The 144179-nt window shown below is 37.3% G+C and overlaps 1 protein-coding gene across 2 annotated transcripts; it reads right to left on the reverse strand.

Annotated features, from left to right (window-relative positions):
• Nucleotides 1-1298: 1298 nt before the first annotated feature.
• mirr (iroquois-class homeodomain protein mirror) lies at nucleotides 1299-63237 on the reverse strand. Of its 2 annotated transcripts, none has more exons than XM_074099193.1 (5): nucleotides 62871-63237; nucleotides 35724-36040; nucleotides 26760-26869; nucleotides 3571-3869; nucleotides 1299-3445 (listed from the first exon to the last, which is right to left on the reverse strand). In XM_074099193.1, exons 2-5 carry the CDS (start codon nucleotides 36006-36008, stop codon nucleotides 2931-2933), a joined length of 1209 nt encoding a protein of 402 aa, XP_073955294.1. In that variant the 5' UTR covers nucleotides 36009-36040; nucleotides 62871-63237; the 3' UTR covers nucleotides 1299-2930. The 2 variants fall into 2 exon arrangements, with proteins under 2 accessions (XP_073955294.1, XP_073955286.1); XM_074099185.1 differs by having other exon boundaries at nucleotides 35724-36056.
• Nucleotides 63238-144179: the final 80942 nt, after the last annotated feature.

Consider the following 144179-nt stretch of genomic DNA (forward strand, 5'->3'; position numbering starts at 1 on the left):
ATACTTTAATGAAAATTTTATTTGTAGGTAATTCGATTGCGAAAGAGTCCAAAAGGAAGGAAGTACATGTTTTGTACTGTCCTGTCCAGTACTTTCTTCTATACTATAAATAGATAGCGTAAAGGGGTTGGACTAAGGGATTAAATTAATGACGTAGGTATTATTGGACTCGACTTCGTAGCACGGGTGTCACTATTAGGTCACTTAGGCAAAAAAATAATTAAATAATTTAATGAATCAGGCGTTACTTTGCAAGGAAATTCTTTTAGTTCATTTAAAGAAATTCTTGACGGTTTGAGCTACCCGAGTTAAATCCACCTACCTATACATTCATGAAAGATGCAGTCAGAGGATCAAACAAGATTATTTTGTATTTCCCGATATGAGACTTAATATTAGGCAAACCTTTATATTCCTTGAGAGAAGTTAAAAAAAAAACAGTCAAGTGCGAGTCGGACTCACGCACCGAGGGTTCCGCACAAATTTGTATGTAAATAGATCGTTGATAGTCTTAAGATTTTTTCCCGTTTTATCCAATTGTTTTTTTCCTTTAAAATATTAAATATTTAACACAATGGAAAAATAAAAGTAAATAAACGAAAACATAAATGAAATTATAACTATTCTAGGATTCGAACTCGGGGCCTCGTGAACCGTACCTAGGCCATAAAAAAACATTTTTTTTTTGGGATGGAGCAACAAATAAGCGATTTTCGGATTTTTTCCTTTACCTTGTGCTGTAAGACACCTACCTCCTTGACAAATTTCTCATGATTCTAGGTCTACAGGAAGTACCTACCCTATAGGTTTTGAGTCCACTGCGAAATGTGTGAAAAATATTTAAGGCTCAAATGGCCGTATCCGTAAAACATGCTTCAAGCGGCCGCAGGCATAAGTACCTATTAGATGGATATGCTACGTGAGACGCAACTGAGCAACGCGGCACATTTTATTGAGAGGATGCGTAAACGGGTACTGCTTTGACGGATTCTTTCAATGAAATATGTCTCGGTGTAAACTGACCCCGAAGGCCCGTCCGCAACTTTACGCGACCGGCGGCGCGGCATCTATTACATTACGAGTGTTGCCAGTAAACGGATGCTAGGTGCGCTTTGTGGCGGCGGAATGTATACCACCATCTACCACCAAAGCCCAGATGGATGAATACTACCGGTTTATTTTATTATTTGTTTATTAAGGGTGATTCATGAAGCACTTATTTCTATTGTTCACGTTTACGAGCTCTTTCATGCTCATTTTCAGGTAACAAAATAATGTTTATAAATAAAAAGCAAATGTAATATTTCTGTATTAAATTTTATTGCATCTATTCACACACCTTCCTGGGGTACGATTTCAATGAGATTGAAGCTAAAAAAACACAGTTTATTTAGTTACGAGTACTAAGGACATTCCATTAATTTGGGAACATTTATAGGAAAACTTATATTGCGTTTTCTTCTAAAACATGGAAGTGGGAGTGTTCGAACAGCAGTCAAGTGACAGTACTTGGTTTCCAGACCCACTGGTCCTACCAACACATTTTAAATTTAGGAAAAATCTATTGCACTGCTAGTAATAGGTGATAGAACAAGAAAATACAGCGGTAAAAAGATAAAATAATCTAAACATAACTCCCATGCCAATCGGAACCAACCCATCTCAACTTAGGGAAATATTTCGTTGTTTACGTAACTATTATTTTGAATTTCCACATAATGTACGCCGTCTGCAGGTATCGTTATTTACATCAAAGAGACCTCTAATACAGAAAATTTATTGCGTTTACCATCTCTTAAATATTCATGTTATTACAATATTTACTTACAACAGTGACAGTATGTACAAAACTATAGACTCAATTTTGGACTTTCAGTCTCTACCTTTAAAAATATTTTACAGTATTAAGGAAATAAACGAGAATACAACTATACATTCATCGATCAACTTTAATACAATAATACAAGGCCATCTTAGACGTAAGTAAATTCCAGTTACTTCGGAGAGACAAATTCTAGTTATTATTTTCGAACGGAATACTTGTGCAGGACTAGAGCGGCGCGAGCGGCGGCGGGGTCGCGAGCCTATGTACATTACATACACGAGTGCTAGGGAGGGCTCAGTATTACAGTATTTACAGCGGGAGGGGGCTGCGACCCGCCGGCGACCGGCCCAGCGCACTAGTCCTCCTAATTTCTAAACTCTTCACTAAATATGTACCTACAGTATGTTAAAATATTTACGACACTCTAATGACAAATGAAACGTCATTAATAATGCAATTTCCTTTATGTTTAACATAGACGATCATAGTCTTCTGACTAGAAATGAATTACACAGATTTCCAAAATCCTCGACAAATCTGGTACTGGTAGTTATTTAAACTTATAATAAAAGGTTATATCTACTGACCTCGTAAAATAAATAGTTAAAATGCGATGTTAGATTTACCTAAAACACTATTAAACAATAGACATAAATTGGACGTATAGGCACTAAATTATAAGGAGAGTAATTTGAAAATAATAATTTACACTCTACAAATAAAAGTCTAAAACTGTGTTATTTTATCTATAAGAAAACGTAACACATGTTAATACCTACATTTGAATTAAAGATCACTTTGTTTAACCACCTCCAAATATAACTACATCAACGTGTTCAAGGTCCAACTGGTTAGCACCTAGTATTGTCGGTCAGTCGGCGCGGCCGCCTCTCCGCTCCACTATCACAATATTAAGCTTCTCTACCGGTGCACATTACTTATTATCATGTATCAAGTATATGTATACATATTTATATCATTATTCTAGACATCTATTTACAGGTGAGAAGGCCCTCGCGTGCGTGCGTGTCGACCGGCGGCGTCGGCCGCGTCTCGCGGGTCGTGGTTATTGTCGATGCGCCAGCGGGGGGCGGTGGGACGGCGGTCAGGCGCGGGGCGGGGGCGGCGGCTCGGCCAGCGAGGACGTGGACGAGGAGGAGGGCGAGGGCGCGGGCGGCGCAGGCGCGGGCGCGCCCAGCGCCAGCGAGCGCGAGTACTCCAGCAGCGCCACGTCGGCCGGCGTGGCGGGCGGGTACAGGCCGCGGTACAGCTCGGCGCGCCCATAGGGGTGCGCCAGCCGCGCCGCCGCCGCCGCCGCCGCCGCCGACTGGTAGAAGGAGGCGGCCGGCGGCGGCGCGGGCGCGTCCCCGTCCTTGCTGGCCATGTCCGCCAGCGACCATATCCGCGGCTTGGCGGAAGCGGGCGTGCTGCCGGGCGGCGCGCGCGCTGGGAGGTGCTGATACGCGGGATGCAGCGGCCGCTCGTACGGCTCCGGCGACTCCGGCCCGCTGTCCGCGCGCGACTCCGACCACTCTGACTCCGTCCTCTGCCCTAGCATATCCAACCTTTGCTGTGGCCGATCGCCATCTTCGCTGGAACCTGTGCCTGAATCCTTTCCATCTATAACAAAACAATAGCACCTTTAAAAACCTTCCGAAAAGTTAGCAGTCACACTCAGTCTACCCACATTTCGCCGAGCATTAATTGACATAACGTGGGTGTAATTCGGATTGTCGGTTACGTACCTAGCACGTCCTTTCCGTCGGTGCTCTTGTGGTCGTCATCGTCATTATTATTGTCATCGTCGTCGACCCTATTCCTGGGCTCCCACGTCATCTTGTTCTCCTTCTTGAGGCGGCGCCGCGCGTTGGCGAACCACGTGGACACCTGCGTGAGCGTCATCTTGGTGATGATCGCGAGCATTATCTTCTCGCCCTTCGTCGGGTACGGGTTCTTCTTGTGCTCGTTGAGCCATGCTTTGAGGGTGCTCGTTGTTTCTCGTGTAGCATTTTTTCTCCTAGCTCCATTTAAGTCCATACCATAACTGTCAAAAAAAGAGAAATATGTAAATTAATAAAAAATAAAAAACAATCTGATTGTGTCATAATGGCGTGATGACCGTCACCGATCTCCAGTGAGGAGACAAGCACGCAAATTTTCATCCCCGGTCGAGGTACTTAAATTTTTATGGGAACAATCAAGCGTAAACGGCAGAGTCTGATTTGGGCGAGATTCAAGATAACAGGGATCGAGTCCGCCCTGCGGACCCTCGGCGCTCGCTGCCAATGAACGCACCAGCATAATAATTGAAATCGAGATAAGCCATCAACTGCTGCGCTAGCTTTAAGCCCGGCTTATCTAAGACACAGCCAGCACGCATTTGTTGGACCGTGCGCCCTTATTTGAATTGCCCTATCTTTATTACGATGCAATTCTCTAAAGTATTATTAATTGATTAAATCATAATCGTTAACACTGTGTCAAGAAAATAAACGCTAGCCTAATAGAAAAAGTCAAATTATACCTATCTTTAAGCTATAAAAAGTTATACTTATTTAGTTAATTGAGAAGAAACCTACGTTAATTTTCCTAACCATACCGTTATTATTACGATATCTCCCTTTATAATTCTTGACCCGTCTACAAACTAATAATTCCGTTTAATAAATCAGCTGCTTCAAAGCAATGTCACTGACTTTGTTATTACCCCCACATTGTTTAAAATTTTATAACATTTTCGTTGTGGAGCGTGGCGCGAACACTGCCGACTCCATATGCCGCCAATGCAACGCAGTCGGAAATAGAGTGGGGTGGAAAATGGGGATGAGTTGTATGGGAAATTAATAAAACTGTCACTTAAATCGTATAAGTGACGGGCATTGCCCCTTATCGCTTAACCCCACGTTCTGTTTTGAGTCTTATCCGTTGCTAGTAGGGTAGCGATCCTCCCACACACACCTCGGGTGAACTCGTGATTTCCATTGTTAAGCTCGTCGTTGACTCAATAATTCTTCTCACTCCGACCGAATAAACACCTTAGATATTAACATTAATCCAATAATGACATTTGTTTTTCTCCTAAAGCTCTGTATAGTCGCAAGAAATACTGTGTCCTTTAATAAATCATGTATATGACTGTATGTACGCATCTAGGCTAGGTACATTGTACGAACGCAACTGCGAAACCCCCGCGGAGCTAAGAAAGGATTTAAGTAGCGCGATAGTGAGTTAGCAGAACGTTAAATGATAATTTGAGCATAAAACATCGCTTTAAGGCGACATAAATTTAATGACATTCGCGCCGGAGCGAGCTCCATGAATGAACTAACATCCATAGAATTGAAGTGACAATACGAAAGTGGAGCGACGCCAGGCTTAGGCGTATTCCACAAACAAAAAAGCTTCATTTATCCACGGCGTGCCACTTTCACAGCATCCGGGCTCGCGGGGGATAGCTCCGCAAAGCGTGCATTTTTTTTATTATTTTCTTCCCCCGCGGTGGTCGCGCCCCGGCCGGCGCGGCGGTTGCGGCTTTCCCCTTCTCACCCTTACTCTTACTTCAATTAAATCCCTATCTAACCCACCACCTCATGCTTCCTACTTAAACTCATAAAAATGAGATAAACACAAAAATATTGCTGGTACCTAAAGTTGTTGTTATTAAAACGATTGCATTGCAGTTAATTATGACGTCTAAATTTATCTTTTTATTATGATATTTAAGGGGCTGAGGGATACTCGGGGTGAGTGGTATCGGCAGTAATGTAATGGCGAGTATTAAAACAAAATACGAATTTTGCATCAACAGGTTTTCATTATAAATATAACCGGGGAGTGCAAGTCGGATTCAGTAAGCGAAGTTTTCGTTCCAAGGCTATACCCGTGTAAGGGAACAAAATATGCCCCTGACGTTATTAGCCAATGAATATATCCTATGTATTGGTAATAATGCTAGTTATTAATCTGCCAAGTTTTATCTCATAACTATTGACAGTTTCCTTGCAATGTCACTTGAAAGTTTTTTTTACTTTTCTAAATATCTTGAAAACTACTAGTTCGTTTCTTTTGTGATTAAAGTATGTTGTTAATGGCATGAAGAGGAATAAATTCGCAAAACACAAGACGTCTCTAGGTCAACATTAACGTGGTCATTTTTGATGTCAAATATTTCAAACTGTTTTTGACACTTGTGCGCAGAGTCAGCGACACGCACAATTTTTTTTACACTGATGTGACATCTCTTTCCGTACAAATATATATAGGTCTGAAATCAATCGGCTTGGAGCAACATAGTGATTTTTTAATTTTGAGTAATCTCGTACCGGCCTAGTACATCACTAAGGTATACACGTACTACGAGTATATTGATATTTTATATAAATCATCATTATTCTACAGATTATTTAATCATACTTATAGTTCGTTATGGAGTACATTCTAGGGATCTATACTATTAGGCACCTAAAGTTTATTAAAAAATAATTGTTGCTCCAAGCCGATTGATTTCAAACCAATATATATTTGTACGGAAAGAGATGTCACATCAGTGTAAAAAAAATGGTGGGTGTCGCTGACTCTGTCTGACGCACAAGTGTCAAAAAAAAGTTTGAAATATTTGACATCAAAAATGACCACGTTAATGTTGACCTAGAGACGTCTTGTGTTTTGCGGATTTATTCCTCTTTATGCCATTAACAACATACGTTAATCACAAAAGAAACGGACCAGTAGTTTTCAAGATAGATTTAGAAAACTAAAAAACTTTCAAGTGACATTCCAAGGAAACTGTCAATAATTATGAGATAAAACTTGGCAGATTAATAACTAGCATTATTACCAATACATAGGATATATTCATTGGCTAATAACGTCACAGGCATATTTTGTTCTCTTACACGGGTATAGCCTTTACTTTTATTTTGTTTTTATTAAAATGACCACGGTTTTATTTTCTATTATTTCGGTATGGTATCCATGGCGATAAGCCGTGTGTTTATTGGCCGGTTTTTACCCGACTGACCGAAGGAGGGTTATGTTTTTATGAAACGTTATAGAAGGCGTCTCAAAATTAATCCGGAATATTTCAGCAGGTGGTTAGATTAAGCTCGACTGAATACACCTGTATTTTACGTACATATTATTCGTCCCTTCATCTCTTCAATCAAAAATTTCTTTAGACCAATTTTTGCTCGTCAGTGTAGCGTAGCGGTAAATATATTTTTAAAACTAACGGAAGCATAATCTGTTTCAAAATGACTGTATACTCGTAACAGTATATAAACGATAGAGTTTTATGATAATTAAGAGCCGACCGTATTCGAAACGAATAACTAAGATGTAATTGTATACTCCTTTTTAATATGAGTGATCATGCCGCCAGGGGAGTGACGCAGGTTAAAGGCTTCGGAGTATTATGTTACTACACCTCGATTTAACCAATGACATCGTCGACGGTGTAGAATTACACGGTGCGATATTTTGAGAGGTAATAGATGTACACCGTTTTCTTTACACGCCAGTAGGTCCATCAACAAATTAATCTACGGACTAGGAGTTTTGAAAAAAGTTGACAAGCGAACAGGTTCGTGTTAAAATGGTCTCGGGACAGGGACAGTGTCATATGAGGGCATATCTTGTTACTGCCAGAACTTGTTCTCGCACGGTGACAAGATAGACAAATTGTAATAAAATAACGTATTGATCAACAATGTTTAATATTGTTCCGAACACCGAGGGAGTGGAAACGTATAACTACTTTCATTATCATCAGGTTCAGTTATTTATAGCTTAACGGAGACTATGTATTTTACTAAGCTACGACTGATTGATCAACAGAACAGTGAGGACTAATAATAAAGAAAGAACATAAACCCAGTCGTTGTGAAACACGGTATGACTACATGAAAAAATAAACCAACAAACACCGCCTTTCATGCTACAAGTAAATTACTATGTTCGTAAAAATGATATGAGATAAAACTAATTATTTTGCTTCGTAATATAGGAATGGGCGCACGCAACGACCAATCTCGGGTTATGGACGAAGTTTTAAAAGGTACGATACAGGCCCTAAATATTGGTGGGTAGATAGGGCGGTTGGGGGCGCGGCACGCCAAAAACACATTATGAGCGGGCAAAGCGCTATTACGGCCAACCGCACGCGGGTGCGCGAGCCGATAGCCGCCACCTGAACATGCTATCCGACGACTAATTGGTCAGCCCCATGCATAAACTCCCTTCAAAAACAACGGAGGGAGCACATGCTTGCGCCCAAAACTTAATGAGCCTGAGTGACATTTGTAGCTGACTTTGGAAATAATTACATTTTGTGTTTTTTCGTTTAAGGGCCAATCGTCAAGGTAGGCAGCGGACAGGAAGGGCGTTATCTGGAGGTTAGGGCGGCGCATGTCACACGGCTGGCGGAGCGTGCACGGCACCAGCGCTTCCGACAAATACGCCATCTTTGTTTTAGTTTACATTGGGGGGTTACTTTTTCAATATTGAGCCTTCGTATAGATTAAACAGGAAAAACTGAATTGGATCGCCTGGTATCCAGATGGGATGAGGATGTGACACCTGCTCTTAGTTCAACAACAATAAATTAAATCTATTTCATTTTGGATATCTTACTATCATTAGTTACATTTATCTTCGCGGCGTTATGTATCGAGGTGCCAGACGCACTTGATTGAAAAAATCGCAGAGGAACAAAGTATAACTTCAATGACACGTTGTGCATTAAATCCAGTGTTCTCTGAATGGAAAAAACAAGACATAAATTGTCGTCGTTATCAGTGGCAAATTATTTTTCTGTTAAAATTGTTAGCTGACCCGAGCGACGTTGGAGTCGGCGATAACGTAATAGTGGGCATGTAAGTATGTCGCCGCTCAGTTAATTAATACCAGTAACAATCTGTCTTTGTATTTACGTACTCTCTGGCAATTAAACTGTTGCCTTTTGTTATTGATCTCTCAGAGAAAAAACTCAAAGCAGTATCCCAACAAAGTTATCAGTGACGCGACGGATCGATCAAACGTGTTAAAAACAAAAATTAATTGATATTGTATGCAATCAGCGGTAAAATCTCCTTCAACCCCGCTAACAATGAAGCAACAGTAACTTTTTTCAATATATTGGGCCTGTTTCTCATGAAACAGAGCTTAAAAAACTGCTCATTTGATAACATTTACAGTTTCCAAGTTAAAGGAAGAAAAGCGGAGAATTCCCATTGCATTAGCCACCTATTGTTATACGGATTAAAGATAATCGTGATCTATCATAACTTATCAGGATTATTAATTTGATCAAATTTATAACGAACCGAGGAGAGGAGACATCACTACATTACTGTGATTTATTTTTAATGCCAGTTTTGTACAAATCATGGAAAGCAAAGTTAAGAATACTGCAATAATATTTATTGTAATAAACATACTGTGATAAGAAAACTAAATTGTATATTGTTGTAACAATTTACGCTACGAAAAATATAAATAAGTTAAGTACTCATTTTACGTATTATAATTTTATTAACGTCATCCTTCTGCATTTCATTTAAATAATACAATAAAAGTATTTGATAAGGATTTAGAGCCCGGCATCAAATATAAAGTAAGTAAAGTCTGAAACGGTCTACTTGGCGCACATAAACAATAAATACAATAGAATTACTTCATCAATGTCAGTTTCAGAAATGTAACGGCGGTGCAGTAAATAATATATCCTAAAAATATGAATCAACACAAAGATTATAGAAGTACAACAGACTTAAGCAGTTACACGTGATAACAATAAGCTCTTGTTCGGCACCAACTAGAAGGAGAAGAATTAAATGCGATAGTGATGTTTTTTGATGCAGTTGCATTTTTAAACGTAAAATCTCTTATTTTTTGTTTACAGAGCCCCTGCGTGTGAACTACAGATCTCAAATGATTTCTAGCATGAATCAAGCTTACCGGACTTCACGCAGATCAATTGTGAGTACCACATTTGCTACATAGTAGATAGAATATATTTACGAAGTAAATAGGTATATTTAATATGTAAATGCATATAATTAACTTGATAATTATTCCTGCCTGCGTATGATCTGTTGAACAAGTATCAATTAATGTTCCAGTGTAAAGTTGAATATGAATTTGTTTACGGTCATCCAAAGACAGACAGAGTTCATCTTGGTGGATGTCGTCTATTTATCAAGTCAGTCAGTAGCCGGGCCCTAATACTGCGGAGTCGCCGACGTCGCTGGCGCCACCGCGACAAGCCGATAGTTGGACCTCACAAGTCGACCAATGTAGAACGTTAAATATAAACTAGTGAAAATTAAGTGTAGCGACCACAGTTCGCCTGTTATCTGGGGTCACGTCTTATTTTATTGCTGACATATTATTAATATCTTAGAGAACATTGAATTTTATGCCCCTGGGAGGCATTGTTTCGCAATGGCTCTTATGACAACCCAAAGTGAATTGTGAAACTTGTTTCATCATAACTGCGTTCTGATTGATTGGATGTCAGTTTAATCAGTACTCATTTAAGAACTTTAAATTATAGTCAAACGAGCTGTCATGGTTTGCCTAACCCCCCGAGTGAGAGCCATTCGGGCGCAAACTTGTAAATCATGCAATTAAGGCCCAGTTTAGACCTGGAAGAAAAATCGTGTATGTTACAATACATTGTGAGGCTGTAAAGCGAACGAGTTTGAAGAGGTCAATCGAGCGCCGCAATGTATTGTAACATGCACGATTTTTCTTGCTAGTCTAAATTAGGTTTATACTAGTATTAAATAGCAATGCTTTCAAAGTAGAAAAGGTTATAGAACATTTTATTTGTAGAGTTTCGAAGGTAGAGTGTGTTTACTACATAGGTACTTATCGTTTAAACACATATTTCATTTCATTAATGGGATTGTGTTTGTGTATCGAACGCGAAAAGAGAATTAGCACGGAATAACAGTTTCTGGTTAAAAATATAGTCTATCGATCGCCGAGTGTTAGATTTGCCAACAGAAATAATAGCATCTAATAGTCCATTTCAGTTTATAGAATAACCACATCCAGGTCAAATTGGAAGCACGACCTCTTATTATATTGGGACTTGGTGAGCATTGGTGCTTTCATGATCGTAGCAGTTAGTGTCCGCGGTAACAGGTGTTAACTCAGTAGATACACTAAGCAACAACAGTGGCCGCTAGAGCATGACACGACTAGACCAACAAACAGTACCTATATGTTTCTAATTTCATGCTTATCTCAAGTACTTCATATAGCGCAAATTTAAGCTGTAGGTAGTAAAACTAAACAGATATTTTTCTGTCAACCATTTTTAAAACAAGCACAGCATTACCATTCAGGCTTGAAGCTTTTAGATATCATATCTTTACTTTGGAGTTTCGAAACCTTGAATTTAAATTCTTTGAGTAAATGACATCACTGTGTACATGGATGGCAAGTCGCCGACATGAGTCTCGTGCCCGCGGCTGACCGATAGGAAAAAGGAAAGAGGAAGCGTCCAATGCGTCTAGAATGAAATTAGCTTGTCGGTCAATTACTCCGGGCCCAGTCCGGCTTACTAATGGCACGCGATCGCTACCTGAATACGACACCGCTCATTTATATGCCTCCGCGCGTACTGTTTATTGTTCTATAGATCGGTAATACACGGGAGGACTGGCATTTTGTGCTGTAAATCGTTGTCTATACACGTACCCTCGATTAACTGTGTGCTGTGGCTTCGGGCACCGTGTCAGTACAAGCCGCAAGTGTGGACCGATGACATCATGTCCGGCATGGCCTGGCCACACAGAAAACGTGAGGTTCTGACTGACTTCTATTATCATAGCGTTCCGCGATGCGGTGATGCATCGCCCTTTGGTCTCGCTGACCTTATAACCAATAGGTACTCGATTGAAATTCTTACATGATATAATGTTAGGTTTGAAATGAGAGCACAGCGGCGTTACTCTTGTGAAGTTACTTGATCTTTTTGAATTCACCCCCTGTTTCACTACCATTGATTAAATTTATCTGCTAAATAGTGATGCCGTCTCTGTTTGTTTTGTTCGAATGGACGGAGACGGCATCACATTTATCCGTCAAATAAAATTAATCAATGGGTGGAGAAACAGCCCCTTAATATCACTTTTTTGTTGTTGTATGATATCGACTAAAAATATAATTAGAACGTCGTCGTATCAAATATTGAGCACAGATTTTTTGAAAATTAAATAAAAAAAATGTGAAGATATTGTTAAAATCTATTTTAAACTATTCACTGGCGGACGTCTCCATATTCCTAATTGTTAATACTAAAATATTTCTTGTTCGAACACCACATATTATATTTTTCAACCAACACAAATCTGACAACACAAAACAATCAACAACACCGTAACCAAACATCGACAATAACTTAAAAGTATAAACCTCATATCCCCCCTCAATTTCCAAAACATATTCCTATGCATTGCACTATTAGCGATCTCGCTTCTGCATTCTTAATTTTTTATACTATATATCACCCAGGACTTTCATTTCCATTAACAACTCCACTCTCCAATTGTCAAAATTGTTTCCATCTTCTAACCGACAAACCACATTCTGTACTTTCGATTGAGCCATATTTTGTTCTTGTAGGCCTTTTGCCCAGTAGTAAACTATTTAAAGTGCTTATAATTATGAAATTGATAAAAAAGTAGAGATCGTAAATTTGGTAATTTTTATCGGAATTACTGAAAATGAGGAATATTGGGCGGCCCATTACCTGTTAAAATCTATTTTAAACTATTCACTGGCGGAAGTCTCCGTATTCCCAATTGTTCATATTAAAATATTTCTTGTTCGTACACCACATATTATTCAACCACATTTATATTATACTTTTTAACCAACACAAATCTGACAACACAAAATAATCAACAACACCGTAACCAAGGTCACAAACCATAGACAATAACTTTAAAGTATAAACCTCATCAGATATGACCCATAAAATTTCTGTGTGACTGTAAAAGCTTTGATCCACTTTTTACGTGACGTCACAGTTTCTCCCGAACTTTGACGCGCTTTATCTTTTTTATTTTTTATTTTATTGACACGTGTCTAATCAAAAGACTAATTATATAGTGATTTTTTTTACCCTACTACTCAATTACTTTATTGTTCTCCAGCGGTCCGATACTTAACTTTGTATGTTACCTCTTCGCGATTAAACGGCTGAACTGATTTAGATGAAAATTGGTATGCACATAGTATGGCATGATGGAAAGAACATAGCGTAGTTTACCCTGAAAATATGAGTTCGAACGAGATAGATATAAACGAAATCTTCGCAGATGGAGTCGTGACAACAGCTAGTGCTGAGGTAATTTAGAAAGATAGGGAGAGGGAACAAGAGTCCCTTTGTCGTCGATGAAAATCAGTTCATAGCTTTAAATAATAGCTTGAGGTATATGAGAATGGAAAGCATATTACTCGTAACACCATTCTAAAGTAAGTGAAAAATAATCGTTAAATAATTACTCTTTCTCTTTTTTATCTAGTTTAAAACAGTTTTGCACTAAAATTCGTGGCCTTCCGTGCCCTGATTTAGAATAGGACGGACCCATCTCTCCCTCCTCCAGATTTCAGCACAGCAGTGTGAAAAGAAAGGGGACACCACCACACTAATCTCCCAAAAAAGTCATTTTGTAACTTCAATTTTGATCCTCAACCAACGGCCACGACACTCTGTCAAGCACTTAAAAGAAGAACAACACGTGGATTCTAAAGGAAGCCTGTGTCCATCATTTGGTGGTTAATGGGCTGAAAATGATGATGAGTTGATGACATATAAATAAATAGTTTTCAAAAATAGGTTAATCTACCTGATCAAGCCAAATTAATCGTCTATTTCCCAATACTACCTATACATTGACAAGCAATAAAAAAAAAATCAACTGGCTTATGCAAATGACAGGATACTGCAAAAAGCAAAGCAGCAAGTTTATTCTTTATGAAAGGCTTAGTAAATAGCGGCGATGCATTTTTAGCTTGTGTTTAAAACTACGAAATATTCTGTCTGGGAGTCGCAGCTTTGACTGACACATTGCAAAACTCGAATCAAATGGTATTGACTAAGACACGCCGATATTTTAAAGCCCACAAGACCCGGCAGGCGCCGTGTCATATTGGGAAGTTATAACCATTAAGAGAATACAATCGCAATTTCTTCCTGTCGTAAATAAACTTCGGCGGGCATGAGTAATCGTTACTTTGTGTGCACAATATCGGGTGGGGGCCAAATAGATTGGTACGTGCCGCGCATACTGAGGGCCCTCGCCTCTTATATTATCACTTGCTTCGACGAAATTCGTCTACGTATTTATATATGGTGTGGGTAGTTGAATTTTCCGTTTGTAATTATGCCGGTGAGGAGCGGAAGTGTCGGCTGTGGTTGTTACACCGGTCACGAGGCAGCCGCTGACGGTTGACGACCGGCGGAGTAACGGGGTCGCCAGCTATGGCGCGGACACAAGGGACCAAGGGACTATAAAATTCGTTGGACATACAAAACGACGGCGCCATAGGTTATCACCTAAAGCGAACTACAACTTTTACAGTCGAACAAACTGAATCATGTACCGTACCGTTTGTGCTATTTACTAATGTCATGTTGACATCCCATACTTTAGTCAAGGAAATCATAATAGTGAAATTGGTTAAAAGGTTCCACCCTAGTACATGAATCTGTTTGTTCGACGGTACAGGCGAACGATTGATTTCTGACCCACTGTGGAACGTTCTCACAGTTCAATGTACCACATTTTCTGTGAAAATAATTCATACTAGCTTTTGCCCGCGGCTTCACCCGCGTGGAATTCGGTTATCGCGCGCTGTTCCCTCGGGAACTGTGCATTGTTGCGGGATTAATAGTAGCCTATGTCACTCTCGGGCCCATAAACTATCTCTATACCTACCAAAAATCACGTCGATCCGTCGCTACGTTGCGACGTGAAAGACGGACAAACACACTTTCGCAATTATAATATTAAATTATGGATACATAATACTTTCTACTAATAATGAAATGAAATGTTTATTAAGTTTTGTTTTCTAATCATGAGATTTGTTTCAGGAAATACTAATAAGTAACATGAGAACAGGTAGGTGATTGGCTGATTAACTGACATATTTCTCCACAGCTGATTTATGACTTAAATCATATTCTTAATGAAAAATTTCGTTTAGCATAATTTTAAGAGGCGTTGCGAATCCACCCTGAATAGACGTGAGAACAAAAGGTAATAATGGATTTTAATAATGCACTGCGTATAAATTATAAAATCGTTTAATTTGTCATACTGTTTTAAAAATCTCACTAACGCTTCAGATGTGCTTGTATTAAAAATCTATAATTTACCGACAGAATTGTTTTGAGCAGAGGCATAACAAGTGTAGAATCTGTAAAAGCGGCCAAGAGCGTGTCGGGCCATTAAGCTTTGATCAATTACAACTCATTAACTTGGGAAGCACACATGAGAAGGGACATTTACTTCTTAACAAGCATTGCACTTTGAAGCTTAATATTTTTCAAATCAAATATTCTCTTATATTTACTTCCAGAACGAATGTCGACATTATTTTCCTCTCAGATCTATCATAAATTTTATTAGGAAAATTTGTTACTAGCTTTTGCCTTTGTTATCAGTGCATATGTTTTAATTAACCCCCGTTATAATTGTGACATGTGTATCTGTGTGTATAGCGATAGGTAACAGACTCTTCTGAGTTCAAAACTATTCACAGAATGCGGTCCTCATATTTTGCATACTCAAGTTTCCTTGGCGCCTGCTCTACGATATGGATCTCCGCAAAGTAACGCCTGAGTCAATAAATTCTTTAAAAACTACATGTCGCTGTCAAGTTGCACACGTCATAATAAGTAACACTTGTAGTACCCTTCAACCTTAAATCTTGTCGTAAAATAGCCATAGTACCTACTTCAGGACCGGGTGTAAGTCAATCAACTCACACTTTAGCTGTCTGGCACTTGGGTGCAAGTGCAAAGAGGGTTTGTTTGCCCGAAGCACTCCCGGCGGCCGGGACGGACCGCTTGCCCCGTGCTAATTGTTGGAGAAGTGTCGCTTTATTATAACAGATGAAGATCGACCGACACAATTTTTCTAAAGCGGTCTCTGCTATTGGAGGTCAATTGAGGCTTTTAAATATGTGGCGAGCTTGATGTTTGCATTTAGATTTAAGCCCAGTTTAGACCTACAAGAAAAATCATGCGGGTAGCATAATCGACCACTCCAAACTCGTTCCCTTTACGACCTACTTGCACCATTCTTCTTGCAAGTCTTAACTGGGATTAAGAAGCAGTGCCTCGTCACTGCATAACAAAGAGTATCTCCCCGCCGCTATCGTTACACGTAGTTATTCTATTCTCTACGTCGTCAATCTAAAATATACGTCGAACCAATTCAATCGTGATTCATTGTGGGACCATTTTACAGATACTCGTAGTCAAAGTAACATCGAATTGCTTGACAAGGGAATTCATTAAGAAACTATCAAAACGTTCTACGTTCGTGACCCATAGGAATCGAATGGTCCAATGGTACTTCTCTATGACTGATACACCATCGACGGTAAGCCGGTGACTGGTGAACTGGGGGATTAGAATTCGTCACTACATTTAAAACAGCTCATACATACCTCAAAATCGATAATTTTTGTGACTGAAATTTATGTACATTATTTCAAGGGTAAGTAGAATACCGGAATTTCAATGCAACTGACAAACCCAATGGTTGCGCTAGCGAAGCCGCGGGACAAAGGTATATAAAATAAAGAACTTTTCGCTTCATTTCCACTCTGATTTGCTACGAAACTGTCATCAAACTACGTCTCTTAGATTATTTCATGACGTTAATCATTGTAAAAAAAGTATGTAGTGCAAAAAAGTTAAATTAAGGTCATTAAATATATGATCTATCAAACAACTATTTATAATACGAACGGTGTCAGCTACGATTTACCATGCTTCAGTGAATAGACTAAATGCAGTGCCCGTAGAGTTGCATTAAGTCTTGTATCGAATGACGGCAGATGTCACGACGGTTATCCGCACTGACATACCGGTGCGTTTCATCCCCCAGTGTGTACACGACATGACGTTTAGCCATATTGTTTTAGTCAATTCACACAACTAGCACAGATTATAAGAATATATTAGTTACTATATCACTTTCACCACTCACGTTTATCAGTCGCTATATTCGGGTGCCCCTTATTTCTTTCTATTTTATTGTTATCATATAAATTCGCATTACAGGTTTGGCATAACATTGACCTGGCATAATTATAACAAAGCATAACACTTATCTAATACCTTTAAACGAGCAATTCTACATAATTATATTTCGGGGATCTCGAAAACGGCTACAACGATTTCGATTAAATTTGGTATGTAGGGGTTTCCGGGGATGACAAATCGATCTAGTGTTGTCTTATTTCTGCGAAAACGCTGGTTACCGAGTTTTAGCCCGAGCGGAGCTCGGTCGCCCAGGTACTTCATCATAATTACAGCCGGTGAAATTACTGGCACAGCCATAACATTATAGCCTTTTTTCTAAATATTTTCACTAGCTATTTGCATTATGGTAATTCTTCCGGTAGGGATCTAATCGTAGGAGATAGGGCCTTATGCAAGATCGTACGTATTTTTACCACCATGTAACTTGTTAATCCTGCCGACAAGCAGCAATGCTTGCGGCTAAGTCCTGACTGTAGAGTAAGACAGCCGGTGAAATTACAGGCACATGAGGTATCTTCGCCCTTTAGACTGGCAATACTAAATACCCAAGTGAGCACATCACTAGACCGAACTTAAATATCGAATCAAAAGATTTCTGTCATAATTCGAAGCTTAATTTTGCAGAGTAATTTCTAATCAACTGCCTTCATTTTTCGAACCATAAAAAGCCTACGTATTTTGCCTTGAAATAAATTAAATTACCCAAGCCACGTGCCAGTTAAGCGAGCTATATATTATATCTTCGACCACATCTAAGAGACAAGTAAGTACTTATCAGCCCTGTACTCGCGCATGGTAGGTCGCGCCGCGTTAAATATTCCATTTCATTCTAATAGTTACAGTAAAAAAGGAATAGAAATTGTCTCGCGCCATGCAGCAAATTCGTTTATATACAAAGGGACGTATCTTAACCAAGGGCAGGTGTAATTACGATTCCTCTCACCAACTTATTTTGAAAAAAGATATGTCCAGTGTAAATTCTCTTTTTTACTATTTGAATTTGACCTTTATTTAACATGCTAAATAATACGTACAATGTAATTGGTTATACAATGTACGAAAAGATGCCACAAGAAAAAAAATGGCGTGCAATAGTATTATATCTAAAGCTTGTGTTCGCGAGATGTTTTGGTGAGCGTGACTGAAGGTAAAGATGCGTTTGATGAATCTTGAAACATTGGATTCAGGTAAAGCGCCAGTACCAGATAGAAGTACGAGCATGTTTGCGTACTTCTGCTTCGGCGAGCTTTTTCGCTTGAATTTTGTGAAAAAGCGAAACATGAGCGAAAAAACCCAACGAGTCACGTGCACGTATAGCCCATGTCTAGGTCATCTATACTCAATCTGCGGTCCGTTAATGGCCCACCTAGAATAACAATTATATTGATTTTCAACCATCATACTGTTGACAACGAATGCCGCGGCCCGGTGCACCATACTACTCATACAAAAAGAGGTTGAATATGATCTAGTCCTCTATTGACACTAGACAGAAGATATAGGTAGGTGTCTTCCAAAACCTCGGCGTTTGAAAACCTTTACTAAGGACGCTTGTTTAAAATTTTCTCACCCAACTGACGACCGTTTTTTCTAAATTTCTTGTAAGTTATTTAATTAGAGACATCAAAATTACCATAATCGCCTTCTACTGTAAACGTGTGATACCTATTTATAAACCGATAAACATTTTAATACCCACCCCTGACATAACGTGTTCCGTTCGTGGATAGTTAATAACACTCATTGGCGGTACGTTTTGAGTGTGTTTAGTAAATATCATTACGGATTGTTAGCGATGCGAGTGATTAAAGTGAGAGATACGGCTCAAGACGGCTAGGGTTGTCAATCGGCAAGTGAAACATCAGTTGCATTGAATTAACAAATCTCACGAGAATAGTGGTATTCTTGTTAAAACAAGACAAAAACAAGGTGGTAAGGCAGGTAAGTACAATCACCTGCATTAATATCTGTCACAGCGGAGCGTGGAAAAATATTTGACACGCCCTACTGGCCCTAGAAAGAGAGTAGTGTCAGATTTTTATGCATGCTTTCTTGTGTCAGATATTAGTGCTGGTGACGGTACCAGTAGCATGAAAAGAACATGTTGTTTAGATACCTACCTAACCTAAGGGAAACATAAGTTTCATATGTCTTTAGATGCAATTCATCGGAGATAGTATCCAATAAGCTTTGCAATATTTATAATCACTGATGTATGTCAAACAGTAGCCGGTGGGAATAGAGTTGTTATGACGCCACGCCTCTGGTAAGTGTACAAACTTGTAAAGTGACAAGAATACTCGCCACCCCACTGGTAGTATTCAAATAATTTGTATACAATTATTGTAACGTCAGAAAGATACCCTCAAATCTAACCTTTACATCAGTATAACTATATTATGGGTGATTTCCGTGCATTACATTTATAAGTAAACTAGTTTAGGCCCGTGACTTCGATCTCATTACTTACAGAATTCCTTATCTTTGTCTAAGTCATAAGAGAGATCTCCTAAAAATATTTACTATTTAAGACATTTAAGCATCGAGTTTACAAATAAATATTCTTAATGGACCTTCCAGTCCAACTAATGAATTTAATATTCTTCAATTAAATTGCTCAACTGTATTCGCATTGACAACCCTAAAAGGGCTAGCATCACCTGCTGTCCATCACCACACCCTGTATAACCGTGTTATTAGTATGAAGACGCCCCGTCACATATTTTACGACGTTTTAATTGTGTTATTTAACGCTAGTGATTTTTTTTTGTTTATTGTATGGGCATCTATAGTGATTGACAACGTAAAAGATATCATAATTGAGCCATTTCAAAAAAATCGCGAGGGCAACAGCTCACAAAGTTACCTGTTATATCTTGTGGTGTAGAGTGTAGAGGATTCACTATTCTTTGCCCTAATTTCATATGACATAATGTATTTTTTTCCATAATTTTAATTTGTCTTAAAAGTGATTTATTACTGAAACAGGATTTTCTTCAGAAGCGCTATTAAATTAAAACAAAAGAGGATATTTCAAATAATCCTGAAAACAACACGGTTCAATGTACTTTACGTCAAACGTTGCTGTGGCAATTGAAATTATGGCTAATGAAACGAAATTATGGGAATCGAAGTGATTCCGGTGTAGATGCTCTGCCATCTGTACCACCAGGGCCAGATAGCATAACAAATTACGAGTAAACAGTAAGTATTAGCGATTTTTTATTGAATTGAAATTCTTCAATACTTTTAGATTGTACTTTATTATATCATGTAATTAGACCCAGTTTCACCTGGTGGAATAGTGGCGACACAAAAACATATTTAATATTTAATATCGAACCTGCCAACAACAGAAGATCATTTGCGGCATACGAAAGCATTTTTGCCTAAGCTAAATCAGAGACGCTTCGTTCGCGCTTTGCGAGCGTTCGGTTTAAGTCCAGCTGTTGATGAAGAAAATTGACTACCCTCATAAATTTATTTTTATAATTCTGTAGTCAAAGTGGTAAAAGTAGAACTGTTATAGTTTTCGCATTGTTGATCATTAAACGCGAACTTTTGTAATGTCATTCTAAAACATAATTCATACCATATATATGTACCTACCAACTTATTCAAAAATCTAGAGCCGAATTTGACTTGGGCTAGGGTAAAGTGAAAATTAGAACCGGCAACACTGGGCCGAGTTGGTACAGCAAGGAGGGTAGCATGTTAATTCTAATGCACGAGCGAGTGCATCGTTAATCTTCAGTGAAGACGCTGCACTGCGGGCAATTAAAAACGAATAAATCATGCGCATCGATCCTCGCCGAGATAATGAGCCCATAACTAATATTTACTTTGAAAATGGGTGTTAACATGACAAACTAATATAAGTGATATCTCGTTCTTTTTAAGCTCCTTAACGAAGGTTTTTTTATGACTTGTATTGTGGTTGTGCTAAGTCCGTCTCCACTAGCTTTTATTTAATTTGCAATGTCTACTGGTATGCTTGTTAGTTAACGTAAATTTTAATTATAATGAAATACTTTATTTATGTAGGTAGGGACTTAAGTGTTGATGGTGTGAAAATAGATTGTGAATTCATTAACGTGATTTTACACAACGCATTTCTCGGTGAACCATTTTTAGTGCGTCGTAGTAATTTCAAAATACGCTAATTAATAAAGTGTTTCGAGTCGATACTTTGTACTAAGTACTTATATGGTAATCAAATACAAAATATTTATAGCGGAGATAAGTAGGGGGTAGCTAAATTATTTTCGGTTGTCGTTTGAAACGATACACTTGAGGTTGTGTGTTGACCACTAAGTTTATTTTGGACAATGCGAGTTTCCACAGAGGTGAAATATCGCTAGATGGCGTTACTATCGTCAGGTCCGTTTGACGTTTGCTTGCGATTGGCTCATTTAGTTATTTAACCAATCACGAGCAAAACGAGTCAAACGTCAAACGAACCTCACGATAACACCTTCTAGCGATATTTCGCCTCTGGGAAAACCCTCTTTGGCCAGTTAGCTAAAGTTCAACTTCAACAAAGAGGTTTCCCAAAGAATTCAACAAGGATAGACACTTACCCCCTTATTCATAAACGACAATCAAACCTATTTTAGTTAAAATGCCGCTAAAATTCGTTTGTCCTTATCTGTCACTTCGACATTTGTATTTGTTAGAAAGGGACAAAGCATTTGTTAGTTAACATAGGCTTGTTAAGTTTTATGAATAAGGGGGTAAGACCATCGATATATATGTACTAACGTACTAGATATCGCGATCCGAACACTCATTCTGTTCCACTGCTTTGACCCGTTGAAGGTGCAACGGACTTTAGTGCGACTTTGACATTCGTGAGCGGCGAACGCACTAATTTTTGATTGAGACTCCGAATGTAAGCGTGAACCTGCACGTAAGCACAGATTACATATATAAACGTAAGTAACAATTCACTACTCAAGTAAGTAAAATTACATCTTGTTCAAGTGATTAAGCAGCTAATAATATTGTAATACCACAATAACTTTTTTTTAAATAAACGTTACGTCATCGTACAATCATAGACTAAAACATGCAGACGTTCCCATTCAAAATTGGTTGTAGGTAAGAAATATTTATTTTATTTTCTTTCTTTTTAGTCTAAATAATATCATTTTTTTAGAAGCGAAAAAGATTGTCGCGTAAAGACACAGCAGGGCTACTACGAAACTCGAAACTCGAAGTTCGTGTCGTGCGGTCCCTCTGACACTTATACTGTTTAATACAAGAGCGAGAGGGACCGCACGACACGAACTTCGAGATTCGAGTTTCGTAGTAGTCCTGCTAGGCTCGGATTCAAATCCCTTCCGGCATTCCGAAAATCTTTTTCGCTTTTAAAAAATCTGAAATTTCGTTGAGCAAGCATGCATTGCTAATAAAAAACAAAAACATATATATAATATTAGTAATATTAGTACACCAGTTTTGACTATTTTAGGGCTCCGGCAATTTTTGAATTTTTCAAAACCTCATTCACTATCTGTCTATTTATTAAGATCTTTTCTTTCAATTGTTTAAAAATTGCACTTACAAGTTCCCGTTTTTTTTTCGAAAAAATCTATTTTGCATCTGAGCATTATAATTATGTTTTGTAGGTAAAATAAGTGTGTCACTTCTGCGGTGTATAATCTATATAGCGATGACGTCTTGTGACAATCCGGTATTTGAACATATTGTTGACATGAAAAGTCTTGTCTATCGATAGAATATAAGTCAATGACTTAGAGAGTGTTCGGGAAGCCCGTGACATCATCTCGTCCAAAATTCTGCGGTGCCTGAAGACTAAGGGGCTGTTTCACCATCCATTGATTAGTGTTAACTGACGGTTAAATGTGATGCCGTCTCTATTTGTTTCGTTCGAATAGACGGAGACGGCATCACATTTAACCGTCAGTTAACACTATTCAATGGATGGTGAAACAGCCCCTAAGTCTTCAACCAGTATGTGTTGATAGTGATTACATGGCTCTGGAATGTGATCCTTGACTGTTTGGCCGCGTAGCTCAAGAGTTAAGCAACGAGCCAGAGCTCTTAGAGTTTCTTTGCGCGATAGAATTTTAAATACGGGAATTCGTTGAAGAACTAAAGTCACCGCAAGTTGAGCTAGCAGTGGGCGGGCCACATCACTCGAAGAACAGATAACCGTTGGGGGCAATAGAAAAGAAAAGATGATAAAAAAAATTCGACATTAAATGAAATCGCGAAATGATACATGATGAATCTTTCATTGTCACCAATCGGATGGCTAAGTGGTTAGAGAACCTGATTACGAAGCTTGAGGTCCCGGGTTCGATTTCCGGCCGGGGCAGATATTTGTATGAATAATACGAATGTTCGTTCTCGGGTCTTGGATCTTTAATATGTATTTAAGTATATATTTATCTATATAAGTATGTTTATCGTTGCCTAATATCCATAGTACAAGCTTTGCTTAGTTTGAGACTAGGTCAATTGGTGTCAAGTGTCCCAAGATGGATTCGTTCAAAAATACGTCTCCAAGCTTATCATTTTCCTTGAGAAAAGAAGTAATTAACTATCGATGTATGGGCACAACACTATTCTTTCCGCATGGTTAAATTATAACTCCAAAAAATATGTTGCAGAAACGAGAACAAGGCGTAATTCAATGAGGGCTATCGCGTATGAATTCGCCACTAGAAGCGCTAGTGTAGCGTGAGGTCTCCGAAATGTCAAATCTCATAGTTTTTGGGTGAGCTACGCGGGTTTATTTATAATTAAAATAATTTTGTGAATATTTTGCAATATCTGAAATTAATTATGGCAAAAATGCGTTCCGGGGCAATGAATGTCTGTGTTTTGAGACAGTTTTGTCTTACGGAAACCTTTGTCCTCCCTTTTTTCCGAACAAAACCGGGACTATGCAACACTGTGGCATGCTCGATATTTTTATGGTACTAAGGTTGGTTTTAAGGTGTATTAAATATGATTTTAATCTAAACTTTGTTTTCAAGCCCGTAATAACAGACTTTGAAAGCCATACTTAAAAACCTCACGCAACAGTGCGCCATCTAGTGAGACAAAAAACGATAGCCCTCATTGCCGCGCTACCGAAGAATACAGAGATAAACTGTTTAAGGTTAGAAACTTACACTCGCGATGTTTTGCACTTTATTCACAACAAATAAGAGAAAATAATATAGGATTGTCACTTGTTTAAAGCATTCTCACAACAAAAATTTACGGGTTCGTTCTAAAGAGTTCTTCGCACTGTAACTAACTGAATACCTAGTGTTGCCTCAGCATGCCTTGTTTTCATTTTCACAACTTCGAAAAAAAAAACATGCGCTATCAATACGATTTGAACACTAATATTGACGAAATTATAAAAAAAAACAATATTGATTACGACATTCTATAGCGTGTTATACATATTATTGATTAAAAATAAATATCACAATGCAGTTGTTTTGCGTACCAGCGTATCACACATAATAAGTCTTTATGTCGTCTTATCTACTCAGAATCGTTAATTACCTAGCGACTGGTAAGTCTGCCTAATTCATTGCGAGTTACAGGAATATATTGCTTACCGAAACAGATGTACCCAGGATATGTAAAGATTACGTCCGCGCTGCTACGGTGACAGTCTCGATATCTGATACTACGATCATATCTAATAAACTCGTGTTTTGTTACCTTTTCCATTCGCCGCTATCAGCTTACCTACATAAACGTCCTGTCTACATCAAGTAACATATAAATACGCACACAGATTAACTACAATATCAATCGTAATAATAATGATAAAGCGTTTACTTATCGCTTTTTGATGTTGAGTTCGAAAATCAGAATCCGATAAATATTTTTAAAATCAGAACATGGAATAGGCGATGTAGCGACAGCGACCGGCCGTAGTACAATTTACAAGTGCGGGCGTCACCGTCACCGTCATGCGATTGGAGTCCGACAGCGCATTCAGGTACAATGAAAACATAAAGTTCAAGACCAAAACGGGATTTCTGTCGACGGTAGATGACATCAATCAATTATACGTGAAGTATATTGTCTGTCAATAATCACAGCGCGACAACTAAACCAGGATATATCTGCAAATCTGCATTGCTCACGATATGCGATAGCCTTGGCGGGTTAAAAATTAATCTGTTTAGCAAGCATTGATTCGGGTCAATTTTTGTTTTATTCCGTCGCACGGTTCAGTTTTTGAAATACCCGCCATAAAAAAAGCAAAAGCTGTACTGGCGCACGGTTACGTGGGGCCCTACGTAGTCGTACAAAGAGACAAACACGTGGGACACGTGAAGTGACAGTGGACGGGCCTGGTCGCTCCGACGCGTCCAGGACTATTCGTTCCTTTTTCATAGATTTGGACGTTTATCCTGTCGATAATGCTCTCGACGGTGACTAATGGGTATATGGCGAGGGTTCAATACCGCGCAGCTGGATCGTTCAGAGCGCTTGGTAAAATATTAATTATGCCGTGCCCCAAACTCTCGATCCGATGCTGTCACTGGGAGTTTGGGATCGAGGGGCAGCGAGCAACGTGCATTTTAGATGGTGTAGGCAGATTTGTAACTATGTGCAACTATAGAAAGTCTACCGTGTGCCACCAGACACTTCACTATTAGACAAATCCTTCCACAATGTTTCTATTTTATAGTATAACCATGTGCTGCCTGTTTAAAAAAAAAATTAAGCTGCTTATTTGCTTATTAATCCTAATTTTAAGGATTTTGCGTGGCCGCGGTTAGCGAAAGACTGAGTTGCTCACGCGTAATTAGTCTGTAATTAGTCTAAGTATACGTGCGAGTAGATATTTAATTTATTATATAATTCATTATTTTCCATGCATGCAGTTTTTGCTTTATCTTACATATAACCTAAGTCTGAGAGCGCATCCGTCCCTTCCCTCTTAAATATATCTTTCATAAAGTATCTTTTAATCGCGCTTTTAATTTGTTTACTGTTATTACTTTCTAGTTTTTTCGCAATTGTCAACGGTAAATTGTTTAATAGTTAGGGAAGGATGCACTTCCAGACTCTTCTGCCATATTCATTACATTGTTTGGGGACCCGATATAGCGGGCGGTTGGGTATATGGCGTAAGTTATTTGGCCTGTTACGCTGTTTTTCTAGTAATCCTATTTTATCAATATTTTCACATATTATGGCTTGCTTTATTTTATTGAATACGTTCATCACTTTGCAGTATTGAAATAGTTGACCATAATTATCTTTATATTTATATTTAACTTTCAGAGGAACGATATTTTTTAGAATTCTTATTTGTAAATTATAGATGTCTAGGAGGTAAGTTTTATATGTTTTGCCATAGGTCGTGATACCGTAGCTTATTATTGAATCTGCCATAGATAGATACAACAATCTTAGCGTATTGTAGGGTAGTTTATTTTTAAGTACAGATATTTTTGAAAGTATTGCTCTTAGCCTGTTGCACACATGGTTCACATGAGAACGCCAGTAGAATCTTTAATCAATCTTGAGGCCCAGGTAGGTATGTTGTTTTACTAATTCAAGTATTTTAAACTTGTCCATGAATTTGCAATTTAAAGAATGTACTAGATTTGGTCGTGGTAGCAATAATTGAACTTGTTGACTTACCCATTAAAGGGGTAACCGGCAAATGCAGCGTCATAGGGGTGGTAGACCGCGGGATACGGCCAGCTCGCTGCACTTGCTGCCAAGTTTTCCTTCAGTTCGATGCCTGCAGCCTATAAAAAAGAAAGATTTCAGTAAAGGTGTGGTATTGGTGTATGTTATGTATAAGTACTTGTAGGATAGTTCTCCAAGAAATATGATGCTGCCTTAAGGTTCAATGTCAGTTGTGCGGCTTAACATAATAAAGGTTATTATCACTGTCATAAAAATGGTACTGGAACCTTTCTCATCTCACACACACTTGGTCGACTATAAACCGCCACAGTTGTTGCTTATTTTAAACAAAACTTACATTTTTAAGAGCCTTTAGAATATATATATACATGAACATATGTTCACGAATTGTGTGAATGTACTCGTGTATACGTTTGATGTGTGTGTTCAGAAAATACACCAATTTTTCTGTTTTTTTTCGGGCTTGCCTGTGATTTTGTATAGCAGCAAGAAATAAAAATATTGAGTCGATTAATTATATTTATACGCCTACAATAATGTAACTTGATGGTTTAGTCCTATTTACACTTATTAAATCACTTAGAGCTCAATAAAACCAGTTTAAAAGTCAAACGTTCCTATTATAACTCTTCACCATGTTTCCGGTAGCTTTGCCGCAATCCATTACAGTTTGATTCCTGATCGATTGCTCTAAGTTTTCGTCTTAACTATTATGCGAGCTAATGGGAGTAGATACGAGAGACGAGTGCATCAATCATCCGACAAGCGCAGCTTTAGGCTAAATAAGTGGGAATTATGTTGTTTTAATAACAAATACTAGTGTTTTTTTTAACAAATGAGAGGCCAAAAATATGCTAGAATTATTTGAGGGAAAGAAGGAGTTATATTCAATGTTTGTTTTGAAGGAATTACACTATCTAGTCTTACTGTCTTACATTTGTTTGAGTAAAATTGCATGCATGCAATGTTTTCAAACAGTATTATTACGCATTATCTTTATTGAAACACAAGGAAGTTATAGTTGTAGGCATATCTCCTGTTTTGAGAATTTAATTGGTACAAGGATCACGGAAAAAATTGCATAAAACCCTGACAGTTACAAAGGAACAGTGGGTCCAAAAAATTTATAGCGACGCATTAAAATAACTCAGGAGCGATTCTTAATGCGGTGACCAGGATAAATCTATCAAAAGATTTTGTTGTCCAACAACTTCATTGGTGGCCGAATCGAAAATCCGATAATAAATTTTACTCAAGTACGACAGCGTAATCCAGTCGCTCTGTCGCTCTTTGTTGCTTAGACCTTTCTGATATAATTCCAGTTTTCTGTTACTACAAATAATCGGACTAAGCCGTGACGTGGTTCTGCAGTTATTCGGATTTATTATATCGTGTGATTATTTATTGCACATATTTATTGCTCGATTCAAGTTGTTGGTGCACCACACTCACATCTGTCTCTAATGTCTAAGTACTAATACGCTATTTGACAATACCTGAATTTACCATATTCCATAACTATGAAAGTATATATATGTTCAATAATGTTCAGCAAAGAAAAAAATATTCGGTGGATTAGGTAGATCCAATTAAAAGTAATTTTTTTAAAAATAAAACTATAAATATTTCTCTTTCTAAAATGATTTTCTCAATGCAGTACGTACTCGTATAGCGCTACTTTAAACATTCTTATTCTTTCTTCTTCTTCACTTAATTCTTTTTAACTTGTTAAGAACCAAAGTCCACTACAGAGAGAGCCTCAAGTGTTTAACAGATTTGAGAATTTTGTTTGCACTTAATGCTTTATTTATTATAGAACTTTAGTTCACTAAATGAACATGTCAGTTTCAATAGGCCTTAACTATAAAAATAATACACCTAATAATAATGAGTAAAGACTTTATTGTATTATTAAGATATATGGATATGAGTTGTAGGTTTGAAGACGTGTTTTATTCTTCGCGTACCCTAAACACGAACTTCAATTTATGAGTCTTCATCGTAGGACTCAAGCCCTTTTGAATCACATCTAAAGTAAAAAAAAATTAAAAAGAAAACAACTGGAGTTTAATTTTAAAGCTTGAGTTGTAAATAGAAGACGCGACAAGATTTGAAAATGGACTCGTCTCACGACTCAAAAGACTCGGAAGTCGTTCAAGTACGGAGTCTCGTAAATACAAGTCGAGCCTTAGAAATGAAAACCACAACGACTTACAGCTCTACCAACACTAGATGCAGGTGTATAAAAATATCGTGCTCTCCATTTGGTTTGGAAATACCAATTACCGCAAATTATTAAACAAAAGTAATTTTTATACATGTATCTAATGTTAAACCACTTGCTACTAATTTACTCATAATTTAACTAATGAATACGAGTACATATAATATTGTATAACAAATGGCTCAATAATCCCGTGTTGTGACTATACCTACCTACCTAATATCCTTTTGGTTTTATCGACATATTCTCGCACACCTTTGTGTTTAACTATACCTACACATAATTATTTTTTAGAAATCAATGTGGTTTTAAGCCTACGAAGTACTTGGTCAAAGTAAGTATTTTAATATTTATTATTAATACCCGGAGTAGGCCTAGTTTTAGTCTGTCTTTACTTGTCATCAATTCTCATAGTTCGTTCAAAGACCAGATGGCCAAGTGGTTAGAGAGCCTGACTACGAAGCTTGAGGTCCCGGGTTCGATTCCCGGCCGGGGCAGATATTTGTATGAATAATACGAATGTTTGTTATCGGGTCTTGGGTGTTTAATATGTATTTAAGGATGTATTTATCTATATAAGTATGTTTATCCGTTGCCTAGTATCCATAGTATGGGACAACTCAATGGGACTAGTGGGATAGACGGTAAATACAAGCTGTGCTTAGTTTGGGACTAGGTCAATTTTGGTGTCAAGTGACCCGTAATATTTATTTATATAATTTAAAAAGCTTTCCATGGAACAGGAAAAACGAAGCTAGAATAGTCAAAGAATTTGATAGGTACCTCAGCCACCGTTTGTAACAATATTTATCGAGTGACGTAATCATCACGGTGAAAAAGTACTATTATAGCATAGCATAAGTATGTACATACATGCCACAAACGTGTTGTTTACGAAAGCCTTTCCAAAACATTTCAGTACCTGAATTAGTATTAAATTTTACGAAGTTAGTCCGCTACGCTGTTATACACGTGTCAGAAATTATAATACACGTGCCAAATAAAAGCAACAACCTAGTTTTGTTATATAATGAGCTTTAAAAATATAATGAGACCGAACCGTAAACCCATTTACATTGGTATGGCGAGCTTTATTTTTATGGAACAGAAATGTATTATATATAATTCGTCAAGTGATTCAATAGGCACGCAAGGGCTGCAGCGGTAAAGGGAAACCAGAAATGGAAAATAGTTTATGTCGCGTGACACTCAAGAATTTTTAGCGTTATGGTAGTCTCATAGAAGAATTAACCAACAAGGCTATCCTATCCATGCTTCTACACGTTAGTGATTTATCATTACAGAGGCACTTAATTCGCGATTGTTTTTGCTTTATTTTTACCTGTAGAAACCCCAATAAATATTTTAAGAATTTAACCCTTAAATTGACAAAATTGAAAAAAGTTCATGATTCAAGCCTCGTCGTTACCTTACAGTCAGTAAAATTCTACATTAAAAAAATACAAAAAGATAGTCTTGAATCATGGTCGCTGTGGTGTTAGGTCACTATCAATTTAAGGGTTAAATAAAACAAGCTAGTTTTGTTCACCATGCTACGAAATAAACTATAAATTTAGTATCGATATCGATTATTTCCCGACTCTCTTTACTTTCTTTCCTGATGTTGAGCTGGCCCTACAGAGTGGAGCAATCACCACGTTTTTTTTTTCAAACGATCTGTGATACTCTTATTCTAAGGGCAGTCAATAAAGTCTAGACAGCAATCCTCTTGATTCATTATTATTTACATTGTCTTGATTTTACTATGCAGCCTTCTAAATTATTCTGAGACGGTTAATGGCATTACTCAAAATTTCAAAATCAATTTTATGTATGAGAAGATCTGTACCTATAATCGGCTAAAAAAATCCTGTCGAGTCATATGACTCGAGTGATACATATGTATCACTTAAAACATCAAAGTCTTTTTCACTTACAATACAAGTCAATGTGACAATCAGCCTTATTGCTTCTATTCTGATGTAGGAACTGTCATAAAATATGGTAAAGCACTAGAGCGACTATACAACTCCCCAATTGCCCGATATGTCTAACTGGTGCTGCTATAAGTGGTATAGCAGACTGCACCTAGTAGACAAAAGAAAAGGTACGTTACGTAGGTACTTCAAGAAATGTAGTGCATACAAGTAACTTTAGATAAGTACATTAATAAAACAAGTCTATTTTCAAAGAGTTCACCAAGCTCTTCTCTCAGAAATGTTAGTTGTTTGTTTACAGTATTCAACGATCGCACAAAGACGCCACGCAAGTACAACCTATCCATAATCTGACAACTAATTCAACACTACAAAAACCAGCCATAAAAACAGAGCATTAGGATCTACCCCCAACAGTAAAAAATAATAAATTGTAGTCAAAATAAAAGGCGTGAAAAAACACGGAGGCAGGATCCCATTGAACGCGAGCGTCGGGCGGGCAAGTTAACACTTTCGCCACCGATGATATATGATCATATCTCCATGAATGATTGAATCATCTGCCGGGACACGTTCACGACCCCACCTTTTAACACCTTCCTCCAAAAGTTTTACTACGCGCCATAGATTACGTACCGTGGCTACTTTTATGTTGTTATGATCATTATCATTCAAAGTCACTTCCCACACGCGGCTGCGGTTCGAACAACGCCAGCGGCGGTGGCTTCATCCTTTGAATCATAGTTTTTATAACTGTTAACTGAACTAGATGCAAGGAAATCCATTTTAAACACTGGGTAATAAAATAATAAGTATAATATGATAATTTTAATACATTATTTTGTTTCGTTTAGGATTATGAGTTTGATAAGTTGTTGTTACTGGCTGATTTCCATTTTTTGAAAAGGAGCTTAATCTTTTACTATAAAATTTTGCTATAGTGAAAGAGACATCATCTGAAAATTTCCTAAACATAACTTCCTGTTTACTTCACTGCAGGCATAAAACGACTTAATCTGTGATGAAGGAATCGTCAAACACAAAGTCATTAAATCCACCCGGTTTTTATGAAATAACGCACAAAGATCATACATCATCGGATTACGATTCTAATTTATACGTGCGCTTTATATGGTAAACCTCTTGTACGCTTAACGCGACGAAGGACGCTCGGATCCCGCTTAAAAAACGGACTATTTTGACACCGGATCCTAATTATTTTTGAGTAATGCCTTTTGTTAAAGGTGTCAAGAAAGAAATCAATAATAAATAAGTAAGCTGCTGTGCTTTAGAGACTCATAATCTTCAGGAATTAGATGATATCTCGTCTCTGACCAATTTTGGGGTGCAAGCTGTCGTGAACATAATTATTTTAAGTCGAAGCTTAATAAGATTTGGGCGTCATTAACAGCTTAATTGTGTCGGTAGCGTGGCCGGAGCCTAATACGATTGAAAATCGTACTTGTACGCAATTTGCTGGCGTGTTTAACACAATGTGCTAAGTAAAGGTGCGGCCAAACCGCTACTTAAGAAACGGTGACGCACGGAATCGCAGTGTCGCACGGTATGCGCACCGTTTTTATCGCATGCTCTCCACACCGCTGCTTAAAATACGGAATCGCAGTGACGTGCCGTAAACGTCAGGTCTTTACCGAACCAAAGTCGTGACGTTTACGGCACGTCATTGCGATTCCGCACCGTTTGCGTATTTTAAGCAGCGGTGTGGAAACCATGCAAAAAAACGGCGCGCATATGATGCGTCACTGCGATTCCGTACCGTCTCAATCTTTTCACCTGCGGTGTGGCCGCTCCTTATTTTGTGTTTTAGGTTTCCAATAATATTGTTTTATAAATTGCGCTTTTGATTTTATCCATGACGCTGAAATTTAATACTGATCTTATTTCTTTTTTATAACTTGTATGTATCTATGTTTTGTCCGTGCATTGTGAAAGCAGATGTCAAATTTAATTTATATTTAAATGCGTTTTGATAGACCAATGGCTATGGGCTTGTTCAGAAAACGACACAAGACAATGTTATTGACAAACAATAAATGTCCAAAACAAATCCAAAATGAGTAGTTACTGAAAATGTTCCACATTTACGAATTTTCTCAATTTTTCGAAAAGTAATGAAACTTTTACAACACGAGTGTAGACTTAATAACATTACTCGTATCACGTATCGGATTAAAACGTGCCTATGTTTTGGGCCATTTTCCCGAAGGTTCACTTTTGCGGCTTCGAGGTTAATCTTCCTTGTTTTAGGTAGCTCTTTGCCTATTATCCGTGAGGACGTTTAAAGTGTATTAAATTGATTGCTTTTTGGTATAAGCGTATGTACTGAAATGTTTACCTGAAGAATCAGCCCTTATGCTCACTTGCTGGAAAAAAATAATTACGTTTAGTCGTTTAAGTTCAACAGTGTGTATTTTAACGCTGCTAACCTGAACGAGTTTTTTTTTTCAGGAAGATTGTCTTGTCCAGGACAAATCACAATTTTATCCCATTTAAGAGCGTTTATACCTGCTGAGCTGGCAACGTTGCATTTATGTTAGTTTTTCTCGATTATTCCATAAGAATTGAATGAAAATTAAAAGTGTGGTCTGATAGAACTCTTCTTAATATATAAGTTAATATGTTTACTCCAATAATTATTCGTGATAGATTTTTATTTTCTTTAAAAACCGTTAATAAACATTTGTTCGTTTTTAAAGAATATAAAATCTATCACGAATAATTATTGTAGTAGACACACAGTTTAGGGGTCGAAAGCTCGACCACTTACTTAAGATCTTTTTGTACAAACATAAGTTTATGTTACTTGTAACACTTCTTTTTGAGTACAATAAACATTTTTATTATTATTATTATTATAATGTGAATTGAATATATAATCTAGTTCATAACTGTAACTAATATGCTATCGTTTACACTGACAAGTTTGTAAACTTCTTGGTAGCAAATTGAATCTAAGTGAGCATAAATGAATATTAAAGCAGATGCCCAGCAGGTTACTCTACTCTACATGGCTAATTACTTTGTCTTTTAAGTTTTCTGTCTGTTTGGCGAGGTTCGCATGTATAGTCAGCTACGAAAACAGGCTGGATTCCATAGAGGTTAGAACTTGATCCGTTTTAATTGCTGTAGAGTACATTTTTACTCAGAATCTGATAAGATGATGTAGAATAGAATAGAATAGAAGACATTTATTCACATTCACAAAGACACACAAATACAACAAAACTAAAAAACAACAATTAACAGCAAACACAAATAAAACAAAAAAAAGAAAAAGAAATACAAAAATTAAAATAAATGATTTTGTGTGTCCCCGTAAAAGTGAAATGGCCGCTGACTCAGCATTATGCTGAGGCGTTAGACGCCTGCAGCGCTGATATTCTGTCAGAACCGTCAGATGTCGATGTAAGAAGCTTAAAATGAAAGAGTAGGAATTTGCGTTTTAAGCTTGCTCTATAACAGACGTTTTCAATCAGTGTGCCGCGTAGCGTATATTTTCAGGTGTGCTGCGATTGCCGCGAAGTTTATGCTGCATTGAAATCGTGAACAGCTATTTTAATGAGAAAATAGTACGAAAACAACTGACGCGTCGCGTGTGCGATTCGTACCTAAAGATGGCAACAAGACCCTATATAATAAGCCTCCGCTGTCCGTTAGTTATGTTATACATTTTATGGGTATACTGTACAGTACGGAACCCTCTACGTGCCATCCGACTCGCACTTGGTTATTTTTTACTGGTGTGCCGTGAAACTTTGATGAATGAAAAGTGTGCCGTTAAAACCAAAAGGTTGAAAACACCTGTTCTATAATATACAAAAAGCCGCGACATCCCATTTGTTTGACTACTTTGAACTATGCACTCTCAAGCAGATAGTCGTGTCTACGTGTTCGGGTCCTCGCACTACTGTTTTTCGGAATCTGTGTGCATAAATTACGTTTCATATAGACCACGGAAATGACGATATCCGCAGTAGAACTAAGGTTACCGACATAGCACGAAGAATTGCGAAACTGAAGTGGCAGTGGGCGGGGCACTTTACTCGCAGGACTGATGGCCAATGGGGTCAGAAGGTTCTCGAATGGCGTCCGCGGACCGGGAGACAAGCTGTCGGTAGGCCTCCAACAAGATGGACCGACGACCTGGTTAAGATCGCAGGATCGCGGTGGATGCGGAGAGCACGACCGGTCTGAGTGGAGAGTCTTGGGGGAGGCCTATGTCCAGCAGTGGACGTCTTTCGACTGACATGATGACCACAGATTTTTTTTAACGAAAAATCTTGTGATGATGCCTGTACGTAACCATAGAGCAATTCAGTGGTGTGTATGATGTGAAGTTTTCACCGCACCCGAGGTCCGTGTGTGAACTACAGCCCAACCCCTCTTTCCCGAGAGGGGCTTGTGCCCGGGTGGATTATATATAACTAGACTAGACGATAGCCTGTAAGGACCTAATGACAATCGTAAATTAAAGGAATAAAGCTTATATTTTCTGCGCACGTGCAAACGATTGTAAAATTTATTGGTCTAACGCGGTCAGTCAGAGTCAGTCTAATCTAACGGTAGGTAGTTTTAAATCTATGGACTGGACTTCATCAAATTACATAGCCTCGCAAGGCCCAGTGTACTAAATTTAGTTCTAATGCCAACTTATTTTAATTGATTTTTATAGTTTCCAATTCTAAAAAGTAAAATGTGGCATGGGTCTTGCGAGATTAGCTGAAACAAAAAATGAAATGAATGAAATGTTGGTAAAAATTGTGTACTAACGGCATTTGTGTAGAAAGGTGGTTGGTCAGCGGCGAGCGCGGGGAAGTAGGCGGCCATGCCGGCGGCCGTGGCGGCGGCCGCGTCCGAGTACGGCGCGCTGTACATGGACAGCGGCACGCCGGACGCCAGCCGCTGGTAGTTGAGGAACTCGTACTGGCACGAGCAGACTGTCTGGCCGGTTATAGGGTCCTGGAAGATGGGCCGGCCGGTGTCGCAGCAGCGCGGCGCGGCCGGGGCGGGCGAGCCGGGCCGAGCCGCGCCCGCGCCGCCCGCGCCGCCGCTCATCCCGGCCGTCGCCGGTGGCGGACTGTTGGAGGCTGTCGATATGGTGCTCTGTAAGTTGTAAATTTTGAAATGCCTTTATGGCGCGTTTTTACATTCGCTTTTGCACATTTACACAGATAAAAGGAGGCCTCCGAACGCACAGCTACAATCGCACAGCAGATGCATCATAAACAGTGAACATTGTAAATGACGTGGTATGCTTACGTGGTTACGTAAAAAAAACCATTGTGAACTGTTAGTGCGTACAAATTAGCGATTAAACTCTATCGGTGAATGAAGAGACAATGTGATTAGCATTACATCGAATGATGGATAGTGAATGTGAATTAAATGTTTATGCAAAGGGGTGTCGCGCCGCTGGGCGTGCCGCGCGTCGTCAACGGCGACCCTCTACCCTTTTGTATTATTACGTGACAGAATTAGATTAGACGTGGAAGCAAAACTAATACCCTTTGAGGAATTTAGGTATATTTAATAACAATAGGCCATTATTGTTGTAATAGATTTATTCGCCGAGTACCTGAGTCGATATCGCGGCCGCAGAGTAAACATCCGCTCGTTGTCCCGAGCACAATGCGGGACGAGCTCGCACGGCCTTTATTCCCTGTGCAGACTCGTACGCGGATAAATAGCTTTCTAAATATTTGTCATTCGAATGAAAAATGGTCTCCGGCTGTCCAAGAATTCATTGTTACTTCAATGGGATTAGGAACCGAGAAATGCCACCCGACCGCTTATGATATGACGCTCCGTCAATTTATTTGAAAGAAAATCGTAATTAATACTTCTTTTGTGCCCTGTTATGTTATTATATTTTTGGATTTTATTGTTGTTCGGAAATGAATTCCGGACGTGTATAAGTTTCGATTAAGGACGTCGTTGTGATGTGGATATGATTGTGTGCCTCGTGAGCATTTAATAAGTCAAAGAGGCATTGTTTCTCTTCGATGTAAGCCTCGTAAGTAAAGGCGCGGTTGACTGTGAGGGTGGACTAAGCCTAACCGTGACCCGTCTGTCGACGTATGGCTTCGGTGGCTCCCTATTCCTGAACGCGCGCCACCCGCCTTTCGACTTCTATTCGCTCAAACTTTTCCCGTCATATAAGTACGTATGCGATACAGTACCCGTATGAACACAAGTTTACCCACTCATTTCATATAGAGGCTAAAAACATTTGTTGTGTTCAGGGAATTATAGAGGTAATCCTGAAGCCGTTCAACGGCGAATCCCTGAATTACCTACATAACATACCCAGCATTACATAGTTGTTTAATCCTTGCTCGCTAACAATGTACATGACGGGTTCTACAGTTCAACTGCGGGAGTGTCGCTCATTCGCCCTAGCGACCATTGAAATAGAGATTATATCGATCTGCAGCGGGGATGCGGCTGAAAACGACGCCGGTGCTTAAAAGGGATTCAATCCATTCAAACGATACGAGCGCCAATCTATCTGTCGAGTAGAACGACATAATTTCTGTAGTGCTCGCGGGCTGTTTACCCGCCTGCAGCGGCCATTGTGGACTGTGCAGGCCTCAGTAGGTATCTATGAATTTCGATTGTCTACTGATCGCGATCCCGTTGATTATTATGTTTGATAACGAAACATATATTATACTAGCTAGTACTTAGGTACTGTATAGTTAAGTGCGCGAGAATTATATTTTAGATTGAATTAAACTTCATCATCATCATCAGCCGGAAGACGTCCAATGCTGAAGAAAGGCCTCCCCCTTAGAACGCCACAATGCATCCACCGGTTTCCCGCAACTCTCACGATATCGTCAGTCCACCTGGTGGGAGGCCTGCCAACGCTTGTCCGTGGGGTGTCCGGGCAAGAATAGCTCCCCCCCATCTCCTCCCGTTGGGTGTTGTAGAAGGCGACTAAGGGAAAATCCAGAAGACGGGCAGCAGCGTCTTTTGCGTACACCATCAGCGTAACACTGCGATCCCTAAGCCGCATGCCAAGCGTGGGGATTATGGCAACCCCCCCTCCCCTCAAATAAGTAAAAGGAATTAAAATTCAAAATATTTAGTGATATGTCTCCCTGCACTGTTACTAAATTATAACTAAGCTACATGACGATGGGAATTGCCATAGATATACCACAAAGATTGGCCGATAGGGAACGATAAGTAGGTAACTTGTATTAATGAGTTAATTCCAATGAAAAAAAAAAGATCCTGACAAAGCAAATCTTTGTTACTTACTTTAAGAACTCTCTATCATGGAACGCGATTCGACTAGGTAGAGTTGTAGTGTTTACATAACATTTTTACAAAATGTTAAACACTGTTTGCTTAAAAAAATATCAGAAAACTATGAATATGTAACCTACACCTTAGATTACATTCTCGTAGGTACACAATTCCTTATAATCAATTAAAAACAAAAATAGCATGAAATTAGAATGCTAAATATAAAAGCTACGTGCCAAATTAGTTTTCAACAAAGTTTTACATTATTATGTGCAGAAATAATATTGTGTTAAGCATTCAACCGCGAAGATTAATTTGAATACTGTTTCAGTTAACGCTTCACCAGGCGGTCTCGACTTAAACTGGAAATATGTATTTCAAATACGCGCTTTTGATGCAATACAAAAACAAAACTACGACAGAGTTGAGAAATCAATTTTTAACAGATGTAGTTAAACTTAAACAGAATACAATATCAGATAACATTTAATGATCAAATAAGTTTATTTAAATGGGTTAATAAGTTTTAGTTTGAGAAACTTCCGTTGAAAAAAAAGGTTATTCTATACTTCTTTTTTGATTAAAATATTTCACTCCGATAGACACAATAAAATGTAGAGCCCATTTTGACCCAATAGTACCTAAGTACTTTTGCTTTCGGTTGCTGGAAAAAAATCTCTAGTCAAAAAAAAACGACGCATGCTTTAATTAATAATAGAATATTTGTTTGTTAAGAGGTGGTCATAATTACTTTTTCACCTCAGCACCTCAAACAGGCAGGTTTTGCTATGAGAAATCAGTGATCAAAATCGCATTTTTCTCACTTCATGAGACAAAGTATCTTTTTAATTATTTTTTTAAAAGCTGAAGATAGTGTTGGGTTGGGAAATATTTGAACTTCACTTTGATCTGTCACTTTCACTTCAACACGAAAAAAGCGAGAGATAGGATCAAATGTGTTGATTACAATTTTAAACTAAATTTATGGTATTAAAAATACATCGATACCTAATAAATTACATGACAACGAAATATTTCCAAAATGTAAATTTTCCCGCTCTTTTAATAAAGTATGCAACCTCGTTGCACGAAAGCAGCTTCTCTTGTTTTTTTTTTATAAAAGAATTTCGTATACTGCCTCTACAGTTGGAATAAATATTGGTCAAATTGAATGAATTTGTAACAAATCTGTTTATGTTTATGTAAAGGAAACCTTGAAAAAAAAAACAATTTTATAGGTTGAACAACATTTATAATACATTATACGTTTATTGTGCAACCTTTTTAATGACCCAAAGATGAGGCTTTTGCAGTATTAAAAAATAAGTATGACATAATTATGTTACAAGAAGTTCTAAGTTCAAATTACAATGCATGTTATGAGTAATCAGATTTGTATTATACCTACTTACTGGACACTTTTTCGTTCCGAATTCAAAACCTCTCTATTTACCGCTTTTCAACAATGTTTTCAATGATGTAATCGCGACTGTTCGTATAATTTTTGAGTAAGGGTTTTAAATGTGATTTATTATATTTGTTTCTTAATAATCGGATTATATTTAAAAATTGTGTTTGTTTTGGAAACAGGTAGGTAGGTTTATGTGGTTTTATTCTTATGTTACATTTAAACTATGTTCTCGCTGCTGAGGTGAAAAAATTGAGATTTTTTTCATGCAAGACGAAATTAAGTACCTAAATAAGCTTTTTTTTTTGTTTAGTTGTATGATTTGATTATACATTTGAACTTCGATGGCTGTATAAAAATAGATTAACACTCTCACTCACATTGAATTATTCATGAAGGCATAAACTTTTTTCTCATCAAACGTCATAATAGTTCTTATACATCCAATAGCCTAACTTAGTTAACTAAGAATTTGGAAAACCCATGGGTCACCAACAGTTGTCACTTCATAGAGCAGATTTATTGAGACTATTTAAAATGAATAATACCAGTATAATAATATCAATAACAGTATAATCTAATAATTCTATTCCGGTGTAAAAAAATATGCGAGACTGTTCAGCTACGTAGCTAATACTGTTTATTGGTACATATTTTAATATTTACACCGTACATCGAATGAACAGAGTTTTTGCCTTTCAAGGTGATTATTATTGAAGTTTTTGTTATCTCTTAAACAAATATTAGGACTAAGCATATTATTTATAATTTATTTTTGTACATCTGTTAATTATATACAGTTACCTATTCATAAAAAAAGATTCTTTTTTTTAGTAATATTTGCTGTTTAGTTCATTGCAAAGAAACCCAAGCTAAAGTATCAGGACAGGCAAAGGTAGATTTTTTTAATCAGCTTTATGCGAGCAAAAATATATAATATAAAGCGGTTTTTATAACTCACTATCAGTATTTTTATATATTCTCTAAGGACTTAACGGCCACTTGACATAGGTACTACAGGTATTCTTAACTAATAACTGGAATGTTATACTACTTGCCTACTAGGCTTCTAGGCTTTATTATTTTATGTTCAGGTTCAAACAACAATTTTTTTATTAATAAAAAAAAATAAACTGTTAAGTAACCACTCCATTACTTTTCTCGCCGTCTATGTTATAGATATCAGAGCATCGATTAACTAATTTAGGTCTTCAAAGCAGTAAGGTAAAGGCGCAGCGGTGCAGGCGGGGGCTAAGTATTGGTTGCGCACTTATAGGTGCTTATTAGATAAAGAACACAAAAAAGTTGTCATCATATCCTTTTCAAATATCGGACGGTTCGAGGATTAAAGTGCCGCTGCACCTTATCTACAGCAGACATCTTTTAAAAAACAAACACGAGAAGTATACTCTTTTTGTCGTATTTTTTATCGTAACCCGCAGGATGTGTTAGAGTCGTTAAGCCCTTTTAAGTGTTAAACCATGTAACTGAATATTTGAGCGTACAAGGGACCGATCTATTTGTTAAATAATGTAAAAAATGTTAATCTTAGAGAAATCGGACCCAATGACATGAATTTCGTTAAAGACATCAGCCGGGCAAAAAATATCGATGACATGTCTCTCGCTTAACTAACCGTGGTGACGCCGAGCCAGTCTCCCAGGTACCGCGGCTTTTTTACCGAACCAGGCTCTTTAGCAGACATCATTAAAGTATTAAATTTACGGTTAAACACACATAAATCGGCTATAAGTTCGGGCATTCACGAGTAGCAAGAGGTATTGTTCTGTAGTTCGATTTGTGAACGAACCCCAGCCAGTATGATATCATGTTTAAAGTTACAAAGTAACCTAGAAACAAGCTAGCTTGAGGTAGGTTTCAGAATTGTTAGAATAGCAACTTACCTCTCTTATCATAGTCGGCTAATGAAAAAGTATGACAATTTGATAGATGCGTTGATAAGACTGAACGTCACGCTCGGTGCACCCACGTTCGTTCATCGGCCTGAGACAATTGCGCGAATAATTCCGATCTCCTTTTTTTGACATCAGATTTCATATGAAGATCGGAATCGACAGTAAAATCGTTTGTTTAACAGCAACTGTTTATAATTTAATTATGACGTTTAATTGTTTTTATGCTTGTTCCGCTTTCTTGCAACGGTGTCCGGACACGAACAGAAGTTGTGTCTAAGAGCGCCACGGTTCCGTTATTTGAATAATAAAACGGATACCGCGCAATAAGAATGTTGGGTAACACAATGTCTGTCATAGATTTTCAACCGGAAGCTTGCCTTAAATATTCAGATTTGTGTTTCACTTAGAAGTAGCACCATAATTAATTGTTTTGTAGATGATAGGCTTCATTAAATAAGGCTATATTTTGATGACGTCAATAGACTCTGTGCAAGTGCCGGTCCCTTTTGCCACAAGCAATAAATATGATATTTTATTTTAGTGTTTTTTTGTGGCTTTCTTTCTTTCAAGTTAACTGGATGAGGTAGCAAGTATCTCGGGACATGTGAGTGGCTATGTTAACGATTAAAATAAAAAAGGTGTTTAACGGACCCGTCTATTCCGACTACTATTTTAGACAGTGGACCAATATAAACAGCATCATTTAGTGACGGTGATTTCTATTCCAGGTTTGGTTTATTATTATAATTGGTTTAGTTGATACAATTTGCAAAAACACATTTTTTTTTTCAATAATATCAACTCATAAAAGCTCGAATTATCACAAAATTATAAGTGCATTATATTCGTTTCTCATGTCGCATATAAACCATTCTTAATTTACACGGATTTTTTTTTAAATCAAGACGGAAACGAGCTTTCACTAAAACACGACAATAAAAAAACCTACATTTATATAATTTGTTGGACTGATGCGATTTTAATGTCACCAGTGGCAATTACATAAAACTAACCTATAAATAAAAATATAGAACAGTTTTATTAGCTCTCAACATCCATTTATAAATGTAGAATCAGTAGCAATCTGTCATTCTTTGTTAAGATTAGCTGGGGAACGGGTAAGCAACGCGTCGCGTCGTGTGATCCGTTCCTAATTACGTATTATACTAACGTGCCGTCCGGATCGCGTGAATAGGAAAGCACTAATTAATTAACTAACGCGTTCTTCTTTTTTCCAATGTGTTTCCAGCGATCTTAGATAAGTGTGGCGCGAGCGTGGAGCCGCAAGCTGCGCAAGACTGTGTCCGACATGTGACTTTCGCGGCTAATCCTGCCGAGCACTCTCTTAATGAAGTGTCAGTCAACTCCGACAACCGTTAAACCCGTGCGTGATGATCGAACACCTTGCCTCAAACGTATAATTCAAAGATCGATTGTTTTCCTTCAAACCTTATTTACATAAAATTGTGACTTTAATTGGACAATTACATGGTGGATCACGAGCGGGGTCTATTCGCCGCATCCTGTGTCGAGTCGAGATATCCGTGGAGATAACGCCCGGCACTGGCCCACCCTCGAAATGCATAATGCCTTTAAAGAAATTCACACCTTCCCTAATTAAGGTGGAATTAGGGAAGAATAAATATTGAAAGCGAACCGCCGGCCTTATTTTAATGCCCGCAAAGCAGTAATGTAAAGATAAATACGTAATTATGGTGTATAATGATAATGAATGCATATTAATATCATAAAAGTTGTCCGCCGGCCGCGTTCACGGCCGCAGCCGCATCTACAGGCGGTTGCCGATAGCGGATGACGAAATTTATTCATTCCATACCTTTCCTTACTTCTCTTTTTTTTGCGTTTTTATAAATCACTTGTTTGCTCGCGACATTGTAGCATTGCAGTTTTTTTAATTCTAACCTTGTCGTGGCTTTTATGAACGCAACAAAAAAACCGGCCGGGTACGTCGGGACTTGTGCCCTGAGGGTTTCGTACAAAATATTATATTTTTATCCTTTCCATAGTAATATTTATAAATGTGAAAGTAACTGTCTGTTTCATCTTCAAGCCTAAACTGCTGAACGGATTTAGATTAAATTTTGTATACAGTTAGTTTGAGACCTTGGGAAGGACTTTTATCCCATATAATTGCATAGTTCCCGCGGAATTACGAATACTTGTCGCGGTAAAATTTAAGTACCTAGTAATTTTCATAATGAGGTAAATGTTATTTGTTTGTATGTAGTTGCTAAGACTAAAGAGCTTTTGAACAGATTTTAAAACATTATCCCACTAACAGAAGCTATACTATGTAATCCCAGATACAGGTAAACAGTGGAATACTACGGTATTTCTTTAAAAATCACAGTTATTTTTTACTTGTATTTTGTTAAGTACTTGTATAGAAAATGCCAAAGATGAAGCGTGTCAAAGTGTCGTACGGTGTGACGTCACGCGACTTTAACTGGCTATACAATAGGTACATATCTTCATCATCATCATCATCATCCCAGCCTATATACGTCCCACTGCTGGGCACAGGCCTCCTCTCAGAACAAGAGGGCTTGGGCCATAGTTCCCACGCGGGCCCAGTGCGGATTGGGAACTTCGCACGCACCATTGAATCGCTTCGCAGGTTTGTGCAGGTAATTGTGCTTAATTGACAAACTAAAAAAAAACGTGTTCAATATTATTTTATAATCTAATTGACGGACTTATTAGATTTTTTTAGGGACCCAGCCCATTGTCTGCTTAGTTTCATGTTCTTATTAGAAATGTTACATGCAATTTGCGAAACACGGAACCATAGTACGAGAAAATGAATGTAACACAGGCGACGCGTCTATACGGCTAAAATGCCATCTTATATCTTTCCCGGCTGCCAATCAGTTTATCACGAAGCACCACTCTATTTGATTGTTAAAAATTAGTTCAAAGATTGTGCTTTAAAATGTTTTAGACTTCACTTGTGAATATCATATTTAATTTAGTAAAATCTATAAAAAAGTGTGCGCGTTAATACCAAGAGAGGCGGATATTAGTGACATCAGTTTTATAAGGAAATACAAGCGATAACAATTTTATATTCTCTTATTAGTGCCGCGCTGCGAACACTCTATATTACATCTTCGTTACAAAGTTTTGGGTGAAACAGAAAAAGATATAAAACGTGTCGGCGATTTATAATAGAGCTTTATCAGCTGCTGATCAGTTAGCGATGTGGGTATAAAGTAGATACTTGAATTGTTTATTTTTATTGTGAGTTTAATTATTAACAGTTCGCTTTAGTTAAAGGGCTAGAGATAGTCTTGAGAGTTATTTAATGAGGCATATACCTAACCTAACCTACTTCAAAAAAATTCTATGACGTCTACGAGGAGGACGTACATGTTTGAATAGCAGCTATAACATAACATCCAATTTAAGTTTTCTTTGTTCCGGTATTTTATTTCATGTGGCCAGCATTCGAATTATAAATTCGAAAGTTTCTGAGCATGTGTGTGTGTGTGTGTGTGTGTGTGTGTGTGTATATGTTTGTTACTCCTTCACGCCAAAATGGCTGGACGGATTTGGAGTAAATTTCGTATGTAGATAGCTGGACGTCAGGAATAACACATGTGTTAAGAAATGCATATGTATATTCATTTCTTATACCGATATTCCCACGGGATAGCGATGTAATCTCGAGATAACAACCGTTGGGTCTAGGGTCAAAAAAAATTGCATGGCTGTTTTTAATGCAACGTTAGTGAGGACTACGTCCTAATTTTGGGAATTCACAGAATTGTCAGTTCTATGGATTACGCGCGCGAAGTAAAGTCTAGTTATTATATAAATATTTTTTATAATAATGAGGTTCATATACCTAATAGTTTTACTTTGAACATTCACTGTCATATTATTACAAATATGCTTTACAAATGATTCCGAAGCACGCAATTTGTATTTCGCATACGACCAAAACCGGTATATTATCTCGTGTTCTCAGTGTTCGTCTTTGTCATGTTCGCTTTAGGTCAAGTTTACACAGCGTCAAGATTTTAAGCTTCAATAACTTACCTAAACTTCCATATTTTTTAGCATTTCTTTCCTCTTGTCATCATAATTTAGCGGGCCCGTATTTACAAGCATTTATTTAACCTGCAATGTTGCTATGTCGAGTCATATGAGATAAACGGACTCAGTGGGTAAGTGTACGCATTCACATACATTTCGGACTGACATGTATGGTGTTGCGTACACGTACCCACTGCGTACGTTTACCCCACATGACTAGGTAATCGTACGCATTTATTCATAATAAATTTTGTGTTGCGCTGCGTTTGTGTTACGTTGCCAACACAATTACAAAAGATCTTACAACGCAAAAACAAAACAAATCAGGTGTCGTCCACCTAATGGAAACTATACATCAACATTTGCCACCACCAGTGCTGGAAATTGCAACATAATGCTGTGATTGCGGTACATTATTCGATACCAAGAGAAGCTATTACATTTTAAGTTTTAGTTTCCTACTTATTTAAATAATTAATAAAATTAAGCGAGCAAAGTAATTGTTTTAGTTCATTCCTTCTTTTTTGTTGATGTTACTACGATGGCAATAAAAAGCTTTTTTTATAAGTATTTTATTTGCAGGAAGTAGCAGCTTTGGCTGAAAGTTATGGTACATATTAGTAAAAGTGTAAAATATGTATTCAGCAAGCCAAACCTTGAGAAGTCTTGTTAAAAAAGTATGTAAACTAAATTGTATTCAAATCTAACAAGAGTTTACACAATTTTAGAGCCTGCACCTTGCCAGTAAAATGAGCAAAAAGCTTGTTTTAATTTGTTGTGTTTAAATTACAATACAATACAAATATTCTTTATTGATCACCAAAAGCAGTACAGCGACATTTCAATTGCTTATTAAAACAAGTAACAAGTGTTAGTAATAAACTATAGCCGGAATCTACCCATACGCAGATATTAACCTATTACTTGCAGTGTTATTCTGAATTCCGACCTAGAAACCTGTTCGGCTTTAAAGTATAACCGATTATTATGTGTTTTATGGGCCCGCTGAAATATTTTACGTCGCTCCAAATATTATAATGCTCTTGAAAAGGCGATTTAGAGTCAAAATATCAACACGTGCTTTTCGCTCCGCTCAGTCCGCCGTCTTATTATAGTGTTTCATTCAAACAACTCATTCATAAAATTGCAACTCTTTTGCGAGCAACCGGAGAGCCTGCCTCGCTCCATCGCCCGCACAAATGCGAACGTCTTTTATGCACCTTTTAATTTTAATCGCATTTCGAAAAAAAGGTATACTTATGCGCTGGGTTTATCAGGAAAACGTCCGACCGATTTATGCGTCTTCAATCATTCTCAGGGCTGCGAACGAACGTTGATTTCGCTAATGAAGTTGTTGCATATTGTTCGCCAAGATTTATTAGCAGTGCAAAGGAATAAACATGTGCTAGCCGTTTGCTTTCGGCCTAATAATAACTGGAACTTTATAGTGCTTAATACCCCTTCGGAACGATCCAAACATTCCTACAACCATAAACGCCGAAATTAGAATGGCATTCATAATCGCCCCGTACAATATTTGCAGCTTTAGTTCGAAACATTGAAGTTGCAGAAATGATGTTTATCGTCGTGAACATAGCCGCGGACATGGATTTTTTCAGGCTCATTGATTTATATTATTTTCCTTAAGCCAAGCATTACACTAATTCATTGACATATGTAAGTAATCTAACAATTTAATTGAAAAATAATAAACAGTTTTAATTTCCTTACTGTCGAGAAAAAGTGCACCTGTTTTTTCCTGTGTTAGGTAGCACTTTACACGCAATGGGGAATAATATTGACCTTAATTGCTTATGAACACAAAAGATTGCCAGTGTGTCTATGTCTATGTTTTTTAATCTGTCAAGCACAGAACGGATTTTGATAAGATTTGACTCGCAGATATTTGACAAATTTGATTAAACTCATAATGTTTTTTATTCCAAAAAATGATGTTTTTTTATCTGAAAACAGGTTTTCTAGCGATGGTTCTTATAGTTTATGCAGAAACGAACACAATTAATGCTTAATAAGAGTATTAACGTAACACATAGTTTAGCTTAGCAACCCGGAATTGTTTCTATATAATTTTAGTACAAACGCATTTTCATACTAAATATTGTTGTTCAAAGTGCCGAGGATATAAATAAACCGTGTCGACTGCAACTCCTCCACTCAAGAACTTAAGTATTTAAATCGATATCGACACTTAGGTACTTTGCTGTTTATCAATACAAAAGGCAGGGAATAGAATGCCGCTCGAACAATCATCCTCAACAGTCCTTGCACACTACATAGAATCCAGCAAGGCTGCTGTGACGTTGTGACAGTTTTAGTATCAAATTAGTAAAAGTGACAAGGCGCGTTTATAAGACGCGTTTGTTATGAATTTACGAGTACGTTTAATTCAGTAGAGACTTTAACAGTCGAAGTTTTCTTTCCTGTTAAACCGATTCGTGGCAAACTGCAAGACTGACTGATTTAGGCAAAAGTCATTGGCCCATACCTAATGAAACAAATATTCTTAGAACCAAATTTTTAAAGAAGTCTATTCTAGTCAGTCAGTCTAGTCAACTTTATAAATCAATGTCAAGCAAAACACAATATCTGATGGCCAGTATAATGAGGTTTCAACAACGACACGCTACACAAGCGATAGGTTTCATGCAGTTAAATACAAGTCTGCGAAATCTTTAATCTCAGGTATCTGTAATGTACGTGAGATGCAAACTGCATCTTTACTTTATTCTAGCTTATTATTTCGCGGCTACGCACCCGTGTAAAAATAAAAAATGCTAGAATTATCCTGGGAGTTTAGAAAAAAGTCTTCTTAGTGCACCTCTACGAGTATGACCCTCCAGGAATATGTCTGCCAAATTTCAAGTCTAGTTTCAGTGGTTTAGGTTATGCGTTGTCTGTCAGTCAGTTCAGTAACGTTACTCTCTTGTAGTACGTTCCTTTTCCTTATTTAGCGCTACGATCACGATATAGTCACAATCGACAAGCAATTCACTAATTTTAAGTTTCCAACTCCTGGAACCATAATCAAACAATTTTAACTCCGACAGGTACATCAGTCACCCAATTCAACTGGTAATACTGTACGGTGAAATCTGAATTATTGGTTATTACCCGAGCTATCAAATCGGCTGCGATTCAAAACATCCTGTGCTCCAGCCGAGCCTTTATGGCCATGCCTGTAGCTCCTTAGCCGATGACTGTGTTACTAAAATAACCCCATGTTACCACCTTTACATGTTACGTACGCTGTGTTATCCCTCTGGGGCTTCGCGGTACAAGCACTTATTTAAAGGATCACTATAATAAATTCTTGGGATATTGGTTTTGAGGCAGAGGTGCCTACATCACCTGTTACGTTAGCTAATGTGTTCGATTCATTGAAAAATGAAATGTACCTTTATATCACCATCCTAATTAATATGTTTGTGAGTACACACTCACGTGTGGGTGAGTGTTTGTTAGGTTATACTTTCATGCTAAAAAGTGGAACCGTTACATTTAGAGACTTTTTTTTGTTTTCTGAGGAATTTTTGCGAATTCCTTGAATTTTAATTCATACGCCAGAGCTGATGGTTAATTCGACAGAAGCCGCAGATAAAGGCTAGTTAATTATATTTTTTACGCTCCAATATACAGAGGGATATTTAAGCTGGGAATCCTTATTTAAATACATTAAGTGGCTCATAATATACAGTGTTAGTTCAAGTAAGTAGGTGTGCATTTGCAGTTGCCTCAGCGTTTGATTTTCCACTAGTTAACGCGTCACTGCATAAAATGCATCTTGAATAAACAACTTTTATTTGCCAATTAACTATTTATAAACGCAACCGGTTTACAAACTGTTTGTATGTAATACAAAGACTCTAGGGATGGTAAAGATAAGCAATATTAGTCAGACAGGATCTTTAGTTAATTCCAATTCTCGATTAATATTTAAAAAAATCTGTCTATATAATCCAAAAAAAACGTTAGATGGCGCCTGCAACGAGAGGCCCGTTTGACTTCACAGTTTTGCTCAAAATTGGCTTATTTAGTTTTAAACCAATTCCAAACGTCCCGTCAAACGGAGCTCACGATACTAACATCGCCTAGCAATTATTTAAGTAGCAAACAAGACTTTCTTACTTCTGTAAGAAAGTAGTGAGAAGGAAGTAGTAAGTAGTAAGAAAACCATTACAAAAAATCAGGGTACGAGTGTTTAGCACAAAAGCTGTGTGACTGCAGTGATTAAATACTAGCTCTTTTCTCCACCTCAACTTTTTTCCAGTGGATATACCCAAGAACCTGTCTTTTTACAGATTAATCAGGTGTATAAACGCAAAGCCCAATACAGAGGTCGTCATCAGTAGAACGTCCACTGAACATAGGCCTCCCCCCTAGACCTCCAGTTACTTCGGTTGGAAGCGTATACCAGCTGCTTTAACCAGGTCTTCCGAGCATCTCGTACCTACCTTTTCGTTAGAATATATAATTCTCGAAAATTATTGTAATAAATAAATTGCCAAAACCAGTTGGCTACTTCCTGATGAATAATGTATAAGTAACGTAAAGAGTGCCTGTAAGTATAAATATTTTTTTTATGTTGATAAAATAGTACAAATCCGCGGTACTTGTCAATGAATCAAATCGTGACGTCTTTTGTTATTTACGCCGACTTAGTCACTTATGCTAGTGTTCCCGCGTATTTTTCTCCACATATCGGTATACTTACTGTGATATACCTGCTGGTGTCGGGAATATTTCGGGAACGTAACGTATTTACAGGATATGGTTGATACGTGTAAATAACGCGAGACACACTGCCAAGTCAAGTTCACAATATCGGAGAATAAATTATACCTACATCTTTGTAGTGCGCGGTGATAATATTTTTTTCTCGCTGTCTATTTAGATGTAAAATCTGACATAGCATTTTTTTAGTGTAAAATCACTGTCATCCGGTAGTAACGAATCGATTGACACCTCATTTATTAAAATTAGACAAGTAATCTATGCTCTACGATATATTTACACACATTATATTTACGGTGTATTTACACACACACACATTTTTAAATACATAAGTATAAACATACGCATATATAGGCTGCTAAAATCACAACGCTTTCTTTTGAGCTTTGCCGTTGCCGGTTAAAATTGTAAGAGTTGAAATTAAATTTAATTTAGTTAGGTAAGCTTAACAAGCGTTTATGCATAAAAGAATAAAGATATAAATATTATCAAGGGAGTCTTTCACAAACAATGTAAGCCTTCATTATTTTGCATAAAGTACCTTAAGCTAATAAGATATGCTGATCAATTCGATATAAACCATGCCAATACCTATTTAGAAAAACAATACCACTCCTTGCAGTCGGGTAAAAAAGGATGCTCTACATTGTCATTGGATTCAGAAGCTTTGCAAAGTTTCGGCCCGTGTGTGACCGACGCCCGCGCCCCGGAGGCGACGAGGTGTGAACTAATGGTATGTAGGCACCTCATCCGTCGCGACGGCCCACGTCGTAATTGTCCTACATGTGTACCTATTTTAAGTTCTTATAATAAACTTCCACGTCTGTGGCACGTCTGATTAGGGGCGAAGTTGAAAGATCTGTGGTCTTCACGCGACTCAATGGCTGTTTATTGTGTATTACAGCCACCTCGTGTTGAGTTCCTAAACATTTTTCGACAATCGTGTGACGATTAAGATAGCGAGTCGAGAAATTACGGCGAGGAAAATGAATCGTCGCAGCACCGATCTAGGTGGCCAGGACGATAAATGCTTACAGAAATAGAATGACTCCTATCGGCTGTCTATTGTATAGTGTTTATGAGTCATTACGGGTACATCGTATAGCAGTCTAAATGAGCGGGCATCAGCTCAGCCAGGCGCATACGTCGCGCGGACGACCTCTGCCCACATACTTAAGAGTGCCTTACGAGATAAATATACCGTCCCTTAGAATTCGCAGTATCCTCCGAGTATGTAATGCTAAACACGATCTTTTCGTTGCCGTATTTGAACGCGAAATATCTTATTATAAGCGTAATGTCGTAACACGTCGCGAGTGCCCCGTCCCGCATGCGTCAGCGCGATTCGAATTAATCCCTATTGTAAAGAGGAAGGATTCATATTTAATAGTGGCCGAATGTACAGGAGGCTCTTAATATGGATTGAGTGTGCACGCACACACGCACACGGAGCCGGTTGGCAGCCGCGGTGTGGGTAACACTATCACAATCCGTTGCCGCCTTAACGAGAGACTACAAAATATTACTAACCGCGTGAACAGCACTCCCTTCATTTCGGAGAAATTAATTAAAGTTTCCGAGAAGCGGGCGTCTCATTCACCTAAGTATCTGATTAGGGAGAGCCGGCTGCGTTACGGGTGAGAGCCGCGAGGTGTCGGGTGCCCCGCTCCTGCCGCTTTATCTTCACACAATAGCTACGTGTGATTAAGTTACTCATTGAGACCTTCTTTGGAGGTTTGTTTTACAATTATGTCATTGCATCAGTGACAATAGAACGGACCGTACTGGTTCATAAATACAGTCATATAACAAACGAAAAGTATATTATACCGCACTACACGTTCCGATCCGTTTCATTACAAGCCCTTTTAGTATGTTTGGTGTACCTAGTGGTAATTTGGAAGTCGATTTTTTCTTCCTCTGGTCGCTTTGACTTGAATTTTAGTATTTATATATTTAGGTATATAGGTTGGGTGATAATGTAAGTACAAAGAGTCAACAAAAAATACAGTCAGTAAAAAGTTTTTGTCAAAATAAAATGCTTTATGTTGTAAAATGTTTTTAAGTAAAGACTTATAAGTAACTAAATACTAATTACACAAAGAAATTAAAATTTTACATACTTCACGCGAGCATGTTGTTGTGGTCTAAGCTGCATATCATATTACATACAAGTCTATAAAAGAAACTTGCACAACCTTTGACTCATTATAAAGAACAATAGCTCACCATACGAGCGTTTACTTATTCACGGTACTTTATTATGCTTTATTAAAGTTGAAAAAAAGGAAAGAGTACCACCAAACGTTAAATTACGATTCAGAACAAAAAGGGGTCAGTTGAGAATCGACGGTCGAATGGGAACTGCAAAAATGACGAAGATTGTTCATGGCTCATTATGAAGTTAAATGAATGGTGTTGGTTTTGTTTTGCCAGTTACGTGTGGCGAGGCCGAGCACGCGCGTCGCACCGCACCGCACACAAGTGCTAGGGAATAAATGCATGGACCGGAACTTTCCACTTTTCTAACCAGAGTACTTATAAGCAAATCACAGCAACCCGAAAAACAATTTCGGCTACACTCAAAGGGAAGGGAACGCTAATTCAGGACCTACCCATACACCACGGGCTAACACATCCTTTAAATTTACTTCTGAGGCCGTTAGAGTATGAATTAACTTAACCGTTTTCCTAAATTGCACGCTCTCAATCAGATCTATAATCCATTAAGCATCCATTAACTTTAATATATTTGTTCACGGTTTTGTTTTTTTGGCTTTGGTGGTTCAGCTTGGCCAAGAGCCTTCAGTTACTCCGAGTAAGGTCGGCGGTCACAAAATATTAATCTGGAACTCGACACTCGGTAAGCGAGCCTGACGAGACGTATGGCCTAAATAAAAACAACTTAGTTCACTTTTGTTCCAGCTTGTTTAATAAATGAAAAAGCTTCATGCACATGTAATTTAATTTACAGGCTGTATATTATCTAGCAATAATGAAATAAGGACAGGTGCCACTATTTATTTGAGTAAGCATTACGATTACGAGCTGCAATATGGCGGACGGTAGCCATTTTGATTAGAGCAGAACTTGTTTTTCACAAGGGGTGACAGAATAATAAGTTTTATTGAATATGCAAGCTTGTTCGGCCATGTCCCATGCAATAAAGAGGACATGTGCGTTTTGTTCAGTCGATCTATTTATCTTATCCGAAGGCGCCGCCGTTGTGGAAATATCGTTGTTTGATTATTATAAACAGACAAAGCATTTACGAGTTACAAGTTCAGTATTAAATAATTTAATTGTAAAACCACTTTATACTTTTAAATAGTGACACAACCTAAGATTGTATTGATTCCAAAAAAGCATATAACACGATAAATAACTACCTACATATTGACACCAATATATATTTTATGGGAAAATGCATAATCATATTGGTGTATCGTCAGACGATCAAACAATTTACTCATTAGACATTGTCAAATGTAACCAAGCCAACGATGGCGAGGAAGCTAAGTCGTGCACCGGCACCTTTTCAGAATTCATATCACGATGTATGGAATATCAACATGACATTTGTTGCAAAACTGTACCATCCTAGTAAAAATTACGTAAGAATGCGGATCATCATTGTTGGATGTTGATTTATAAGATACCTACTACTTTTTAAGCATACTTAGTGCATAGAAAGAAAATTGGGGAAATTATTAGGACATAGGGTAATCCATCTTAGCCCTCAGCACAAAATACCAAATAATAGTATGTACCTACAACAAGTACCGTCAGTGTCAGCATTAAGTTACTTTTTTTTACTCAGAATGACGGTCACTACTCATGTTTATGAAAAATATTTTCTTACACATTATTCATAAAAATGTGCTAACGATAAGAAAAACGAAATTATATAGGTACCCTTTAAATAAAAAAAGCTATTCTCGTTATTTATTACTAACCTTTATCGCCTTACCTATGTGAACTTAATGCAATGGTGTAATTGGAATGAAATTCAGAAATTTACTAAATTCCCATGGCATGGGAATTCCAATAATTACATGACCATAGTCTTCCTACTAATGGTTTTATGCACGTTTTATGAAAAACACAGACCAAGTGGTTGACATTTCGTTTTATTTCTAAGCTCAAAGCCAATAAGCCGAACTATCTACATATTTAGGTACCTACTCGTACCAAATTTCATCCAAATTAAGCTTTAGCTTAGCGTTAGAGCAACACACACATTCGCACATGGTGGCAAACTTGCGCATTTATAATTAGTAGGAATTAGTTTTCTTTATTCTCCAGTCTATTCTAGAAACATGTGGTGGTTTCATTATACATTTAATTTGGCAAGTAACCCAACACCCAAGTTCACCGCTGTTAAATCTGCGCTCAGCGTTTACAGCCCATTCTTAAACGTAATTGCTATTTAAATAAAAAAATGAGGAGTTCAGTCGGCACTCCATGGATCCTCGCATTCCTTTGCCAAGTTGTGCATATAGGTAGAAAAAAGTACTTATTAACTTCTTTTCTATCTTATAGACGTGATTGATTATATGTTGACTGGCGTAATTATATGTTGGAGAACATGAAAAAATAATGGACCGATCTTTTAATATGTTTCGTAGTTAATAAATTCATGTAGTTTTATATGTATAGTTGGGTGTGTAGTATGTTTTATAGCGGTCAGGGGGTCACCGACGGTGCTGGCTGAAAATCAGCGCTGGGGCGTTCTTAACGTCTCAGCATTATGCTGAGCCAGTGTCCGATTCACAGCCACATCCACACAAGCACAATCACACATACTATCTTACTACCTATCTATACTATCCTACTTAATAATATTATTGTGTCTTGTTGTCTATTGCTGTGTTGTGGTTGTCAATAAATGTATTTCTTTCTTTCTTTCTTTTGTTATTTCGGCTCAAACTCATATTTTACAAAAAAAGCAATCCGAAGTATGAAACTTTGAAAGGTTTTTTTTTATTTGTAAAATGTAACTTTGAGCTGAAATAACAAAACACAGGTCCATTATTTATGTTCTCCAACATATCATCAAGCCAGTAATTAACTAGCAATTTGATTTAACAACACTTTCTACAGAAGTTAGAGAGGGTTTGCTCACTTTTTATTTAGTACTTTGGAGGTCGGTATCTCCGAATAGATTGAGTTTGGGCAGCTAAAAAAAATACGTGTCCGTTATTTCAGACTCTCTAACATAAGTATAGAGAAATAAAACAAATCGGAGCCGGGCGTTGTGTACAGTCGAACAAATTGAATTATGACCATGACCCAGGGTGGAACCTTTTAATAATAATTTCACTATGATTTCCTAGACAAAGGTATGAGATGTCAACATGACATTAGTAGCACAAAGGTTCCACCCTGGGTCATGATTCAATTTGTTCGACTTTCGACTGTACCTTTCCTTGTACGACAAATTGGTGATAGTGATAAGAAGGTGTAAACAGTTTAACTGGCTCTAGAAAAACTTTTATTTTTACCCAACTGCCCGAAGGAGGGTCATGTTTTTCGAGCGTAAGTATGTATGTTTGTGGGTATGTATGTGCATTTCTTTGGTCCTCGCTGCAGCCTATACGGCTGGACGGATTTTAACATAGTATGAGGTAGATTTTCGTCATAACTGTCGGAGTGACATATTTTTTCTTGTAACAATATGGGTATCAAATAAAAGCTAATAATTAGCCCGTTCTAAATATATTTATATGTATAGGTTATAATACTTTTAATCTACCATTTTCACAGAAATATCAAAAATAGTTAGTATAAAATAAAACATTAAATTTAAAAAAATAAGTGTAGTGGCCTAGAACTCTGTCAAGTAGCTAATTTAAAGTTCAACAGTCGGGACCCATTTAAATCGTGACCAACTCAAAAATTGTTGGTAATGTGTCCCGACCTGACTGTTGAACTTTAAATTAGCTACCTGACAGAGTTCTAGACCACTGGGACTTATTTTCTTCCTTTTAGTTTTTAAGGCAGTCGGGGTTTTAGTTCTTTTTTTTTATGAGACAGGTACTATATTATTACCACAGATAAAAAAGCTAATTACTATTAAGTACTATTATAAATATAAGTATACTTAAGTGCTAAAAATAGTTTTTGATCATACCATTCATCATGTAGTCTGACATAAAAATACTTACAAAGAACAATGATTGTTTTAACCAAACCTAATTACTGGTTAATAATGTAATGTTCCTCGCTTATTTACAGTGTTTGCGTGCCCTATTTGTCGTCAGTAGCTCATGATCAACAATAGTGACCAAGAATTAATTAATATAACATGTCAAATTTAAATACGGTCAAGTCATAAAAGCAGGTAAGGCTTGGGCAACATCTTTGGGGTCCTAGAAATGTTCGAGGCCAACCGCCTTTTTAACCCTAGCCTGGTAGCCTGGACCAAGTGGCTGGAATAATACCGGACTGCGCTGAGATGCCTAAAATGTTATTCCACACATGCAAATATGTCCCGAATGTTTGGAATTTCACCCAAGTTGTTACTGAATTCTGCTTTTAAGGAATATACAGGGTGTTTGGTAGTTAGTGGATGAAACATGATCTTATGATAGGTACTTTGTAGAGCCCTTTTGTGTGGCATGTCGTGTAGGTCATTCAAGCACGCCCCCTACAAGTTTACACCAATATTGGGGTCTAATTTTGCTGTCTACTCCTGGGTTTAATGAGGAACCTGTTTGAGTCCAACAGGACAGAACAGTCGCGGATCCTTTAAGTACTTACTTGGTAGGTACCAGGTATTGAATAAAGTGTAGAAAAGAAAATGTACTTATAGGAAAAAACACCATTTTAGCTCACTTAGCTTTGAATATCTTAAGATGCAGACTCGAGATAATATCTTAAGTGACAGTTAATCGTACTTATCAAGCGTCCTAACGAAGATTAAGTTCATATATTTTTTCTGTATTTTCTCTCGCAATTCGTTATTTGTTTAATTACCTACTATACGTAAAGAGACTAAAAGATTAGATATCCGTTGTTACAGTACCTACTGCAAAAGTTTTAAACTCGTCATAATTTATTTATGCCAATATTAGCACTCTATACTAAGGCTTTATTTACAGACTAAGTACAGAAGTCGTCACCGTTTAATTGCTCAATATGCTGTACGTGTGGATATGTTTCTTTATCGTGTCACAAAAGCGTTTTAGTGTGGGTTCTCCTAACACAAGACTGAGAAGTTAAAGATCAAGAAAATATTGTATTGTCAGTTGTCGAGGCGAAAGCCTGGAAATAATGAGGATAATCCCCTTTTGTTAAGGGAGTGCGTCCCTCGCATGGAGGCTTCTTATCAACGCGATAGTGAAAGTAGATCGTGCACGCACTCGCCCGCTGCCCGTACGGCATTATCTTTATTAACATTCGACTACCTACTACTCACTTAGGATTTCACCGTTTTAATTATGACCTCCTAAACTAAGTAATTGACAGATAAGTCTGACGAGTTCAATATTAATTCGACAGCCGTAAAATTTAATAAACTGTTATCGCAGAGCAAATACGGGTGAGCGTCGGTTTTAATAATTTGCCAATGAATTAACCACTCAAAGATAATGTGGGACCGAATCCCGAATAATGAATTTATTGGATAGTACATTTTCGCACGCCTGTGGCCGGCACGCGGCGTGGTTCACATTTTTGTGCGCTATTCAACTCTGGCCCGCAGCGCAGCCTTACGATCTACGAGGCGACTCTTCCAGATTACGGCTTTTCAAAGGCATTGCCGTCCTTTTAGACAGACACCCAAAGCATTATATTTACTCACACCTTCACGTGAGAATGTGTGAAATGATTAGCATTTATTTTTTATTTTACTTTGATCTATGTGTAGAGAAGACTGAAATCATAGCCGGCGTATTTGTTCGGTGATGCAAACAACGGATGGACCAAAAATTAGATAGCAAATAAGTACCTAGCTTCTACAATTGGCACACCTACAAGCTTGAAAAAAAACTTCTTTGCACATAATCTATATCCGAATAAAGATGTAAACTGTGTGAATTTAGGATTCACTCACTAATAAAAAGCTACTGTTCCAAATCAAGCAAGTCATGACTTTAGTAACTAAATAACTAGTTGGTAATAACTCAGTAGTTAATTTTATTCATGTGTCAGTGAATAAGAAACCCTACCAATAATTATTGCTATAGCAATCCATCTGTCCACGACACTTTACAAGTAGGTATATGGTGATAATAAATCATACTTACGTTACAGGTGTAACTCAGTTAAAGATATTGTGTGAATTACTATAAAATAATTCGAGTAACTGTATAAAACGTTTGTTATCCAGTTTCTCTCTCAATGACTCTTGAAAATTAATAGAAGTACCCTAGAAGTCCTATGAAACTATACTCTATTTAAAACTTTATTAAATAAGATCATACAGACCCTTGCGTAAAATGTAGGTATCTATGTAGAAATGTTTTTTTACACGAGGTTCAATTTAATACTGATATTATTAAAATATAATACCAGTATAAACCCAGAACAGGTTGCTACCTAGGCATGCCAGTGAAATATGAAAGTATATAATGTTGTAAATTTATATAAAAGTACACTTCAAATTTATGGTAGGTAGAAAGACTTCAGGTAAGTACTCATTTTTAATTTTACGTGCTACAGATTTTTTTTTGTAATTGTATTTAATTACACAATTTTATCTTTACTATATATTACATGTTTTTCATTCTAAATCAATAATAAGATTTGTTGTAATGGAGATAGGTAAAGCAATCCCATAGGAGAGTTATAAAATTGTCCTCGATTTAAAGTTAGTTTATGTTATACGTAGGTATGTATAGGTCGATTCACAAGAGCTGAAACGAATGAATTCATTTAATTACTTGTCACTTCGTGAGAACCGTTTTTATTAGGTACTTCTTATAGGTACAGAGGTCACATAATATTTTGTACTATTAGTACCTATTTATACAATAAAAAAATAAAAATTAGATACCTACGTATAATCTGTACATTATTAGGACTAAGCAGGTAAAATATGGCAGAAAGGTAAATTTAAAGATTCGCTACAAATATATTACTGTCATGGAGATTTTATTTTATTTACGCGAAAAGATTCGAAATTCATACGAAATGTAGCTGTTCCGCTATATTGTCCGCGGTTCACCGCGTCAGTGTGAAAAAGGTTAAATGCTTTGGGATTTTTTTAACACTGCAATTGGGCGATTATGAGACGGAGACGATAATGTCTAAAAACACTATTACCACTTATTGAATCAACCTGTATCTAACGGTTTTGTTATATCCATGCCCACATAGACATATGCATTTTCGTTCAGTCATTCAATTCATTCGTCCCAGCTCTTGCGAAGCAAAGGAATTTTACATTTGCCCGGGACAAAAAGTATGTTAATCAGGGATAGACTAGCTGTGAAATACTGGCCTTTGCTGAGATTTAAGACCATTTCTGATTGTAAGAGATAACTTCAAAAAATAATCAAGGTTAGCTATTTTGTGTATTAGTACAAAGTACATGTAATTAATATTCAAGTTATGTAACGTCCCGAACAACCGTGATTTTAAGATGTATTTTGATTATTTTGTACAACCGAGACAAATATATATACCTATGTGTCTAGTGTAAGATCCCACCGTAAAATTATGCGCTCGTCTGTCATGTCATGTGACTTAAACAATATATTAGGCCCTACAACGCTGCAGGGTTGCCTAATACAATCTTGCCGCAAGTACTTGACTTATTACTTTTCCTGTTATTATTTTTCATACCTTTTTTGAACAATTACATGCAATTGTTTTAAATTTTGATGTGCCACAGAAAGACACGAATGTAAATACATACGTGGAAAAGACGCCATGTGTAACCTTTACATATGTCACATTTCGATGAATTAGCACATTTTTTAAAAAATCATAACTATATTCGGATGCGCCGGAAGGGATTCAAACCAGTCCTGGCTTCACGTGCCGTGTCCTATCAATTGTTTTTTTTTTTATCTTTGATTCCGTTGAGCAAAAAAAAAAGAAAAATGATATTAAATAGAGACAAGTGCACAATTTTACGGTGGGATCTTAGGCTACATCTACATGGCTTGTTTTTTTTTCTACAGTGAAATGACATTGCCGTGTCAACTGGTCAACTTATCTGTTTATTCGAATAACTACAGAAAATCGTCTCGTGACGTGGTAGGTAATCAGTAATTTATAAATCAAACAATAAATAGAGTATTAATCGCGAAGCTAACATCGTCGTGGGCGGCCGAGCGAACGAACATTAAGAATGGACATTATCTAACGTTCACTTTACTACGTGAACAATGAAAATTTATTGAACAGGGTATTTGACAACTCCTGAATTTGCCATACTCTATATATTAAAAATATAGATACAAACAAACACATATTTATAGAAGAAAAAAATGTATTCGGTTGAAAACTGAATAGTGCTTTTTATATTTATTTATTAGTCTCTTTCTAAAACACTTTTCTCCATGCAGTAAGCATTCTTTTCCTGTCTTATATTAATTGTTTTCCGTTCGATAACACGCATTGACAAGCTTAGATTTAAGTATAAAATAAATAAAAAATACTACCTTGGGTTAACAATCTATTTTAAAAGCTTGATACGAGTACATAGGTATACTGAGACAAAGATCCTAATGAACGTGGGTGACATATGCAGGAGGGCGCCTTATTTTATTTTTAAAATATAAACTAAAAACCACGAATAAAAGATGCAGACAGCGACATTCACGAAGAACTGTAAAAAGTAAAGTTTTGCAAGATGAGTTTTGTCTTTTGCCACGTTCATAACCTTTGTCGCACAGTACCTAGGTACATACTTTGATTTTTCTCATTTGACGCTTCGCTACGCCAATTAAATGGTAGGGTAACTAACTTTGTATCGCGGCTGCGCCATCCATCACACATGCCACGCACTGTGTTGGAAGTTAATCGCAGCATTGTATTGTCATAATTGTTTATCAAATGTGAAAATGCACATTCATTTGTTCGTGATTTGAAATAACACGGGTTGTTTAGTTCTTATCAATAGTGTCTGTTACTTCTGTATATTTTTTGAGATTGATATGACATCTATCATAGCCGTAACACCGACAGTATAAAATGTATCTTCTACCGCTGCGAAATGAAACAAATTTGTTTTTAAAAACATTCGATTCGTCGGCGCAATGGGCTATAACGTCTCTCCTTTTATAGGATAAACTGATACTCAATAAATAGATAAATTTAAATCTGTAAATACAATGAGCTATCCGAATTATGATTTGTTACGATTTTAAATTTCATGTTTTTTCTTGAAACTGTCGCGGTGATTAAATTAGTCCGCCATCTGTTGATGTTACGACTCGGGATGATAGTTTAATTACTTCCTAAGACAGATTGACATTAGGAATCGTTTTAAAGTTATGAAATCTTGTGAAGAACACGCTGTAGGTATAACAAAATACTAAAAGGTTTATATTTAAGTTGCGTTGTCTTTTAACAATTCCTCAAGATTTAAAATTGTATGATTTTATTGTGTTGAATACTTAGTGTTTTAATTGATGTTTAACTTCTCTAAACTCAGTGTGATGTGAATACTTATTTAGATTTCAACGAAAGTGCTCCTTTTTGAAGGTTAAAAATAAAAAAAATAAAAGTGTTTTAATGGTTACATTGTGTGCTAATTCAAGTCAATATTAATATAGTAGCACACATCTGTTTTATAGCAACTGAGATTTAGTTTTTAAAATGAATTCATAATCTACTAACTTATTCCTAAATTATTCCTAATAATGATGGAATAATTCCAATTATACTTGTACTTTTTTCTGTTCTATGTTAATTGGATTTGGAGATTTGACAATGATGGATACTGAAGAAAAGTTGTTGCATTATTAATACTAGAAAAAACTTGTTATGCATAAACGTTATAGATACTTTTTTGTTATAATGATGATAAAGTTATAAAACAATTAATCCAATTTCAATCATGTAAAGGAATTGACCACTCGTATATTTAGAAACAAATACTTCTGAATTATGATTAGATACGTTATTGTTTTCAAAGTATCTAGTTTAATGATTGTTGTTTAATTGCCTGAGTTTATTTTCAAACGAAGCAACATAAATGCTATCGAGATTCGCTCGTTTACTTCGATTTCTATTTTACAGGTAATCACAGCAGTCAATTTAAGTGTTACGAATGGTTACTGATAAAACCAATACGAACGTCTCAATGAGATTTGCAAAAGATTGAGCGCTCGGCCTGATAGGGACTTAACTTACTTTTCTATGAGACATGATTGAAAATGTAGAAAATGTAATATGTAATTTTAACACTGCTACACATAAATTGAAACCATGTAAGCATACCACAAAAGGGTAATAATATTGATATTTATTACCAAAATACAATAACTAACATCGCTTCGCAGAGTGAGAGGCCAGAGAGACTTGTTAACTTTTCAACACAAATTATACTGAAGTTTGTATGAAAATATCTACCTGATTGGGCGGAGATCCTCGGAAGGCGAATTGGGACGTCATCTTTCACCGTTGTTATTGTAATAGTTAACTATAAAAAAATCCACGTAATGCACAGGTAGGTATAGTTTGTCACTGTCCGTGCACGTTCACGGCGGCGTTAGCCGGGGCCGGGCGGCCGGGCGCGGGTCGATCGCGCGGCGGTGAGGCGCGTGGTCGCGCGCGCGGCGGCAGTGGGTAATGCGGTAGCGCCCGCCAGGTGATAGTAATTGGCGCCGCGCTCTCGCTCTGACTCGACCGTCCCGCTCGGCGCGCACACGCACACTGCGCCTGTGTGCGTGACGCCGCACACCGCTCCTTCTTTTCACGCTCGCGTCGCCGTTTGACCCGCGCCGCTGACGACGTTCTCGATTTTTGCGGTGCGGTGGGTGGCGCCCGACGAGGGGCGGCAGTGGGGGCGCCCGGAGTGGGGGTAGATGCACTCCTTTTTTAAAGCTTCTCTTTCTTTTCTCGTATTTTCTATGTTAGTATTGGTAAGGAGCGGTCTCTTTTATTTTATTTTATACATATTTATTGTGATAATTAACATCGACGACGCGCACGACGAGCGGGTTTGCCGAAGCGTCGACTTAATGATAGCTTTGCATTTGATTAAAGGTAACCATGTCATTTGTGTATTCTTTTTGTGTTATAGACCTGTCCTGGCTGGGGCGGCTGAGAGCCGGCGGCGACGTGGTCCCCCGCTCCTAAAAGCGAAGCAATTTAATCTTGCCCCCGAACTTAGTCGTAAACAATTATCTTTCCGTGTAACGAGTAAAACTGCTATGAAGCGTTGTGAGCAGCAGAGCAAATGTGTCAATTTAGCAAATTTAGCTTTGGTTTTAAAGCAATAATAACGTCGTCTAAGTAGGTACCTAGACGAAGTCAACCCTTTTTTTGCAGTTCGACCGATAGCAGTGGCGAGACACCTAGGTTAATCGACAGACAACAAGTTAATCGATCCATAAGCAAATTGTGCAATTAAATAATTGAATAATAAATATGTAGTTAAGCAGAAGCTTATTTTAGCTCCGTTGTCATTACTTAGGTACTTAAAATATCTAGGTACGGTATACTTACCTATACCGCACAAGGCGCACGGTAAACAAACATGGAAACTTTTATTAATAACAATAAAGAAAGTCTGAGGTGGGCCTTAAATATGATAACCGTTGCATCCAGCCCAGCGCTGCGATGGCCGTAAAGTAGCTCGTGTCAACATAAACCCGACATCCTGCCATTAGAACGTTACAGAGACGCCACAAACTGCGACACCACAGATTATCGAAATAAAAAGCGCAACGTTCCCGATCGATCTGTTCCCCTCTTCTTTCTTATCGCGCAAATATTTCACACTGCACGCATACCGACCGAAAAAACTCACACACATATAAAATATTCAAACGGTATAACATAAAATAAATTATCTTAGGTGAGTATGAGTGTTTGCGTGCCCCCTCCCCTGGGCGGGTCGGCGCAGCGGCCAATGGCGGGCCGGGTGCGCCGCGGCCGTCGCGCACTCGCTCGGCCGCCGCCGCGCTGGGCGCTCGTACGCTGCTCATCGCTCACCGCTCACCGCTTGCCACATCCGGCATCAACATGCACCCGACTGGGGTTACCATAGAGACAATGCTCAGATCTTTGTACTCGGATGGCGTTAAGAATATATTTGAACGAATTCGCCTGTTTTGATTCTAACATTAGTAAAGTAAATGAAACTAGCCGTAAAGTTAATAGGTATAAAGATAGGTCATTAACGTTAAAAATATCCGAATTGCAATAAGTTGTATCTCATCAATAGATTTCATTAAAAAGGTAATCAAGAAATTTTTCATTGTTCTTTTTTCTGACACGTAAAAATTTTGCTAACATGGCGACACTACCACCACTCCCGCTCACACGTTTCTATCTCGTCTCTTATACTACATATCTTTACACATAAACCATTATACTTACCTACCTACACCAATTTTATCACATGTTTTCTTCGAACATGTATAACAGAAGTTGGCTGGCGTATGGTTACGACTGCTATGTCACACTTACATTATGACAATATTAAACTACCCTCCGCTATGCTGAAATTAGGTAAGTATACCTAAAGGTACTTTATATATATATCAGGTAATACCTACCTTACAATGCCATTTGTATTTTATCGAGTAGTATTTAAATAATACTCCAGCTAGGTACTCTAGGTACTCTGCGGTTAAATCAAGTTAGAAATTATATTTCAACTTTTTTCCCAACATATAGGTAACCTACTTTAATTATTGTAGGAGTAGGATAATATTGTATTTTTACGAGTTTGAAAATTATATTTTAAAAGTATAATTAAAATTTTGATGTCAGCGACCCGACTGAAAATTACTCTACAACACTGAGTAAGTTCGCTCTACAATTCCGTGGGGCAGGAATCGAAAACAGTTTGACTGCACCTACCTATTCGGTACATACTTCGTAACTAATTAATATCAACTCCGAACAATTAATTAATTTCCAATTCTGGTACAACGTAGTAGCGTATTTTTTCCAATTCGTTTAATTTTAAATTTGCATACCTACTACAGGTTCACAACTCAATACTGCAAAACAAGTAGCACAAAAATATTAAGATGGGTACTTTTTGAAGAAATTTGACCTAGAGTTTGAGGATATTTATAGTAGTTTTTTGAAGTAGTTTTTTTATAGTAATAGGACCTTAAAGACACTGGACCTAGAGTTTGAGGATTTTTTATAGTAGTTTTTTATAGTAATAGGACCTTAAAGACACTGGACCTAGAGTTTGGGGATTTTACATATAGTAGGTAGTTTTTTATAGTAATAGGACCTTAAAGACACTGGACCTAGAATTTTTGGGGATTTTTTATAGTAGTTTTTTTATAGTAATAGGACCTTAAAGACACTGGACCTAGTTTGAGGATTTTTTATAGTAGTTTTTTATAGTAATAGGACCTTAAAGACACTGGACCTAGAGTTTGAGGATTTTTTATAGTAGGTAATAATGATAAAGAATAAGATGACTGACAACATGTCACGTTAATACTATGACGTGAGCGACGCTGGCGCGGCGGTTCAGCCGCTCGCATTTATTACTGCGTACGCTCGATCGAACAACCTATTGTTTCAAATTTTATGCTTTGAAAATTGCGCACTTGGTGCTAAATGAACTGTGACCACAATTTATTCTGCTGTAAGCCTGTAACAGATGTTCGAAGCTGTACGTGTTCATACCAACGAGGTCAGCCGGCTCGATTCTTGAAATTAAGAGCTATAAGCGACTGCCAAATGTTCACCTCTTTAGCGCTTGCTTTGATGTGCCCCTTTGATTGGACGCCACGTGTGGCGTGTGGATGAGCCCGGCGCAATAACAGAGGACGTCAGCATTACGCTCTCAACGACAGATTGAAATAAAATTAGAAGACGCATCGGAATCTTAAAAGGCCCGCGTATAAGAAAATAAAAAGAAAGCGAGCGTTGTTTGTTTTAGTCAAATGAGTTTCTGAGGTCGGCCGTCTCATACATATCAAGCTCCGGCTTTATTAGCGCGCACCTACGCCTCAAAGACACATCGCATTTAAATATCACACTGAAAGCGTCAATCTACATACGTCCTATCGAGCAAATCCTAAAAGTGATTTATACTGAGACCCTATTCGATTGAAGCAGATTACAAATAATGAATAAAATTGCATACGAAATGAGTAGACCGTCCGTGGGTGTTTGGTTGTTTGCGCGGCGAGGGGGGCGGCTTATTGCCTCCGCTAGCGGCGCCCCGCGCCTCCGCTCGCTGATTTCATCCCTCTCCTGATGTATGCTCAACATTCCTCGCAGTTTAAGCTTAAACTGTTAAAAACTGATAAAAATGGAGCACATACAATACTTCTTAAAATGACAACTTGTCACATGTAGAGTTTAGGTCTTGTGTGTATACGTGGGATTTGTGGGACACATCTGGGTTTCTATTGTAGAATATTTTAGAATATTTTATTTTATTTTATCGTAAATGTATTATTTTTTTGTAGTTTTAAACAATTTTAATGTAATATGTGTTTTATGATAAGACTGAGTAAAAATTATTCGTCAGTGGTTTAAATTTTATTCAAGTAGCATTTGTGACATTTTGTTAGTACTTATAAGTAGGTAATTAGATATTATATTAAATTTAATTGAATAAAGATTTATTACTATTTGTATTTTATTACTATTTTTATTTATTTATCACTAATGTCACACCACTAAAGAGAAGTTGATTTTCTGAAAATACAGGTATAGGTAGGAGTAGGTACCTACTCGGCACTTTGCATAAATTACCTATTACAGCATAGGACCTTGACCGGTAGTCAAGGGCTTTAATTCTTTAGCCACCATGGAACCTTTTCCAAGGAAAAGTCATTACGATTTTCATTGTTAATTAATGCGATGCCACTATGATGTTTACTGAGAAATGGTTCCACGGTGGCTCAAGGGTGTTGCTTAAAAATCTACTTTCATAAAAGTAATTGTCTCACCCCACAATTGGGTTCTAGGACTCTGATTTACGAATGCTAGTTTTTTTTTACCTTATTTTAAGGAACTAAAATAATTTCCTTGCTCACCCGCGACCTTACGATAGCTAAGCTTATGCAAAATATGCGTGTTCATGCAGTTCCTCCACCTCCACACTGTAAGAACACACACAAATCACACAAACCCATCTATCACCACCACCACACTACACTGACGCGTTTCGAACTCAAACAGAGCTCATCTTCAGAGTGACACAACCGTACACCATGCTACCAGTTGTTAGACTAACGAACCACAACCACCGTTTTAACTTGTCACTGTAACTCCCCAAGTACCCACATACGTTTTATGAAACAAAACAAAACTACCCACAAATTATTATTAAAAAATTTTAACCGTCCTTCAAAACTATCTTGATTTTTTATTTATTTACTGTCAAAGCATGTTTTATTAACTACCATTGCTGAAATTAGATCCAAGCCGTAGCAAGATAGTTTTGAAGGACGGTTAAAATTTTTTAATAATAATTTGTGGGTAGTTTTGTTTTGTTTCATAAAACGTATGTGGTACAGTTACAGTGACAAGTTAAAACGGTGGTTGTGGTTCGTTAGTCTAACAACTGGTAGCATGGTGTACGGTTGTGTCACTCTGAAGATGAGCTCTGTTTGAGTTCGAAACGCGTCAGTGTAGTGTGGTGGTGGTGATAGATGGGTTTGTGTGATTTGTGTGTGTTCTTACAGTGTGGAGGTGGAGGAACTGCATGAACACGCATATTTTGCATAAGCTTAGCTATCGTAAGGTCGCGGGTGAGCAAGGAAATTATTTTAGTTCATTGATATGGACCTCCGCAAAGTAACGCCTGATTCAATAAATTATTTTAAGGGTCGTTACCAGCTATCAAAGTTTTGAAAACACAAAGTTCAATAGGAACACATTTTTTAATAAAATCAAAGAAATTTAGAAGTAAGTAGATTGTTTTCGCGTCAAGGTGTTTATTTCTGAAGTCATTCACAATTAACTAAGTAGGTAACCGACGTGGAGCGATGGGGGTGTATCGAGTAGGTACAGGGGATTCCTGGGCGATTGCTCGGGAATTTCCTTTACTTGATACACCAAGATGTCCAGGATACGTTCTAAAAGTAAAATAAATACAAAACCAGGACAATCGGGCGGGACATGTACCTATTGATGCCAATTTACGTTTTTTTTTAATTCAATAGCGGTAGCGACCTCTAAAGTTCATTAAAAAAAACTAGCATTCGTTAATTGGGATCGTAGAACTTAATGGCGGAGTGAGACAATGACTTTTTTGAAAAGTTCATTTTTAGGTAAGCAACACCCTATGGCTCATGCATGAATTTAAGTCCTTATGACCGTACATTTGAGGGCCGCATTTTCCGCAACGTGTATGTCGCTGAAATGAATAAAATATATATGTAAGTAAATAGGTAGTTCACGATGACATCAGCATATAAATGTTAACCAGGTGAAGGTGACGAATTTAACAGTTAAACGAGGCTACCAAACAGTAAATCATCAGTTAAATTTTTATTGAGTAGGTAATTATTGACAGTAATCTATACACTAGTAAATGTGGGGAAATAAATCAGGAAACAGTTTCTAGGCAGAGGGAGAGGACAAGTCGGAACGGTATAAGACAAAAGAGTACCGAAAACCAGAAATGAATCCGGGCGGGCGGGAGTGCTTCCGCCCGGCAGAGGACGCTACGGGAGGCCCACAGACCTTCGTCGCGCTAGACCCTCTCAATTACATATCGTATCGTCACTGCTTTTAAAAAACTACTAGCTACTTCAAAAATTATCATTTTTCTGATTAACATTATTTCAAGGGTCGTTTCTTGACGTACCTATTGGTTTGAGATACGAGATTTTTCAAAGTAGTGAGGATAGGAAAAAACTTGCTTACCCCTATGCTCACTAATCTTTACTAGGTACATACATTAGTGGCAGTTGAATTGAAATTCTGGGAATTTACTGAATTTCTATGGGAACATCTGAATATAAGGTACACCGTATATGCCTCACTTTTAATTTAAATCACGTTAAATTAATATGGGATCGGTCGGAATACAGGTAAGTACCTGCCAATGTTAAATTTACACTACTTAGTTTAGGTTGTTCTTTCACTTACCTAAATGATGGCAACGACTATGTAGGTACTAGGAAATCCTCATGGTAATTATTAAAATCCCGAAATTTCAGTTCAACTGCTAGACCTCATATACCCTATAACCTATGTAGTTCAAGCAAGAGAAGCCGCAGGTAGAGTCTAGTAAACAAAGGTGAGCTCGGTTGACCTAAGTCAATATTATGCTTGGCTTGAAGAAGTAGCGCCAACTACCTACTGGCAAAAATCTAAATAAGTATTACTATTGAAATAATGGATTAACATTTGATCGGTTTACTGAAACCAATGCCAAGTCAATTAAAATCCTACTTCCTTACTAATATTATAAATGTGAAAGTTTGTAAGTGAGTGAGTGAGTATGTTTGTTAGTTCTTCACACTGAAACGGTTGGACGGATTTGGATTGTTTTTTATTATTTATAAAGCGCTTAATAAAGTGCTTTATTACATTACAATCTAGCCTATCTAGGCTAATAAGCAATTTATCTTTAACTTAAACTATCTAATCAGAATTTAATCTAAGAAAATGTCCATTGGCAGTTCTTTGTTTTTTAAATGGAAGACACTATGTTCATGTGTTCTTTTAGCAAACTAGAAAAATGAAATTTGGCAAAAAGTTAGTTTATAACCTGGAATAAAACATAGGATAGTTTTTATCTCGATATTCCCATGGGATAGGGATAAAATCTCTAAATAACAACCGCTAGGCATAGTCATGAAATTTGGTATCTAGGTAGGGTGGTAGGGACGTCTGGAATAACACATAGGCTAGGCTACTTTTTATTCCAATATTTCCGCGGGATAGGGATAAAATCTCGAAATAACAACCGCTGGGCTTAGAGTCATGAAATTTGGCATAGGTGTTTTAATTTAACGTCAATGAAAACCACGATGTAATTTTAGGGAATCCCCATGAGAATTTAATAAAATCCCGGAATTTAAATTCAACTGCTGTATATAATGATTTACGCCTGCGAAGCCGCGGCTAAACGCTAGTTGTTGATTAAATAAGAAAATTAGTAGGCAACTAGTTTTGAGTAATTGGAATAGACTCGTGTGTTTTCGATGCAAGCATTTAATTTAACCTCTAAATAACCGCGGAAATTAATTAGTCATTTGAAAATGTCGTACAATAAATTAACGGTTTTCAGTGTGTTCTATTTTGGTTATGACCAAATTTTGGTTTTCTTCATTCAAAACAGGAGTAGATGATGTTTTTAGTCTTATAACAAAGGTGTCCTTATTTTACGTTTACTCTTCACAAAACTGATAAAACGAAACTGCTCTCTTTGTTGATTTCTGTCACGTGTTTAATTAATACAATACAATACAAATATTTTTTACTTTATTATTATAAATTCTTTATTCTTTATTAATGTGCCAGACAAACTTCATTTGGCAATAGGTATTTCTAACTTTTAACGTCTCTGACGCTCGCGATCGCATTCAAATGTCATTTTTTGTATGCGAAATCTGTCATTTCTTTGCGATCGCCAGCTTCAGAAACGTTAGGCAATACGGCCTCAGAGGGTCTAATGCGTAACGTTTCTGACACTGGCGATCACAATCAAACAACAGTTTTTGTACGCGCATGCTAAGTAACTTCCTGATTAAATTCGTGACGCAAATAAATCCAACTTATATTATAAATGCGAAATCTTGTGTGTGTGTGTGTGTGTGTCTATAGTTAAAATACCAAATACGGGACTTATCACGCTATTTTTACACAAGTAATATTTACCTCGACGTTCCGGCAACGTTGCAGTTGCCGTGGTCACTAGTAGACTGAAGTGTGGGGTGTCAAGTCTGCCTAGCAGCGCGAGTACTTCGAACTACCCGCACTTGATCACTAATAGTACCGGCACTCGTATCACGAACTATGACTTTGACTATGAGTGAGAATCACGAAAGTTTAAAACGTTGTGTGTGTCTATGTTTGTTACTTCTTCACGCTAAAACGGCTGAACGCATATGGATGAATTTTGGTATGAACTGCTGGACGTCTGGAATAATACATAGGCTACTTTGTATCCCGATATTCTCACGGGATAGGGCTAAAATCTCGAAATAACAACCGCTGGGCTTAGTCATGAAATTTTTATGTAGGTAGCTGGACGTCTGGAATAACACAAAGCTAATTTATATTCCGATATTCCCACGGGATACGGATAAAATCTTGAAATTTCAACCGCTAAATTTAGAGTCATGAAATTTTGTATAGTAAAGTTGTTCTTAACACAACCTCAATGAAGACCACGATATAAATTTTGGGATATCCCAGGGGATTTTTGTAATATCCCGGCATTTCAATTGTAACTACCAGATCGAATAATTTACGCATGCGAAGCCGCCGGTAAACTCTAGTCTAAAATACGTAGTCATAATATTATTTTTTAATTATAATTACCTACCTACCCTACCTTACTATGGCCCAAGCCCTCTTGTTCTGAGAGGAGGCCTCTGCCCAGCAGTGGGACGTATATAGGCTGGGATGGATGGAATTATAATTACCTACGGATGTTGTCAATTGACCGAGGTTTTCTGTCAGATTGCCTCATGGGTTTTTACGTTAGCCAGAATGATTGTTTCGTAGTTTTTACTAATGCTGAGTTTCATATTTAAAATTTTGTTCTTGAGGTGCCATCTCCTACTGGATGTCGGCCGTCATTAGTGCTATGCTATCCTTATCTTTGACAAAGCAGCGCGGAGCAGGGATCTTGTGCTAAGGTTGATTCTTAACCCACGACGTATGCCTTCTTTAGGGTGGTCGCTTTCCCTGGATTTTCCCTTGCATGATGAGCATGTCGTAATTATCATTAGGTACGCATTTTGTGACCAAAGTACTGCAGCTTGCGTTTCTTGACAGTTTTCAAGAGCTCTACCTTTTTGTTTACCATCTGCAAGCTTTTTCATTACATTAAAATATGTTTAGCCCTCTGAGATATTTTTCTTTGAAATGAAAATATATTTTTTGTTTTTATATATTGCCATTTCTAGTAGTGTCGTGTGGACGGGCTCGCCGCGCTTGCCGAGTATACTGTTTGTGGATACGGTGGCACGGGTTAACAGGGTAGAGGGATGGTCATTTAGTGGAAGGTACCCCCCTCCGTGTCTGCTGCACAGACTGATTAAACGATCTGCTGTCTGTGCCTCAACTTGTTTATTTTGTTACTCTCATCGATTGCACTTCAGTTAAGTGTTTCGGTTCGGTTTTCTTTTCACAAATGTCGGAAAAAATGTGCTTTGTGTTTGTTGCTGTGACTATGGATGCTTGCGGTATTATGGGATTGTTTAGGATAATTTAGTATCTTTACTTTGTAGACTTTGTGCTACCAGAACTAAAATTAATTAAGGCTATGCAAGTGTTTGAGCCGTTTATTAAAGATATCTTAACTATACTTAAAACTAAACGACTACTAGGTACTAACTAACTAGTATTTTATTAATACAAAAGGCAGTTCCATTATGTAAAGCTGTTTTGTTTTTAAGTTTGTTGGTTGTTTGTGGCCCCGTCGCTCAATATGCAAAATAAACAAAAAAAACCTACTTAGGCCCTTATAACCTATATGTAGGTGGGTACCTAAGTAATTGATAAAAATACTAAAACATTATCAGAAGCAAATTAAAGTTACCTACTACTATGGTACTGAAGTACTCGTATAAGTGAAAACTTACCCCTCCCCTTTCACTTCATTAGTTGGTAGGTATATTTAATGTCAATAAATACAACAAGTACAGTTTGGGACCACTGTACCGTTTATGGCCATTTATTGTTTAAATATACGTTTGGAATAAATTTATAGTAACAAAAAAATTCAAAATTTATTAGTTTCAGTGTAAAATTTTTCAAACTCACTACCTAAACATTGTTGTTTTAATACTATAACTTTTTATATATTACTTCAAATATCAACTGGCCAAAAACGGTCATAAGGTGGCAATATCAAAACGCGATTAATGGGTCCCGATTGTCGAACTTTAGGTTATTTAACAGAGTTCTAGAGTATTAGCCTTGCTTTCCATTTATAGTATTTTGTAAAAGATTTTTTTTTTAGTTACCTGGTATTTTTAACTTATTTCTTTTTATTTTTTTCTTTTCTGATGTTCTTGTGAAAATGGTTGCTTAAAAGTGTTATAACATTTAATGGACTGATTAAAACATGAATAATAAAAAAAACGCTCTTCATTTTTTTTCGCAGTAGCCATTTTGAACTATTATATAGGTACCTACTTACCCTACGTCACTCCGACAGTTTTGTTATTTTTTTTGAAACCTAATAAATTATAATAATGTTGAAGTCGTTTAAACTATGGAGAGGACCAAAGAAATAAACCCCACATAACTCAAAAACATAAATACATAACTTCGTACTTTCACAGTTAGTTTATTAGCTGAAACTTGTTCTTTAATAGGTATTTATAAAATAATTTACCTATCTACATTTAAAGTTCGTTTTCTGTTTGAGCAGATATCGAAAGAAGTAGAATAGGTAAGAGATGCTTCACAAAAAAAAACATGATTTGTAATATGACTTGCATTTTTAACTAAATCATCAAACCATGTGCACTATCTTTACAATTTTAAAATTTGTTCCTTACCCAGGGACGCGGGCAAGGGCGGACAAGGGCTATACAGAACAGAGGCATTACGCCGCACCGCCTAGTTACCTTCACTGGTTGTTATTGTTACGCTGTGACATTACTTTGTTTGTAGTTGCGTTCATACACTAGGTACGTATGTAGGGGTATCCAATTAACCCAAAAAGTGGAACATTACGTACAATTGCGAACAAACAAGTCCAAATTACAATCACAAATTTACTCAGTTTAGAGCACCTTCAAAACAATAGATAGGTACATGAAAAATTCTAATCGACTTTATTTGTACGACAAATATTACCATGTAATTTCTACTGTGAAGTAGGTACTACCTATAAAACAAGACCATGGCTGACTAATTCAAATTAAAGTGGCGTCATAGTTTTTAATTTATTAATAAATAAAATACAACAAATCACGTGACCTCCATAGGTACTATGGCAACGAGTTTATTGTTACGAGTTTATAATAATAATTTATTTATTATTTATTTATTTATTCCAACAAAAAATTACAGCATTTCAGTAATGCGCTGTAAAATTCAAAATATACAAAACAAAAAGACGTAAAATACATTAAAAAAAACTATGAATAGTTAGGGATTAATTTAATTTTTAAAGTTAAGTTATTGTAGGATATTAACATGTATTAATAAAACAAAAAAAAATTAAACGTCAAAATTAATAAAATACAATAAAATACAACTTAAACCTATATAAATGTTCTCAACTATATCACAATTAATTAAATAAGTAATAATAAGTAATACTAAAAAAAAACAATAATATAAAAAATATATTAAACCAAAACGAATTAAAAAAAAATAATAAATTAATAAATATATTATTTTTATATTTAATTAATTTATTCAAGTAACAATTTTGTAAAACAATTTATCTTAACCTATGTTACTATTACCTACTGTGTTATGTTAGTATTACCTACTGTGTTATGTTATTGTTTCTGTTACCGAGCAATAGCCGCCTGCCCAGTAATGACAGACACAAAAAGCTCAGACTAAGGCGCTAATTTTAGTTCGTTCAAAATTGTAATACAGTTTATTCAAAACATCACGTCAGAGTCATCAATGTTTCTTAGGTACTTATACTTCTTGGGTGGGTCACATCGCTTGCAGAACAGATTTAATAACCGTTGGAGGAGAAGTCCTCAACAAAGCCACAGAATAAGTAAAGTAGATACAGAAGCCTCACTGCCGTGACTGCCGTACAAAAGTGACGTTTAGGCATAAGAATCGTTCCTCTCTGTCCATCGCATAACTCGTATTCAGTCGCACGCGGCACGTGTAGTGGAATAGCACATTCTAAGGGGCCTCAGACTTGTAGCGGAAAATAAAACTGCGGAGTGAGCCGCGCCTGCCACCGCTACGAACCGAAAGACGAAGCGTTGGCAGGCCTTACACTAGGTGAACTGACGACATCGCGAGGCGGGCAACCGGTGGTATATAAGTGGCGAGTAGTCGTTCAATGTGGCATTCTAAGGGGGAGAAATTGGTTAAACTGCTGTCGTGTCAGTCAGGCTGATGTTGATGATGCTGACTGACTAACTGGCCAACAACGCACAGCTTAAACCACTGTAGCTAGAGAACAGATTTTTCTAGACTAAGAAGGGATTTTTCAAAATTCCAGGGATATTTCGCAGAAAAGAGCTCTATGTACGAATAGGCAGTTTTTATTCATCCACGGTATCACAGTATATATAAGCTAAAGCAGTATGGAAGCTACGAACAAATTGATCGAAATGAACACACTCACACAGACGCGCGCCCTACACGGCCCCGAAGGGGGTCTCGCGGTACTGCAGTCGCCCTTTGCCTGGAAAATATTGTGCAGTATATAGCTGCTTGAACTCGGATCCTTCAAAACTGGGGCTTTCATTTTTTAAAGTCCCCGCTGATGTTGAAAGGTAAGAATGATTTACTAAGTACTAAATTAAATGCTTTTTCTTTTAAATAAAACGTTTGGTTGTTTTGTTGATAGGTAGGTTATGCCCACTGAATTAAAGGCCATAAATTGTGTTAAATTAGGATGCACCAAAAAAAATAACCTATAGTTTATATTTGATTTTTGGGAAGAATAGGATATTTTAAGATACCATTTTCATCTATTTTGAATTTAGATGAGTAGGTATTTAATTTTTTATATATTTTTTACGAAATACGCTGGATGACATCACAGTGAGACAGCCACGTTCCATTGCCTAGAAAATTTCAGGTCGAACATAACATAATCTGTGGCATTACAATTTGACAATAATACAAGCACGGCTTAGGGTCCTAAATGAACAATGACAAATAGTTTTATTTATTTCTTTTCTTTTAGCTTCGATTATTCCTATGTTTGTTTAATGGTGTGATAGTAAATAGATATTTTTTATTAAAATCTGATATTTAAATTCTTTAGTAATTTAATAATTTAATTTGTAAAAAAACATAGGAAATACTCGTATACATTTCGGACTTTACGATAAATAACAACCGTTAAAAGCCGGGTGCGCATCATGTGATTAAAGTTCGGTCTTTGTCACTCTTTGCTATTATAAGCAGGACAGCAACATTTCAAACTGTCAATTTTCTTTAGAGTGTAGACCTGCTTTAGAACTGCATTTGTGACGGGACACTGCAGGAGTCATTACTTAAATATTGTTTATTTAATTCAGTTTATCATATTTTTGGAATCTGATTTCTGAAAACGCTTCACAAAGCCTATTTCTCCAAACAGTTTTCGATTTATTATACGTTGTCAAAAATTGGGACGTCCCAATTGCTTAAAAGTTGACTCAGGGTTTATTTGTTTTATGCTATAAGTGATTTTATTAATTATAGTTTAAATTAGTAGTAAGAAATATGTACCTACCTATCGTTTTACCAGTTTCTGTTGTTTTTTTTTTATATATGTTTATTACATTTAAATTTAAAAAGAAGCTATATTTAATAGATTTTAATATTCAACACAATGTCAATTGTTATGGGAATAGATTGAATTTGCTGTTTTTACGGAACTTTCAGAATAAGTTATTTTTAGCTATTCGACTGTCCGAGATATAGCACGAACTAAACCGTTTTTATTTCTTTTTTACAAAAATAAGTAGACAACCCTAATGGAGCGTAGGTGTTTATCTTAAAAAATATGCCTAGCTTCCATACTGCTTTAGGTTATATATATACTGTGACGGTACGTAGCGAAACTTGGATAAGGCTAAATCATATACGTATACCTAGGAACTAAAAAACAGACCAGGCACTTAACCTACTGACTGTACTGACCTCAATATTCATAAACACTCGATAAGCCTGAGTTATATTTAAATTTGATTTTGCCAGAAGTATTCGTTGCCGCGAAGTATGTAACTGACCATAAAAATACTATAAAAATAAAATAAAATAAAAATGCGTTTATTTAAAAATATACAGTGCTTGATAAGAATTACCAGGGGTCCCCGCACTAGGCTTCGCCTGCAACGCAGGAAACCAGTTAAAATTATATAAAATAATTAATTTTGATTACTACTATGAACGAACATATGGTTATGTTTTAAATTTGATAGTTAGATTTATCTATCTAATGTGATACCATTTTTACTAATGGTAATTCTCGAAAACGGCTATATCGATTTACGATGTAGGGCATTGTAGGGGTTTTCGGGGGCGAACAATCGATTTCGTTCGAATCGATCGATCGAATTTGTCTATCTCTGGGAAAAAAGCGTGTTCTCGAGTTGTGGCAAAATCTAGAGATGCAACGAAAATTATTAGTAACGTTTAAGTTCTTATAACTAAAGCTCAGTCGTAGTGCCTAAGCTAACCGGTGTTCAAAAGTCGTCATGAGTGTCACCTTAATTGTGTTTTTGTATAGCATTTGGGATGTCTACTCGTACCTATACATCGCGTTAACATTCCACCCGCACTTCAAGACAAAACGCACAATGCTTTTTATAACAAAGTGAAATTATACATTAAAATAAACGACTGCTGTTGGATTAATAACAATGCAAATATTCATAATTTTCATAGTTGGCAATTCAAATGAGCATTTAGTTGGTTCGGGTCCCGCGGCTGACCCCGTCAACTAAAGGCCCGACTGTCTATGCGCGACGGCTCTGTTCATTGTATGTGGGGAAACGTACCCACTGTTCACAAGTGTTTTTGGCCGCGCAATGAATAGCGCAACTCCGCTCGAGCGAAGTCGTTGCCGCGGCGCAGCCGCCCGGCGACAAAACATTCAGTCACACCGTATACATTTACCACCCGATTTTAAAACGGACTATAAATACTATGAATAAATTTTAAACGCTATCGACGGCAGTTTGACACTGTGACACCGTTTGTTTTGTCTTTCGAATTAGCAACTACGTATTTACATGGAAAGGTTAATGATTTGTGGCTATAGCATTGGTTTGGAACGGAAAGTGTTCTTCATCTACATGTAAATAAAAAGTAATTGTCGGATTCAGATACCAGGGTGGAACCTTTTAACAACCAATTTCACTATGATTTCCTAGACGTCAAGTATGGGATGTCATCATGGCATTAGTAGCACAGAAGTTTGGCTATACCAGTAGTGTAGAATGAACATTGACATGAATGGCGAAGCGATTCGCTTTATCCTTTATAATGCGAACTGCTTAGGAATGGAATTTGCTCCCATCGTCTGTATTTCCGGATAGATACCTAGAGCTCTGTGTATAGGCTGTTACTGATCAGTGAGATACACTTTTGGCCTCATCTGCACTTTTCAACAGGGGAAGTAGGGGTCAATCACGAGTCAGTTACGTTTATAAAATAAAAAGTACCTGGGCGACCGAGCTCCGCTCGCCGCGGGGTAAAACTGTTTAACCAGCGTTTTCCCATAGACAAGACCAAGCTAGATCAATTTTTGATCCTCGAAAACCGCTACATACCAAATTTAATCGAAATCGTTTGGAGCCGTTTCCGAAGTTCTGGTTATATATAGCAGCTTCGCCCGCGTGGAATTCGGTTATCGAGCGCTGTTCCCTCTATGTCACGCTCTGGCCAATAAACTAATCTCTATGCCAAAAATCACGTCGATCCATCGCTCCGTTTCGACGTGAAAGACGGACAACCATACAAACAAACATACAAACACACACACTTTCGCATTTATAATATAAGTTTGGATATCCAAGAATTGTTCGTTTAAAGGTATTAGATGAAACATTTTTGGTAGGCAAGCCGAAGAGTGAGAGAAGCAGAATAAGGTAGGTACCTGTATGTATTCACGTGCATTATACAGCGTATATTGGTGCGGATGTATCCTCATAATTCCCATTAAAATTTAGTAACACCCCTATTTGAATTCATTTGCCAGGGCATAAGTAAATAAAATGCAAGTATGTAAATTGCCGCAACGCGACTCGGCTAATATTAGTGTTGCCGATCGATAGTCAACTAGGTACCGATAGTGTTTCGATAGACTATCGATAGTTTAAACAAAAGCGATAGTAATCGATAGTTATCGATAGTATCGATAGTAGCGATACTATCAATATCTCTTTTCGTGCAATACTATCGATAGTATCGATATTTTTGATGTCTAATAATGAAAAACTATCGATAGTTTTGAACAATCGATTGTTACCGTTATTTCAATAGTATCGGTTGCATGTACATACACGGGGAGGTTGGCAGAACAGAAGTTGCAGCAACTGAATCTTCTAAGTCCTAAAAGTAAGTTGGTTAGTTTGGTAGATCGTTAAGTAAGTCGAAAGCCTTTTCCTACCTTACGCGAAACCTTTACATCGTGCAATCTTGCTTATAATCCGATAGTATTGAAATATAGGTCACACTCGATTGTTCAAACTATCACTATCTATTGCACGAAAAGAGATATCGATACTATAGATACTATCGATAGTATGGCCTTTTTCCGATTAAAACTATAGATTGAAAACTATCGATTTTCGCCAACACTAGGCTCATATTACACTAATTTATTTTGTTCCAAAAAGTAAGTACATAGTATTAGCGGTTTTTGTATTTTATTATGCAATAGCCCAGATCCGTCAGTACACGAGAGCGAAATCGCAGGTAAAAGCTAGTTCGGGTGTTCCTTGTTTCACAGATAGAAAATTCATAATAATATTTGATCCTTGTTTTTTTTATTTCGAATATTATTGTTTCAACGACTATTTACTTGAATGATACATATTTCACAGGAACTCAGGTCAATGAATTATGTAGGTAAGCTCTTTTTTTGTTTGACCAATTCATCAAATAGTAGAAATATTTTTACTGAATATTGTTTGCTCTGTCTGTGTATTTTTCCGTGTGTTGTACACAAAAGTACGTTAAGTTATGTCAAAAGTGCGACCCCACCAGAAAACAAAACAATACAATAAAATATATTTTCTTGATAATAAGTTTAATATTAACTATATGATATGAGGATAAAAAATGATTTATTTTACGAATTTTGTGTCATTGAAATATTAAAATTGATTTCTAATTAAAAAAAGCAATAATTTTTATTTCTACAAGTACCTAAGTACTTAAGTGTTCTGTGTATTGATTATTCTATGAAATGATAATAAGTTTTTTTTTATGTTAAACTTAACTCTATAAAACTGTTGTTTATAAAACAACATAAATAGAACCGCTAAGTAGTCTGTCTAGCGGTAATTTTTTGATCGCTTCTTCCGTTGGCACGGCGGGCACATTGAATTGATACCGGCAGCCTCGGCCGCCCGTACCGTATCAGTGAATCGTTGAATGAATGGACACGGCCTGATATCAAAAAAAGTTAAAAGTCGACCCTTCTTTGATTAATTTAGATGCCTATGATCCTTGTACAGTTTCCGTTTAGAGCATTTTGATGGGACCGCTTTTTCATTTCGGATCAACTCTGGCCTGAGTTAGGAAGGCTTATCTTTATGTTGTTAAATAAGAAATCGTAAATTAAGATTTAAATAAAAGACGTCTTGTTAACAACAAACCTTTTGCTAAAAGCGCTCATAAATTGCCAGAAAGGTTGATTTTTTACAACGTCCCCGTTTTCCGTTTTAGCGAGATACTACATGTCTTTTTTTATAATCTTGTTTTGTTACTTTAAGTAAATATAATACAGATCCGTGATTTGAATTATGTCCTAGAAAAAAAAAACTAAATTTTAAGGTTTACCATAAAAGACATTCAGAACTATTAATCGAGTGCTCTTTTGTCTGGTCTACTACAAAAAAAATGATAAATAATAAATAGGTACCTAAATACATCGCTCAAAAAAATACGAAAAAAACGAAATAATAAAGAGATTACAATACGTGTATTTATTTATAGTTTAACTGTCCAACTATCTGTCTAGCGGTCTTACAGTCAAAATTGAATTCGCGTTTTTTTAACAGGTATGTTTGTCATGTCATCTCACCTCCGCTCCGCCCGGATTAACTTCCCAGCGCTGGACACAGACGTCCACTTGGATTTACAGGTTCTGGAGCTCACTTTAGTTTTCACTGGGAGTTAAGGTTACTTATCACTTTGATCATCTATTAAATTGCTTTGCATATATATAAGTAGGACCTTCATCTTGTTTGTCGCCCCCTAAAAGCCAATGGTTATTTTATAGTAAGAAAGAAAGAAAGGAAGAATAAATTTGTTTACCTAAATTCGGCACAACAAAAAAAATTACAGCTAAAAAACAGACAATCTTATATATTAGACACCAAGAGAGAAAATAAAATAAACGTGCCGAAAGAAGTAAAAAGGGCCATACTCAGCGTATTGCTACAGCAAGCCGCAGCGCTGGTTTTCAGTATGATCCTTAGTACATTGCGTCTTAAGGCCATTAAGTAAGGCATTACGAACAAGACTATGTTAGTAGCTCGAAGTCGAAGACTGAGGGCTTTCTGAGTCGATCTTTGTAATTCCCATACCGCCCGTGACACATTTGTGGGGAAACAAAGAGGAAGAAAGCAGTGGGAACATGGCTGTACGAGTATGGACTGATTCCTTTGCCTTTTCCAATCCCAAAGCGGATAAGAAAATGAATGGCGCCACGGCGGCATAAGTTTACATGTAAACAACCATGACGAAATTGCAATTAAAATAATTGATTATAAAATTCTAGAAACAATTTTTTTTTATCGAGTTGATGTAAGTATCTGGGCCAATCAACTATTTTACCGATACTTTGGCCGTCTCCTGCATTACCAAAATTGTCTCTGGCGTTACCAAAAAATCGTACTTCGAACAAGATATTTCACGGTTTAATAGGTTGAACTTACGTAGGATGGCATGTATTCATGTACACCATCTATTAAATTACCAAAAAAAACATGATTACTTACAAAAATCTGCAATTGTTTGAAAAATGTCGCGGACAGATTAGTGTCGGTAAAAAAGTTGATTGACCCATCTAACACCTCTTTGAATAATGCCACGAGTAAAAAAACCTGTAACCGGGTTATAATGCAATGGAAGAGAAAAGGCCCGCGGGCTTTATTTAGGGCACTGCAACCAAGTTAGCCTGCTTGCTGTATGCCATTAACGCTCAAGAGTGATAAAAAAAAACTTGCTTATAGTAAGTAAATATATACCTACCTAATATAGAGGTACTTAAACATCGTTTGATTTTGTGTTTTGTATGAAGTTATCTTTGAAATAAGTGACAAATAAAAAAATACTAGTATCAAATTTCACTATCTTCTTTAAATAACACTCTACTTTTGATCCCGGGAAAGAGCAACCTTCCCGCTGGAGACAAACGAAATTTTGGGCAACTATAATTATATACCTACTATGGTCCTCGATTGTTGGCTCAGATTCACGCAACTATTGAAAAAGCTATATCCGTAAAACGGAAATTTGTCGAAATCCTGGAGTCGCCGTCATAGCTCTAAGGGCCTTATCACACTTGCGATTTGCGAGCGAGATGAAAGCGAGGCGAGCGCGTAAAGTTTCGCCGAGAGTGCGCAGCGAGTTAGCTAACTTTAGAGCTGGCCGTATTCTACGAAATGCCGAATTCTAACTTCGTATCTTTGCCGTCCCGCTAACGCTCATATTATTTAATACAAGAGTGAGAGGGATGGTAGCATACCAAACTTTGATTTTCATACTTGCGTAGGCTTCCTACGCAGGAGCTAAGCTATCATGAATAGTATCTAAAGCCAATCACGCAAAATAGGCGCATTTAGTCGTCGAGTTGCAGAAAACAGCTCACTACTACTTATACTTTACCTAACCTAACCTAGCGATCTACAATGATGATGATAATGATGATGACATCATTATAGTAACGAGATAATTTAGGATTTTTTATAACATTGCCATTTTGGTTCGAATTCGAATAGTCCCCTTGTACCTAGGTACACAAAAACAACATCGAATTTATTTATATCGATTGTAAAACAATGGTGTTCGTAATTTAAATAAGCTCCACTTATACTGTCCGGTGTTCATTAACATTACCGAAGTTTATACATATTTAATTAGTGAGAATCGAAATGATCCAGAACAATGGATTGAGCACCTTACTGAAACTAGCAAGTTGTTTTCGATGAATTCGATTAAATGTGTCGACAGAAATGAACTTGACCCTTTATTTTATAATGGTCACGTCATTTCAAATTCAAGTTTTAAAGAGAAATTGGAAAAATATGAGACTGCGGCAAAGCATCAGTCTCAGAAAATTAGAAACAAAAAAACTTTTAGTCGCAACAAATATTATTAGGCTCAAAATCAAACGCGGGTAGTTCGAAAAACTCGCTTAGCTAGTGTCTATTTTTATGATGATTTTGTTACGTGATTACTGTTTAAGTCCCATCGCAGTTATGAGTGAAAATTGCAAAGCTTCGTAAGTACTTTATATATATCTGACCGTGATTCCATGCTTAGGCACCATACCAGACCAAGTCTAACGTTAGGTATACCTACCTACTGCTAAACCATAGCGAGCACGTCAATATCATTGAAATTACCGATCTTATCGTGCGTTAAATAAGACGAAAGAAGCTACCATACAACGGCCAACCGATAATGTCTTTTTCAATCATCATCGGAATTATCGATGGTATCGATTTAGCAAAATGTATATTTAATAGAAATATTGAAGACAAAGAAAACATATTTATGACAATACGCGTAAATACTTTTTTTTTCAGAGATTAGAGCAAGCTAAACTGATTGTTTTAGAGCATTTCGTAAACACGGCATATACTCAATTGTTACTTTATAAAGGAAAAACTATGTTAATCTGACAGTATAGCATAGCGTCTAATCTAAGCGAATCAATTTGTGTCAAGAGTGCAACAACTTACCCCGAAACGCGAGCGAAAGTTTCTTGCGGCGCATTCTGCTTGGCAATGATGATCTTTTCTGGTAGTTTAAAATAGTCTCAAGTTTAAGGACACAATGTTAAAATCGATCAAATTTTCATAATTCATAATTTCAGGTTATTTGAAAAATCGGAAACTTCAACCCAACCCCGCTGTTTCCTATGAGAAAATAGATATTATTCGGGCTCTTAAAATAATGTGAAATAATGAAAAAAATAAGAAATTCTATGAAATCATATTATGCTATGTGATAATTCGGCCAAAATATAACATGTGGAAATAGATTATTATAAAATTTTATGCAAGATGAATGGGAGGTGTTTTTTTTTCATTAGAACATTAGACAGATTTCGCAGGACTTCTGTATACTTCCTAGATACTAAAAAAATATACACAATTATGGGTAGTCGAGTAGGTTAGTCATAAAACTCACGATGGAGGGGGGTTAAAAAGTTGCTAAAAACATCACGTGATTGATAGACGACCGACGATTTTACTAAGTAAAATCAAATGTTAATGGGAATAACTATTGGCCATTGAGAAAAGTATGAGTGATTGAAGATATTGACAATATCTTAAATGATCCCATCAAGACCTGACTTCTTACATCCATATAATTTTTGGGACTAGATCAAAAAAGATGTTCGAAAGTACCTAGAAGGTAAATACTTACCCACACTCGCTTTAAAAAACACACTTGAAAACTTAGTAAAGGAATAAACCTTCTTACACAGATGTAATATGTACGTACAGTCGAGTTGATAAACTTGTGAGCAAAAATTTGTTCAAAAATATCTGAACGACTCTTTATTGTTAACGGCGTAGAAGCATGTTCAGATATATTTTGATCAAATTTTTGCTCACAAGTTTATAAACTCGACTATAAATATACCCTGAAGAACATTAACCTCCTTCCTACAACACTCACCCCACTCTTTGCACATAAAAATTCGAATGCCTAACAGCCTTCCGCATTATCTTTCGAGAAGAACATACTCAAACGGTACACCACGGCACGGCCTAACTAAAAAGCCACACTAGTAAACGTCATTCAGGCAATCTTATCTTGAGGGACAGTCTGTTCCCGACCTCCGGTTTATTGGTCGCCGTTTATTATCAAGATAAGTTATCTGTGAAGAGCCAATTAAATTTGAAAACAAAGGTAACATAATAAGGCGCCAGAATAAAACGACGGAGGAGAGGGGGGTCTGCACTGGCACTGTCATAAGATTAAAGAGGGTGATTGTATAGAAGCGTCACTGTCCGTTTGCAGCATTATTACCTATCAGCTCTATAATTTGCAGCAAAAGGAAAAAACGTAAAATAAACAATAAAAAACATAAATGCTGAACACTAAAAAAATTGTGCGAGGTTTGAGAACACCAACCGTCGACTTGCTTCGCAGGTGAGTACAGGTTTCCTCACTATCAGGCAGTTTTGGAGAAGTACGTTAAAATAATATTGTGTTGACCCAAACAATTTACAAGCAGTAAAATGATCTTGACTGACGGCAAGTGACGCTTCTGTTTAGTACGTTTATATTCTTATGGTTCTGCGTAGGCGCACCTTTGTCGCTCATAGGGACGCGGGTACAATGTGCGGAGACGGCTCGCGTGTGCGACGGCACCCACACTAAGCCATGCCTACTTTATAATAGGCTTTTAACGGAATATATACAAAACAAATATAACTTCTATAGTCTTCTCTTTTTGTCTTTTGCTATATTTTGCTAAAGTTCGAGCTATACAGATTCAATTGGTGGTGTTTTCGCCAAAGCTGCCTCCACACTGGCTAAATATTCGTCCAGTACCTCAATCGGTCCACTTTATTGCCCTCATTTCTTTCAAACGCAGACACAAAGAGCTGTGTTTATAGCTAATGATACTTAGGTGTGTATTTTAACACAGGACCCGGGCCTCCAAAAGCGCGTAAAAAATATTCAACACGATATTATAAGGATTCGACTGCTGTACATCGACTCGAAATTCTCTTTGGTGGCGCCTATTTTTTGTTAACATTTTTTAGTCGCATATCCAACTGAGAGTTGGCAGCGTAATAAAATGGCAACTGTAAGAAATTTAACAGCCACTTTCTGGAAAATATTCGACAGTAAAATGGCCGCCTAAATCGTGGGAGCATCCATCCAGTTTTCTAGACTTTTTTGATATGTTTTATTAGCGAACGTAAAAAAGCTCGAAGCGGTCGATTGTCTTTAAACCTGACTAAATTTGATAGCGGTGGAAATTCCAACCGTGAACTTTTTCAAAGATGGGGAGACGCGGCGCAGGCTTGACTGTCGACGACGGCGCAGCGCCGTACGTGCAAGTTACAACGAGGTATTTACTTAAGTAGGCACAGCAATAAGTACTTCAGTCAGGCTATTTGCAGAAGTTTTATGATAAAGATAAAAAATGAAACCCAACTCAAACATAAAACTAAAACAAAAACACAGTAAAATAAAATTAGGGTAACAAGTCGAACTCTTGCTTTGACTTACTTTAGCATGTCACGCGACGCAAAGGACGCGCGGTACTAGCGCAAGCCGACGATTGTTCAGTGCGCAGCTTAATCAATGGCATTTTAAAATGAAATGAGTAATAAATCAAAGCTATCTGAACAGGAACTAATATCATGCAAGTCAAATGCAGGTAATAGCTTACTGTTTCACTATCTCGTACGCCCAACAAAGGCGTCCGCGTGTAGCGACAAACGACGAAGCATCGCTTTGAGATTAACTCCATCAATTTAAGATAAAAGTCTGATCCTACTGTTTTCTTGTGTGGCCTCTTGAAATATCGTACCGGAGTACAATATCCGCTTTCTAATGATTAAAACGTATATATCTTTGTCATGTTCTGGTGGAAGGGAATGGTCATCAATTTAATTCAATTTAAGCACTTAGACTGCATTTTTTCGTTACAATGCGCGTCAGATCTGATTGGAGGTAGAACTTTATAGTAGATTTTGTGAGCTTATAAAATAAGAAAAATTCTGACTTTTAATAAGTACATTTGCTACTGGATTACACTTTCCTAAAATGTTCACTGTACACGTATATACAAGTGAATCTCCGTGCTATTTCAAAAGAATAACGATACACTATTTAAACACGGACTTGCAATATAGGTTAACGGATTTCACGCTGAGCTTAGCCGTATCGAGTCCTTCTCACCGAACGCTGTAAACCGAATGTCAATTTGAATACGCTCGCCAAACTCAGCAAAGTGTTGAATAAATGAGAAATGTATGCTCATATGACCAGCGAAAAAGGCAGTGAGCAGAGCTAACGAACGATCTTGATTAAACTACACAATACGAACTTAGCGCCGCCGGTCCATTAGTGAAAGAGTAGGTGTCACGATTCTCGGTCTCGCACGCCTTTCATTATTTATACCCACTTTCGACACCGCGCCGAGTTTATGGTATACAAACAAATGAACGTTTGTGTACATCGAATAAATAGGCAGGTGAGAATTTTATGACACGGATCACGATGAACCTAGTACTCTATCGGTGCCGCTGTGTGTTGTCCGTTGTGCAATGTTTGAGCTGCTTGATAATTTAGAAAAAAATGACATACGTATAAAGGAAGAAATGAATGAAAATATTTTTTTTACATTAAACTGACCGTAATTTACCCCTATCTCACCTGATGTAAAGTGCAGATGAGGCCAAAGGCGTATCTCACTGGTTTATCACTTTTCAGAAACTTTTGTAGAACTAACTTGAATTATCTGAATTGGTAAACGAACTGAAATAATTAATAGGCCGGGGTTCCAGGCAGTCTCATTCTAATGAGCAAGAATCTCAAGAGAAGGCTGCAAACGTTCTTCACTGTCCGTCAGTCCTCAGACTTCAATCAGCTCGCTCTACAGCTCCCACCACTTTATTATTATGAGTCTTATTTAAACCTAAGTCTTAGATTTCAGTACGTCGCTGCGATCAGTCGTGAACTGCGAGTGATGAATGTAATCAACTTGCCTATTTGTTAGTTGTGTGTGTATCCATGCACATCACTATGAGGATAAAAAGTATAAAACTCTGTGGAAACCCATGTGGAAGCAGTAAGAAATTAATTAAGACGGCTGAATTGTGTAACAAATGTTGTTCATTCAAACTTCTTCATGACATTAGTATGTTTATAAAATTATTTGCGAATCCTTAACTTCCCCGGTTCGAGTACCTATAGTTCTAGTTTAGGTACCTTTAAAAGTTAAGTTTGACTTGGTACCTATTATGTTGTCAAATTTGAATCGGACTCACTGATATCATTTTATTTTCACGTACCTACTACCTTTAATTTACTATTTAAAAAGGTTTTTTTTGGGTTATAACGGAACTATAATAGGCGGTCCTGTTGTTTGTTTGTCCGTCCATCAGTAAAGAGCCTTTTTGCGCATGAAGTTATCTAGGAACGCGTGCATTTATCAGGCTGTAGATATTATCAAACAGGTACTCATATCTACTACTCCTTGGAGCAGTGAAAAAACTTCTAAGTCAACGTAATGAAAAGATAGAGTCATTAAAAAATATGTTTTCGCGCAAGCTGTCGGGGAATTCAAACCCTGTAGGGTACTTCCAGTAGTTCTAGACATTTTAAAATTATTAAGAACGTAGCTCTTAGCATAAGCAATAAGAGCAATCGAAAAATCTGAACTTTTTATGTCTGTCTGTCTAGTCAGTAAACAATTTAAAATTACAACACAGTAGGAACGCACATATTGCTTGGGATCAGGGCTCTATCATTAGATATTTATGATACCTACAAATTTGTACGGAACCCTCGGTGCTCTAGTCTGAATCACACTTGACCGGTTTTTTCTTTACCAACTGAACTAGCCCCTAAACCCTAATAAGGCTCAATAATAAGGTACCTACACCTTAGGTACTTGCTTAATGAGCTCAAACGCCAGCCATAAGACAATATTTTCTTTTTCGATTCCACGCGTTTTTGAAAACAATGCCGCCTAAACTGTTTAATTTACATCGGAAACAGCTAAACAAAAAGGCAAAGTTGGTGACATGCGCGGACACACCAAAAGCTTAGCGTCGCGGGCGCAGCGCGCCGCGCCGCCGCAAAAAGGACGAATCATTAGAAGGCGCCACACGAGATCCCATTTAAAAGTATGAGAATATTTTCACAAAAAGCCTCACATTCAACTCCCGGCACATTCATTTCATGAGAACAATGAGTGATTTTTGTATTTTTCTTTAATTCTATGTCGATTTTATCCGCGGCAGCGTCGAAGCGAGTCTGTGTGGTTGTCGCCTCGTTCCGTCTTGGACTTTTTGCCGGGGTGCGCGGGCGTCGGATTATTCCCGCGGAGGCGCTAGCCCCCCTCCCCGCCCCGCGCCGCCAGCGCCGCGGCCGCTACATTTCACGCCGGCCACCGGCCAGCAGCCTGCATTGTCAATCCCCTTAACGAGCACCCGATGTATAGCCACATGTTTCAATAAAATTATCAGAATCTCCAGGCGCCATTGCGAAACCTGAATTTTCTATAAAATCAAGGACGGGACCACTCTTTCTTCACCGGAGCAACTCGAGTATTTCTCAAGCGTTAAATTATTGTTGATAGTTTATATTGTGATTGTGAATCATCTCTATCACAGAAGCTGGTAATTGCATTATTTATTTAAGAATGGAAACTTAAATGAGTGGCATTGAGAGATCTAGTCGTTTGTTTGTGTTATTTTATTTGTATTAGGTAGATGTATGAGGGGTCCGCGTAACATCTCGCTGTGACGGCATAATGGTACGGAGACAATGGACTTTAAGACTTGTTTATTGACTGGATGGAGTTGTTTTGAAGCAGAGTGCGCAGGAGTGGAGGCGGCGCGGCGCCGCGAGCCAATGATCGCCAGTGGGAGGGACGAGCGATCATGTGTATCGAGACAACAGCAATCTTACGCCGAACACTACTTACGGATGCTGCTTTTTGGTGCAGGCCTCGATCCACCATGCATCCTTTAATTTCTCAGCCACTCCCATAATTGAGACGTTTATATTTTTTCGATCACTTTATAATATTCCTGTCTACTTTTTGCAGTCATAAACTTGCTTGGCAACGTAATTAACACACAAATGAACTAGTTTTATTCAAAGCATAAATAAAGCATACACACAGTAATTAACTTAGGCTCAGTTCGCTGGACTCGGTTCCGTTCGCCATTAAGAGTCGTGAACAAATCTATTTATCTAAGTAACTATGTTATTTTAATTTCGTGCTATTGTTAAATATATTTAAAGGTAGTTGTTGTTGCTAATTCCACAGGTAATCTCTCTCTACATGCGTAGTCCGTGTTGTTTCCGTTAATTATCACTAAAAGAACATCCTATTTAGGCAGTAGCAGTTATTTATTTAGTCATTTTGCATAACGTACCCACTGTGAATTGGACTTCATTACATTTAAACTAGTTGCCAATGTCGTTCGAAACTCAAAACAAAGAATCGTTTTCTTTTTCTTTGTCATTTGAATCTTTAGGAAAACGACGAAAACCGACAAGCCCTGAGCAGGCGTGGCTCACTCCGCGATTTTATTTTCCGCTACAAGTAGATGTCTGGGGCCCCCTAGAGTGTGATATTCCACTACACGTGCCGCGTGCGAGTGAATACGAGTTATGCCATGAACAGAGAGGCACGATTCTTATGCGCAGGTTATTGGCCGGTTTTTTGTCATCGGCGTTGCTTCCAGATGAAGGGTTACGGGTTAGCCCGAAACATGTCGAGCTAAACTCGATTTATTATCCGATATATATTATCATTAAAAAAATAGCAATAATTTTATTTATTTATTTCTCCGTCTCCTTTGTCATCTCTGTAAAGATTTTTTTTCAAGTACCTAGGTATTCACAGTAAAACTAGACAATGCTTATGTTTTCTGAAATAACCGTCAAACAGACTGTTGAGAGAGTAGCCCGTGTTAGTGAACTTTTAAAAGTTTGACGTGCGATCAAAATCGGAAAAATAGAGTTTGTTAGCTAACGTAACCATTATTTTTGGCTTTGCTGTAGTCGGATAAAATATAATAACATAAAATTTAATATACATGCTTTTTAGTCCCAATTCAAAAATTCAATAATAACTCATGCGAAACAATTGAAGCCCAGCGTTAACTAAACGTTTCTACCGGGCATGCAACTAGTTTTCCCATCAATTGTTTCTGCCAGCAACTAATACGGATATCGTATGAATTATAACAGGCAGGCAATAAAAACTGTCTTCGGATATCGACGTTACATAAATAAGGTTGGTAGCGCAACATCGGCGATCTCTGATTAGCGTCGCGTGACTAACCCCTATTTGTACGATCATTGTCTTGGCCTGCATCCTCGCGCCAAGCGAGCGAGGCACACAGCGCCACAAACTCATTGATATTATATTAAATTAAAGTGAATCCGGGTAACTCATGTCTTAAATCGAGTTTAGCTCGACTTCATCATCCCAGCCTATATACGTCCCACTGCTGGGCACAGGCCTCCTCTCAGAACAAGAGGGCTTGGGCCATAGTTCCCACGCGGGCCCAGTGCGGATTGGGAACTTCGCACGCACCATTGAATCGCTTCGCTGGTTTGTGCAGGTTTCCTCACGATGTTTTCCTTCACCGCAAGGCTCGTGGTAAATTTCAAATGTAATTCCGCACATGAATTTCGAAAACTCAGAGGTGCGAGCCGGGGTTCGAACCCACGACCCTCTGCTTGAGAGGCGATAGGTCAAACCATTAGGCCACCACGGCTCGACTTGTTTTGGGCTAATTCGTAGCCCTTCCTCTAGGAGTAACGAGACCCGGTGGCTGCTGCAACACGCGCACTGCGCGCTACCGTTCTGCTCGCGCGAATACCCGACGAAACTAATACTAGCGCACAACTACCCACGTTATCATCGTCATTTTTGTTGTAACTCAAATGTAGGGTAGCGCACAACACTAACAACATCCCTGTTCACACCAACCGATGACGCAGCACGAGTATTTAATTTCGAACTCGGGGGTACAGGACCAACGCACTATCCAACCACCACACACCACACATTCACAACTACTATCATTGATATTAATGGGAAATTCGTACCTATAGAAATTCCTGATAGAAAACCATTGATCGTTTTATCAGACTGTCGGAACTGCCCGGTAGAAACTGTTGACACTACACGGTAACGTGTCTCGGCAAACGTAGTGTACGTACTCGTAGGACGCCCTCCTGCCAGGTGGATTAGTGAATTAGTGATCTGCGAAGGGCTGCTGGTAGAAACTGGAAGACAGGGCGCACTGGCGCTCATTGGGGAAGGCCTCTATGTCCAGCAGTGGACTGCTGCTGGAGGCTGATGATGATGACTACGCGGTAGGTGGAGTAGGGTAAATTCGTGGTTAGATGCCACATTTGGCTCATTACTTTTGATCTCTTAGTTTACAAAGAAAAATATTTTATTTGTAAATCCCGTGTAACATTGATTCTTTGCGAGACTCTTTCCTCAGAACAAGACCTGTCCATGTCAATAACCATCTAATTACCCCAAACTGCGTACAATTTGCTTAGGAGAGGGGCTTTGCTGATACTGGATATTCATAGACACATACAACTTTGTACGGAACCTTCGGTGTGCGAGTACGACTTCCACTTGCCCGGTATTTTTTGCATAGGACGCCGTAGTAGAAACTAGAAACCGCTCTCAGAGGTTGACTATGGTTTGAGTTTAAGGGATGTTGTTGCGGTTGACAGTTACTCCAACCGTCTTAAAGGTTGGCACAACTGTAAAGACCATGACTAAGCCATTTGTTGCAACTCCAACTTTGCCCCAATACACTGATGGTGACCTTTCTCGGATTGTCGGAACTACTGCGAGGCAAGCGCTCAAGGTATGTTCGGTTGTGGTTTATATGACGGTTGCAATAGACGATCGTGTTTCTTAAATGTCAGTGAGCAAATTGTAGCTTAAAAAGTGTCGAAATTGATCGTTAGTGGCTCTAGGTGGTTTTAATCCTCGTTAGCCCTCAAAGTAGCTATCAAGAATAATTAAATTGTAGGCAAGGTGGTTTGAAAAAGGCGTTCGAAGTTTATCACTAGCCTATCGGAGATGGATAAAATTGTGAGGCAATTTGAATACGATAGCTCAAGACATTTAAAGTCTATGCCCAACGGTAAGACGTAAGTAGGTACCTGTATATGTAAGTAGAGATGATGATTATAATGTAGCTCTGAAATACCTACATTAATATGCTCTATGCTCTTTTGTGGCTCGGCGGATGACCAGTGCTGGTTTTCAACCAGGGACTTGCTAAGCTAGTATCTTTATAACAGCATCTACTTATGTATGTTTATGTTTTATTGCTTAGTCAGTGTACTCAGTGTATGTGTTATTGTTGTAATAAATGAATGACTTTTTTTTCTTTCTTTCTTTTTTCTAATATAATTTTATGATAGTGTATTCATGTATTTATATTTCTTTAAATGTGACGATTCTAGCCGGCACAGAGATAAAATCGATAAAATTGTTTAGTCACATTATACTTATAACCTTCTTTACTAACATTATCGCTATACCTACGCAAATGAACCTAGAAGTTGACTTCTAATAACCAAATTATAAGCAGTTAAATTTCATTCGAAATTTCTTTGGCATGGCCCAGTGTGCCCCAACTTTATTCTTCAGCCTAATATATAATAACTTCGCGAACGTGTCGACAAGGAACTCTGGCAAAACAGCATATGTAACTGTTAAGGCATTTCACGTTCATATTTTCTACTTACTCGGAGTATACCGAACCACAAATTGCTCATGGACTGTACTTTTTAAGTATGCTTTATTATGCAAAATAAAATTAAAATATAATGATGACTATACTTACTATATCTATGATTCTATAAGTGTTAAGAATTTGTTTGCTTCAATCAGACGTTAAGTACTTTGCGGAGGTCCATATTAACGACTAAATTATAAGTAGTTACAATATTTAGTTACCTACTTTATTAAAATTTACTACTATTTTTTTTTTACTTTTTTAAAATTTTGGCACTTTCTTGACTAGTACCGATACAAGTAGGAACGTACCTGATAAAACTTTTTATTTTTATCGCTTTCTTCTTCTGACTAGCTAGGTACTACAGTCGAACAAATTGAATCATGACCCGGGGTGGAACCTTTGTGCTACTAATGTCATATTGACATCTCATACTTTTGTCAAGGAAATCATAGTGAAATTGATTATTAAAAGATTAAACCCGGGTCATAATTTGTTCGACCGTACCTACTCGTACTTACTATAAGTTGAACAGAAAAAGGTCTTGAGAAAGTCCTAATGCTTGACAGGTTTACGAAGCCGAATTATAAGTGTTTACCTAATGCATTTTCAAAGTTTGGTGAGAATCTCTTCCAGTACACCAATTTACTTATAAGTAAATTTTGTATTACTTAAATATAATATATAAATAGCCATTCATAAAACAGAAGTAGAACTATTATTTGAAAGTGACGGCCTTAGAAAGTTGGAATATGATGTCCATGCAATGTTGTTTTCATTGAAAATAACGTAATTTTACTATTGTCAGGAATATACATAGGAGAAGGGATTCTTATAACACTCCATTGCAATCAAGTATAAACGCAGAAGTACATGTTTGGTCACGTCCATATTTCTAAGATTTATCGGATTTATCTTGCACTAAAACCACTTTTAACCAAGAAAAAAATGTTCCTTGTTCAAGTCGTGGAAACAGCTTAAAAAGTTACCTCAGACATTGTGTGCAGCGAAGATTTAAAATGACACCTCGAAGCTAGTTCCGGCGATTCGTCATTTTATTTTAATTAGTTATACCGCGTCGCAGCGTCGAGCGCTAGTTTATTATCCATTATAATACTTTACCTAGTACTCGCGACGAATATTTTAGCATGTGTCGGAGTATAAATTGTAATTAGTGCACCGGTGGTATTGTTTGATAAAAATACATAATGACGTTCCCACTTGGTCTCGTTACTGTTCCGCTGATGCACCGGCTTAATGAGACGCAGGACTAAGTCGTGCTCTCGACGATACCTCATTCATTTTATATTGGATTTTTATTTAATTTATTCGGTGTGAGAGAAGTGGGCAGGTTTCCGATGCCTGTTACGATACGATAATCTCGGCTTACAGGATGTTTGTGGCGATTTAATTGGCACTCGAGATGCTTCGATGTTTTTGCGCTTACCTTTTATTGCGAGCGTACTTATGCTTCATGGTCCTTACAGTGGGCACGCTGTAGCTTCTTACTTCTTCGGTATATTTCCTAACGTGACGATACTAATCATTATAAATATCATATCTGTTTTTCTTGAAACTTTTCTCTAAAATGGCTAATTAATGGGCGATATGTACCTACTCATAAATTCAAAAATCAAAGATTTATAACAAGCGTTTCAAACGTATAAATATAGGTTAAGAATGAATACTTAAAATAGTTTGTTAATGTCGTTCGGAACTCGAAATAAAAAAGATCTGTCTTCTTTTTCTTTCTCATTTGAATCGCCAGGAAAACGAAGGAAACCGACGAATCCCGAGCGACTTTAACATTTTAGTGTGTAGTGTACTGTGTAATAAATGTTCGATAAGGAAGCAAAACTGGTATCTAATACTCACCTCAGCATTGAAATATTAACCTAACCTATATTTTTAGAGACCGAAAACTTATAGTTAAAAATATTTAATCTTCTAATTTAGAATAATAATTAATTATTGATTTTTATGGCTGTTCTTCTGAACTGAGGCTGTGTTATCAAATTACTGGAATCCTCTAAATACATAACGAGCATACGAAATCGTGAGAGGTGGTCATACCGTACCCTGTCATGCTTTAATGCAGCGAGCGGGCACTAGGCACGAACTCTCGCGCATTTCATCTATTAAATCAAATCCGGAAATAGTTTTCACGTGGTCTCTGAATCAACTAGGAAATATTTTTATTTTTTTTATGTAGCCTGTAATATGTCCCACTGCTGGGCAAAGGCCTATAGGTAATTTAATAAATAAATTAATATCATGGGACAATAAAATTGACACCAATTGACCTAGTCCCAAACTAAGCAAAGCTTGTACTATAGATACTAGCAACGGATAAATATACTTATATAGATAAATACATACTTAAATAAAATTATATTTAAACGTCCAAGACCCGAGAACATATATTCGTATTATTATTCATACAAATATCTGCCCCGACCGGAGTTCGAACCCGGGACCTCAAGCTTCGTACTCAGGTTCTCTATGCACTGTAGGGTGAGAAAATTAACAAAATCATGGGAAAAATACATGTAGTTTTGAAAATTGGTACAGTTATACCTTGCGGTATCCAGATGAACATACTAAAAATTCTTAAAGGGTGGGGGCTGTGCTGAGGGTGTAGGGGGATTGAAGCTATCTTTTTTCAGGTTTTAGCTCATATCTCGAATACTTGTTCGAATAGAATTATGATTACTTCAGACAAAAGTTTCTACATAAAATTTCCGCAAATTTGGTTATCTTTATTTTTGCTCTACGATCAATACTTTAGGAGCTACAGGGTGTGTAACATCAACATCGGAAGCCATAGCAAAATCAAGAGAAACGATATTTTTGACAATATATCGTGCGCCCACTACTCAGCTTGATCTTAACAGCCATCGATACTCGCTTTTTGTAAAATCTAGCACCAAATCCATAGCTGATCTCTCCTCTCTCCTCTCTACTAAAGGGTCAGCAAAATATCACGCATTACGAGTATACTACCAACTACAAGAGTGGCTGGGTAACGAAATGCCTCCCGAAATGTGGGGTTGGCAGCGAGGAGCCAATTACCACCACTGATCCTAGTCTAGTATGCTTCCGCTGCTTAGGCACATGTACAAATGATGTAGGTACATGTAGATATCATAGAAGTAGAAGACGAAGATGTTGATGTTTAAGACGATGAATAAGATAATAAAGACAGACTGATTTGCTTTTTCTATCCTTAAATAAAAATTTAACTCATTTCGTTATTCTTAAATCGTCTACTTTTTGAATCTGTTAAAACTTACACAACCCGTAGCTCCTAAAGTATAAATCGTAGAGAAAATGAATGTGACCACATTTTTTGGAAATTTTATGTAAGTAGAAACTTTTGTCCGAAGTAATCATAATGCTATTCGTACAAATATTTAAGATATGAGCAAAAACCTACAAAAAGGTACCTTCAACCCCCCCTTACACCGTCAGCGCACCCCCCACCCTTGAGGACTTTTAGTATGTTCATCTGGATACTGCAAGGTATAACTGTACCAATTTTCAAAACTACATTTATTTTTCCCCTGATATGGGCATCATTTTTCCCCCTGATATTTTAGTAATCATGGGCATGATTACTAAAATACCGAATTTGAAAATTCCGAATATCATTCCACCGATCAATAATACATCCCGACTTATTAACGTAAGGTATGAAGGTTAGATTGGCCTAAAACAGTAGTAACTGTGATTCATGTTCAGCAATGTGACACAAGGTCAACGGAGCTCCGTGCTGTTAAGGCGCCTCGCGCCTTGACGAAATTCTAACCTAACCTTACCTATCCAGGTCAATTTACCTAAATTGATTGATATTAATTCGAGATTCGGATTCAAGATTCCTATTATTAAAACCACGAAATTTAGTTTGCCGAATGTCATATTTCCGAATTAACAATGTCATTTCGGAAAATTGATAATCGGAATACTGTACGTCGGGCTAATAACATTTCGTGTTTTTCATTCTTCGGAGTTATAAGAATCGGATCTTAAAAAAATCGATATTTTGTTATTCGGAAAAATAAATTTTGTGTTTTAAGTAATCGGAGTTATATGTCTTAGGAATTGTGAAAATCGGAATTAGTAAATTCGGAATAAAATATTTCGGAGTATTTGGGTGTTCTCTTTAATAAAGGACATTCGGCCTTTATACTTAGTGTCAATTTGTTATTTATATAGAACACGACTCACGAGGACATCTCAAAACAAATTATAAGTGTTTTTGTGAAAACATACCGCGGATAAAAAAATCAACAAGTAAATATATGGTGTTAAAAATACGGAAAGATAATTAAAACCACATTTAGACTACTGCGTGATTAGTTAGTAATACGATACAACTGGAAAAAACACGTTTGATTCGAATAAATAAATTTAAGTTTTTATGGGAAGCGGAAGCTACCTAATTTCCAAACTAAAGTTTTTTTTTCCGAATTTCTATATGTTTTAACTTGTATCGTATTAGTAATCACTAATCAGTAGCCTTAATGTGAGTTAAGTTATAGTACTTACATGTAATCCTGCAGGATTTTCTTTACACCATGTTTTGCCTACAATCTGGAGGCGCGGCAGTGTCCCCGCCAAGTCAGCAAAACAAATGTAGGTAATGCTACGGTTGTGTACCATATATCATTCCTCCCAAGTACCTCATAACATAACAGAGGAAATACTCGTAAGATATGTCCGTCACAAAATTCTAATCAGTCTAGAGCGGCTTTCAATCAGCTGCCTATATTATAAACACATACAAGGAACTAGCAATAACTCCTATGCTGGGCGGTAATTAGGCGCGCTATGGACGTGTCAGGTGGTGAACAATGGACATGGACATGTCGGCTGTGTACGTCATTACGAACGAAGTCAGTTACGAAGGTATTTATATGATTTATCTATCCTTGGTTTAGAAAACACTCAGACAACTATTGGTAGTTTTTTTTAGTTTTATTTTGTGTTTTAAGCTTTTTATTAATTGTTCTTATTTAATTAAGAAATTTCAGTGTCCATTCACCATCTTCTCGCATGTTCTTTTCAATTTATTTCTGACTGCTCTGTTCCTTATTCCTACTGTTTTATACACATAATTGGATAAATATTCGGCGTTTTTGCGTCATTTTTTTCCGTCCTTACCTCATCGGCAAGTATTATTAAAGGAGATGATTCTCAGGGTAATATTTATATGAAAACTATTTACGGACAATAGCGATGCTAAATCTACCTGTTAATGAATGAACCAGGTTTTCCACCGAGATTAGTAAGTTAATCTACCACTGATCTCACCAGAATAGGATCATATACGTAATAGTGAGCGTTACATTATCCATCCACTTTAGGTACAATATCCCGTTCAATAACAAAATTAGGTGTGAGTTGCATACGATAGATTAGTTTAAAATTAAGAAAACGTTTACATAACGGTTACCTAAAGCTATAGCTGGTATAAAACGTACTATAAATGCGTATAATAAGATGAGAAATGCTACTTCGTAGGTATTAAACTACTTTCATTGTGGACATTTAATTACAATTGTCGTAAACGCAGTTTTATTTTTCAATTTTTAATCAAATTAAACAAAGCGTGTAATGAAATCAGCAGGGTCATTATGTATTCAAGTTGAAGTATAAAACATATTTTACTATTCAAACGCCGAGGCTATAAAACTTCCCTATTTAAGTTGATTCGTAATTAAGCTTGGTCGGTACTTTTTGCGTGGTATTGGACGGAAACCTAGTGGAGATGTGTTGAAATGTGCTAATTACCTACTTGACGGTGCAGATAGACTAAGTCCCTGTTCCACCATCCATTGATTAAATTTATTTGACGGATAAATGTGATGCCGTCTCTGTTTGTTTTGTTCGAATATACGGAGAAGGCATCACATTTATCCGTTAAATAAAACTAATCAACGGGTGGTGAAACAGCCCCTAAATGTTGGATATGTTGTGAGGAGTAGACAGAGATAAACTTAGTCGGGCTCTTAGTTTGCCTTGATTTTTTCTACTTTTAGGTCAATACAACCTGCATTAATATCTGCGACAGTGGAGCGTGCAAAAATATCTGGCACGTCGTACCGGCTCTAGAAATAGAGTCGTATCAATGTTTATGCACGCTTTGATGTGTCAGATATTGGTGCTGGTGATTGTAACTAAAAAGGAAGAAAAACCTTTTAGGGCTACTTCATTGATGTTGTCTGTCAGTCCGTCAGGATCCTTTTTCCCGGGAAACTTACTCTATTTCTACAGCAGGCGAAAAAACTTACTATAGCCAACCTTTCGCATGTATCTCTCAACGTCATTCTAAAACATGATACAAGTTTTAGTCCTGAGTGACCACAAAGAGCCCATACTTTGAAAGTTTATACTAACTCATAAAAAAGTGCATCCGACAATATATTATATTATAATGTATACTTCTTAAATGTTTGTTATTTCGCCTGCCGTAGAAACAGAGTATAGTAGGAAGTAAAATTTTTAACATTAAACTTTCAGTTTCATACTAGCTAATGTATGAAACATTTAGGGCAATGATTTTTTTACGTAATCTAAAGATAATCTTTGGAAGCGTGTTCTTCAAAAAATATGAAATTATAGCACGTTAAAGTTCTATGTGGCATCACGCTTTGGCACACTTAGACATTACAGACTGAACTTTGACGCGTTTCGTTTGATTGTCAAAAGGAAGTGGATCGGTATCAAAATGACTGAAACTACAAAATGACCTGTTCTGCATAAGGACTAGCTCGCAAAACGACCACAGATGCAGTCTATATATCAAAATTAAGTGTAACGTGTCCGATATTTTTCGATAACGTTACTGATGAACTATTAATATTCAGGATACCTAACTAATAGTATTACTGATGTTATTATATGCATCAATAACAAAATTAAGTCAATTGAAGGAACTAATTAAGCTTTTGTTTATACATTTTGGCGCAAAACTGTTCGCAATTGAGTCTGTATTTATTGACATTTAAACCATAAAAAAATATTCTCTACAACCATGACTAATAACTGGTATGTAATAATTATATTTGCTTGACGAAACAGTAGTGATGACAACCTAAGTGCGCGGCGTGAGAATCTCAACGACGTCTATCGCACTTAAACAGAAAAGCTTAAGACAAAGTCGTGAGGTTCACAATTGCGTAAACATAATAAAGCGTGAGACAAAATTAAATTCCTGTAGGTTCACACTTGTGAGCAAAAACTCATTAGAATGCCTTTTGTCACTTGAAACTTAAGTTTAAAGTGGCGCTTTGGTAATAAGTCAACTGAACTTTTCTTTATTTTAGACCAATCTCATGTGTTTCTCACAACTTTGTTATTGAAGGTATATTACATCTGAAATGGATGGATTAGTTACTTCCATGAACAAAAGGGACAAAATAAAAACAATGCATTTCGCAATCCGTGATATATTTAATGCTATTACTCTATCTAGGCCGTGCAAATAACATTGTCATACTGTACAGAAACAACAAATACCGTTGTGTGATAGTACTCGTAATGTTTTAACTATTTAATTAACATGTAAAACCAGGTTGTTCAGTTTGTTAAACATTGTCCTTCGATTCTGTATGGATATATAATCTCTATGTATATACCTGTGTTTTCGAGTCACCTTCCGTGACCTGACAAATGCTGTATGGATTATGTTATTGTGAATCTAGCTTAAGCTTTAAGAGCTTTTATACCTGCTGAGCTGGCAACGTTGCATTTTTGTTAGTTTTTCTCGATTATTCCATAAAAATTGTATATGTGGTCTGATAGAACTCTTGTTAATATATAAGTTAATGTGTCTACTCCTATAATTATTCGTGAAAGACTTTTATATTTTTAAAAACGAACTAATGTTTATTAACGGTTTAAAAAAAAAGTCTATAACGAATAATTATTGGAGTAGACACATAAACTTATATGTTAAATAAAAAGAGTTCTATTAGACCACATTTTTAATTTTCATTCAATTTTTATGAAATAATCGAGAAAAACTAACAAAAATGCAACGTTGCCAGCTCAGCAGATATAAACGCTTTTAAATGCTTTTGTTTAAAACTGTAGTGTTCTATATAAATACGATTTGTAAAATTTTGCTTTTGTGTATTTTTTTTATAGAAAGTACACTATCGCTGATTAAAATTTGCTGCTTTTTAACCGGAAAAAGTATAATGATCTTGAAAGAAGTCAGAATATAGTACCTACCTAAGTAAATACATTTGTGTCTCTTACGTTATCCTTCATTTTTATCGAAAGAGATAACTTAATAAGTCGTTTAATCTTCGCTTTATCTACATATTAAAAAAGTCCGTTATTCTTGTTACCAATGGAATTTCCATTCAGGCCCGACTTTTATGTCGACGGTTTTTATCCGCAATAACTTTGAGTCGAGTCATCCAAATCTTTCAACAATGACCACGCTGTGAAAACATTCGAACGTTACCTACGATACGATTTGGTTTACAAAGAGTTTAAACTACTAGTTCATGCATTTATCATACAAGTCCTAAAATGACGAAATACCTGGACGAGGGATATCCGCGATCGCAACGCGAAGGGTGCTAAGCTCATCATCGATGGCGCGGCCATCTGGTGTGCTTCCGATTTGATTAATCCAAATAGATGCCTTCAACGAATAGATCTGTAGGCGTAACCTAACGTGCAGGAGCTCGCGATCGCATTCACCGTCTCTTTTTGACCTCATCCCATACCTTGTGCTGTGACAGATAGGTGAAAATGATCGTGCTTGCAAGTGCGTTAGACAGTAAGGCCTCTGCTGTGTGATTTCTTAAATGAAAAGTATCTATCTATTGACTGACTTTGTACAGTCGAGTTCATAAACTTGTGAGCAAAAATTTGATCAAAAATATATATGAACACGACTCGTACTGTTAACGGCGTAGAAGCGTGTTCAGATATTTTTGATCAAATTTTTGACCACAAGTTTCTGAACTCGACTGTACTGCAATCTATATATCTATTTCGGCATATAATAGACAGTAAAAATATGTGAGTTAAATTATATTTCTGGAGAAATAACAGCTTTGTTGGAAATCCATAGAATTTTATTAAGCCATTTCAGTTTCTGCCGTGCCGTAAGTAAAGCTTTTAGTTCCCGTTTTCTAACAATAAGGGTAGATTAGTAACGCTAAAAAAGCCAAAAGGCACTTTTGGTTGCCCTATCCACGCGACCCTTGCACATAACTCAGGAATGATCCTTCCATATTGGACGGCCCCTGACAATGGATCGGACAACACGCATTTGAACGCCGCAAACGCCGTAAGCGGGCGTAAATCATTGGCATAGCGGAAGTGCGTGGACTCCCGCGTCTACGGACATTTATCCCAAGTCCATGGACATTTTGAGTAAAGCTCGATACACGTGATGGACGGCGGCTTTCCACCCTACGCGGCTTTACTGAGGGGCTACTACGAAATTCGAAAATCGAAGTTCGTGTCGTTCGGTCCCTCTAACACTTATACTATTTAACACGAGAGCGAAAGGGACGGTACGATACGAACTTAACTTTTACGATGATCCTTGTCACACATGCAATGATAGCTCTTACTACAACAGAATATGTAAAAAAAACGGTGTTGATTTATTTGACTAGTTAAGTACTATTACGGGGACATTGTTAAATAATTCTTACAATAGTGAAATATTTTAGTCTTTTTGATGATATTAAAAAAAAACAACGCTACTTTATTTTTCTCAGTCAGACACGTTAACGATCGTGGCTGAACAGATACATGGAGAGACGTTCGACGGATCGTAGACTTTCCCGAGAACTCTTAGCGATGAGCTTCCAACTCTGCCACTTCGAGGCATTGTGAGAACACCTACACTAGATCAGAGGCCGTATTGTCTAACGCCCGCGTGCGAGCGAAAGAATTCACCATCTCTTTCTAGCTTCATCCTATACCGTGCGACAGAAAGAAGTGGTTAAAATTATTGTGATCCCGAGTGCGTTAATCAGTAAGGCTTTAGGACTTTCTCCTCACGAATTGTTACAGTTATCTCTTAGTTCAGAAACTCGAGTAAAAGCTTATTATATTACGGTTGATTGGCAAATTTTAATGGAAAACAGTTTGTAGCTATAATAGGCTTATAGGTCGTGATCAGTGCGACCCATCTGCGCTCGCCGTTATGCGAGTGCCCAACAGCCGCGTGTATCACGGGCTCATAGATAAATTAAATGCCAACACTTCCCGGTAGCCGCGCGGAGGCGCGCTTGCTATGCCAGAATAACATTTTTGATAAACGCACCGGAAGCTAAACCTATTACGCGACACTGCCCCCGTTCCGTCTTGCGCCTCTCGGTTATTGTTTTTCTCAACAAGAATTCGGACAATTCTATGCTTTCCGCCGGACCGGCAGATGGGTAGCGGCTCTTTGAATCGATAAGATCGTATCACCTAGCTGTAATAGGTCAGTTTTGTGTCGGAATTAATCAAGCGTCAAAGGGCTGGCTATAATGGAGCGCCCAACGTGTCGTATTTCTTCCTAATTAATGGATTTGCTAGAGACGTTTTGTTTTTATCACAAAGGACGCCGTTTCTATAAAAAACTAATTGGCCGAAAAAGAACCCGTTTTATAAGCACATGTCGCTCGTGTTTGAACGGTATCGACAGAGACATTGAAATTAGCATTATCGAGTACAATAATTTTGTCTGGGAGAGTTCATGTCGGGGCTGGATTGGTGCGTGCGCGTTCGATATAAAGAAATATTAATATCGGCTCGGCCGTAAACAAGCAGTAGACGATGATAATTCAAACGCATAAAACAAAGCTTTATCTACAATCGCTGGCAGCCCCCGGAGAGTTTAGTGTGAAATGTGTTCTCAGAGACACCGTTTAGCGGCGTAATGCGCGTGACTGTCGTACAAATTATGCATTTCGGAGACATGTCGATTTTATTGCCACGGAACTTGCGTCAATAAACCACTGTATACAGAAGTTTAATGCTCTACTCGTATAATTTCCGATCTGATCCCTTCACGATACATCACGGTACGACATGGAATATGCTTCGAACACGACAACACCGGGTACTTATCTATTTTCGATACCGGAACGGGTAATCTACTGGATGTAAGCAGGTCGGACCGAAGTAACTGGAGGTCTGTGGGGGAGGCCTATGTCCAACAGTGGACGTCCTACGGCTGAGACGATGATGATGATGAAGCAGGTCGGATTACATTTTTTAGAATATGAGGATGAATATTGCAATTTAATGCTCAATAAAATTAAACTTTTTATCTTGCTGCTCAGCAAAAAACTGGAGTGTGTAATCAGTCCATATCATTCTTGAATGGAGCTCCGCAAAGTAACGCTAGCGCCTGATTCAATCAATTATTTGATGCTTGATTTTTCATTTTATTTTAAAAAAAAAATTTTCGAGCTACGTTTTTCAAAAGAAATATGATGGTCTTATTGTACCTATGTACACGGGAAGCTCTGGATATCATAACTATAATGTCGCTATGTAGTTAGTTTCATTAACATATTAAGCAAGTAATAAATATTACACGAAAGATGTATATTGTAAATCATTACAAATTATACTACCAACTTATAAGTTATAACTCTTAATGGACCCCGTGAAATGTTTTATTTTCGCCTACCAATCAGTATACAAATTAAGTTTTATAATTAATATTTTCTTTACTTATTATCGTAAAAACTGGTTAATTAACTCTTAGTAAACATTACAATAATCCAAAGTTAATCATAGTCTGTAAATTACACAGCAGTTTGTAAAATAAAGCCCATAATATTTAATAAGTTTCACCATATTATATTGACATTAGTACTAGTAGTATTGTTAATAAATATCCAAAGACTCAGTTTGTTTTCAAGTCATTATTGCCCTAGCGCGAGGTTCATAACTTTACATAATAAGCAGGTCTTACTTATGACACCGTATTGAAATTATTGACTAAAACGGTGACTTGAAATTACTGCAATTCAATGCTACTGCTTAATTCATGTAGACGTATAATATTGCACTTGTTGTGTAAGCTAAAACATTTCAGAGCGAGCCTTTAGACATTTTTTACCGCGAGTTTTCTAATGGAGGATTCAAGTTTTCCTTATCCAAATGCGATTGAGACAAAGCTACTTCGCGAGTATACCCATTCTTAAACATGACGTCACGCATATCCATGATATATTACTATCAAATACCAAGGCACCCTAAACCTATGGGGTGCGCCGCCCACGCGCACGGAACACCGTAAGAAATTTTGTACTGACTCCAAAAATGATATAGTCCGGACCTTATATTGAACGAGAAATAAATCGTACCTATACTTTCTTTAAGTGCCAATAAAAGTTGGAGTAAATCATAAAAGTATCACTCCTCGAGAAACGTCTATAACAAGTGTGTTATTGCAGAATAATTCAGCAGCGAGGAGGGTGGTGTGAAGGATGGCTCCCTCAAGATCCGGGCGTGGCTCGACCTGGGATTCCGATCCTCTATCGAAGCCTTCAATTATTTATCGGACCCATGTCTACTTTTCATTTTACTCCTTTCCCGGCAAAGCTTTCAGTGGTGGAAAGTAAACATGTCACCCTACAGGGAATTCGCGTTACATCTTGTGACTACAAACTGTATTGGTTCCAGTACGGCCATTGACAGTGACAAATGGAGTTTGCTTATTAATTATAAACACTGGAGCCAATTCGCATCGCAAAATTTTAAATAATCTGATATTGAATCTGGGATGAGTTGAAAATTAAAGGTGTAAATGGAAGTTTTCATTATTAATTTATCAAAGTAAAATTGGTTGTTTGTGTTGATAGAAAACCCTTTAATGCTATTTAGGTGGTGCCTAAAGCTTCTGACATAGATATGTAAAAGGTTTCTAGTACAAAAAGTGATACAGAATATTCATTATGTAAAGCTTAAACCTATATCTGTTTGGTACACTAATATTAACAATACAATACAATACAATTACTCTTAGAAATACTCGTAGTAAGCGATACAGGAAACAGGTGGTAGTGTTTGGTTGCTAAGCTGTTTAAATACCTATAGCGTTGTTATGAAAGAAAGTGAAGAAAATGGTTGTTTCCAATTTCATTTTAAATAATATTTTGACGAACGGATGCGTTGTCGAAGTGATCAACTTTACTCAATTTGTACCGCAGCCTTCATCTTCCAGCCCCAGTGTTTAGATTGTATTACTTATCATTTAATATTAGCTTACTTGTCTCCGTCAGACTTAAGTTGGACCAGAGTTATAATTGGCATTCGTTAATAATTACCCCACTAAACCTTAACGCTTCTGTTTAAAATCTCTAAATTGCGCTGTATGCAAGCAGCCCGAGCATTAATTACTAATAAATCAAAAGCATAATTTATTATTACTGTTTGCAATAAAAAATAGTATCATTACGTTGGCGGTAGAGGAAACATAAAAATTATATTATCTTTTCACGTGTTCGCCCGATTCTTCGTTTACTGCTAGTAAATATCGTGAATTTGTGGTTGATGGACGTAAAGCACCCGATACTTATCTGTTAAATGTTAAAGTTATTAAATGCGTTACTTTTGGCTCGAGTAAGAATTGTTCACTTTGCAGCACAAAGATTGTATCTAATTATTAGGGTTAACAATTTTAAAAGCTCGCACGGTATTTCTCTTTTCGTGACGTATTCAAGCACGTCAAATAACTTTTCAGTAACGAAAGCCTAACAAACGCGATCCAATATCGGAATAAACTCTAGCAATAGTCGCATCGCAATTTATTTATTACTGCAAATAGCTCTATATTTCACGTCACCATAATATCCGAATCCCTAATTCCTACCAAAATTCCTGACCGCAGAATGCTCCAAATATTCTTGTATTCGACCGATGCTGCGGGAACTTAAACATAAGTAGGTACTCGTCGAAATAGCGTATCTCTTTAGTTGGGGTACAATGTGATGACATCTTGAGGCTGTGGTTAGTTATGGAGGCAAAAAGCTATGATAATGACGGAGTCCATCGCGGAGGGCGAAGCCGCCACGCGAGCCGAATAACGATGGCCAGGCGTAGACGCGAAAATCTTATAGAGAGGGCTTTTGGTTTTCTCTGCAGAATTTCTCGTACTTATTACAGTCATGTGACGTAGTAGCTTGTGAGAACCTCAATTACATGGGCAGGGACACCAGGTTCAGTCTCTGGTGATACTATAGGATGACACAGCTTTCAAAAAACTCTTTATCGGCTGACGAATAGAGTACGTTTGATATTTATGACGGCTTTTTGTAGACGTTACTGCCGACGAGTGTACTTAAAGCTCGTTAAATAGCTATAGAATAAAAGGATAAATAGGTGTGCAATTAATAAGTATCTTAATTATTCTTTAATATTGTTACTTCCGCTTAAGAATAAAAATACCATAATTCCGTTGTAAGACACATTCTGTTTTAATGATATGTCATAATTGTCTGCTCGTTACTAGGAATATTTATGCCTATGTCTTTTTATTTTTTAAAGTAGTTTGCTGCATTGTCCAGTGTTTTGTGTAACTTTTTAATGATAAACAAAGTTTAAAAGTCAATTACTATCGGCAAATTTCCAGCATGTTTGGCGTACTGTACCGGTGGTGCACAAGTTTTGGCAACATGACGCGATTCGACACACTAATGCGAACCGTTTAAAAGTTAATTGCGTTAAAAATCTTACAGCTGTCCTCTCAGTCATCAGTATTTAAGTATTTCAAATGGTACGTACCTACAAAATGGAGGTGGAAAGATAAAATAATGTGCTTGATATTAGGAGCGCCTTACACATGGGCTTTGTACTCCATACCTTAATTCACTTTTGCAGGTTGTGTCTAGATAGTTAGGATGAGTCTGCAAAGGCCGATATATCCCTATATATTTTTTTAAATGTATTTTTTATTTTTCATTTACTCTGTTACGTTAGCTTTCGCTGTCAAGTTATTTGTAATTATATTATTATATACTTATTATTTTGAAAAATGGCTTTCTGCCAAATTTCTTGCGTCGCATTCTTCTTGGCAATGATGGTATTTCCGAAAGCACTGGTAGTATAAAAAAGTGACATGTAAAAAAGCCCTTTGCGGCCTACTTCCACAATTAACGTCTTGATTTTGATAAATTTTTGGCCGTGCAAGGTCTACGAGCTCAGTGGGCTGCGGAAAATCATTGTGACACCCTCACTCAGTAACGGAAGGCCGGCAGTAGTAGAAACACGTCGACATCGTTTGGAGGGCACGTAACGCCACAATACATGGAATTACTCGGTTGCGCAAACTGGTCCTCACTGCCCAGGGAAATTTGGCGACCAGATAAAACGTATTAGGCCAAAATAAAGTTTTATAGGGACCGCCATGGGACAATGGCTAGTCGTTGTTTTAATGGATAGATTTGAGGTCTATAACGACCGCTGTGCTGTTAGTACAGGATGTGCTGACGCGTGCTGTTGATAGGGTTTGTTAGTGTCGGGTGAAAATCAAATTTGACAAGAATTATAACTACGCAAAATCAATCAACATTTTCAGTGTAAGTAGACCGCAAGAGACTCTTTCACGTGTTTTTTATGCTCTACATACCTAAATAAGATTGTGCTTATTTAATTATTGTTTTTCAACACACCCACATAGTTTTACAAGAGTTTTTGAAAGTTGCGATACATGGCCATGGCACTAAATTATTTTCGATTTTCATCTGGCGGGATGGACCTTGGTAGTCTAGTTGGTATGACACCTCTGGTGCGTAAAGCCACACAGGTGCACACACAAGCACAGCAGGTGCGGATTCAAATTCCGTCTGGCGAACCGAAAATTTTTGCTAGGTACTATAAAAAAAAATGATTTCGTTGAGCAAAGTATTGCTAATGAAAATAAATATTATGTTTTATGTTTTCTGTATCGCTCACTATTTCTGGTGTACAATAAAGATTAATTGTACTGTTGTATTGTACTGTATATTATCGTACAAATTATTAACGTCCATAGATTGTGATAAAAACAGTACTTATACCTGTTGTTATTTATCTCAATCCGTTGTTACGCAAAAAAGGGTGTTACCTACTCTTAGTTTCTTACTAGCTTTTATTTAACTTGCAACGTTCACGTGTATGAATGAGTACCTCGATCAACCCTTCATCATCAGCTTTACTGTGTAGTTACGAAACAAATTTATATGGTATCGATATTTAAATAGCTAACACAAGAAGGAAGTTAATAAAAAAACCTAATCAAAACTGTTGGGCTCAAGGGTGCTGCTGACATAATTTGCACGAAACTTCTCGAAAGAAAATCTGCCATTTTCCCTCCCTCTTCTTTCGATAACCTCCATGCAGCTTTTAAAATTTTTATTTAAACTTTATAAAATAATCGTCCCCTCGAAAGGGGTCCCTGATATTATTGTGAAGCCATCTGTGACGGAACCCAGCGTGGCATCGAAAAGACATATTTTTAGATTTAGCTCGTAAATTGTTTCGATTCAATCTATTGAGGAAATAGAGTATTATCTGTCAGTGTGGCTGTTTATTGCGATCGCCGGCAGGGAGAGTGTAGGGGCCGCGCCGGCGACGGTTATGAAATAGTTGTTATGGTTATGGCAAATTAATTTGTTAGATTTAACTTTTTATGTAAATAGGTCTAAAATACAAAAGAAAACATTTGAATACGCTGAAATTAAAAGACGCGTCAGTTGATTGGCAAAGTTTTATAGTTACTATGTAACCATTTAGTGTAGGTATACTTAACATATGTGTAATGTACAAGGCGAACTTATCCCTTTACAGATTCCCTACCAGATAGCAAGTATTTCATTTATGTTTTGGCTGCAGCTGTAAATCAGGGATGTGACGCTTCCTCATTTGCAAAAGTATATATTTACACATTACAATCTACCCTCAAATGAACGAAGTAAGAGATAATGCAAATCAAATTTCATATTTGTCAACGTCGAGCATTGCAACCGTGAGCACGTATTTCTATAATGGATAATGAACAAATACCATATCGTATTTCGACATTTGACAAACAATAAAGTTATCGTTTTGAAAGAACAGGGGGCCTCAATTTTGGATATCGAGCCTGCAGAGCTATTGATTCAGTCGCCATGATAACACTGTCGATTTAATACCTTGGCCGCCAAAAAGCCCTGATCTAAACTCCACAGAAAATCTATGGGGTTAGATGCTCGTAGGACAGCAAGTCAATATGGGAAAGTTTTAGAGGAAGTGATGTCTGCTTCATTATGGTTTCATCAAAGCGAGAAAGGTTACAGGCGTTATTAATGCTGGAGATACACACAATTTTAATAGAACTGGCAACCAATTTGATTAGATTTAGGTACCTAGTTCAAAGTAATAAAAAATCAGTGTTACATAATTTATTATGTTTTTTTTTACTAAAGAAAGAATATAGTAGATTGTACAACAAGAGCATAAAAGGAGCCATTTTACTGAGACGTTCATATAGCCAACAGAGCTGGTACGGCGAGGGTGGATAGACACGTCGAGGGAAAAATGGGTTTAATGCTCGAATTTTACACTCTGCTTTTCACTTCGATTGCGAGGAAATAAAAATAGCAATAGTGGAAACAATTATTCACTTACTAGGTACCTTTTATTTTTCATGCATTGCTATATAATATCATCTTGGTATGGCAGAAGTTAGTGCAAATTGAGTACCCAGATGCAGCAAAGAATTGCGAATCGAAACATTTTTTAAAGATCATCATCATCATCAGCCAGAAGATGACCACTGCTGAACAAAGGCCCTATATAAAAAAAAATACAAACATTGGAACATAGAACCTCCTCGTTTGAAGTCGGTTAAAAATGGGAGCAAATAGGTACCGTATACAATATTGTGAATGATTGTTTCCCTACTTCATTTTACTAAAAATATCGTGAACATTATTTTGGTGTTTTTTTTTGGTACCTACCTACATCATTTTGAACGTTATGCATGTGTGCTTCGCTAAAAAAAAAGTGTAAATATATACGTTTTCAAATGGGGATGCGTTAACATATTAATGCACGTGACTATACCTCGTTGTTTAATCTTCTTACTTTGTCTATATACCGTTTTTTTTACTTTTTTAATAACCAGTTGATACATTTTGTTCGTAAACGTTCTAAATGGCCAAATCATTCCATGAATTCGCGAGTTTGGTCAATAGGGCTTGTTGAACTAATCTGCGTGAATGTTAGCCACTCACTTGCTTCGAATTTTTAGTTGAACTCTATATATAACAAAACATTGGAACATAGAACCTCCTCCTTTTTTGAAGTCGGTTAAAAATAAGAGCGTTGACAGGTAGCTCTAGTTACCAAAAGCAAGTGGTTAGCCAGATATAGACATACGAGATCATTGTTGGGGGTAGAATTAGCGGTGCCGCAAGTAACATCGCTTATTTATACGTCTCTCGCCATCCAACCGTGAATACGGGTGTTAATTAATTTTCACTTTAATCGCACTAATTACGAAAATTATTGAACAAAAAGAAATGTTAAAAATTTACTGGCCAAGTGTAAGTCGGAGGGATCCGTACAAATTTGTACTGACGCATGTCAAAATATACACCATAATACGGTCGTATCTATAAAAATCTAGTGTTAGCAGAGTCCTGTTTAAAAGCAAAATGTGCTCAGGAGGGATTATTTTATATTAATTATGTCAAAAGTATAACAATAATCAAATCATGCATTTTAAATTATTTAATATTTATTTATAAAATTAAAATAAAATTTCGGCCGTCTATCTATGACACAATCGGTTCTTGTTATACAGCCCTGAGATAGAATGGCCGACTGACATTAATAGGGCTCCGTTTGTCACCCTTAGGGTACGGAACCCTGTTAATCTATTTCATTGAAATAGTTCGTGCAACATTCAACTTATCAAGTAGGCAACGAACTTATGTGCGCTGTTTATTTTACAATCGTATATGTCTGCACGACACTAATTAACAATCTGTTGCATTTAATTGTTTGTCAGAAAGTTAACTTAAGTACCTACTAAATAATATTGTTTACATTGCATGCACTAAGCCGAAACACATGACTGGATCGGTAATTATTTGTATTTGCGGTTGAACTAAAAACGCATTCAAGTATACAGTATACCTACCTATACTATGTATATCGTATACAGACGGCTGTGTATGTATACTTACTGTATACTTACGAGAGGTAGTTTTAGAGACGGACACAGAACTCTCCTGAAATACTGACTCATTGTATCAGCCTTGACAGTTCCTGACTTCACGCACAATAGTACAATTGATTGATAATAATTAAGGAACGACGCGGCTCGCGGCTGCTAAGCGACGGCGAGTCATGAATCCTGTACCCAGTTATTAATGTACCAAGCACATAGTAAATCTCCACCGAGTATTTTGGATGCTTCGAACCGAGCGCCGTTGACGAGCGTAATAAACATTTTTCTGTGCCGACTCTAACTTTTCTTGACGTAACCAATTTAAAAATTATATTCATGTTTATTAACGTGACAATAAATTAATTTACTTCCATAATATAATACAACGCAGCCGCCATAAAAAGTGTCTGTCACCATAATTTTGAACACAGATTGTTGCACTAATGCGTCCTTTTAAAGGAAGGGGTATTCGACCCCTTCTGCTCGATTTTCATTCGTCACGCACAGAACGTCAAATGGAAGTTTAACTTTTTAAAATTGGATTTTTATTGCGCTTTGAATCGGAATAAAATGTGGCAACACTGGTAACTGTAGCGGCTTGTCCTATGGGTATCCGAGCCAGTGGAGCTTCTGGTCTAAGTTATTGACACAAAAAGTTTTCACGTGTCATGCTCGTGAACTTCATATTCAAGCTGGATGTAGGCCGCACAAAATGACTTTTTGTGCTCTAGTACATAAAAAACATTGTCTAAGACCTAAGGCAACAGACGCCAGCACCAGTGAACATTAACTGTTCATAATATTTTTTTCTTTTTTTTACAATCCGTGTTTTAATTAATAAATCAATAAAAGTAACTAATTCAGATAAGTTTTTACATGAGCAGCAATAAGGCGCCGTTTCCACCAGAGATGTCCGAGAATGCGTTGCGAAGAATGTGTTTTTGAACCAATAAAAACGCTTCATTTACCTCCGCTCAGCTGATTCAACTGCAGCCTAAGTGTGCATTCAAATAAAATCTAGTAATAACATAATAAGAAAATGGTTGCTGTAGGTAGCTGGTAGTCGCAAATATAAACACTCTAAACACATCTGATTTTTGAACATGCAATTAACCTGTCTTATGTAGGTACAGTTATATTAGACTTCTGCTACATTTAAAAGTACATTCTGAATTCTCAAATAACAGTGCTTACCATGACGTATAGCACGCGTACCACAGCCTAATAACGGGGTGGAGAATCAACCCCGATCAGGCAAACTCACAAAGCACTAACAACAGGAATTGCCTTTACTTTATCATAATACCGAGCGGGAAAAAAAAACTGGCTATGAAATAGAAAAAGTAATAGAAAAATTTGTTTGTAGAGTGGGCCAAATTTTGTGCCGCTGAGTATATTTTATTTATGTTCTCGCTGCAATCGTTCCACGCGCATTTCAAGTCATTTGGGGTACGTACGGCTGCGCTGATGAAGATCATCACGAGGCCTACCTTCTAGTCGAAACACGTCGTGTTCTAGCAGTTCCAGGGCACCCTAATCGCTGACGAATACAACGTTAGAGATGGTGACGCAACGGGGTCTCGCCGTTTTGTCCCCTTAAATAGTTTAGTGTTTAATTTTCACTGTATGTAGTCTGTAATATAAGTTATATTTATACACACACATACACACAAACATCACGCCTGTATCCCCAAATGGGGTAGACAGAGCACCGAAACGTTACCGCTTCGGAGCCACTTTTAGCATTTTTAGGTTTTAAGTTTGACAAAAACGGTACAATAATGATAGGTTGCTTGCTAGCCTGTCGCCTACGGTATACCTTAACCTAGCTATATTTATTGTATGTAGGTATAGGCCATTTGGCTTGAAATACCTAAACGTTTTTTTTATTATTATTGTTTGCATCGAAACGAGGTAGGTACACACGACTACTCTTGTATCATTTTTTTTTCTTACAAAGTAATAGGTACCATAGTGGGACCGGTACACAAGTGGACACGCACACAACTAAACATTTGTGGTTTTGACCTGTCACATAATTTGGCAGAATCGAAAGACCACGTTGCCTCTCTTGTCGTAAGTACTTTAAGTGCTTTTAGGGTAAACTGCATGGATAGAAATCCGTTGTTAATAACATAATTGCCGGTGTAGAATGAAGGATGCCTAGTACAGTCTACGGAAGTAGTTGAAATGTTGATGATCAAATGGAGGTACTGTACTGACGCCGATTTGCTTAGGACCTGAGCTCAAATTCGGGACTAATTTTAGAACATTCTCGTCTAGGGCACAATAGAGCTCTCGCCAGGCGAATGTTATTCCTGGAGAGAGATTTATCTTGTGGTAAACAAGGGTGTTTTAAATTCAAGTTGACGGGAATGAGGTGGAAAATTGACGTTTTAACATTCCCAGTAGGTAGGTACGCTATTTGACAATTGGCATTGGTCTCAAAAAAACAATGTTTATTTTACATATTTTTTTCATTAAATAGGCGAATTTAAGACACATATTTGAAGGATTTTGGTTTTAGTTGCGTATTAAATTTTTTACCCTATTTAGAAGTTACCGGAATTACAGCTAACCATAGTTGCCATAGCGTTAAAAACTACGGTTTTCGTTGCCCATCACAATTATTTTAAAAATCGTAGTGTCTTCTGTCACCTGGCAGTGTTAGAATTAGGCGGTTTAGTTATATAACGTTTATTTACGATGAAAGTCAAACAAAGGTCAAACGTTATTTTGCAAATATACACACGATAATTTTTTTACAAAAATTTTGGAATTAGACCAAATTGTAAAAAAGTGATCAATGCCAATTTCGTATTTATTCTATAATCAAAGTTTACCAATGCGTGTTATCGAACGGAAAAACATTTTCTAAGCTACCATTGCATATAACAGAGTTATAAAGGTTTGAAGTTCAAGATTAGACAGAAAAATAAATATTAGATGGGGTAAAGGGAATTACGGGTAGACTGAAACATCGGCAACAAAGTAGGTAGTAGTATTCGTCGCATTTACGTTTGCAAGGCCAATAAAAAAGATCAGTCCACTCACGAAGGCGCGACTCTCCGCAGCAAAGAACTACGGTATTTTTGGCATCTCGGATCCTGAATTTGTTATATGTATTGTATATATTATTATGAAAATACAGATATACAACCAATTTTTAGCAAAGAGAAAAGTAATTCGATTGAAAATTGATTTTATAGTATTTTTTAATGGCTAACTAACCATTTCAATAATAAAAGGGTGAATATTTGAGAGCATTTTGACCGCTTCGTTACTTATCATTACCATCCCACGTTCCACGTTCCCACGTTCGTTCATCCACGTTACCTAAGAATTTTGATCACGCTAGATTTAGCATCGGTATCGTCTTAAGTTTTCATAAAAATTTAACCCTGGGCATCATCTCTTTTAATAATAGGTAGGTATTTGCCGAAACGGTAATGATGACAAAAACGCCGCAAAAACTCTGAATAATTACGCTTAAATTAAACAGCGTTTTCTTCACTCATACAACCGGTGTTTAATGTTTAATAATAATGATAATTTATAAATATAGTATTCGGTAGCTCCCATTCTTCAGGTGTCGTAAGCTGCCGGTTGAAGCTCGAGGATGCCTCGGAAATTAATTTTCTGCGGCGGCTAGCATTCCAAGTTACCGACAAGTGAACAGCTACCTTAAAACCCTATTCGAAGTAGTGCGACTGTAATAGCACGAGCGTATGTTTTTATTTTTAGCTTCGAAAGTCAGTGAAATATTTTTGTAATTAAAATTTTATACTTATCATCATAAGAATACAAGAAAAGCAAATGCAACAATCGTAAGTTAGGTGATAAAAGGTCATAATATTCCATTACTCTAATGTAGCATAATGAATGGTTAGCGTAAAGATATTTCAACGTAGGTACAATGACGTAAACGCATAATTATTTTGTTATGATGTTTCCTAGATCTTTTAACACAGGGACTCCTAGAACTAGAACATGATCCAGAGCTGTAAATAATTTCTTTAAACTTTTCTTTGTAATAAACTATCTTTCATTGATTAATTCAGGCGATACTTTGTGAAGGTAGGTCCGTTTTAATAAGGAGGGAAGAACTGCATGAACACACATTTGCTGCATAGACGTAGCTATCGCAAGATCGCGGGTGAGCAAAGTAACTGTTTGTAGTTCACTGTAGAGCTTGGTCGTTACGTATTTTTTGTGAAACGTAACGTAACATTTCCTTTTTGACAAGTAACAGTTTTGAAAAACCGTTACTTAAAAAACAGTTTCTTTGCTACGGCTTGGTTTCGTTTCAAAGGAAAAGAAAATTTTGTTATCTAGTGTAGCTCTTTAGGACATTTAAACAGTTTGCTTCAAGAAACAGTTTGGTTCAAGAGACAGCTTTTATATCATAAAACGTTTGTTGTGAAACTAGTTTATATTTGTTCTGTTATTTGTTTTTGTGAGAAAATTTCCTCAAGTTAACGCATGTAGGTACGTGATAGTCTGTGGTATCGTTTCTCAAGTCGAAGTGTATGTCTAAAGAAACTGTTTTTCGTTTCGGCACGAAACTGTTACTCCGTTACTTTACATATAAGAACCTGTTTCTCGAAACAGTTTCAAAAAATAGCGCTCAGCTCTAGTTCACTGGATAGATCCACTTGTCGTATTTAGCTGAACAGGGCTTAATGCGACGGTCAACGGGGCTCCTCATTTCCACCTTTATCTGTTATTCAGAATGCAATACGAAATAACAAGTTCCTACGGTCGACTTCAGAGCCATTAACTACTAACCACTTTACTAAGTACAAGTCTTGGTAAATCCTGTGTAGTTATTTGCGGCGCCGTAAAAGATATGTTACTACGCTTATTTAGTACTTACCTAATTTATTATTTATCTGTTAATATCGCAAGGGAGTTAATAGATAGCTTTTAAGTACCGTTTTTAACGCCACGATTGTTACCAAGATGGGTTTTATGTAATTATGTCTATTCAAAACCATGAGTGTCGTTGTCTATGAAGATGATTAATGATAATGAAGTATAATATCATTAGCAATATAATAAGGAGCTTAACTCTGTTTGTTTATTAGAGCATTTCTTATTTTTTTCTTTTCAATTACTATAACATTTCACTCGTATGAATACGTACTATCTAGAATCAACATAAGTTCCATTTCCCATGTTTCTTGTACTAAGATACTAGAATTTTCCTGACAGGAATTTGTCAGGAATGCGGCGGTAATAGAAAATGTCTGAATTTTTTTTCAACATTCCTATATAGAATTCAAAACTCTTATTTTATTTATTACATAGAGACCTACTTCATTTTAAAAATTACCTGTTTGTGTAAAAATCTTTCGTTTTCGTTACCTACTTTCGTAATTTACGTTATAATGGAAAACACGCGTGTAAAGTATCATGTCCCTTGAAATTAATAAGATTTTGGGACTCTACATGGATCTCGTGAGATCAGGATAGTGTTGTTCCAAACATCCAGCTGTCTAGAAACCAAATTTCATCCAAATCCGTCCTGTCATGATAAAACTAAGGGCTAGTAAATAATCACTCAGTATAAATTATTTATAGATACTTGATCTACGAGTATACCTAACCTAACCAATTAAGAGAAGTTAAAAGAACGTTCGTCTTTGTCATTTCAATGTTCAATATCTTTAAAACGGCTGAACCACGTTTAACGAAACATACCGTAAGGAAAATTAACTTTAACGCGGTCCATTTGTTTGACAGTTACGATGCCACATATACACAGACATTGGCGACAAACTTATAATAACACCCCTCTTTTTGCGTCGGTGTTAGAAACGAGAGCATTGAACGCGCGTGACCGTCTCTGCAAGTTGACTTTGGTTGTAGACAGCAGTGTGTAGGTAGTTTGAAAAAACCAACAAAATTGCTTTTCTCTCCAATAATGAAAGTTCGTATTGCAGGAACAATCGGCGAGTTCAGACACGGCGCGGCGCGTCTACAAGCCGCAAGTTAATCGGCAGCAGACAGCCGCGCCGGTGCGGCCGGCGAGAAGTGGCACCTGCGAAGCTTCTGTTCAAAGCACAAAGAAGATTAAACATGCAGTATCTCATGCCGCAGCGCCCGCTTCCATTATCAACTGGACAGCGTTGAGTTCAGAGGCCTTTCTGTCACATGGTATATTATGGGCGTAGAAAGAGATGGTGAATGTGATCGCGAATGTCAGCGCATTAGAAAATACGGCCTCAGGTTTGTATGTATGAAATAGCACGTGTCGAACAACTAGGATACTGAACAATGTTAGAGAAAGATCTAAAGTCAGTATACATTGTGACTCTTTGTGAAATGAAGTAGAAAGTATGAAACAATATAATGTTCAATGTCTACATTGAAAGACGTATATAGGACGTATAAATAAATAAAAAACCGGCCAAGAGCGTGTCAGACACGCCCAAAATAGGGTTCAGTAGCCATGACGAAAATATTAAGTATTTCGTATTTTATATGGAATCTTCCAAGTTTAGGTATATTTTACTATACCTTAGGCTGCTATTTAAGAGTAAAACTACTAATAATCCTCAAGCAAACTTAGCCATTATAGTTTTCCTTGAAAGTTTTTTATACTTACTACCATCCTGAATTTTTTGAAATTTTTCCACCCCCCTAGGTTAGGATTTTTGAGAGGGGAACGTTCGATTTTAATGAAAATTTGCACTTTCAGTTGAATATTTCGCAAAAATATCAATGCATCGAAAAATCGTCATAGCAAACCCCTAATGGTTTAAAAAGAAATATCCAACGATACCCCAAACTATACGGTTGGATGAGAAAAAAAATCACCCCCACTTTAAGTCTGTGGGAGGTAACTTAAAAAAAAATATTAACATTTTTTATTGTACCATTTTGTCGGCATAGTTTACATATAGATCCGTGCAAAATTACAGCTTTCTAGCATTGATAGCCCCTGAGCAAAGCCGCGGACGGACGGACAGACGGACAGACAGACAGACATGGCGAAACTATAAGCCTAATTATAAAACTAATTTTGCCATTTTGGCTCCGGAACCCTAAAAATTAAGACAAATATAAAACCTGTAGTAAACATAGAAGTCTATTGAAGCCATTATACAGTGTAGGTACCTAAGCTGGTTAAATTATGCTGGATTCATCGTACTTGAAAATTAAGTCTCGACTGTATACCAGTATACACAAATCTGGCATACGTTATGTAAAAACGTAAAAAAGGCAGCTTTGAAACAGGCATAGACAAGTTGACGTTCCGAATTAGAAAAAAAAGCTCAAGAAACCCTTTTCTTTCTTGAGATTTTCACCTATTACTATTTTTTATCCCTAACGTTTTATCAAACGCGCCAATACACAACGTCAGCATTACAGTGTTAACCAACCCCACTACTGCTGCAGGTTAAACTTAATACTTGCTTCAAACTTTCGTGCGACGTGATTGCGAATCTGAAAAGTTCACGTCGCGCTTCGGCTCACATGTGCCTCTGAACTGGGACAAGCCAAATTACACCCTCCAGTTATGAAGATGGAACAAACTGTTGCTTGAAACTGTCGACTAAGATCCTATGTTTTGTCTCTGTTCTATGGATTAGTTATTAAGTGCAACACGCTTTGAGTTCTCCTGTCGGGTGTGTCTGTATTTACGTTTTCTACAATACAGTGACATCGTCAGTGACGATTGGGTAGATTCCTGGGTAAAAATAGAACATTGTTGTAAAGGCTGGAAAGTAAGCAATAGATGAACGAGTTATTTTGTAGACTGAATCGAAGGGGAGGCCTTCGATAATACGAGTTCAACTATTGCACTTTTGGCCGAGACTAAACATTGTGATTTTTACGATCACTGCGACCCGTTTTTCTTGTAAACACCCATAGAAACTCATGTCAGTTTGACACGAGTTTGTCATGATGTGTGTGCGGGACTCGAAAAAAAAGATCGGTTTTCGTTTTCTATTCATTTGGATTTTCAGGGGAACGAAGATAACCGACGAGTCCCGAGTGACATTAACATTCTAGGTAGTTGTACTGTAAAACATTAAATATCAGTAAGAAACTTAAGAAAAAAATCAGCTGTGTTCCAACTTCACGAACAAAATTAAAACTAATCACAATTATTCCAAATGAGCCGCAGCGATTTTAATATAACAAACAATTTGCATTTGTGCAAACTGGGCTTTTAATAAAACTGTGGAGAGAACGGCTCGCGCCGATACGAACTCTGCAAATTGCTTTAAGCTGGGCGGCGTTTAACAAGAAGAGCGGATGTGGTTCCGCCGAGTTCTCGTTTAAGGCCAAGCTGTTAGAGACAGTGAAACACTGAAAGAGCCAGGGCTTTTTTAGAACAGTAGAAGATGATGGCTTAAGAAGACGGAAGAAATAATAAGAAGAACCGCATTGGTTTTATTAATTTTAGTAGATTACGGTAGGTACTCGCCAATGAAACAATTAATTTTTAACTCCGATTTCTGCGACAACTCATTTATGAGTGAATTTCGGTGTAGACTGCGCTGGGAAATCAAATAGATACGATTATATATGGCGTGTCTTGCGGACAGCTGTGTTGTGTAGAACTTTTATTGCTCGTAATTGCATTGAACTCGAAGAACAGTGGCGTTAAAGAATAATCGTTGGTGTAGCTCTGACAAGATCTACCTAAGAATCTATACTAATATTATAAATGCGAAAGTGTGTGTTTGTGTGTATGTTTGTCTGTCTTTCACGCCGTTACGAAGCGACGGATCGACGTGATTTTTGGCATAGAGATAGTTTATGGGCCCGAGAGTGACATAGGCTAACTTATTATCCCGGAAAATGCAGAGTTCCCGAGGGAACAGCGTGCGATAACCGAATACCACGCGGGCGGAGCCGCGGGCAAAAGCTAGTATTTATATAAATATAAACTCACGATTGTAATACTGACAGGGGTAGTCAAAGATCAAACGGCTAGTGTAAGAACCAAAAAAAATGTAAATAAGCACAGATGTGATTACACCAAAAAGAAATGTTACCTAGCTTGTTTATGGTATTTTTTTATACTTTTCCTGTCCTTCAAATGAAATGTGTTGACTTTTGTAATTCTAAGTTGATCCGTTCAATAAACGTGATTTGATTTCCTATAAAACTAAATTTTCTTTATTAGTTCCGCATATTCAGTCAAAGTGCCCCTAGCTAGGTCTATAACCAAATATCGTGCAACATTCCAATCACATTCCAATTTATAAAAATGGATATTTGATAAAAATTAATACATCAAAACTCTCGGTGTAACTTATGATGTCATTGAAGACACATTAAATATAAAATGTACCGAAAAAGAAGTGAAGGAGCAATATACAAAAAGAGATATGTTAAGCTTCATCAGTAAATTTTTTGATCCTTTAGGTCTTGTAGGTCCTATTTAAGTACAGGCCTAGATTTTAATGCAGCAAGTCTGGTTTGAGGACATTAAATAGGATGAAGTTTTGTCAAAGATTTTAAATAACAGATGGGTAAATTTTGCTAAAAGTCTGGTTCAAATATCTTGTATTACGGTACCAAGAAATATTAATATGACGCAAATAAGACCGTTTGAGCTTATAGAATACTGTGACGCTTCTAATGTACTCATGGTTGCTGTCTCTACTTAAGAACTATTCAGCGAAAATAAGGTTTCAGTGAATCTCTTATGTTCCAAGTCGCGTATTAATCCTAAAAATAAAGTTTTAACAATACCAAGATTAGAGTTGAATGGGGCGTTATTGTTGTCGATGTTGGCCAAGAAAGTTCACTCCACTCTGTCATTGAAATATACAGTAAAAACTTACCTGTACACTGATTCATTGATCGTATTATCTTGGCCTAAAACTCAATCTGTGAAACTTAATAATATGTATGTTGGTAATAGAGTTGATAAAATACAAAAGCTAACTACTAATTTTGAATGGAACTATGTTAATACTACTGATAATCCCGCAGACTGCTTGTCTCGAGGAGTCGAACCTCACGCCTTGTCAAAGTGTGATTTGTGGCGGCATGGTCCACAATGTATACAAAACTTTAACTATTCTTATGAAAGTTCTAACCATAAAATTTTTAACAACTTACCAGAGTTAAAAAACATGTCTAAACTCTGTAGCGCATGTACTGATGTAAATACTTTATATAATTCTATGATGAAGTTTTCAAATTTTGATAAAATGATAAGGGTAAGGTCATATGTATTAAGGTTCATAAAGGGTTGTAAAAAGGGAAATTTAATCAAACTGCCGATTAATCTGTGTCCAGAAGAGTTAAATAACTCTACATTAACAATTATAAAGCTGGATCAAAGCAAATATTTTATGGACAGTATTAAGAAAGTAAAGTCTAATATCCCTCTAAAGTGCAATCTGAATTCTTTAAATCCGTTTTGTGATTCCTTTGGAATATTAAGAGTTGGTGGAAGATTGCAAAATGCAGATTTGACATATTCCCAAAGGCATCCTATAATTTTGCCTAAAGGCGCCCATCTAACAAAATTAATTATTTCAAAAGAGCATTTACGGTTAAAGCATGCAGGACATACCTTAGTCAAGTACAGGAGGAGGATTATGGGAGGCTGGGATAAAAAATATCAAGTATCATATGAAGCGCGTTCTTGTCAACACAGTTCTCACCTATGAAGAACTGTATACAGTGGTGGTACAAATAGAAAGCATACTTAACTCTAGGCCATTAACCCCCATGTCAAGGGATCCTGACAATATGTCTTACTTGACTCCTGGACACTTCCTCACAGGTGCACCCTTGTCTTCTTATCCTGAAGGGGATCTTACTAATGTAACTATAGGTAGTTGAGTTTTTGGAAACAATTTGTTCAATTACAACAAAGTTTCTGGAAACAATGGCGCAAACAATATTTAGTTAAGTTACAAAGCAGGCCTAGGTGGAAAAATTAATGTCCTAATTTAAAAATTGCCACATTAGTTTTCATGAAGGAAGACAATGTTGCCCCATTAAATTGGCCTGTGGGCAGAATTGTTTCTGTGCATCCTGGTAGCGATGGCAAGGTTAGGGCATTAGATGTAAAAACTGCTAAAGGATCTATAATTAGGACAAGCATTTTAAAAGTATGCCCTTTGTCCATTTATTATAATCTATTTTAATTATGTTAGGTTATGCTTTGCTGTGATATATTATGTTATGTTATGTTTTGTTTTGTTTGCTATGCGATGCTATTTTGTGTTATGCTATGCTATGCTAAGTTATGTTAATTTTTATTATTGCTTTTAATTAATTAATGGATTTGTTTTTAATTTGGCTCGGGCCCCCAATATGTTCCAAACTATATGGAATAAGAAATGTTACCTAGCTTGTTTATGGTATTTTTTTATACTTTTTCTGTCCATCAAATGAAATGTGTTGACTTTTGTGATTCTAAATTGATCCGTTCAATAAACATGATTTGATTTCCTATAATACTAAATTTTCTTTATTTGTTCCGCATATTCAATCAAAGTGCCCATAGCACAAGGTCTTTAACCAAATATCGTGCAGAACACCAACTTCCATCTTCATAAACCTTTTGAATAAGAAAAACACTACAAGAGCACGATGTAGTGCGCGACTTTGAGCGCTTTTGAGCTCCTGTAATTCTGATATTACACATTTATATGAAAATCTGAAAAACCACAGGCATAGCTAATTACGTCTAGTCCATACTTACAAAATTTCATCTATTTCTGTTGCCTAGTTTTCAAATGAGACCGGGACTACGTTTGTATGGAGAATGGAACGAAGAGACTTCTCTTAATTATGATTATTCAGTGCATTTAGAAGGCAGGATAATAGTATTATTTAATACTATTATCCCGCCCGAGTTCTATACTTTTACTAATGGGAGTAGATACTCCCAAAAAAAAAGTACAGATATAGAAATACCAATAGAACTCGGAAGAATGTAAGAGATGAGCTGCGGTGTACCACAGAAATCGAGTGCAGCTTTTAGATGTTCTTAGTGACTTTTGTGTGTAGCATTATCAAATATATGTAAATTAAATATGGGATTTCATCTCATTGTATATTTGTTACTGGTTCCTTCACAATATCCCTTAGCCCAACCGAACAAATAAATTTGCAGCATAACTTTGTTACCTCCAGCGTCAAGAAACGCTATAAATGTACAGTAACTAGTACTTCTTTCTATGTTTCATGAAAGAGACAGATATTGCGCTGCTTTAAAAGTGAGCATTATGAAGTGTTTTCTTTTTGTGATCATAGTTGAAACGTTTTTAATGTATAAATGACAATCATATTTTTCTAGGATGGAGAATAAAAGAATAATTGAAACACTATGAATTAAGTCCTATTTATGTAATATAAATATTCTACAAATTATTTTTACTGTAGGTGAGGTCGACTACACTACAAAGTGAACACTCGTACAGCTTAGTGCATTGATCATTTTTTATGTTTAATAACAAAAAGTAATTAATTTCAATTTAAAAAAAATGTAGCCCTCTGTACTCCCTCTTTACCGATTCGTAATCAAACAAGACTGTGCAGTTATTAAAATACATCAACATTCATCCCTTAAAGGTCTTTGTTAGCGAATACGTTTTCATTGTTCGCATTTTATATATAGGGTTCGACGTTTGCAATCACTTGAAAAACGTCCAATTAGCGGTAGCTGGGCCTTAACCGCTCGAGGGCCGAGAGCTTGCGAACAAAACTATGCGGTGGAATAGAGCAATGCTGTGCTCAGGTACACCTATACCTACCTATGGATGTCCATGATATTTGTACCGCTTCAGGGAAAACCGGCACATGAAACCAATATTTTCTCAATAGAGGAACTTAAAAATGCTTCAGTTTTAATCAAAATCGAGTTCGCTGTTTCTATCTTTGACATTTTCTGTCTATGACAATCCCAATGTGGGATCACACGTAAAGAAGGGTTCCGTAGTAGAAGTGAGGTTATTATGTTTTTTTCTGCTAAGAATTTCATTCGTGAACTAGCCTTTGCCCGCGCTTGCGCACCCGTAAACCATTAGATCTAGCAGTTCAACTGAAATTCCCAGGAAATAATACACTTTACTAATTAGAAACCAAAATAATGCTGCGAGTAACATTGCAAAACTGATTTTGTAAGACATCACCTAACTTTTAGCTACTACCTAGTAGGGCTTAGTTTTGTAGTCACTCAAGTTATGTTACAAGCAACAATTTTTTTGTTACTGTTAGCAAATCTTTTTTTTTTAATATATATCGTGGATTTAATTGTCGTTGCATAAAAACACCCGCGACAAATTTCACATATCTAATCGTAGCGGTTAAAATTTACCACATACTTGCATATAATATCGTCACTACTTTTAAAAAAGTTCGTTACTCAAAGTCGATAATTTTCCTTACGAGGAAAGGTAAAGGTATCCAATGGTCCGCCTCCGATTTGTTTTATCCATACTAATAATATAAATGGGAAAGTGTGTGTTTGTATGTTTGTCCGTATTTCACATAGAAACGGAGACGTAACCTAATATCTAACTAGCCTATCTAGCTAGCCTTTGCATACCGTGATTTTTAATCGCGCTGCGCCGACGTGTATCGCTACAAACGTGATACGCACGCGAGTTGTATGGATGCTCTATAAAAAGCAAAACGCGCTGTCTTGAAAAAACCCGGTGGGCTAAGGCACTAAATTTTCAAAGCACAATTTGACAGAGTTTTAATTTAATTTTTCTAATTTCTTATCACCTTGTCTCACAGCATTCATTCATCATAAAAGATCAAACAAAAGCACAATCAGCTATTGTATAATAAACAGTCATTTGATTTATCCAAAGCTATTTAAATATATCTCCGTAGCCCTTTAGGTTCGTTACTGAGTGATCCGATCACAGTTTTGTAGTAAAGATTATGTTCTGAAGAAACGCTCATCCGGTCTTTGGATGATATCGCTACACATGAGATGAGTATTCAATGGACTAATATCTTAAGATATTTCAACCGTTAACAATACGGTATATGCATGGAACACAATTTTCTCCTAAATAATAAAGATATTATTTGAACAAGTAAAAAGGAATGCTTTCATATTTCATATTAAAAAAAAAACTCGTTTATAAAATCATTTTGATGTCATTGATACTTCAGTTAAAAAGAGGTACGTAACTGTTTCTCCGCCATTCAAAAAACTTTGACACCACGGGAATCTTACTAACTCGTAGCTTTAATTTAAGTTATTTAAAGTTTTTCTATTGAAATTCAATTAGTATTGAATTCATGAAATAAGTATAGGTAACGAAAATCGTTAGGTAAATAATACAGTACTTAGTATTATTTACCTAACCATTTGTTGTTACTACTAGTGGTACTTTCGAAATTTGTTATTCTTCATAAGTCACATTTTTGTATATTTTTCTATATTTATTATCAATCTGTAATGTATATATTTAATTAGCAAAAACACCAATATCCTAAGTCGTGTCAGCGGCCATTGATGCGTTGTGTATCGGGCGACATCGCTCCTCCAATGTTGGACATGTCGCTCCTATCTGTTTCGATGCATTTGTCGTTTAAACACCAACCTGTAATAAATCAGGCACTATATTACTTCTACCCAAAGGACACAAGTCTGATAAAACTCATAAAGTATTTTAAGTTCCATTCTCTGAGCCGCAAAGTTCACTTTGGTATAGTCCCGACCGGTCGCATATTACCTGCCGATGCAAGCTAATTTACGCCTATCTCGCGTCCACTACGGACACTCTTCATTCAATACTTTAAATGAGATTCTTATCCCACGTCCTTAAATAGATTAGTAGATTAATGATGTCTGTAATAATTAATAATGGATCGTGAATTTTACAACTACAATAAAAGCGGGTCGGTCAACGTCGTAAAATTTACCTTGCAGTTTGTTGTTTTGAATCCTTTGACTTTACGATCCGTCAATGCCTTCCTTTATTTACCCCGTCTTAATTACTAAGATGTTACTGGCCCTGTTTTATTGCGCTTCATTTTTACATTTGACCGGAGTTAAGAGCGTTGCCGTAGTCTAACTAAAGTGACATTAAATCGGAACTAAGATCTTTATTACCGAATTTATTTTTACAGTGAATACCGAAATAGGGACCTAAGCTACCGAGATTCGACCACTGACGGACTGTAGAGCTGTTGTAGACTAAAAATACTATACCTAGGTTTAAAGTGAGCTTCATAGCTTAACTGTGGTTAGTATGATGAAATAGCCATGTATCGTAAAATGCGAGCAAAATCCATTGAAATGACTTTGACAAGATTTTATATTTCTAAGACTATATTTTGATTCGTTCTCTGTATTCTGAATGGAAAGAGAAAGACGCTGATATTTTTAAAATTTCGCTACGATTATTAATTAAATTATTACAATTTTTTAAGATGTGCTTATTCTAAAAGGGCATAACTCTAAAACTACCACACAATAGATCCATTGCTTTTGTCTAGTATCTATTAAAAAAAAGATCACGTAAATCTGACGTAGACGTTGTATAAATTATGACAGCTCTTTTCTGGTGAAAAAGGCAAAGGAAACATATCTATTTTGCGGTAGTTTTGGCAAATTCGGATATATTTTATTTTGGTAATAAATAATTATAGGGAAATAAATTATAATAAATATTTTCCCATGACCAGGAGGCAAAACTCTTTCGATTCCTGTAGTAATTTACTGGCACTTCAATGAATTTTGCTCACATTTTACGAACCCTGAAACCATTTCAAGGAATCCGCTTCATTCTTAAAAGATGATACGCGATTAACTTTGTCCGGTAGAAATTGCAAATTATCGAAGTTTAGCATAGCAATAAATAACATAGATGGTGTTCGATCTAAAAAAAATTTTTTTTTTATAGTAACAGTAAAATATATATGTATAAATGTTAAGAGGTAATTTTGTGTAACGTTTAATGATTTCAGTTTGCAAATAAGAGCACAGAGGCTTAGCCCTGCGCCACGAAGAAGTAAACCAGTGGTTGTATTGTCTTTGCCCTGCGCAGTGGCGGCTATGCGTCGTCCCTCTCTGGACTATGGCGTGGGAAAGAGATAGCGAGCTGATGAATAGTATAGAAGTTAAACTTGACTCAGTCGTGACTGTTGACTGTAAATTCTGTGTCAGTCCAGGCTTTTGGTAACAGTGCCTACTCGCAACTTGGTTTTTCATAAGTTGCCTGCTGTCCCTACTTATCTGCCTCTTTTAAGATTAATTTTGCTGTTAGTTGTGTGTGATGTGATTGCCCACCGGCCTATAGTGTAACTTCTTCAGCTACTTTTGCCTCTATTGTATTCGTTTTAGATTCATTTGCTCGAGTAAACAGTTTTCTGAGCTATACATATTTCAGGAGCATAATATACGTTGTCACTAAATAATACCATCAAGACCAACTCTATCATTAGCAAATGGTAGAGTACGCTATGGCAACTTTTATTTAATAAGTGGCTCTTGCACCACTCGATAAACAAAAAACAGCAGCTATGCGCTGAGTGTGAGTCAGACTCGCGCACTGAGGGTGACGTCCGAAAGAAGCTTGCAAGATTGCAAAAGACCATAGCTCGTGTCTTGTTTTTAATTTCAATTTGACACGCGTTATGGCGACAAACAGACGGACAACGAAGTGAGCCTATCAGGGTTCCTTTTTTTCAAAGATACGGAACCCTAAAAATCATTAGCTGTCAAAGAATAATTTACTGCTACAGAGAATGACTTGTAGAAACTTTGTTTTGATACAATTAATCTATTGGTCGACTAGGGAAGGGACCTCTCTTCGTCGTTACAAAAAAAAATGCAAGTATTAATTTTATCTTTTTATTAAATATATGTTTGACGTTTAATTATTTATTACTAGCGTGAATCAGACTCTCAAATAACCTAACCTTATGTCGACTTAAGGTAATTTCGCGTCCCCACGTATCGTTCTTTTGTACATTACCTAATTAGTAGAGGTCCTTAGCTCCCATGGCCCCAAAGTTTATGTTTGCACCCACTTATCTTTTTATCGGCTTAATTGTATCCTTTACAAGAATCATTGAGATTGATCTAATCAAATAAGTCAGTAAAATAACGAACAGGCTCGAGCGCAACTCGGTCAACGGACAAGCTTTAAAAAGTTAAGCCCTTTTTTGAATGTAAAAAAAGAAATGCCCCTAATTGATGCGTCGTCTTTGTTTAGTTTAATTCTAACATGCTTTTCCCATTAAAGTGGTCAGGAATCGGGCCTGTGTAGGAGATAAGGCCGACTCTTTACTCCTTACACGTTATAATAGGTATTATGAGACTGGGGCCGGTTGTCCCTCGCTTTTAACTATATTTTAACTGGAGTTCAGCCGGCCCGTCACTCGTCGCACAAGGGAACTAAATAAGTGAATCACGCGGTGTTCGGCTTCGTCGCGTTTTTACATTGTAACCGTGTCCCATGGGCGCCCGCGTCTCGTATTGAGAATCGATATGTTTGTGTAGAGAGCACTTAAGTGACTCAAGGGGAATGCGTTGTGACGATGAAAATGCAACGCACATTATTTCCATTAACACGTTTAGTCTGTAATTTTATATACAGAATGAAATATGTAAATGATTAAGGTGACATATTGGAAAAGTGGGAGATTAGTTTTTAGAATAGATATACAGGTTTTATCTTAGTATTTTGGTACTTGGACACCTGGGTCCTGTTTCGCCACGCTGATAGGTGCAACTACTGCTTTCATAGAGAGCAATTTTGAAAATACGCGTATGTTAATCACAAATTACTACAATTGTAACGCAAAACTGACACAACTTTAATCTCATGTCAATATTTACCGACAAATCTACGATTAAATGTCGACTAGGAAAAATAATTTTTGTTTCACACCACAACATAAATGTCGTTAAATTTAAAATACAAATGACATATGTCACTGGCAATAGTCATGTTGGTGAAATAGGGCCCTGTGCAATAATAACTTAATGTTGTCTAAATTCAAATATAAATAGATACTTGTTTTTTCAGTCATGGAGTTATTAAATCAAAAAATATAACATTAATTTAAACATCTTCGAAAAATTAAAAAACCTCTTGTAATTTCAAACTTCAATATACTTACCAAAATCGGTCACACCATAATATAATTTTATGCTTCGGGGGTTACAAATTAAATAATGATCAGGAGAAACCTTTAAGCAGGATAACAGCACTCGCAAATCTACAGCCTAAAGCCCAGTTTAGACCTGCAAGAAAAATTGTTCAAGTCGCAATGTTGTCAAGCGAACGAGATTGAGGTGGTTCATCGAGCACCGCAATGTAATACAACTTGCACGTTTCGCTTGCAGTTCACAACTGAGTTAAAGTTTCACATAATGTTCCAATCAAACGTCGGTTAAGCGGGTTGAGTTACCGGGCGGGCAGGTTGTGAAGACAACTCGGCACCTTTTGTGAGTTTTATGGATAATCTTCGTTTTACGTGTATTAACATGCGAGCAGTATCCGGCCGCCCCGCCCCGCACTCCACTTATCAACCCACGGTCAATGCTCGATAATTTTATTACAGGAGTTTTGTCAAATTACTTGTGTCTTCAAATTAAATTAAACGATACTTGTCCCATTGATATGAAGCTTTAATTTATATCGGTTTGTCGTTTTAGAATGTCGTTATAGGTACTTAGTTTCTGTAACAGACTAATTGGCGATAGCGTTGTGTTGTGGGGTTTGTTTGACAACTTTGACACTTGCGTCACGTTTGTGATTGGTTAAATAACTAAATTAACCAATCGCAAGCAAGACTGTAAAGTCAAACCGAACTCACGATACTAACGCCATCTAGCCCTCTGAGTTTTTAGTGTGCAACAGTATTGGGCAATATTTAACCTGACTACAGATTACTGATTGCGGTTACATTTTGTAGCTAGTAATCTCAGCAACAGATTACAAAAATTAATTGTAAAATGTAGTTAAAATTTCGGTTACTAACTAAAAATTGTTGTTATAATCACGGTTACTTGATTACATTTTCTAACTACATAAGTTACTTAGCTTATTACAAAAAGAATATATCAAATGAAAAGTTTATATCAAATATAAAAGATCTACCTAAATAAGTCAAGTTCCTTAATCTGTATGAAAACCAACCGTGTCACGTTTTTTATATAAGCTTTTATTTGCATTGTATTTGTGTATGGGTCAAATCTTGCAAGTTAACTATAATTTGACCCACTTTCAGTGATTTCTTAAAACTTAAGTAGTTAGTAGTTATTACTTAGGTTAATGTAATTAGGTTACATGTCACCTTAATTACTTAAAGTTAAGGTTACTTGTAGTTAACTACATGTAAGTAACCGTAATCTGTAATCAGATTTGAAATTGTAGTTAACTACGCGCTACACTGCTGTGCAATGACTTTATGTTATGACAGATAGGTACAAAAGCGTTGTAGCGCCGTGAATGAATCGCGAGGTGTGAGCCTATTTAATAGATCAAAACACGCACACTGAAGTACCGGTGTTCTCGTCGAACCCGTGCGAGCACACGAGGCAAAGGTCTAACTCCGCAAACAGCCGGAGTCAGCCCCCGCTTCGCGAATGACACTGTAAACAAAAGTATCATATAAGTTTATTAATTACAAGGCCCCTCGGCACGAGCCTCCATGAATATTAATTACTGGATACCGAAAAGCTTTAGAACGCTCAACGAGGGAAAGTTTTACAAAGAGCTTTTATTATTTAAAGAAGTACCGTCGCTGCTGTGAAATGCATTATGCTCGTCGACAAAGGGCGATGAAGTTTGCGTCTTGCGCGGCGGTTGTAAGGTTTTGTGTTGTTCGGCGGGGGTGTCATTTATCATAACACGATAAGAAAGTGGCGGAAGAAAGTCAATAGAGTAGGTGCTTGAGGGTAAGCTTTACATAGCGCCGCTCGCCCGCCCCGCCTCGGAACAAATAACCGGCTGCCGAGTGCCGAGACTGTTTCATTTGTAAGTTTTTGGGTTAAATTGAAATTATTTGGCTGAGTTTATGCTTTATTGTAGAGACAATCTTGTTTTTAGCTGGTGCCGTTTAGATGAGCTGGTTTTTCATGAAATTTCTCGACATTATCACTATTTTGGTCACGTGCTATTAGTATGAACCAAATAAATAGTGACATTTCATTGCCTGAATAATGTTTTTCTTCGTGACACTTACTGTGGGGAGGCCCGTCAGTATCTGTACTCGTATTATGTACCATGGAACATCTGAAATCAAATGGTCTGAATGTAAGTGTGCTAATTCGGAAAACCGAACAAGTGCGAGCTAAAATCCTGTGTAGAGTTAACTAGACTTCTTATAAGATTTACTTATACCTATTGAACTATTTCCTCTATGTTAAAGCCCTTCAAGAGGTATGATAAAATGAAACAGAAATATTTTGTCATGTAAAATTTTGTTATGAGACAGGGAAGCAAAAAAAAAAGCAATTGAGTCACCTGCGATGGCTGTGATGACCACTGCTCATCCTCAACATATCAGGAATAGGATATTTAGCAAACTTAATAAAACTTTTTATTTATTTCACTTTAAGGAAACAATAAAAGGCAAAATAAAAATATACTAGTGGCCTAACTCTTACTGTTTAAAAGATAATCAAGAATTAAGGTTATTAATTAAGTGCAGTCAAACAGTGTAAAAATTCTTAATTTATGTCAATTTTTGAAGTCCGTAACTAAAGTTTTTCTTCACACATATTTTAGCAACAAATGATTAAAAAAGTGGTTAAAAAATTTCTCCACACTGAGGGTCCGCGTGGGCACTACAGCCCAATCCGTCTAATTTTTAGGGGAGGCCCTACCCAGCAGTGGGTATATAGGCCGAGACGATGAAGGCACAAAAGCAAAAGGTTTTCCTCGGTCAGGGAACTCTTTCCATGCATTGGCACAGCAAACGTGCCGCACACGTGCTCGCTCCAAATTGTTTTCCTTAATTTGTTTAAGGATTGCGAAATGTAAAAGAATAACATTGGCGTAATGGGCGCGGCCCCGGGCGTCCTTACTCGAGTGGTCTGGAGGCCTGGAGCCCTGGGACATTGTTAGCGGAGCGACCCCGCGGCAGGCCCCTTTGTCAGCGTTCCGTTCTGTTTGGCCGTAAATACTACAAGTTGGCAACACGAATTATTCCTGACGCGGCTGCTGTTTTCATCATTTAGCACCTATAAATATTGGCCATGTATTTTTCTTTTGTCAATTAAATAAAAGTTCGGGAATGGAGGCGCGTGACGTCACACCGTGCTAGAAAGTGTCCCACGACGTGACATTCACGCGGAACTTAACTGGCTGTATCTTTATAATTTTTTGGTTAGTTGATATATCGCTCTGTCCCACATCCAGGCAACTAGCTCACAAGCCGGCGCTGCAGCTGATCAGGCCCAACTCCTCAAGCGCCGCAAGTACTCCTCTTTATTAAAAGATTACGAGTTTGCGGCGCTTGCTGTTGAGACACTAGGGCCTTGGTCAGCCGATATGAAGTGTTTCATAAAGGCCCTTTCTTCCCGGTTGATCGACACCTCTGGGGACCCAAGAGCTGGTACGTATTTATCCCAGCGGATCGCACTTGCGGTCCAAAGAGGTAATGCGGCCAGCATCATGGGAACTCTGCCACAGGCAGATCTTTTGGACGGGGTGTTCTTTTTATAATTTTTATTTTTATAGTAACATATTTAGTTAAGGTTTAGTTAAGGTTTAAGCGGAAAATCCTGAACACGTATTTATTATAATATCAAGTAAATTAAATAATATAATAATAATAAGAAGACAAAGAAAACTTACCTAAGGGTAATCTTTTGTATTTGAAATTTTAAGACGCTAGCCTATTCTATTCCCATACTTCTCCTAGATTGTAGAGTCTAGAATACTTATTGTTGTTAATCTAATAGTAGTACTTTTTGTACCTACTTCTACGCATTCTCATTATATGATTGGTTTTTTGGAGTCTTTTTGTATTTTTCATTTCAACTCCAAATTTTTTACTTTTACGGTCATCCCGTAAAACCATATCGAAAATACAAACTGAGACATGGATGCACAGAAAAACCAGAAAAAGAGACCAGCGCTGGCAATTGAACCGAGGTCCTCAGCATTCCGTGCTGCGTGCTATAACCCTTACACCACCGCTGGACAGGAGTCTAGACAGATTCTCATTATAATCACGATCTACATCCCGCAAATAATGTATATGTATCTACCTACTTAATGTGAATTTATCGTTAATCATTGTATTTTTTTTTTTTTATTTATTTGACTGGATGGCAAACGAGCAAGTGGGTCTCCTGATGGTAAGAGATCACCACCGCCCATAGACACCTGCAATACCAGGGGGATTGCAGATGCGTTGCCAACCTAGAGGCCTAAGATGGCATACCTCAAGTGCCAGTAATTTCACCGGCTGTCTTACTCTCCATGCCGAAACACAACAGTGCAAGCACTGCTGCTTCACGGCAGGATTAGCGAGCAAGATGGTGGTAGCGATCCGGGCGGACCTTGCACAAGGTCCTACCACCTGCAAACTATACTAATTCTATTTTTTTTTTAATTGGTAGACAGCTTATAAACACTTCCTGTTGGATAGAAAACAATGCAAAAATCCTTCAACTGAACAACCGGAGTCCAAAATTGGAATGAAGTACCTAGGTAAAAATAATATTATTTCTACAAAAAAAATAGCAATATATATATTTTTTTTTCAATACAAATAACTGTATAGATTTAGTTATCACTTAACTGAAGTCAGAAGTGAAGTTTCTCAATATGTATGTATGTCTGTATGTAAACTTTTTATTGTACAAAAGAAAATAAACAAAACACAATTGACAAACTTTGAGATACTTGTACAAAGGCGGACTTATCCCTTTAAGGGATCAATGTGTTCTTTACCTATATCATGGATCTGTAGGTAAATTAGTTTATTTCGCTGTTTAATTTTCTGCTCTGACCGTTTTCATTTAATTTCCTATCAGTGATTAATCCATGATCTATGAGCAATGTAGAGAAACATTGTCTCTTCTTTAGCTGACGCAAACGCATATAGGCGTTCAAAGTACTACAAATTTATAATAGCAGCGCTGGGCAAAATTCACGACAGCGCAAAAATGAGTTGTCGGCATTGGTTGCGATAAAAGAGTAATAGGTTCCTCAGTGAAAACTTCTGTCTCGAGAAAGGTCAAGAGCGAATTTGTATTGTAATTATTAAAAAAAATATCGAAATACTTATTTACTAAAATACTACTATAATTGTAAATTTTAGCTCACATATGCCTAATACAATGACTAGGTATGCTCAGAATAGCCATGCGCTCAAAGCGGTAACGGTCTCCGCTCCACGAGCCAGTGAGGCCAAGGAGTTATTATTTAAGAGTAATTATTTAATTAACACAGTGTCACGAAGCCTTACTCACTTAAGCGAGTTTAGGACAACAAGGAATTAAGTATGGGGCTAATGTTAACACGAACATACTCGGCTATTGTGGCGCCGGGACCCCCCGCGGCCATATTTACGTCCTTTATACCCAACTTTTGGCACACACACCCGAACTATGCCTGTTAACAATGTTACTTCTTACCCCTCGCTTTATGTCATTAGTTGCACGAATTCATATACGCATAATGTGTTTGTTTTCATAAGTCAACTTTTTTTTTCGTTACGCATTTAATCATTGTGGGAAAGTAATATTTTGACTCGTATTTTTTTATTTATTGCCGTAATACGATTATTACAGCGGACTATTGAAAAGAAGCGTTAGGAGAGCGTTATGTGCTAGTCGAAGCTTGTATTTTTACTCTACTTACTAAACGGTTGCAATAAAAAAACTGCAAGTTTCGTTTCCTAAAGCGGAGTATATACTGTTCACCAGAAAGTCATTGCCTTATTACTTTTATTAGATAAAGCAAACACACCGACATCAGATTACTAGCTTTATAAGCTCATTAACATTCATTCACTCATTTAAACAGCCATACAAACAGTAAAAATAATTTCATCACGCTTTAAGTTGCATATAACTCTGGCGTGGAACGTCAAGGCATAGGCACTAAACTTGTACGTTTAAATTCATAACTTTTAATTAACTGGAATGCTAACACAATTTAGAGGCTTTATAGTCGTATCAAATTTTCCGAAACGGACCGTTCAACGTCGTAAAATGTGAGAATGATTACAAATTTTAAAACAAAGCATTGTAACGTGGAATTTAGTGTTCGGAGCAGCTGGTGTAGCGCTTAAGGGAAGCTTTAGGGCTCGTTCGGCGCTCGGAATGGCTCGTCGCAGCGGCTCCGTTTGCTCGAGTCGGTGTTAATTTGTCGCAACAAACGGAACAGATGTTGGCCCTGCTTCCGCCTCCGCCCGCTTACCATTCCAATGGTTCTCTCAATATACTACTCGTTTTAAACCACATGAGCTTTATAAGTCTATCTTGTTGTAATTATCGTTTGATTTCATAAGTTTGAAGATTTATTTTGTCACAGAAAATATACGGTGGCTCTTACTCCATTTCTGCTGTCACCTGCGTCTTGCTCTAATGCTTCTCTAACGCACTCCCAAGCTTTTTTTATATTGGATTACTTGAGTCCATTTTCTCGAGTTCCTGTAAATTGCCTTCACCAGTCTAACTGCCACTCTTAATACGCTGTCTGCTTTTAACCTCATCCGTACCATTTCCACAGTAACCAATACCCTACTTTTCTAAACAATTGCAACAATCTACATCAACATGCCTATTACATTGAAGACCCTGCATGAAAATGTTAGAATAAACAAACTTGGTTTTGCCGCGAACTCTCAAATTATGCGGCAAAACAACGGTTTCCGACAAATAGACATCGTCAAACGCTGATTCCGTCGACGCCATCACAGGACCGCGATCCGCCTCTAGCCGCCCACCACGCTTCGCGACAACAAAGAGTGAATTACGAAAACTGCCTCGTCGTCTAAATTTCCGACATTAATCCGTAGATCCTAAGGTTTGTTCAATGAAATAAGTTCTCGCTTTATAATTTAAGCACTCGCATTTACATTCGAACTAGATTTATCCCGCTGCCGACGGCGCGGCCAAAAATTTTAATAACTGAATAACTTTGCAACTTCGTCTCGTCAAATATAATAGCAAAGTTGAAAGTAATAAGACAAGATTTTATGCATAACAAGGGGGAGCCCTCCTAGAGGGGGTGAGGTTAAGACGGGGGAAGTAAGGGTAAGGGCGGGCTAGCACTTGTCGGCCTGCCTAGACAGAAATGAAACGTCAGGCCTTATGAAGACGAACAACTTCGCCTTAACAGATATAAATCTCATTTTCATCCGGCGAAGGCTTTTTTAATGCAGTTTAGGGTAATTTTAATTTATGTCGGGTAAGTAATTGGCGCAAACTTAGTCGGTTTGTTGGTATTTGTTCGGCCTTAGAGCATTGTTAGTAGATTAGCTGCGAAAGCGAAGAAGTATTTGAAAGCATGTTACTTTCGTATGCGAGTATGTAGCGTGTAATATTTATATTCCATTCCTATTGCATTAATTAACAGTTTAGTAAATTGTTACGCCTATAACTGAAAAGAAAAAAGCCGTGGTGGCCTAGTGATTTGACCTATCGCCTCTCAAACAGAAGGTCGTGGGTTCAAACCCCGGCTCGCACCTCTGAGTTTTTTCATGTGCGGAATTACATTTGAAATTTACCACGCGCTTTGCGGTGAAGGAAAACATCGTGAGGAAACCTGCACTAACCTGCGAAGCAATTCAATGGTGCGTGTGAAGTTCCCAATCCGCACTGGGCCCGCGTGGGAACTATGGCCCAAGCCCTCTTGTTCTGAGAGGAGGCCTGTGCCCAGCAGTGGGACGTATATAGGCTGGGATTTTGATGATGATGATAACTGAAAAGGTATTAGTACCTAACTCTTTAACATAGTACGAATACTACTACAGATTATTTAGTAGTCTGATACCTTGGAGCAAGTCCAATTGGATATCTACCCTACCTTTCAGATATTTAACCATTCACATTACGAGAGCACGATTAAAAATTTAAAAAAATGCGAACGTTGCTCGACATCTGTACCACAGCAGTGCCGCGATTTACATACAACAAGGAAATATATTAAAAACCTGTCAACGCGATCTAAGACACGGCGGCGGCCGTCATCGACACCCGCGCCCGGTGATTAGGCACCCCCCCCTCGACAAGGAAAAAGGGCTACCCAGCAATAATTACTTTATATATAACTCCCTGTGAATAATTACCCCGGCATGGATCAATTAAAAGGAGACCCAGAATTAAAAACCCCTATTAATGAGCCGGCAAATTTTTATTTCGGCAATATCGAGAACCATTGTGCGGAGCGATGGGAGCGTTTTGAAATCTGTTTAGGGACGTTAGACTAGATGCATTGTTTTTTTTTTAATTCAATTTAGCTAAAGGAAATGGTCATATCGTGACCAAGAACCGTTTACCAAATTGGGAGGTTTATGAATGACTGTTAATATAGCAATTTAGCCCACGTTAACATTTACTATGGAAATGGACCTGCTTTTCGCTTTAATCTATTTGTTGTGTATATGTACGTCCATTTTACATTACAATAAGGTCTGCTTGTGTTATAAGCATCATGAAAAGGTAAAAAAATTGCAATCGAATTGTTTAAATCGTACTCTCCCGAATACGCAATCTAGCAATTACCTGCCAATATAGTTTTGGTGTAACTAACAGACGCAATTAGTTTCATTACAAACAAATAATGTAAAAAATAATCATCTTAGTCAAGATCACGAGTCTCGTTAGTAATTGACATAATTCCAATGCCCGTGTTTTCCAATAGATACATTCATCAACAGCTTTTTGCGAGTACACAGAAAAAAACTTAGTATATTGAAACGGTACGAGGAAAGGACCGGTTTGTCATAGTTTCTCTCACAAGTCGTTAAATGTTTTTTCCACTTCCTACTCAAAGCGTTGTATCGACTTAACATATGGCGAACTAAATTATGTTACCTACGTCTAAGCGACAGCAAAATAAAAATGTCCAAACATTTGTATACATTAAATAAATTTATCATCCCGTTTCATTTATACGGTCGTCAGTGAAAAGGAAGCTGCTGCGCGCACATGGGGAGTCGTCAAATCCCAAATGCATTATTTTTTCATGATAACCTCGCGTTCGCTAATACGAGATAGAGGTACTCGTATCATCGGATGAATGTTCGCGCCGCGTGAAATCACTACTTTTGTGACGAAAGAAGCCGTTGGAGCGGCGTGGGACGTTGCTAACACGTGTATGTGGGTCCCTGCACGTGACGATACCTGTCAAAATATGACGAGTCTCATTCAAGTACAGATGTTGCTATTGTCGTCGCGATAATCTAATTCGGAGTCGTGGAGCGTGAAAGTGTTGCGATTAACACATTTTCGCAACGAATTATTGGGAGGCTGTCAGTCGGTTTGCGTAAGCTGTGACAGGAGATTGGCAGGATGGGGTGCGAGCTTAGGGCAGGCGACCTTAGCGGCTGCTAGATTCCGCGCATGGATCCAACAGATAGCAATATCGCATCGCTGACGATATTGACTGTTGTCTATTCATTGTTCCCTCTGTGATTTTGATCCGCGCTGTATAGGATTTCGATGGACGTACTAAATTGGTACGGTCAGCATCAAAAGTAGCTGGTTACTTTTTTACTTTGTCACATTAAGACATTTGTCAATCTTGTATGGCGCTAAGTACGTTGCTGTAAAACGACAAAGTACAAAAGTAACCAGCTACTTTTGATGCTGACTGTACGTGGCTATTGCTACAAATATGCACCTTTAAATTGCATACATAAATGTTTGAGTACATTTGTTGGATGTTCAAAGAGCGACATACTTTTTTTTGTTTAAAAGACGTGACGCAAACGCAACCTTGACTGAAACTTTCTGGTGAAAAATCTATGATATCGATACACCTACGATGTTTCTTCGGAGTTGCCCATACACTGGACGAAAAAGTATACTATTTTTTAAATAAAAATAACTTAGGTACTTTGCCTCTTAGATGGTGTTTTCTTTTTATAGTTAGGTATATTTATGTAGTTTTTATTAATTTTATTTCCTATCATAATATTATTGTATCTTAATTACCGGTTAAATAATTTAACCTATGTGTCTTTTATGCTTTGAAAAATGTACATAAAGTTGTGAAGCTGATTCCAAAAGTATTATTTTCACTTGATGGCAAATAAATTTTGAAAGTTATTTTTATTTTTGACTAGCTGTTGCCCGCGGCTTCGCCCCCGTTGGTTTTTTTCTGTATTTTTTCCCATAAAAACCTTTTCCTGACAGTAATGAACACAACAAAAAAAGAATTAGCGAAATCGGACCAGTCGTTCCCGAGTTTTGCGCTTAGCAACACATTTTACGATTCATTTTTATTTATATAGATTTTCTGTTAGGTGTACCTAAACTTTCTTTTCCTTGAGCATAATTTTCTACTGATAAATACTTAAATACAAACGATAGAGATATGCAATAAAAATAGAGAACCCTCGATTATTGTAGCAAAATAAATATAAAAGATTTAACAGAGAATACGCTCGCAGCCAAAATCTAATTTAAACCACGCGGCAAATCACCAATTGAACGCAGACAGCGACAACACTTGTCTTGCGTCGAGAACACATTTGGTTCAGATGTCTCTCCCCGATACATTTGTAAAATAGAGATACGGCTACTTAGTAAAATTAGGGGGTGGGGGCGAAGTGTCACACAAAAGTTATTTAGATGTTTACGCGTGCATCGTTGCATAAAATAAGCAAGGAATGCTCGCGGGGGGCCAGCACAATGGGTGCACCCGGCCACCCCGCTCGATTCTGCGCTATATTGGCAATCATAGCCGTCGACATTATAGTATTTGTTCTATTGAATGTTAGTTCATTTGATGGCTTGCGGTCGAAGTTGGCCCTATGAATAACAGATTGGTTTTTATTAGGAACGTTACAAGCAGACGGTCATGCGGGGAAGCTCAACGGTTTTGCAGTTTTAAAGAATTTGTCCACTGTTGTGTAATTTCATAGTCCTGTCTAAACTAACTGCACAGAAAACTAGAAACCACCTAGTCTGGCTCCATGCTAGACTTAGGCGTAGGAAGAGTATTGCTGACTGTCCTTTTCTTAAACTGTAAATAAAATAAAATAAATATATCATGGGACACTTGACACCAATTAACCTAGTCTCAAACTAGCAAAGTTAGCATAGTAGTAGCAAAGCTTGTACTATGGACACTAGGCAACGGATAAGCATACTTATATATATAAATATATATTAAACATCCAAGACCCGAGAACAAGCATTCGTATTATTTATACAAATATCTGCCCCGGCTAGGAATCGAACCCTCAAGCTTCAAACTACAATTCGGTCCGATCACTAGATGCGGGAGAAATTTGATTTGCTATTTTTGAAGATGTGTCATTAAATAACTGCTTGTAAACATTTGTATCTATGTGATATTAATTGAGGTAAATAAGCAATGATATTTGTTATACTTTTCAGATTTAGAGGAATTGACTTGCGGTAGATACCTATTGTTTTATTTTAAACGAGCGCAAATAATTCCTGTTTTGCTTCTGTTAGGATACTTATACTTATTTGGTAGAAACGGATTGAGATAGCAAAGAAATCAAATTACAATTTAATGGTGTTACATACGGTGAAGCGCCGTGTGAAGCGAGACGAGGTTAGAGGTGACAAGGCTGGGGGAGGTGATGCTGCGACGACGATCTAATGCCGAGATAATGCCTCGACAGGAGAGTTAATTGCAAGCAGTGCACCACACTCAGGCGTCAGGGGCCGCTCTCCCCCGGGACCCGCTCTCACGCATCCCCCTCAAACGACCTCTTAATCATTCACTCCATCTGCGACGAAGCTAAAATACGCATGAAATTTATATGACCCACTCCAAAAAAATCGCACTACCTTTACCCAATTGCTGGGACAATAGCTGCGCCACCAACGCAGACCCGGCAACCCCGCAGCGCGATTTATGAATAGAATAATGCGAGCCAACACAAAACGCTCGCTGGCATCATCAATCAATGTACTTCGAAATGTTTCATTAGTAAACATTAAGATGTTTGCTTACATGTCCGAATGTTGTCCGACGTAATATGCCCGAGTTCCGTGAAATGAGGTATGAAGTAAAATATTGTCGGTGAAGACGTATGGAGGACAATGTGGGGACGTAAATAATCGCGAGTCGCTCCGCAGCGCGGTAGGTGTCGGTCACTGCACCGTGAGACCTTAATGCTTGAGATATGTTTGTATGATAGCGCTTTTCATCAGCGCCGTAAGGCCCGAAGTCGGTTGCTCGGTCAACAATATGACATATGGATTGCGAATGTGCACCCACTCTCTGGACGCAGGTAAAGCCGCCAACTGACCGTTGTCTGGCGACAGAGACATCCACTTGAAATTTGATCTCGATTGTATTGGATAATGTTTAAATAGTCCATAAATCTAGCGATTGACAAAAGTATTGTAGTCGCGTTTGAATAACATTTAGATCTCACTCTGACTCGTGTTTTTTTTAAAGAAAACGATTAAGTACATTGAATAATGGTGTATTGCTGTTTATTTATTTTATTTGTTAACATTTGGTTACACTTTTACGTATATTTATTTATACTTTTCTAAACCCAGTATCTAATAGATATTTTCGATATATATTATCTAAAATTAGTAAAAATCGAGGATGCAAGTCCTACATTCAAAAGCTACGTCATACTTATAAACAGCAAAAGACAAGGTTTAACATGAACAAATAAGGAACGTTTTGGTTCCACTGCGTAAACGCCTACCGGTAAAAGAAAGGAGCAGCG

Source organism: Choristoneura fumiferana, chromosome Z (assembly GCF_025370935.1).
Source record: "Choristoneura fumiferana chromosome Z, NRCan_CFum_1, whole genome shotgun sequence".
Taxonomy (NCBI): domain Eukaryota; kingdom Metazoa; phylum Arthropoda; class Insecta; order Lepidoptera; family Tortricidae; genus Choristoneura; species Choristoneura fumiferana.

Excerpts from the sequence above, each read along its gene's own strand:
- mirr (XM_074099185.1), bottom strand. The coding sequence starts at position 62,912 with ATGACGTCCCAATTCGCCTTCCGAGGATCTCCGCCCAATCAG. Across the intron at positions 26,870-35,723 it reads CACCTTTCTACACAAATGCC|GCTGCAGGCATCGAACTGAA; the intron begins GTTAGTACACAA and ends TCTTTTTTATAG. Across the intron at positions 3,870-26,759 it reads GCCGGTTACCCCTTTAATGG|TTATGGTATGGACTTAAATG; the intron begins GTAAGTCAACAA and ends TTTTTTTGACAG.